Below are 142,918 nucleotides of genomic sequence, written 5' to 3'. Positions count from 1 at the left end.
GATATTTCAACACCATTTTCACCTTTTCGTTTTTTTTGTGATTGTTTTATTCGACATTCTCTCCTCCCAAAGAAAAAAAAACTGTACAGATAATTAAGAAAAAAAAAGATCAAACACGTTTAACAAACTGTGAAACATAGGACAAGTTATGCTTCAAAACTTCTAGACCTGCTAGCACTAACCGCATAGTCGAACGCCGTGAATTAGAAAATGCACACACTGTACAACTTGCGATGAACATTGTTTGTGCGGCAGGGGAAAAAAAACAATTCCCTCCCCACTCTCTCAAACACACACACACACACACACACACACACACCCATATCCGAGCAGCGTGGGAAATCAATTAGTGAGATGAGACAAATGCGATGCATATGCGGGCTGTGGAATTGTGTTTGTGTGTGTTTATTTTTGCTGCATTTTTGTTCACATGATGCCATCCTGCCACTCCTCAAACAGTAAAAAAAAACAGGCGATTCATTCATCATGGCTGTGGGTTTTGGGTTAATGGGTGCACCGCTAGCACACATGACGCATGGCCTACGTACCATTTTGCCACATCCTTCCGATGTCGTTGTCGGTTAGGTCGGTCGCCTGCCAGCCGCTCCGGAACGAATCGGAAGCTGGGTTGGTGCAAAGTGGGCTCCGCTTTTTTTTTTTGTTCTTTTTCCCACTCCATCGGCCATTCATTGTCAACCGGTGGTTTGGGCAGCGAAGCGCAAATGTCGAGACATTACGACTCGACTCGCTAATGAGTCGAAATGAGGAGGGGGAGCGCAGCAACAAAAAAAAAACCACCCCACAGAGTGGAGAGTGAAGCTCAATGCAACCAGCAGGAAACGGTGGAAACGCTTTGCCGTCATTAGCCGTAATGGAAATTATTTCCAGCGCGCCGACCGTTCATTGTAATAATTGTTTTTGTTTTTGTTTACTTCCACGCGTGGGTGCGGATGTGGGGGGTGCTGCAGCTGCAGCTGCATCTGTTACATGATTCATTTCTGCCACTGCGCGCTGCATGCTGCGGGCTTTTAGCGATTAAAAATCAAGCGTACGTCGAAGCGGGACGTCGGCCAACGCCACACACATACACACACATACACACACACACACACACTCACACACACTCACTAAGCTAATCCTTCAACCGGTGGGAAGAAAAGTGCCAAAAGAGTTTCCACAAAACACAAAGAAAAGCTAACCCACACCGGAATTACAGGAAGGCTAAACACAATCGTGCGCCAGCTTAGCATTGAACGAACAACAGAGAGCACACACACACACACACACACACACACACACACACACACACACACACACACACAAAAGTTCGGCGCGTGCTGTGCTTTCCAAATTCTGGCGTGCCGAGCGTGCTTAAACATGGGAGGCAAAATTGTTGTTAAATGGAAAGCTAAACACAGGAACAATTTGCCACCCTGCGGGAGCGTTTGCGGGCGAGAGAAAAACAAATATGCTATGGTTCATGGCATACATGCAGGCGCCGAAAAGCGTTCGTACGGCGCGAACGGTGCGGAACAGGGAGTAAAAACTAATTACGCGCCCATTCTGTCACGATAATAAGAGTAATGGTAACGCTAATGATTACGAATTGAAATTATTACACTATCAAACCCCCTTACCAATACCAATAATAAATGCATTGACAAAAGGAGAACGAGAGAGAGAGAGTAAAAAAATAACACTGCAAAATTGTTTGACACGCATAAACTAGTTTTGCAAGCTCATCCAGCCGAGTTTGGGCTAACGTTGAAAGTATGCTGTTAGCAAACAACAGATGCATTCTACATTTTAGTGTTACTTGTTTATTAATAAACAAATTTGGAGAATAAACGCGCACAAACATATATTTTTTTTATTTTGCTTCGTTTATTTTTTGTCGACTAACAAGGATTATTTCAACTATCATCACAATGATTAACCACACGCATTCGTTACATGTCATTTTCTCTCATAAAGAAGATTTTTCATCACAACTCGCTCACTGAGACACCAGCAATAGTGAAAGAAAAAAAAAAACAAATAAATCAAAACACGGTTTACGTTGAGGGATGCAAAAAAAAACAAGCAATGATAATTGAAGCTTTGCAACCATAAACACAAAACAAGCCGGTGAAAAACACGAAAAGGAAGAAAAAAAACAAGAGCTCAAACAGCACCGGGCAATCGATCAATCAATTCCGTTGATCTATACATATATAAATAAGCATTCATATTTACGCATACAATCAGCAGCAAGCGGGAGCGCACATAAGGGAAAGGGAGATTGGGTGGAAAGGGACAATGGAGATATCCTGCCGGGAAAGACATGAAAAAGGGGTTACTATACTATTCGTTGTTTAATGGTTCCATCTTGCGTAAGCTGTTAGCATTTTAGGAACTTAGAAACGTCTTGCTGCGTGTATGTGTGTGTGTGTGTGTGTGTGTGTATGTGTGAATGTACAAGCGTGAACATTACAGTATGCAAGTGTGTGTAAATGTGCACGTGTGCGGGAAAATGTAGGTGAGTAACAGTGGTAAGCGTAAGTGGATCGTATTTTCCACAGCCAGTTCAAAGAATGGCCAACGATGGAAAATGCTGCGAAATGATTGCAGTTGGACAAAAGATTTGTTACATATTTTACCGGATAGTTTTAATTGTTCCCTTTTCTGCACAATAATGGTCGAATGCCATAGCAAAAAAAAAAAAAAAGGAAAAAAGGGGGAGATGCAAAACAAAAACACGGGAAAATATAAAACACATTAGCAGTAGCTTAGCGGAGCTAGTAATATAAAATCACAGTAAACGGTTTACCCAGTAACAGTACACGCATTAAAGGATAATTTAACGCTATAGCCAATCTCGAAGCGAAAAGCAGCTGGTGTGTGGGTGTATATAAAGCGTAACTAAGTATCATTACCAAAAACAAAAACAAACAAACAAAATCTAAAGAAACAAGCAAACCCCGATACTGGCAATATTCCTTTTCAGCACTGTATAAATAAAACAATTGCAAAACATTACAACTAAAAACATGAAAAGCCGAAGGGCAATGGGCACATTTGCTAATCGGGGGAGAGAGAGAAAAAAAACAGCATACAGGCTTAATCAAGCAGTAAAACTAACACAATAAAATAAAACAAAAACAAAACCAATAGAATAAATGCAAACTAAATCATTGTTGTGGTAATGCGAGAAGCCCTAGAGTTCGGCATCGCAAAGGAGAAGGAGTGTTATGAAAAGAGGGTTAAAGGGGAAACGTATATAATGTGTGGGACAAAACAGCAGCTGAAGTACGGAAAAGTAGCGAAGGGATAAAAAATGCAGACGCACTTGGGGAACTCAAGAATAACAATCTTAACAGCGTTGTAACAGAAGCAAAACGGAGAAACAAAAACAAAACATTATAAATTTAACAAACCGATGCTGTTGACACTCGTTTCGTTTGCCGCCCCGTGTGAGATGAAACAAAACCCGAAGCGCATGAACTTCTACATTGCAAGCAGAGCAAATTATGATATAATCATAAAACAAACAGAGGGGAAAAGAGGGTAAAAAATAACAGTAAACTAAACACATCAAAACGTGAAACTAATGATGAGAAATACACAAATAATAAAACGAGCTAATTGTGTACTGGTTTTATTTCGATTTGCGTTTCTGCATTTATTTTTTGTTGAATATTATTATGAAAAAAAGCCAAACCCCACTCCCCAATCTAATCGGATGTTGACTTCGGACTGCGGGGGTAGAAATCAATATCAAACTGCCAGTTGAGTGTGCAATAAACCTAAAAGCAGCGCTTCGTTCATCATGTTATCTCATCGACTGCTAGGAGACGAACTGAAAGTTCCGAACGAAGCAAAAAAAAACAACAACATAAACTCCCACACTGATGAAAGAAATTGACGGCTGGATCGTCTTGGCAGAAAGCGGAGCAGCTCTTTTCAGTCTCGAACGCATCGAAATCGCTGTACGATTTTCTCTTAAGATCTTTTTCTGTCCTTTCCTTTTTTGCTAGCCTGTCATCGTTTTCCTGAAAACTGCAACACGCTGCACTTTCTGAGCTGCAACACGATACAACGTTGACACGGCAGTAGGCGAAAGTTCGCGCCCAGCACATCGAGAAGGAACCAATTACCCCTACCGTACGACACTTTTCGCCGGTTTCAAACGGGTTTTTTTTGTGATTTGTTTGGTGGACGTTTTAGTACCGTTTTAGTTCAGCGTGTACTAATAGACTGGCTTGTCAGCAGCCGGAGTAGTATCGTCCACCTCGGCACTTTCGCAGCGAGGCACAGCACCGTTCGACCAGGCACGTTGCACCGGGCAGCTGAAGCATGCCACCGCACACAGCAATTTCCTGTCAGCGTTTCCCGCAGTGGTGCGATGTGCGAACGATACGGCACGGTGACACCTTCCTGACGCGGCCTCCGATCGGGCACGGGTTTTTGGTCCGCCTTGCCATCCGAAAAGGAGCGGTGTGGGCAAGGGGAAGAAGCAATAGCTCGAGGTTTGGTCTTTATTATGCATGCAAGTAAGAGATATCACCCGAGAGTTCGGCGAAACTTTTGACTGCTTTTGACATCTGCCCGACCCACGGTTCGGGGCAGTTTATTTTGCGCCACTACGATCGGACCTTCTTTTTTGCTATCGCGCTACTTCCAGCCCCCGCTCCGTTAGCGTGGGATGGGCTCAAGGCTATTAGGAGAAGGAAGAAAAAAATCTGACAAGCCCGTGACCGACAGTGGAACGCAAAAGGTTTCGGAAATATTAAATTATTTATATATTCACTTTTCGGTCGTACCCGAAATGCAGAAGCCATCCCTGTAGGTCGTGTATACGAGATTTTGCCTCGGTTGTTTTGTGTGTTTGTTTCAACTGGAAGTACTTTTTTTATTATTTTAATATCATTCATGTATGAAAGACTGTTTCCGTACAGTCCGGATAGTTCTAGAGCAAAAATCAGAAAGGTGTTAATATAAATGCATCCTTACAACGCCGAGAGGTGTGCAAAATTTGTTATTGGTTAAATGGGAGCAAAATATTGTTTTGCTTCCAAATTTTCCACATTTTCTTCAATATATGTTTTTAAAGAATATTAGAAACATCCCATTTATTTGAAATACGTATATATACCGCATTGCTTCGAATTACGGACACTTAAGACATTTCTGAAAAGTAAAATGTTCTTGCATAATCAAATTTAATCGATCATACCCCTAAATAACTCACTTAACTGAAGCAAACCTTCTTAAGTATAGAACATAATTAAGATTTATAACAATTCTTCTCGGAACATTGAAAAAAACATGAAATTGCAATGGAATATAGGCATACCCTCAAAATTTCTTCAATAACCTTGAAGTCAACACTCATCCTAAACCCTTTTTTTTAGTTTTAAAGTAACTTAAGGACTAAACACCCAAATTCTGAGTGTCGGTGTCCTCCTGCACCGACAGTACGACGGACTTACTGACAACCAGGTTTGGCGGATTTTTTTCTCTCTTGTACTCGTTGATCCATTGAAGTACTGCTGCACGAACTAACAGTCTTTCCCGCACGGCTATCTAGGCATTCGTCGCATCTATTTTAAAATATCGTTACTATTAGTGTCTTGAATAACATGTTTATGCAATTAATCACTACTTCCTCCGACTGTCTGGAATTTAAAACAAGATTTAAATTCTTGCTTCAAATTCCAGACCACATTAAAAACGTGCTTTTGGGAATATCAGAAGACAATATGGTAAAAACTGTTGTTTTCACGTTGATGTAAACCTCCACCATCGATTCTGATGCATTTCAGTGCATCGGGATCAGAATAATAGCAATCATAGAAGAAACTGTAAGAACTGTAGAAACACTGTAGTTGGTTTGATGCATAATTGTTAAGAATACCTGTGACGATTAACAAACCGACTGTAAACATTTTGTTTATAGGAGTCAGATACATTTTAATTGATTGTAGTACATCATGGCAATCATGTAAAAGTAAAAAAGGGCATCACCAGGGACTAGATATGAAGAAATGCAATAAAAACATGATGAAGCTGTTCATAATTTGAATCCTGCCGGTACATGTTAGCAGAACACATCAAGCCGAATGCTGCTAGGCAGTTTGTTCACGATCTTTGCATGCCTCGCCTAGGAAATTCGCCCTGAAACTAACCAAATTCCAAACCCGAATTTATGCTTCAAAATTAATACTTTTGACATGTCAATTTCAGCTTGCTAGCGTGTACTATGTTACATTTTGTATTTGGGTATGTTGCTGGTACCTTTGTCAAATCTGTTTTACCAAATCACCTCTTAATTTTAACTGCTAATACTTTTACATTTTTAAATCCTTCTAAATCTACCTCTGCATTCTACCCCGTATCTATACAACATATCAAAATGATGAACATAAGCTCATTCCGAAATGCGAAGTAATTCAAAAACACATCATAATTGCCTCCAATAACCACAACGAAACGTAATATACGGCGAATAAAGGGCTTCCGGCAGCAGCTTAGGTTAGATCTTTAAAATAAACCTCATCAACTGTTGTGTCGCCTGCCAATGGATACCCAGTGGATATCGTTCATGATACGTTTCACGGTAATCTTCCCCGGGGGCGATCGGCACCATACATTCCATAGTAATCCCCAGCAGTCAGCAACCCACTTGCAACCCGAACACTCATTAACGCGCGAATCTTACGACCACATGCACATGCTAATCCGTTTAACGTTTGCTCACACACTCGTAAAACGAAACACTTGACCAGAACAATTCACGGGCGTAGCACGAGCTGTCGAGCGCCTTGTGATTCGCAATGGCGTGCGGGATGGCCGGAAGGAAAGTGGGAAAGAAACTGATACGCACAGCGCAACGCTAATGAAGAAGGTTAGCACTCAGCCATGTTGAAAAGCGGGTCGAGAGAGTTTAATCAACTGTTTCACGGGCCGGGCAGGCTGAAGCGCTTGAAGGTGGCGGTGGGAAAAAGGAAACACAACGTTCAAACACCCCGATACGCTTACAAAGTATTGGAGCACACACAGCATTCCATGCATCGAGCAACAAGACAGGCAATAAAGTTTCTCCCCCTTCCCTCCACTTCCCTCCTGCCAGAAGCTAAGGCGCTGGAATGAACCGAGCAAATCCCATCCATCGCGACCCAGCGCTGGAATGTGCGCCCGCGGAAAAAGCTATCGATGAAATTGATCGACTTCAACGCAACAGCGCTGGTTCCCTCTGGCCGGCTCAACGGGCGACATTCTCGGTGTTGTGAACGGTTGTGTTTGGCAGTTGAGTTAATATTCTTTTTACAGTTGAGCTTTGCGCTCTCAGATGCCCCCCCCCGCCTGCCCTTCCCCTTTCTACTGGAAAATGTGTCAGGACGGGCCGGGGATGGTCCTGCTAGGGGCCATGGATGCCACATTCCACGTCAATATTATTTCAATAAACAAAACGCGCACAAAAGCGTGAAAAGAAAATGATCCTCTTACGCGGGCCCCGCCGCCAATGGATGTGAGATTGTCAAAGGGAATGAGGGACTTCTTTTTTTTTTTTTTTTTTGGTTGGAACGCAGGGTAGAGAAGCCGAGAGCTAAACATTGCGAAACGACGTATCGTTCCGCATCGTTGCAGCATTCCGAGGGGTAAAGCGCTGAGAAGACAGTGCTGGATGACTCGATGCCCCAGCTCCAGCTCCTGCTTCAGCAAGGAGTGGCAGGAAGCGTAATTTCATTACATGTCGACCGATCGCATTACCGAACGTTGTCGTTTTTGGTATGGAAGCACAGCGCGGTTCACGTTCAGCGACCAGAAACGAGGAAACGAAAGCAAACAGCGTCAAAATAGTATACTTCCTAAATGAACTTAACAAGCGAGGCATCGTTGCACCGGAATGGAGTGTTTCAATGCTTCCAACAACAACGAAAAAAAAGAAGCAGCCCCGTTGACAGGGGTAATTTCGAAGCGTTTCAGCCAGCTGTTTAGAGTAAATTTAAATAAAGCAATTTTATCACATCGGCTTGCATAACTTTCGGGCGCGTTAGAGTGGTGATGCGCTGGGAAATATTGACAGCAAGAGGATAAAGATTGCATTATAAAGTGCCCCTTGGTGGCATGCTATTAACATCATATTTTTATACGTTTAAAGTACCGTGAGCAGTAATACGACCGATGCCGTTCCTTCTAAAAATAAAAAAAAAGTAGCGTAAGTGGCACCTTGGCGTATTCAGCAAAATCAATAAAACTAACATACTTACTTAAACAAACTTACCAATGAAAATAACGACTAAAATGGTTACGATTGAAGATAAAAGCACCTCTAATGTATGTAAGTAGCATTTTTGTTAATCTCGATAAGCGTTTCGTGCAGATTTTGCTATATTTTAATGCTTTTCTCATTTTTTTATTTAATCTATCCTTTCGCATTAGACATCGCACCTAGACGAATGCAAAGAGTATTGATTTTTATTATATTGCCATAATATTCCAGAATGTATCAATATTTAAAAGAGTTAAATAGTAATCATAATTGATTTGTAAAACTTTTATCAATGCAAACAATCTTAGGAGTAGGTCACCTCATTGCCTATCAGTTGAACTAGATAAACATTCACCAAAGGTTCTTTCATTACATGACTTTTAATGACGAAAATAGTAACATTAATTGTACAATCATTCTCCCAACCGTATGGGGGTTTACCCATACTCGCACTCGTTTCACACCAAAATAATTCACTCCTCCTTCAACGACTTCTTCAACCTCAGAGTCATTGTTTCAGCCTGCTCCCGAACACTCTTGCCGTAATTCTCAAGAAACTTCCAGCCCTGAGCCTGATCTTCCTACCCGTAACTGACAGGTGGCAGGCGCTTCGCTTCCCACGCAGACCCTAAGACGCTACGACCCATTGTGCCCATTCGCTTCGCACGAACCGTCAAGCAACCCCGTTAAGCGGATCATCGACGTCCGGCACCCTGCTAGCACGGGTAAACACATCCCAAATATGGCCGCACCTTCTCCACAGGGCTATGCTTCTGTCTCATCAACCCGAGTGGGGTCGAGTGTGAATTCTTCCGGTGGCTGGCAGGCTTTGGGGGGAAAGGGGGGGGGTGTGCAAAAATTTTCATTTAGTGTTTACAATTTAATTTCACCGTCTAGCGAAAGTGTAATTCACGCTTTCGGCGCGATGCCGCATTAAATGGGGAGACAATACACTAAGACGTACGTGAGTGAGTCTGTGTTGTTTCATCCTAGAAGAATGTCGGAACAGTAAAACCGCTTTGGAAGCGAAGTACAAACACAACACAGAAGCTTCCATGCTAGCATGGAACGCATGTTTATGAAATCTTCTCTGTCGCACGATGTAGTATGTAGTATAGGCAAGTCAATTGATTTTTATTCGCGGTATCATATTGAGTAGTACAACAGCCAGAGTTACGTATTTTGATTAAATGTGTTCGCTATGAGACAATATAATAACGCTAATTCTAACCCCGCCTCCAAAGCATCACTGTGGACCTTCCTAAACTGATGCATTGCACAGTAAAGCTCTTCACCAAGCTACACTCACGAACTAATTTTGCTTGATTTATGGCAAACGAACGCTACGCCGTACGTGCCGCTAGCGGACAACAGGGGACGATCCGTATTGCGTTCGATGCAGAAATCAAACGCTCACACACGTAACCTGATATAGATGGGTAGCAGCGGCCAATGGCTAATCGGAAACGAAGGAAGTCGAAAATCGAAAAAATACAGAATGACCATGACCGTTTTTCATGGTCTGTGTCTTTTTTCAGCTGATGACTGTCGGACGCAGACTGCAGATTTTAAGGATCACCACAAACACACATACCCGCATACCAACGGATGGGTAAATGAAATTATTGATTATATATGTGTTATCTATTCACCCGCCACACAACCAAGGCGCCTCCATCCCGCAGCATTTGGCCCGCTCATGCATGTGTGTGTGTGTGTGTGTGTGTGTGTGTTTGTGTTTGTGAGGCGAAACGAGATGAAGCACGTAAAGCAACCGATATATTATTGGACGTTTTCGATCGGACTGTCGGGGTTGGATCACTCTCGGATATCGCACGTTCCGCACGTTCCAAACCGTTCGAGCACAGGCACAAAACGCGATCTGCCCTCAATGTTTGCCGCCTCCACAAGATCCCTCGGCGGTCCTTCAATTGCGGTGGTTCGCCGCAGACGCTTGGAATGTTGTGTGCGATTTGAGAAAGACGGCGAGAAAAGCGATGTAAGCGTCCACCATCTCACCAGCTGCCTGGTGTCAGTTCCAAATGGAACGCTTCTACAGCACAGGGCAGCACGGCCGGCCCTTAGCAGACCCTTTTTTTTTATTGAAAACGACCATTATTAGACATATTCGATGTGGGGAAAGCAAAGAAAACGTCGTACCGCTAGCCTCAAAATCAACACAAAGTCACGAACGAGCGACTCCGCGAGCTGCCCTGTGCACTGTACACCACCGCGTCCGGGCATAAGTTCACCGGGCATCCGGTTCGAAGGACCAATTTCGGTAAGGCGTGTTATCGTCATTCACGCGCATACTTCCATGCGGCTTGAGCTTTTAGCAATTCCACCATTCTATTTGCTTGTTTGCTGTAGTTGTAGTATTATGCTTATACATTACAGATTCCTTCACTACGTTTGTAGAGTAGTATTACAATTTCGCTACATAAAAATCGCTGTCAGCTACTGCTGCGCGTTTTGTTTCGCATCTTACTTCCTTCCGTGCCACTCTGCTTAAGTACGGTGCATACATTTTCGAGCTTCACTTTCCGGATGCACACACACACACACATGCACACTTTTACAGCAGCACCGTGAATGTATCCGTTACTAGAAGGGCTAACTTTTAACCATTCCACGACCGGTCCTTTCATAAAATGGTGTACTGTTCCCGAACGAACGGTGGTGCTTTGATTTGTAGCTCAACGCCAGTCGGCGATGTGTTGTTGCGTTTTTTTTTTTCTTTCTCTCTCTCTATTTCCCTCTCCCTATTCCTCCCGTTCTTTCACAGCCGTTCGCTTTAATTTTGTACAACGGCAAAACATTATTTCGTGCGCCGGTTCCTCATTTCCGATCGTGTGTGAATTCAACCGAAAGATAAGCCCTCGCAGCCGTAATGCGCAGCACAGCAATCAGCTAATGTAGCAGCATGCCTTCTCACCCTGTGCGCCCATGGCATGCCGCAACCAGGTGCTAGGTGCTGATCACCGTTCGCGGCTGCATCTTCACTGCATTCTGCATACGGCGGGCAGGTGAGAGAAGGGGAAGCGGTTTTCCGAAACGGAAGGCGGGACGACCGAGCTTAGTTACATGTGTGCAAACAAGCTGCCCTGGCAGGACCGTTCCCGCAAACGCCTTTTGACACGCCCGATGCTCGACGCGTCAAGCCAAACTAGTCGAACGAAACAGCGGAGCGATGTTGCAAAATGTCATGAACGGCAGGCAGCACGTACATCACCGCCGGTAGATCTCATTGTCCTGTGCCTCCAACCGGAAATGGTTCATAAAAATTAAGAACGTTAGAACGGGGCACGGCGGCGCAATGCGAGAGGATGTGGTTAACGCAGCGGTACGCAGCGTGTACCGCTACCGGTCGCATCTGGCACCGGTTTCGACACCGGTCGGGACGGAGTTGTCCACAATGCCCGTGTGCATCCTGGTATCCTACGGTTTTTAGCAGGATGGCAGTCATTTTGCAAATTAAAAAATGGCACTCATGAATGATAATGCGTTTCAATGGGGCTTTCATCTCGGACTTTGTGCTGCTTCATAACGCAGTACGATTGAGTTAGCTAGGTACAGAAGCAACCACAATATGTAATTTTAGGTCTTTTTTCACTTTGTCCCAGTGCCAGTACTGAATTTCTTAATGTTCTTATGAGTAGTATTATAACTATTAATACCGAAACACAGATGTTCAATTGTGTTATTACCAGATAAATGTATCTACGTGGTATACAAGTACACCGATATTCCAGTAGAATATAACATTGGGGTATTTTACGATTCTAGCCAGCTTTTTTGTATGGAGTTTGAAAACTACACGGCACAGATTCTCAGCTTAGATTATTTAAACCTAAAAAATATGTAAACAATGTACATGCAAACATGAATAATGGATTGAAACATTGATATTTTTCTAAGAAAGATTAAAACATGCTTTAATAAATGTTGTGAAACGTTTTGAACGTATTATAACTCATTTCATGCACAAAAAAACCTAATACATATATAATCATTCTTTCTTAAACATTGGGGTCGCAATGTGCTTTCCTCAGTAGTCCAAATGTTTGTGTAGCATAGTTGAGTTGGAAATGTGTTGTTTGCTGATAATATATTTACTTATAAAGGAAAAGTTTAACGATTTTAAAATGCATCTTTGTTTGTTCACAAATGGTGGAATCCAATATGGTGAAACGTAATTGTCAAATGGACACAGCCGGGATGCTGAATATTGTTTAGACATATGACTCTAGACAGTCGAGGTCTAAAAGAGAGAGTAAGCCTCTGAGTGTGTGGTATCAAACAAACGTTTGATCGACATCGGAGGATACATCCCCTCTCGCAAAAAAGAAGAAGAAGAGTATTGTTCAACTGACAGGTTGAAATTTCAGTTTCCTGGGTCAAATAATAGAAGTAGGCGTTATCAGTAAGTTGGTAAGATTACTATCTTTTTTAGTTTTTTAGTTTAGTGTTTAGCTACTTGCTGCATAGTAATTTTCCTAACCGGCCTAAGAGAATGTAGTACTTTAAAGCCGCTATATACTATATTTCCCAAATAACTTAAACATCTCAAATTTACTCAAGATTGCTGGAAACCTAAAATTATTACTGATTCGGAGTGATCTGCGTTACAATAAAAACAATCCAATAAAAACAATCTGGAACACCTATACGCCCAAGGTCACACAAAACCACCCGGTCTGGTCGATAGAAATACATCATCTTGCATCTTCCTGCTCACGAGTCCTGCACCAAAAAACGATTCCTGCACCATAATTGTTCCTTTTGCCAGCCCACCGGTCCTGGCGAAACTTTGCGAGAAAGCGTCAGTAATGACAGCAATCAAACATTCATTATCCATTTCCTGCAGCCCCGGTTAGCGGTTGGTAGCGACAGCTGTCGGCCCCGATAACGCCGGCATCCACATCAATACCAGCGCCACCATCATCGGTGAAGCACAATGGAGAAAGTTTTCCCTGTTTTTTTTTTTTTTTTCATTCCCCAGCACCCTCCTGATGAAGATGTTAAAATCCAAATGCACACCGCGCCCAGAAGGTAAAGTATTGAGCTCGAATCGGTGCCAAACAGTTCTGTATCATTTACTATCGCTCTCACCGGAGCACTTTACACCGGATTTTGTTCCGGATGGGATATCTGTTTCACTTGCTCCTCTATTCTTTTTTTTTACTGTAAGTTTCTTATTTGCTTCCCATGGTGCTTGGCTTCTCGTTTTGTTCCAGCTAACGTCAGGTGTGTTGCGTTGTGTACGATTTTTTTTTTTGCGCTACGAAACAGACGATAGCAGTTCGATTATCGTGCAGCACACCCAGGTAGGGCCAGATCGAGAAGTTCGCCAAAGTGTAATAACACCTACTGAACAAAGCACATAAAATCAAATTGGTAAAATATTGGTTGCGAGGTGATTCGTTTCGATTGGCTCGATTGGAACGGTTGAGACGATGGGTCGGGCTGCACACGTGCGGACTGTCTGCGAGTTTTATTACCCTGCACACCAGTAGGAGTTGGTGAAGCTGAACGAGTGTCGTCAGCGAGCAAGCATGCACGTCCCGTCCTGCCGGACAGGTGAGTTGACAGTATTCGGATAGTAAAAATTCGTCGTAAAGTAAATACCAACCGAACCACATCAACGGACCTCGCAGATGTGCTTTCTCGCTAGCTCGTAAAACAATTGAGTGGTTCTTCCTGAGCCCTGGGTGCAGTGGTCGTCAGAGTTATTCAAATTATACTCTATTGACTGTCTTCAATAACTCCACATCTTGTGAACATATTTAATGTGTGAACATATTTAAAGATTTGTATACCACATTACAATTTAATGGAATTCAATATTTTATGTTCTTCTATAAAATTATCTTTTCTCTCAAGATTTATTCATACCTAATTGTATTTCCTTATGCATTTTTCTGTTTCTTACGCCTTCGTATAATGCCGGGCTTTGGATATTACAGGTAGGTATGTGTTTTAATGTTCTTTTTATCTTCTTTTATTGTCTTATTCACATGTGTTGTTTGTTGACCTCTTCTGGCCTTTTATATTTTTATTTGTATTTCTTAACCTTAATTAAACCTTTGCTATTTTTATTGCGTTTATGGTTCTCTAGCAATGTAAACCTTTTTTTTTCTTCTTCTTATCACCTAGCATCTTGTTATCCTGATTATCTTTACCATTTCTTTATCTTTTCGGTCTCTTTGATTCATATCTGTTTATGCAGTACATTATGTATTAATTAATTAAACTCTTCAAATAATGATTCTAGCTCCATACATCTGTAATCTTTTATTCTATTTGATTTTGTATGAAAACAAAACTGCCGTCCACTGTCATAGTATCTTAGCCGCACGCTCTGTGAAGAAGCAGGATAGCGCCAGAGCCGGTTGACAAATTCGTGATCGTTTCACTACTCTTCCACTTTGCTGGCTAGTACCGGGGCATACGTATCCGTACGTAAACAGTCGAGCACAATAAAAATCTCAATCGCTAGTGGAAAATTTGAAAAGGGTTTTCCGTTTCGTTCTGCGTGTCAAAGCAGCAACCTACTAATAAATTCTAAGAAAAACCAATCGTATACTGGGCGACCAAGCAAGCAACGCGCGGGTTGCCAAATGGGAAGTTTTGTGTACTGTCCCATTTGTTTCAGTTCGACCCAGCGTCGCTGGCCTGCTCGATCCAATTTCGTTGCTAAATTATTACCATCCACACGCCGGAATCGAAAGTCTGAAGCGTTGGAAATAATCGGTCTCCCCCACAAATCGTTCTCACATTGAGTCGCATATCGGGTTTCACTGTTATTTTTTGTTGGTTTGAACTGCTAAACAAGGGGTAGGCATTTGTTTGCGTTGTTTTCGATTGTTTTGAAGTAACTTTTGGCGAAGACTTCCTCGTTGCTGACGAAACACGGAGAAGTTAAGATTTTTGGAAGATTGTTTCAGCCTCTAACTCCTTTACGCTTTGAAAGGGTTCCGGTACATTGCTTGAGGGGTCGCGTTTTTCCATGCGGTGATTGATGTTTTTTTCTTCCCCAAACTTTAGAAAGAGCTCAATACAGAGTGTGTTTTTTTTTTCTTCTTTCGTTGCACAATATTTACAACACACAATTCCATCTTAAAGGTGTAGTATTTCAAGACAGTCTTGGTTGTATCGACAGCCTTTCCAAGTGTTCTGTTCGCAGACGAAGGTTCCCCAAAATGATACCCCACAAAACGATACGACACGGCATCAACGCGCGCCTATTTTTAGTCTCCAGGATTCACCCGCGAAGACAGCGCGAGGCACACTTGTCGGCAGCGCGGTAGTATCTGCCTCATCCTGGTTGACGTTTAATTTCCGGCCGTTTGGCACACGATTGTCAACGGTTTCAATCAAACAAACAAAAACGACCGGCAGCTCAGTCGCTCGCCTCGTAAGGGCGTTTGTCTCGATCGTCCGATGACCTTCGCGTGAACCAAAGCCCCAAGGCAAGCTCGAGATATTGAACGGAATCGGAAAAGCCTCTCCCATTCCATGAGCGAGGTTTGGCTTCATTACATGATGCGCTATCTTGCCATTGACTGACTGTTAAGGCCAGGAGCTTAAGAAAGAAAGAAAAAGAGAGAGAGAGAGAGAAAGAAAGAGAGAGAGAGAGAGAGAGAGAGAGAGAGAATGGTATGGAGAATGTCAACGACAGATCCTCAATGGACCAGGACGCTTAAAATTGACAAAAAAAAAGTTTGCACAAATAACCAAGATGGTTCGCCAGTCAGTGGAACAAGGTTGGCAAATTTAATTAAAATACCGATGGTAAAAATCGCTCACTGCTGGCGAGTTTTGGAGACTAATGGAACAGTGCAGTACTCATTTCCTTTTCATTCTGCATAAAATTTGGAGCAAAGACATCGGGCAGTCACGCTGGCTATCTAGATTTGCCGTACGGTAGAGTTTGATTTTATTGATCAGAGTTTGGTTTTCGCTGCACAGTTTTTACCACACCCACCCAGATTCATGGTGGTCTGCTTGGCGGTTGTGACCTATCAAGTATCAAGCATTCAATAGAACGACAACAGCTCAAAAAGCACTGTCTAATGTTGAATGCGTTTGCCAATTTCAAGCAACTTTAATGTTACAAAACGGACGAAAAGCACCAATCCGCTCGAGAATGCATCGATCCCCTATCGGCGTGTGTCGAGGAGCTGGCAAGCTGGGCAAAGTGCTGCTATCGCTAAGGTGGACCGAAGCGAGGTGGCGCCCGCTGACCTGTAGTCAAAGTTTCAATTGGTCGGGCGCAGATCCGCACCCGGCGCCTTACCGGAGCACCGTGCCGAGCGCTGCAAGAACGAAGCGTTGGCCATAGCAACACGCTCTACACAGCAGCCTGGTGTTGCTCCAGCTTCAGCCATTCCTTGGTCGTCCTCCCGGCTCGTCAACCGCCGGGCCGCCCGGGGATTCCGACACGGGGCAAGATGAAACAATGTTTAACCGACTGTTAGGAAGCATATTAAAATACGCTCGATGCCCTCGAAGCCCTTGCAACAACTTCCTTTGCCTGCACCAACCCCGTACCACACGTGAACAGTCTGCTACGTCCCCGCCGCTACGCCACGGATGGCAACAGCGCCCGAATCCCATTGACTCTGTCGCTCGCTCGGGTCAGACGATGACAGCCAAACTCCGGGAGCGTTCGGTGCTGTTTGTCGCCCGCCACCGGCCATCGGGGACATGCACACGGGATATTGTTTGGCCGAGGGATTAATGCCATTACCTGTACGTTCTCGTGCACGCTGCGACAGTACACGGAAGAGGAACGATGTGGGGAGGGGCATTTGCAGCAAATCCGTACGCAGAACAAAAACAGCATTTCGATTCGTACTAGTTGTTGTCCATGTTCACTTTCCTGCCCTGTATGCACCGCCGCCCAAGTCCCGCACTGCACTCGAATCGGGAAGTAGTAAACTTGCCAGTGTTTATTGGTTTTACGGCCGCAACTCCCCCACCTGCTCCTTGCTCGTCTCACTTGGTGAGAGACTTCAGAGTTAGAGAGCTTCTGTAAACTTTCGTGACGATTCCGATACGCTCGGTGATCGAAAATGCTAAAGAAATGTTTCGGGCCCTTCGATACCGCCGCCCTGTTGGAAGATAGTTAGTGTTAGGATACCCCGACAGCTTGCAACAACCTTTGCAATTTCCTATGTGACCTATCTGCTCAGTGACGTCAATTTCGTGAAATCTTTATTCTAGCTATATAGTTTGCGCTTTCCTGCCCAAGGCGTTGGGCGAATGATAGTTTATAGAGGAAAAAAAGAAAAAAATCGCCTACTTATACCTCATACATAGTACTTCCTATTGAACTATTCCGTTTTATTTTCTACAACAACAACAAAATACAATTACAATGGCAGACAACAGACGTGGCGTTTCAATACGAAAAAAAACCTTGTAAGCATACAGAAGAGAGTGTCCAGCACAAAGTTTAGTAGCAGTTCCATGGGCGAAGGAGCAAACACACGCAAAAGTATCTCTCCCGCTTTCAGCTTTGGTAGATAGGGGAACGTGGGGTGAAATGATAACCTGCATTATTGGCAATTTAACACGTTGAAAATGGCGCTTGAAACGATTGCAAAACATAAAATACAATTTTAAAGCAAACCATGCACGTTTCATAATCTAGTATTTCTAAATAAATGAACAGATTAGCAAATTACAAAAGAGAAAATAAACAAATTAGTAGGATTTCGGCAAATTATAAGAAAAAAAGGAATGTGTATCCAGGCACATTACAATTATCTATGATTTAACATGTGGGTTGATAATTGTTCGGCCAATGATAGTACAGGGTTTCTCACGAGTTTATGGCCGTTTCCTAGCATTTTTTATTCAATTGCATCGATATCCAATCGGATGATACCTATAAATTATGGGAAGGAACCAAAAATCTATGAGATAGGATTAGTATATTGTGAAATAAGTCAAATATTGTGTGATACACCAATTATACCGGTTTTCAACTTTGCGATAACATTTTTCTAGTGTGATTTGTTATTTGCCTCAAAATAATCCTCAGTTTCGGCAATCAACTTTTCATTTGACGAAAAATTCTTTACAGCGAGCATCCTTTTAATATCTAAGCAGACGAGATACTCCCTTGGGTCCAGGTCTGAATCATACGGCAGGTGAAGCAGCAATTCGTAGCGAAATGCGTGTATTTTAGTCATTGGTTTTACTGCTTTGTGACTCAACAACTCGTTGTTGTTTTTGGTCAAATGTGAGCTCGCGTGGTATTCTTTTTGCTGAGAGCTTTCTCATATTGAAATATTCATGAACGATATGAGCAAATCATTCCTTTGGTATGGTTTGATTGTTAGTATTCTGAATCAACTTCACTTTACGGTTGTTTTTCGTTATTTCGAGGATTTTTTTTTCGGGTAATCACCTCTTTTGAGCGTCCTATGTGCTCATTTCATCACGTTTTAACTCAACATATCAATACTTTTAGGTTGATTATGGTGAGTCAGTGTCCAAAAAATCTTCATGAAGCCAATTTCTTGCTTAGACCATATTTTTTTCCTGTTAAATGCAATATTTTACGAACCCGTGAAATCATGTTTTTACACACTTTTTTGTTAAGAATCAATTATCAATTTCTCTGACATGGTTCTGACTGGTTGGTAAAGCATTTTGATACTAATTGGACGTCTCTCTGCATAATTTTTGAGCCGTTAAAACTTTTGTATCATCCCCAGAATATCCCCGATAATTTTTGCAGTTTTTTGAGAATGTTTCAACAAGAAACGAGACTTCTCTTGAGTTGTTACTTTTGACTGATTACACGTTTACCCTCTGTTCCTCTGTACCGATACTTAAATGATAAAATAAAATAAAATAAATAAATAAAGTTTTTAAAATAGGTATTACCAATATTGAACCATGCTTGGATGATACAATTACAGAGAAAAAGCAATGTCACCAATGGCATAGCTTGATATCATTACCGAATTATTTTGAGTCTAAAATGAAATCAATCATTTAATAATTTGAGTGCAAAAATAATTTTAAAAATGCAATCGCCTGGCCCGCAGCTCTCGATCATTCACCAAACTTGGCCTTTTGTCTCAAAAGTTTGCCGACCGCTGGTGATTCTCCCAATGGGATACATAGCAAAATCCTTAACAGTGCCATTTGGCCTCACCTTCTCTTATTTTTAAATATCTAAAAAAAAAGCCACTAGAGATTCCTTCGTGGAAATTGATTCCCGCCAAACAAACAAAAAAGTAAACAAACAAATTGTACCGAACAGTAGCGCTGTTCGGTAGCTGACAGTAGCTGACAGTAGCGCAAAACATGGACAATAGGTGCCCTGGCTGCAACAAAGCATGCGGCTAGTTGGAAACTGGAAACAGCAACCAAAAACAACACGAAAACGTGGGTCCAATTTCAGGCCGGGACAGCAACAATAATAAACGTAATCTGATTGATGAGGGGCTTACCCAGGAGGGTGCGCTTTTGCACCGTTCCCTTCCTCCCTGGGGAAAAAGGAACACACGCCCACCCTCGTACCGTACGTCCGTGCGGTAACCAGTTGTTGCCATGCGGCGTGAGCGTGTAACAGTGAATATTTATGCAAGTCAATCGAAAACAATGGGCCCCCAATTTGCAGCCCCAATCCGTCGCTGCCGAGATTCACCTACGCAGCTTTATGCGGCGGACAATGCAAAATCAATGCTTCAACAAGCGGCCACGGGAAGTGATTAGGGCTAGCGCTTCTTTTTTTTTTTTTTTTGTGCACACTCGCTCAGGCAGTGCATAAGAGCGGTACGGCGAAATGTGTTGCATGGTGGTGGCCAAATTTGGCTGAAACAATTTGTTGCTCGCGGTTTGTACAGGGCAAACAGAAAGAGAAAGGTGGAAAATATTAAAACAATTTCCACCGTAAAAGCCGGTTTTCCATACAGTGGACCACTTTGCACTTCAAGTGCTAGGATCAAAACCTTTGTTTTTTGTTTGTTTGGTCTCGCCCCGTTCGCGTCGTAGTAGTGCAGCGCTTTCTAAGCCTTAATGCAGCTTCGCAACTCATCGATGTACAAAACCGCACTGTGGTGCGAGGCAAGCTTTGATCAATCGGTACAGCAACTCCACGGTTTTAAATCGTTGCCCATTCGGTCCCTCCATTCAGTCACAACTGCACACAGCAAGTGTTGTTCGAACGTAAAGGGAGATAAAGTACGAGCGAGCGCACTTGTAGTAAAGAGAGAGAGAGAGAGAGTGATAGAGAGCGAAAAGGTATACGGGGAGCAGTAGGCAGTATTCAATTAGCAAACATCGGATCGATTTCCGGATTTCGGATCATCTACCTATATACTCCTCCTCGCTTACCCATGGTCATGCTGCACGCTTATAACCCCTTTCCAAACCCCACGGAACGCACCAACGTAAATATTAGCCACAAAGCAAACCGGCACCTGTTTTTCCACTCTACTGCTCGATCGCCCCTCGCGCGCCAGTCTAACCCGACGTATGTTGCGGTACGGAAGCCCATTAATGGCGGTACAAACAAACATTCATTTCAGTTTGAACTATCCCTAATTCAAACATAAATAAATATATCGGCGCTATCATTCTTCCGCTCGAAGCCACCTCTGGCGGTGTAAGGTGATAGCCGCACGAGGACAAAAAGGGTACTATGTTTGTGTGTGTTTTTGTATGCGCGAGTGTGTGTGTGTGTGAGAGAGAGAGAGAGAGAGAGAGAGAGAGAGAGAGAGAAGACAAGCACCCCACTGCGGCCATAGCGAACGTGAAATCGGCTACTAATAGTTACCGTACCTTTTACTTACCGTTTTGCCGGCTTTGCCAAACGAATCGTGCTGGTATGGCCAAACCACCCTTGGACAAACCGTACCGTATCTTTCTACCAGGCGCCCGAATGGTAGGCAATCCAACATTACACACAAAGAGCAAGCGGCACACTGGTAGCTCTGAATCCACCCAAAAAGGCATCCTCGCGCCAGGCTGACTTAGCTGCACGGAACTACCAGCGGGGATGGGGAGAGCGGCAAATGGAAGGCTATAAAGCCATCCTGCCGGATTCCATTTGCCAAACCGGGTCCCGAAGAAGCAGGCCCCGGTTATTGATGAACTTCTTTTTCTGGTAGTTGCGAGTGTATTTATGAGGTCGGAAGATGATTTATGTCACCGTACGCTTACTACCTTTTTCGGTTTCAATCGTTTCTTTTGATGGAAGTGTGTGCGCGGAGATACTATGGGTGTGAGTGTGTGTGTGTGTGCTATTCTAGTCACCAAAAATTGGGCGATACATCTTTTAACCTGTTTTTGAAGGAGTCAATTTTGTACACAGATCACATTGATTTACTGCAAAATGCATGATGATGGTTTGTGTAATGGAGGTTTGTTTACCGACATTTCTCTATTTCTCCTTCAAATATTACACAATAAATGGAGTAATTCGTTATATATTCCCCATTCCATACAAACTTATGAGATCAACGATATTCCCTAAACTTTAAATGAAGTCAATGCTAAAATTTAGTATAACAAAAGAACAAAACAATGTATGGTGCCGTGACTAGGATGAACATGATTGTTTCATGATAACTAGTTAAATTTGCCTGGTTACAGGACTATGCAACAGATCTTCGGGACTTACGCTCTTCGGGACTTCGTCAGCTATAACAGACTGTGCTTCGTATGAAAGACAGGGACATATTTAATACCTAACGCGATCGTATAAACACTTTGAAAGATTGATTATTTGAGAATATCCCATGTTTACATCTATCCCAATTACACAGGGGCGGTCCCGTGCTACAGTCGTAAACTCGTACGACTTTAAAAATTGCCCGTCATGGCTTAAAGTCTCATTTGATCAGTTACCCCATAATAAGGACTGATTCTTCGACTTCGTGGCATTTATTAAGTATTATTAAGGCTTTTATTGCGAACCTCATTTTAAATCTCATAATAAGTTTTTAAGGGGCGGTCTTGTGGTACAGTCTTCAACTCGAACGACTCAATAACATGCCCGCCATGGGCTCAATCCTAGAATGGGCCGTCCCCCCGTACCAACGATTGACAATCAGTCTTTACTGTTTGGTAGTATTCGTGACAGGAACCATCTGATTTTAAAAGCGCCCGCTGGTCTACATATTTGAGTTTCCACCACATGATAATTTTTCTATAAATACTTTTAACTTTAAAGTGACTCGTTCAAAGATCCTGGCAGTTGATCATACTCCGATTCTTCAATCAATAATCGGATCATTTTTTCATTCGAGTTTAGCTCTGGTAACGTCAAATCAAAATATAGGATTCTGGCTTAAGTGATAGCTCCCTCCTTATCCATCCTCAGCAGACGTTCAATTAAAGACCATTTATGACCGAAATTCTTCTTCCTCTTATTTGGAACAACATTTATTTTTAATATAACAACGCCACCAACGCTGATGGTTTAGGCCTGTCTTATACGCTAACATCCTTAGCTATCTCTCAGTCCTGCGTTTGAGAGCCCCCATCAATACGGGGGCATAGTACCACAAATAATGATCATCATGTTAAGCTGTAACACGGGACTCGCCCAAAATCAACCTATCGACCGAAACCATTGAATTGAATTGATTGCTATATTTCAAAGCTATTTGCATTCAAATAATTGAATCTAATTAGTTTTAATTTAGGAAAACACATTCATTGTATTTACTTAGCAATGAAAATATATTTTTCCTCACATCAAATTGTCAAGAGTTTTGGGAAAAATCTGAAACCCAAGCAAAAATAGCGCTTTGCATATTTCACCACGGCAAAAGGAGAAAAGCAGAGGGACGTCAACTTTGGAGATGTGTAATCTATAGCAACCACTCTCTCATTGCCAAGCGTGTTTCTAAAGCGTAACGTTCCTTGTTAGAATGTTTATATACCAGATGGTGGCTGTTATTTTTACTTTTCAATACGTTTTGTATTTATTGATTACAAGATGTTGGCGTTTTTAAGCACATTAATTTAAAACCAACACTAAACCCAACAATTGAAAATAGTATACAAAATTCCCACAATATCTTTGTTCCTGTCTTCCTAAACCAACCACAAAGCAACATTGTGCAGGTAAAATGCCTCGTCCCACGCGTCTAACAACAAAACTTCCACCCTTGTCCCATTCCACGCACAACAGTGAAGCGATTAAACACCACTGCACATGTAAGTTCGGGTTGGTTTGTCGGCGAGCCACACTGGCATGTCGCAAACGGTGCCAGGTTCCAGTGTGAGGCGCAAAATAAAATATGAGTCAATGTGGTGCACTTCGGTATGAATAGACAACAGTTTGTTTGTTTTGTGTTGTTTTCGGTCCTGCTCACCCCGCCCCCCGAGCAGAAAAAAAACGAGAAAACAAACCCGACACAATTGCACAAGTCAGCAGGTATGCCCATCGCGATGGAGCTACATTGCAGCTGTGCAGCTACCCCGAGGGACATCCACCGCTTCGCTTGCCGAAAGGAGCGCTTCACTGCAACGCCGCTGTGGTTCGTCACACTGCCCCTGAAAAAGGCATTGAATTCCCTTTTTTTCCCCATTCAATGCCGGTTCCTACTGGCCACACTTTCGCACCAAAAATTGTGTGCGATTTTCCGTTCGCCACACTTTTGTTCCACCTCGCCCTGCATAAGCGTATCTTTTCGCGTTGCGGGTTGCAACAGCCATTACGGTGATTGTTTTTCTTTTTTTCATTCTTTCCCTTTATAGCATTTCTTTTGTTCTCTTGCTGCCTGTTGGTTTACTGTGGATTTCTCTTCTTTTTTTGGTGGTTGTTGATGGCCCCGTTACTGAACCGTGCAATCAACGCACTGAGTGCTGAGACGCTAGTGACAGGCCTCCACGGGGACATGCTGCCGATCGCTACCTGTCAATCACGCGCGCCGCTCGAAAGCAGTAGCACAACGACTTTCCCGACTTTTTGTTTTGTTTTTGGAGTAGTTGTATAGCAGGCAGATCCTGTGACCATTAGGCTGTGGGAAAACTGCGAACTGCGTAGTAGCGAACTAAGTTCCGGGAGGTGAAGGTTAAGGTCCTACCGATGTGTAGGATGTGTAGCTTCCTGCAGAGGATTTGGCGGATTTTGGCAGCTTTTCAAATTTTGAATGTGAACCTATGTGTGAGAGAGAGAAAGAGAGAGGAAGAGAGATAGAGAGAGAGAGAGAGAGAGAGAGAGAGAGAGAGAGAGAGAGAGTAATTACATGAACGAAGCACAACGGTTGGAGGTGTTACAGTTGAGCAATGTGAAAAGGGCCGTAAAAAACAGCATTACTCAATCGCTGTACAACGAGCGTTTCACGCGTAAACACACACACACACACACACACACACACACACACACACACTCTGAAAAACAATTCCCCCCCCCCCCCCTACATACTAAAAACTGTTCCTCCCAAAAACACACCAGCAGCAATCGTAATAGAGAATTTGACAAATCGTTTCACATATTTTACTTTTCACTGTAACGCACTCGACCTCCAGCAAGCCAACAAGTGTGGCAGATGTTTCAACTCGCCAGGGATTGTCGACGATGGGCCCGCAGGTGACAATGCGCTGAGCGTTCGAAACACTAGCTTCACCTCTTTTTCGCTGATACACACACACACACACACACTTTGCGTGGATGCTTCCAGGGAAAACGCGCTCCACGCGAATCGTACGATACAGCGGGGTAGCTGTCACGGATGTACAGCGGCTAGCCTACCATACAGGCGCACCTCTATTACCGCTACGGTGAAACGCGTCACCGCGGATTCGATATCCGCTTGCCAAAACCAATGCCCCGGGCCGTGTTCGGTTGTTGAGTTTTCGTGTAGCAGTACCCCCCCCCCCCTTTCGTCTCTCTCTCTATCGCTCCAAACTCCTCACGCCCACGTACGCGTCGAGACAGTGTCGACTGACTCGCTAAATGAACTTCTCATCCACGGTCTGCGCGCGGAAGGTTCTCCTGTGTCGGATGCACATCTTCAGGCGACGGCGAGCCGTATAGCAGGGGGTTTCATGTGCGGTGGGTCGCGCGCAAGCAGTTCGGTCCCACCGAACGGTCCTGGGCAGTCCCACCGGTGTACGACGGTTTGGCTGGGGTGCCCGCACTGGTGGGTAGTTTTGCCGACAGGAGAAGATAATAAAGTGCCGACAGTATATTACTACACCGCACTTCAACGTCAATGGCTCTCGAAGCACCCACTCACGCGTTCCGGAAGTACCGGGAGCATTTCGAAACACTTCCATACTATACGCGCGCGTGTGTGTATGTGTGTGTGTGTGTGTAGGACAAACGTGGTGCTGTACACACTTCAGCGCACATCTCCAAAATGCTCTCGCCCATAAGAACGCCCGGTAGCGAAACCCTCGGCGTTTGCGGGTATTGTAAATTTCTCGCCCAAAGGAGAGTGCGCTTAAATTTAATATGTGTATGTACACACTAAGCAGAAAATTAACACGAAATTCATTAGTTAAGCATACGCGCGAGGGCAAGGGTGCCCTGCTGAGGGGTTGAGATTCAGCTCACCCAAGACATTCTGACGGGCAAAAAGGACGTAGTGCAATTTTGGGGCGAACGTGAGGCAGCTCTTCACTCGCCATTCGCTCGCCGTTTTTCGATTCATTTCATCCAAATTTAGATTCAGCGGCAACAAGGGAGAAGTAGAAAGAAAGTTTGAATGAATAGTCTAGCAGTCGCGGTTTCGCTCCACCGGGTAGGGGTGAAATTAAAACAACGATCTAAACGGGAAGGTTAAAAAACGTACTCTCACACACACACACACACACACACACACACACACACACACACACACACACACACACACACACACACACACACACACACACACACACACACGTGATTCACCAAGTTAGCTGGAGCTTAGCATAGCACCGAAGCCTTTGGTTGGTTGGATTTGGGGCTGAAATCAATCATGCAGAGACGGGCAGCGAAGCGTCGGTCAGTAGTGGGTGGTAAGGGTGCTGTCAGGCACACAAATGGGACCAAGCGAAACCGAGGGGAAATGGGAAATTTGCTTACTAGAATTTTTGTGTCGACTCGGTGCTCATCCACGAGAATTATATGAAAATAATTAAAAGCAGCTTTAAAGTCAGACAAAGTTTTGCCATACGAGCTATTTTATACAATCTATAAAATTATTTTCGAACAGCTTGTCTGTAATTTTCCTACAATGGGGCCCTTTCCGTTGTAAGTTCATAGGCTGAAATTTCAGCCTGTCAGCTGTTTGCATTGTATATCTGTTTTCGAGCAGCTATCTAAGTGTGTATAATATACAGGTGGGCTTATCCCAAGGTGTATGAAGTTTATCTGATTTTTATCGCTTCTGTTTGTTAACTAATATTTTAAGAGTGTTTTGAGTATTCGTCAAGCCTCAAGAAAGATTCTTTGAACAAAAGTTTTTACCCATTCTGTTAAATAATTATATTTAAATTTGGTTTTAAAAAACATGCTATGAGACACCCTGGACTACATACACTTTGGTTCTAGATTCCACCACGTGATCTCTTTAATGCACCTTGGGGTAAATGTAAACAACATCGTGTTTTCGAGCAGTTACTCGAATCTAATTCTAGCTTTGAGGCTGGAATAATCTAGACTGAAAATTGCAGGCTAGTTTTTTTGTGTAGTTTTGTATGAAGTGTTTGATTTCACCGCACCAACTGTCAAACTCCATACAAAAAACTGACTAGGGGGCCCTTTCCGTTTGAAGCTCGTAGGCTGAAATTTCAGCCTGTCAGCTGTTTGCATTGTATAGCAGTTTTCGAGCAACTATCTAAGTGAGTAGAATATACAGGTGGGCTTATCCCAAGGTGTATGAATTTAGAAGACTGATTTTTATCGCTTCTGCTTCTTAATGAAGATTTTAAGAGTGTTTTGAGTATTCGTCAAGCCTCCAGAAAGCTCGTTCGAGCAAAAGTTTTCACTCATTCTGTCAAAAAGTGATATTCAAATTTGATTATAAAAAAATGCTATGAGACCACCTGGACTACATACACTTTGATTCCAGATTCCATCACCTGATTTCTTTAATCCACCTTGGGATAAATGTAAACAACACCGTGTTTTCGAGCAGGTACTCGAATCTAATTCTAGCTTTGTGGCTAAAATTTTCTAGACTGAAAATCGCAGGCTAGTTTTTTGTGTGGTTTTGTATGGAGTGTTTACATGATTTCAGCCTCCAACTGTCAAACTCCATACAAAAAACTGACTAGAATTGTGAAGGCCCCCTAGAATAGCGAAGGGAATACTAGGAAGACATAACATATTGCATACCTTCAGGCGCTTTATTACTTTTACCTTTTTTATCAAAAACATCTCGTGATGCGAAGCTTCTTGGGTATGCAATCTGCAACACAAAACTTTACTTTTTGTGCTTTGGTAGCTCTTAAACAGCTTTCATGCTGCTATTAGTTTAGTAAAATTGAAATTGGTTGAATCACACGCGCTGGTTAGTGTTTTGTTGTACTGGACGTACATTATAAAGTTAAACCAATGCCTACGATATAAATTCTTATTTATTTGTAAAGGCCTAGCTGTAATCACCGAAAGTGTACTCCCAACAGTAGCAGCTCTAGCGCATTAAGTATAACCAGTTAGCTCCCATTAACTGAACTTTCATTACATTTGCCTAGCTACCCCACCAATTCTGCCACCGCTACACTCTGTGAGGTGTACCAGCGATGTGTCGACAAAGACGGCCACCTTTCGTCAGGCGGGATCGATTCTAGCACTAATAAAAATGAACCAAAAAACCACATCACCGACATGGTAACATCGGCAGCGAACCCTTCAATATCCATTAACGGACCGCATTAAGCGACGGTACGCCGAAGCTGAAAAGGTTCGTATTAAAGGTAAACCGGTACGCTTGCCTTGCCTGGTGGATGCCGTTTCGGCCGGCCCGAGCCAAACTCCCTGCCAACGGGGTACCATGTGGGAGTGTGTGCGTTTGTTTAAGGGTGACTCTGGCCTGGAAGAGCGTGCGAATTGTTGAACCACTTATCGGGAAACGTATACCAACCATACGATTCAACCCACGGGGGCAGGCACACTGTGGTGGGAGGGAGGGATAAAGGTGCTCCCCTCGCAGGTATGTGGTTGCCTCATTTTCGAGAAAGGATTCGCAGATTAGAAACGACCTCTTTTGCATCCTTTTTAATTAGGAAGATTGATCTCACCTTCCACCTGCTCCCCCTTCCAAACACTTTGGGTTCGCTTCGTCCCGAGTGGAGACGTACACTAGCCGGCAGTTTTCCCCCGCCACATGTGTGTGTGTGTGTGTGTGTGTGTGTGTGTGTGTTTGCATGGCTCACGGCTACCGTCGCTGACGAGATGCTATCGATCAAAGCGAGGCAGCGTCCTGCCGGGAGCTGCACCCGCTGGTTGGACCAAAAACTACTTCACCAAAATTTCCATTCAAATGATCGCATCTGCCTGGCCAGCACAGCGTTCGGAGTTGAAGGTGCTTTCTGGCTCGTCCGGTTTTTTGTTGCCGTTTTTCTTGAAATCAATCACCTCACCCTCTTCCCTGCCCTGGAGGGTCAGCCTCAGCGCTTTCGAAGCGAAAAAGCTTAATTTGGGTTCCTAAGCTTCAACCTCGATTTAATTGGACGGCATGTGCGTGTGTGTGTGTGTGTGTACGTGAATGTACAACAGTCAAGAATACGAACCACACACGTGCGGGTTGAAAAATATATTTTCCCCTTTGCAAATTAAACCGCAACAAAGAAAGCAGCAGCTGGCCGCGCTGAAAAACTCACTGTCTATTAATAAGGCGAAAATCCGCCATCGCCACCCGTTCGCCACGAACGCCGGCTTTGCGGCTTTGCACTATTGCGACTCTAATCAAACGTTCTAGGACGAATTCTTTATCCCGTGGCGCTTTCGTACGCCAATCCCACTCGATGGCGGCTCGGTGGCAGAAATTAGCACACCAATATTCCCACCACGCGGCAGCGGCAGGACGCTGTGGTAGGACGCTGCGGAAGGACGGAACATCATCTCCTATCAATTACAACTCACCGCACTTGTTACTTTTATTTTCCTGCCATTTCCTCGCTACCGATTTCGATTCGCCACGATTACCGCGCGATATTGGAAAAGTTTCTGGCACGGCGCTGCGGGCGAAATCGTTCACGAAGCGGCACAGGGACGAAAGTTAATCTAAGATTGTGTCATTTTCATTTGTCTTACTCCGACTCCATCGCCGGATCCGGAGCATGGTTTGAAGCAAAGGCGCACAGGGCAGCAGGAAGCTGGGAAAGCGGAGCGCTTGACACAAGGGAGGGGGACCGAGGGGCATATGATTGGCTCTGGGCATTTGGGTTGCGCGGCAGTAACACGCGCGGCAGCTGACAGCGTGCACGCGGGACACCGCCGATCGAATGTCGCAGGTCGTTTCTTTCTCGCTCTTTTTTACTCGCTTTTTGTTCTACTCACACCCATAGGGGTGTTCTTGCGTTAAGCAAATAAATTAATATAAGCAAAAACTAATTTTCATCCAGCGCCCCGCATGGCCAGGGAGGGACAGGGGGACAGTGCTCACAAGTGTGCGGTGAAACGCGTTCACACATTAGCGTGACGCCGCCAACGGTTTTGCTTGGAATCGAAGCAATAAAAATTATCGCGTGGAAAATGACACCGATGGGCATTATGCAGTGGAGTGGCGTGCGAACGACACAAAGTGGCAGCAGCTAGAAAATTTCTCCCCGGCCACAAGAACACATTCCGGCGGAACGGTTGTGACGGCCCGTGGATTGCCAAGGCGATGCATCGTACGCGCTCGAGCGATGAGGGCGTTAGTTTTAATTGGATTTGAGTGCACTCAGCAACACGGGGATGGGGAGGAGAAATCCTTGGACGTAGCGAATGGAAGGTTGGAAGTTGCGATGGGGCAATTAGAGGGCAAAAATTAATCCAGCGTGTCAACCAATCTTTCGATTGAACTGATTGCACTGATCAAACTGGATGGAGAAAAAAAAACTCGATAGCGATCCGCTGGGACCGTTGGTAGATATAACTTTTCGTAGCTGAAAACTGCATTAAACTTTAGCGAAACCTTCGAAGACACCGTAAACATTGATTGGAAAATTGTGTTACCTTACTTTTCGCACGATACACTCTTTGATCGGAGCTTCGTCGGAGAGCTGTTAAAAATAATATCTTCTTTACCGCACACATCCCCAACAAATAACATCCAAATTATCCTGTAGCTCACAACATGTCAAAATGTTTCAACAGGCTCTTTCTTTCACCCGTAGTTAATTATTACTTAAATAAAAACAAACATGTTTTAAGCAGTCAATATGCTTTGCTTTGTTTAGTGACGCTATGAAACCAATCGCTTGTCTCCGGGTTTAGCGAAAGAGTAACAACGGGTCATAACCCTTGCCACAATCGGGTTATTTCGGGTAAATCAGGCGAATTGTTGCAAACGCATCCTTGCTGTGGCGCTCTCTGCCGATAAACACTGGATGCCAAGCTGCGTGATCGAATCGATCGTTAATATTTATTAACACAACAATCTTATCGTAAGATTACGCATAGTGCCCCAAATTCATTATCTTATTGCTGTTACTATCTATAACCTATAACATTATTAGTTTATTTGTCATTTAGTGTCTTGCATAGGTTTGCTGGGACACTTACTTATATATTATCTTTGCAATCACAACCATTTGAAACACATCAAATCTACGAAAAATTACATATTTTAGGGACTGCATTGTTGTACCTATAATTGTGGTATGGTGCCTATAGTCGTCGTATGTTTCTATAGTAGTGGTAAACAAAGATACCTCCACAACAGTGTATAATAACAATGGAACTTAGTTTCGAAGCTGTTTTCGTATGAATAGCAAGGATCACTAACAAGATGTTGATTTTTTTGCGTAATTTGATCGTAAAAAATATATAAATTTGATTGATGAAATAATTGACTACAGTACTGCAGTACCTGTCTTCAACCCACACCCGGATTGTGCTTGATGTGAAGACGATTTTTCACTCAGCCAGATAAGCGTTTTAGACGATTTTTTGGTAAATTACCTACATAAAACAAATACAAGTACAACAAGTCAAAAATTTCCTCGAAAAAATTCAAATCTTGCTGTTTTCATTGATTTTATAACTATAATCTTTATAGCGTCTGTTTTGTGTACCTATAATAGCACTATGGTTAAAAAACACATAAGAATGCATAAACATGGTCAAAAGGCAATTAATTTTACAAAAACATTTCATAACAGTTGTGTTAAAAGCAAATAATTGCGTTGTTATGTGGTAATTTAGAACGTTAACAAAAAAATATGAGTTTCGTTATGAAATCCTAAGGATTTTGGAAAAATATTGATACCTTTCACCAAATAATGGACTTTTCGGTTATTACGACTTTGTCACAAGCAAAGCTTACCGTACTTTTGGCCTTATTACTCGTTTGTCACATTTTATCCGCGATCCCTTGTGTCTCAAGTCTCTCTATCGTTGCTGGGTACGCCCCATTCTCGATTACGCTTGTGTAGTTTGGTCCCCCAATAATGTATTGCTAGATTGGAAGGTGTTCAACGCAAATTTACTCAACTCGTCACTCGCACTTGCAAGCTTGTTTCATTGCCAGCGTCATCTTGAATGAGCTTGATGTTCCTTATCTCTTATCTGCCATTTCCTTTTCCCCCTTCCCGCCATCTTCGCGATAGGCCACCTCTCTATATTCTCACTCGGCTAACTCGATATGGGCAAAATGACCCATTCCTTAAAGCTCAGATTGCATTTAATTCATACTATCGCCTGTTCGATTTTAACACACCATTATCCCTCTTCTGTTCTCGTCTTCATTCTTCCTCATCCTTATCCTTTCCTTAGTAATTAAGAAACATTGTTAAGCCCTCGAGGCGGACATTTCAAATGTCATTAGCTGTGACATTACAAACAAGTTTACTCACGGCTTCATATCACTATATTAGCCCTCAACAACACGGTTTCGTTCCAAAGCGGTCGACGATTACTAACCTTGTTGACTGTACATCACAATGTCTCCGTAACATGGATAGCAGGATGCAAACAGATGCAGTTTATATGGATTTAAAGGCTGCTTTTGATAGCATCGATCACAACATCCTTTTAGCCAAGATGAATAAGTTGGAACTTGGGCGAAATTTAATATGCTGGTTAGAATCGTACATTGTCGATCGATCGTATGCTGTATCTTTCCAACGGTGCCATTCAAGGTCTTTCATTGCATCATCTGGTGTGCCACAAGGTAGTAACCTGGGTCCACTACTGTTCGTACTATTCATCAACGACCTATCGTATGTAGTACCAGCAGCGAATCATTTAATGTATGCAGATGACATTAAAATCTACATGACGATAAAGAACGACTCAGACCACTCCGAGCTACAACAATACCTATTCGATTTTCACCAATGGTGCAATCGAAACCGACTGAGCCTCTGCATTGAAAAATGCCGAGTCATTTCATTCACACGACCAGCAAACGGAGGAGGTGATTACCCGAGGTAATCAATTGCTTGGCATGTTGCTTCGGATAACAAGAGATTTCAAAGACCCAGTCTGCATCAAAGCGTTATACTGCGGTATTATCCGCCCGGTACTCGAATACGCCTGTGTTGTCTGGAAGCCCTCAACCCAAAGACTTTCTGAAAGAATGGAATCGATACAGCGTCGCTTATCCCGATACGCAACACTCTTGTTACCTTGGCCACCTGGCAGTCAGTTACCACCTTATGAAACGCGACTTCAGCTTCTCGGACTGCAACCGCTCCACATCAGACGCCGTACCGTGCAACAACTGTTTGTGGCTGGTTTACTGCAAAGTAATATCGACTGTTCATCCCTGCTTCAGCAGTTAAACTTTTGCGCGCCTGCTGTTCAGCTTCGTTCTCGTCCGCTACTTGCCCTGAACCGTAGTCGAACTGGATATGGATCTAGAGACCCCCTCAACTCCATGATTAGGGTGTTTAACGAAGTTCGTCATTTGTTTGATTTTGGAACCTCAGTGCAATCCTTTAAACACTGCCTTTGAAACGAATTATTAAGATGATCTTTCTACTTATCATAAATTAATATTAGAGTTAAGAACATTCACACGGATCCATTTTTATCCATTGAACGAGCAATAAACAATTAAACAATGAAACAATTTGTAGAAATAAATAAATAAATTATGTAACGGAATTTTTAAATCCTTCGTGATAGACCAGATAACATTTCTCACTAGCATAAATGTCTTAATTATTTTTAAATTGCCGTTTGATACGCATTTTAGTGCAATATCACCACTATTGGTACTACTACTTCCATATGTACGTTTACCCTAATATATCCTTAATTTATCTACAAAATTCGCTTCAGCGCGATCAATTAGGAAACGAGAAACAATTGTTTTTGAACTGATTTGTAGAATGGATCGTATACATATTGGGTCTTTTAACTCAAGAGTTGGCTTGATTACACATCCTTACATCATATTGTCTTTGGTAATTATAGAGTGGTAGTGCTCGCTAAAGTATGGTGATGAATTAAGGATGACACTAACCTCTCTAACTGAACACGCGCGAGACAACTTGTGACTGTGTAATAAGTAATAAAAATGCAAAGGATTTCGTTTTCTGCTCAATGTTTCTACGCTGCTTTTATCCACACAGAGGCTTAGTTGGTTTGCCAAACACCAAGGGCTGAATAGTTAGGGATTGCTCTGAAGCGTGAAACAATCATCAATTGCCCTGATTACTGAAAAAAGCTATGGGGCTATGAAGCTATCTAAACTACATTTTACTATGATCCTTGAATCCATATGTGTTCTTGATTGAAGAATATTCTTAATTAAAAGCTTTATAATTTTAATTTGAAAATCAGAAGAAAATAAGTTCATCATCTTGGATTTTTCTGAGCAATAGATCTATTCACGAGATGTAAAAACCAACAAGTTGAAACCAACAAGTGAACGTATGAATTCAGCACTGTACTCCTTTTTTTATGATATAATCTTTTGAGATTGTATGCGCACCAATTAATGGTGTCAAATAATGACAGAGTAAGTTACCAGATCCCAAAGCCTATGTGAGTTGACTAATAAAAAATCGTTAATCTGCACAGATACTGAGCGTGAATAATCGCAAAAGAGTTTGATAAGGGTGTATGTTATATTTTTTATAACTTTTTAAAGAGTAAACTATACATTCAAATCCCAAAAATCACTCTTTACTTAAATTCAAATAACTGAAAAGAGTATGTATTCTCATCTCTACTTTGAACTATCAAAACACAATTGAAAACCGAGCAAGATAATCGGGCTGTAGAGGTATTTCCCTTAAACTGACGCCTTGAAGTTCGCTTAAGCTGCACCAGGCTAAGGAAGTTGTAAAATAAGCCCTTTAATATCCACTATAATGTTAACTTTTTGTTGCTTTCTTCTTCTTCTTCTTCTTCTTCTTGGTCAGGAAATATTGTTACCGATCCCTTCTGTTGATCGTGTAGCCATTATGACACTGATAAACACCTAATTTTCAGTAAATAACGCGGCACAACAAATGCCTCTTTTTTGTCAAGTACCAATAAGAAATGAATGTTAAATAAACGCAGTTGCCCATCGATAGAAGAAGGTCCAATTTACGCCCCAACGAAATCTGAGCTCGTTGAACACGATTAAAACTGTTACGATAAAAATGTATAACAAATGTATCTCGAGCAGTGCGTGCCCAGAAGGCATAGCACCTGCTATTCAGTGTTTCGTTTGACTTTAAACAAGTCAAGCAACCACATTCATTGAAGGTAGGTAATACTGTCAAACCAATCGAAAGCAGGCGATTTCCCGTTCCTCCATCAATCAACCGTAAAATGGCGCTGTACGGCAACGGGAATATTTTTTCCACTCAGCTAAGCACCCAGCAGGTATGAAACAAGTGGTATTTTATAGTCCATCGGGTCCACTGGTTTATGGTATTGGGAAATTTACGAATAATTTATAGCACCAACGCAGGCTACTGCTGGTGTGCGAGCGAGCCACTACGAAAAATGCAAAGCGCAACGAGATAATCATAATTTATTACAACAGTCCACCGAACACAGACCGCGCAGGGGTGGGAACGGCTGCCCCGGTAACACGCGAAACGCCAAAACGATAAAAGCCCAAAAAATATGCCTACGTATGCATCCGCCGGTCATTAGTTGTCATCAAACGAGCCGTACAGGCCAAGGTAGCATGCATTGAGGCACGAAATACCTTGCAGTATTATACATGTATTCGCTTTTCTTTTTTCCTTTTTTTTATTTTACTTTTCACTCGTCCAACCTCTCTTTGCTGATTACACTCATATTCATCAAAAAGCTTGAGCACACATTACCGAAGGGAGAAGGCTCGCGCCAATTGCCCGCCCATCACCCGGCCGTATCGGTCACTTTTTGGCCTCGGGCAAAATGTATATGTGTGTTAATTTTGAAGCGGCAATAAATTTTAATTTCAGCAAGAATGAATGTAATTAATTACAAGGCTGTTGTTGTTTCGGCACCTTTTTATTAGTTTTGTTTAAGTTGCATTCCTGTTCGCTTGTTTATGCACAGCGTCAAACCCGGTGACCATTTGGAAGAAAAGAATGAAATAGTCATGTATATGTGGTTTCAAATGCTCTTTCAAATTCAATTATAAATAAAAAAGCCCCAATAAATGTGACAGGAATCCAAAACAGCAATTTTGATTCAAATTCGTATGACATTACATACTTTAAGGCGCAAAACTTTTAATACATAAAAATAACGCCCGAATTTATGCAACAAAGACAAATTAAAGTTTATTATGCTTATTCAGGGACTGTGTAAAAAACGAGGTCAAATATTAGCCACAATCGGTTTGGCCATCTTGGAAGCCATTTGACAGCAGAAAGTCCTTGGAAACTCATCAAATTCCTATACATTTATTATTACTAGAGGTATACATACTTTTCCTGCAAAATTTGTGAACTAATTACAGTGGAGCGCCGTTTATCCGGGTACCTTTTATCCGGCTGTCCGTTTATCCGTGCTGTTGAGAAATGACAGTTCAATACAATGGTGACATTTCGTTATGAGGAGGATATTTGAAAAAGCGGTTAAAAGAGCATATTGTCATAACAAAAGACCCGATAATTCAAGGCAAATTTCAAATATTCTTGTGGAATAAGCATGAAGTTAATAAAAACTGGGTTATTTTTATCAAAAAATAAGATAATTTTCCAAAAATTAATCAGGAATTGGTGATAAAATATATCATTTGACTCATTATCCGTGTTATTCGCTTATCCGTGCGAGGTCAAGTCCCGAGAAGCCCGGATAAACGGCGCTCCACTGTAATAATTTTCTTTGCGATTACCAGACAACATTTAACAAACTTTTAGCTACTTGTCAAATCGTTCTTTATTACGGGACCTCGTTAATATATAGTCCTTGATGCTTATTATTTAAAAAAAATTGCATACTTTCAGGCGCATACCAAATGCAATCATATTTACCTTTGTCAGTTTTTTTGTATTTAAACGTGATTTGAACACTGTTCTATCATTCTGCGCTACAAAACAAACTAACGAACACTTAACTATATATTTCAATTATTAGCACAAAATACGTGCCATTCTTGCACCACGCACACGCTAGCAACGCTAGAATTATTGCTCGCAAATAAATATGTTTCTTGACCCACCTTCCACCTCGCCGCTAAACCTTCCACAACCTACAATCGACAGCTGAGTCTTTCTCGCCTTTCCTTCCCCATAGAATTTTTTATTTATTTATTCACCTCGAGCAGTTTAGCTTGCTAGATTCTAGCCTTTGCACAGTGGAATGATTTACATGGCTCGACGGACATTCCGTTCCTCATTAGCCATGGCGAATGGCGGGCTACAACGCACACGCGTACGGCTCGTTTTTCATCATATTTTCACTCCGCCCAACTCACCCTGGTGGCAAGTTAATTCACTCAGCACACATTTGGCACTTAATTACTGTCAGCGTAGGAAATCGTTCCTAATGCCTCGTCCCGCTTGCCTGACACGTTCGACCGTCTGGAAAGTGGACAACGGAATGTGACCGCCCCTGGAGCGGAGCAGGACGCTTGTTGAGCAACAGCATCCACCTGCACGTTCTCTCGATTCTATTTATCATTTGGTATTTGGTGTTTTCTGTTCTGCTTTCTTTGTTTTGGGTAAAATGAAAGAGCGAAAATTATCATGCACCGAGAGGAAGAGGGGGAAGCACAAATCGTACTACAGGGAAGTCACGGACACACAGTGCGAAAATCGCTGATCGGGCACGCGTAGAATAATTTAATTTTCGCAGCAACGGACATCACTACCCTGGAACCTGGCGTACTGACCGTTGCGCGAACCAAATTAGGCTTGGGACGTGTGAGATACGCTTGAAAGGTGTTCACAGTCGGGTTCAGGATAGCAAACATTCCTCCCATGAGCGCAGATAGTTAGCGATTGACATGTGTTTCGTCCGGTATTGGCTAGCTTTCCTTTACTGTTGGTATCGTTAAAGTTATCTAAATGTAATAATAAAAGGCACAAGTCACAAATATTACGGCTAAGAACACATAAATTGTTTAATTGATAAAGTGACATAAGGTAAATGTAAACATTAGTCCCGCCAACGTTTCAATACGCCTCGAAGTATGCAATGTACGAATTGATTGCTTTTTTCTGTATTTTAACTTATATTGTTAAAAAAAAGTAAATTTTGCAATATGTATGTTATAAAAAATGGGGCTGTCCCACGGTACATTCGTCAACTCGAACGACTCAATAACACGCCCGTAATGGGTTCAAGCCCGGAATGGACCTTCCTCCCGTAGTAAGAACTGACTATCCGGCTACGTGGTATTGAATAAAGTCGTGAAAGCTTGTAAAGGCCGGCATGTCCTCGTAGGACGTTTACGCCAAATAGACGTTTTAACAAATATTACATCAAGAATGCAAAAAAGAAAAAGCATTACATAAAAATGGATAGTCCAAAAGTTCCTAAACCAATAGAAGCAGAAAATCGGTAAGGGCAAGCTTTAACTTTTACTATGCATGGTTTCCAACAATACTTTGAGAAAAATGTCAATGTATTTTTTAGGAATTAAAACTATTAGATTTTAATAGATAATATATTGCATAAATCAATCCAGAAATACGTCGCGACTCCTCAAAAAAATTCTTTTCAGCCTTCAATGATAGCTTTTGCTGCAATTTTTGTAACAAAACGCCTTCAGGTATGCAATCGGCACTTCAAACCCTTCTTCAAAACGGTTTATTACCGACCTGGCTACATGAGTTGAGCGTAAGACCTACCTCACTACCTCACATAACAAAACAAAAAAAGTATTAAAGCTACATCCAGTATTCCCATTTTAAAGCAAAAATCTGTGTACTCATTCAACGCGCCGCTACATTTCGTTTTTCTTCCATTTTTTCCCCGTCTTCTAGTGCCGATCGGCGTGCCGCTCATTAAACCATGCCAAGAAGGTAGCATCAGCCACTACGCCGTCATACTGCTCACGTCTGCCAGTGCTTAACTTCTCCACTGCTGCACAGCTTATCTAATTCAACCCTCCCGCAATCCCGGACAGGTAGATTGAAAGGTCAAGTCGTTTTGTCACAAGGTTCATTGTAGCGGGGCGAAATTTATATCACTTTCGGCGTTTTATAGCCAGCAGCCGCTTCCGCCACCTGCTTTCTCGCAGCAGCAACAAACAAGGAAAAATCAAACGCCGGTTCGAGTAAATGGAAAGCAAACAGCAAACAAACACGTGCCAGCAGCAGATATAATGGCATTACCCAGGCTGAGCAGTCTCTCGCTCTCTCTCACACACACACTCACACACACAGATGGCGACCTGAAGATTGAAGACTTAACCCACTAGTCTCCGCGTATACTACGTGGTGAGTAGCTCTCCTCCCACAGCTTCTAGCAGCTGGGCTCGAATAAGCGGAATTGGCAAGCAAAAACAACAGAGGGAAGGAAAAAAGAGCCTAAATCGCTTCGTAAACGTACCCAGCACGCAATCACCCTCAACAATCAGGAGGGTGCCGATGTGCTCACCACGCGTGGCATTAAATTGTGTTTCACACCTCACACTCGGACGAAAGGCGATGGTGCAGGGTCGGAATGTGTGCGTGTTTGACGTCCTACTGCTGCTTTTTGCGCTAGTTTTCTCGCTTCTCGCTTACACTCGCACGCGCTGACATCCTGTCAAAAAATGTCATGGCATTGTTGTATTTTTTTTTCTCATGCACTCTCTCGCTCTTCTTCGTTCGTTGGTCTGCAGGTAACTGGAGCTAGTCGAACGAGGAGCAGCAAGCCAATTTCGGCCGGCTCTAGCGAACGCGTCAACACGCCGGAGACGCCACCTCGCTTATCGGTGGGCTCAGAACCTGCTCGGAAGATTATGTGCTCGAGATTAAATTAAGCTTATCGTGCCTTCCGGTTTGCTGGCAGTGTTCGAGCTGCCGAAAGTGGTCTCGAGGAGAGGTTGCCTTTTTTGTGGGGTGGACAGGCGACATCTTCTCGACACAGTGGCGTGCCGTCCTTAATAGCCGGGCTGGAACTGCGTGTACGTGCGTTGGAATTTTACGGCCACCTTGACGATTGGGCAAGCGCCAAACGTCGGAAGTGGAAAATTTCATTTCTACCGTTGTGTCACCCATTTTCTACCACCCTCTTTCGTTTAATGCCTTACACCGGAGACTAGACCGAAAGGGAAAGATGTTGTACGTTCCGAGAGGGTGCCGAGACGTGAGTGTATGTTTGTTTATTTGGGCGAGATTAGAAATTGATTATCAAACACAGACGAGCTTAAGCACTTCAACGATAGCTGCTAACCATAGTACCTGGCCTTTGAGCCTTGTTTATTTTAGCCCTGTCGTGCTCCTTTTTTGTTGTACCTTTAAAAGAACAGTCGGATAATCGTTTGATTGGAGACACTAAGTAGTGATAGGTAGTGATAGTAATCGATGCAGCAGCTGGTAAGATACATCCAACTGCGTATAAGGTCAATCGATGAGTCTAGGGACGTTATCGTCACAAATATCTTGTAATCTGACTACTCCAGAAATCTGTGAACAGGAATATCTTCACACTACGACGTCAAGCGTTAATGTCTCCAAAAATTTCACGTTAGGCGAAAACTTATAACATTATGCATTATCGGGTCTTCTCCCCAGAATACTAGTTTTTGATTGCCTTTATCCGAGCACTACATCTTGGTAACGTCCCTTTAATATACAATCTGAATCTCTAAACAACCTCCAGGAAAGTGCATCGTCGCATCAAGTGTTGTTTTGAAATTTTCCAAACATGCAGCCCCAAACCCCTACGCCCTTCGAGTGTAAATTTAAGTGGTCAAATTCTGAAGCCACTGCTTGCACTGCTCTCTAGCAAACACTAAACACCAACCACCCTATTGAAGGCGGAGTGTCAAAAATGGTTCGCCCACTTTGCTCTAAATCTTCCCCACCCGACCTTCCGGAACTTGCATTGCCTATCCTGCAGGTATTTATTTGAGACTGGATTTATGATGCCCCTCCAACCCAATCCCGGTCCCAAACGCAACTCCATTCCCAGCAGCACTTCGCTCTGCATAAATAAGCCACGGCGACTCGATTATGACTTTTCTTCCGGTTGCAAGCCTGAGAGGCTGCCCACGCTCATTTGGGCCCACAACACATCTTCACGCTGCTTCGGGTGCATAGCGGAGGGTGCAGCGGTTGAACCAAAAGCGATGCCTCTAATTCTCTCTCATCCATAATGCATGAGCGTGGATGATCTCGCAAACATAAACCCAACCGTACCGCACCGATCCGTTCGGCAACGGTACTACAGTAGCCGAATGTCTAGGCGCTTTTGGGCAGACTTCTTGCACCGGTCATTGTTGAACGGGACGAAACGATTGGAATGCAGTCGACGGAATATCGGGGAACCGGGGAGCCCCAAGTACAGGGCTTATTGCATCGCATGCAACACGGCTGCTGCTGATACACGGACATCGAGACTTCAAAATCTGGGTACGACTGATAATCTGCATCTTGAACTGAGTGGTAGGAGTTGAGGCGTGCGATGGCGAGGTGGTAACTGTAATTGAAAAGTGGACTCCTTCGGCAAAACGGTGAAGTGGTATTATTAGTGGTCAGTCAGAAGCAGACTAACAAAAACCCTCGGAGACCGACAACCCTACCTCTATCGTCGAAGCATCTTCTCCGGAGAAAGGTTATATTAGATGGTGGTTGAAAAGTTCTTGTGTGCCTGTACACGCTAGCTAGTCGGCTGCTGGTTGCTGGCTTATTCGTCACTACCGTTTCTGTGGGCGGGCTGCATGCGTTCCTGTGAGTGGATGTTTTCAAAATTTTGAAAACTGCAACCAAAGTGTACGGAGCGAATAGGCCACACTCTTCAATTTGTCCCAGATTAACGGACCGACACCGCAATTTGCTGACGCCCTCTTCAGTATCCACTTCGCCCAATGTGCCAATGTGCACCTAATGACGTACCCGCACGCTACTCGGAACTGGTCCACGGGCCGAGGTACGGCTAGTTTCACCAGCTCCCAACACTTTGAATGCTGGCAGGACGGGATGTTACGAAATGTTACGATGGCAAGCTGTCACCAGCACGAATGTCCCCGGCACGTTTATGTTGGCCGATTGTCGCCAAACCCCCCGATTTGTCCAGAACATGACACGTGAAACAGTTTGCAGTGTAGTTACGCATAAATATAACATCGATTGCAAGTCACTCGGCAAAGATCTTCGACACTGCTGGGATCTAGGTGCTATAGCAGAAGAGGGAGCACGGCCGCAGACGCCAACTGGCAGCAGCAGCAGAGGTTGCTCTGGACCGAGCCGAAGAGCTATTAGGAAAGGGAGCATTTTACGCAGAACAGCAGTCGGGCAGCTTGCCAGCTGGCAGAGCAAGAGCCTGCGAAAAGAGCCCAGTGTCAGTAAATCAAATCAGGTAATCAAATTTTCGACCACTTTCTAGGTCGCCAACGGTCGTGCCGTGTGCTGTGACTGGCTGCGGTGGAAATCATCGCCGTCACTGGCGTATTCGCCAATAGCCACCCTCACCAGGGGCACGCCGGACGTCTTGCACGGTCTTGGGCAAGGTAACGAAGTTGAAAAGTAAACCGAAGCGTTATGTCCGCATTAAGTGTGCGTGTCGCTGTGACAGGTTCTTTTATCTTCCCGGGTTCCGGGGTGTGCCGAGGTAATTGACGCAATCAGGACGGACAAGAACTTTGGATGTTGGCGGGGTTGCTGGGCAGGATCTTTTACTCCGCTTTCTTGGCGCGTGTACGAAGACGCCGAGGAAGACGCGTGCCCGTAATTGAATTGAGTTATGAAAGCAAACCGGCAACAAAGTGCTGAACCGCACGTCGAACACCATGCGGGACTTATTATCTCCGTTTGCCTGACCGGCGTACACAACCCAAGTCCCACATGTTGCAGGTGGTTGCGGGTGGTTGTTGTTGTTTGCCGGTACGATTGAAGATAAATCTGATCATCGGGCTGGCACGCAAGTACTATTAAGCGACTAGTTTATCCTCGGTTCACACTTGTCACCAGCTTGTCGTTCGTGTCCAGAACCGATGGTGGGGCCCTTAATTGGTTCACTCGATTAAATGGTGGTTTGTCAAATTGCTTGAGTGTGCAGTACCGGCCGCTCGGCCTGCCTTAAAGCTTCGCCGCGGAATCCTTCAGCAGGCATCTTAAAGACTACTCGGAAAGCTGTTACCGGCTGCGACGAGCATTGTAGCTGTTTAATCACTGCTCGCACGACACTACGCAAGCAAAAGGGGGTGAAAAACAACCATAGCGCATGAAAACAATTACTGCAACACACCTGCTGATGCTACAGAAAATGCGTTCGATACTCCGGAGTGCAGCACACACTCGCCAAATATTTGGAATGAAAATTAAGCGAATAAATATATTAAATTTTCACCAGCAATGTAGCACCTACGGGGGGACTGAATGGGACGAACACAAAAAAACACAGGGAATTCGTGATGTTGCGTCCCTGAGGGTGGCGTTTCACGGGTTCTTTCTGATTTCTGTTTTTCTTCTATCCGGAACCGGGGCCCAATTTTGCGTGTTCACGTCTGGTCTAGTTGTTCAACGGACACTGGCATCGTAGCCTGTTTGTAATGCAAAAAAGAACAAATCGTAAAAGACGCTGCAAAAAGCTGCCTGTCATGCTTGCAATGAAGAGAACACGCTGTGCTCGCGTGCATATGCAATGAGGGATAAAGGTCAACAACGGACTCATGATACAAATAAAGGAAAGCCCGTACCAACTACTGCTAGTTATATCTCAAAAAAATATTAAAAAAGGTAGCAACCTGATGGAGGTGAAACGAGTCACACGCACTTATTTTAATTATTTGAAAAAATAACACGAATACGCTACAATAAATCACGCCTCGAGTTCGTGTATTGGTTAATTCGTGTTTGATCGCACAGATAACAAATAAAATTTTAATAGAAACTGTTTTAAAAACATAAAGTTTGCGTAAGGGTCGAACATCATTGACCGAATCCAATTGATTTGTGGGCGACGGTTGGCCTTGTAGAGCAATCGACAACAAGTTTAGATGGCATTTTGAGCTGGCAGTTGTTTTTAAATACAGCACATTCAGTGTGCACTTTTTGCTCTTAATAATGAAAATAATTCGTAATAATTTCGGTTTTTTTTTTGCCTGTTTTTCAACAGTATTCCTACAACAATCAAAAATAAATCTATTTGTTTCACATCAAATTAACCACCAAAATGATTTTGATTTTGACGCTCATCCCAAACATTTTGAAGCTAATTTAGCCAATAGGGTCAAAATATTTGCACAAACATATTTAAAAACAAATTGTATACGACTTGACTACAAATGTATCCAAAAGATTTTTTATAGATACCCCAAATAGCCAGCTCGTACTTTATAGCTGAATTAGGACTGTTTAACGAAAAATCGTTCCGATGTCGTACTTTGTGGCTGATTAAGAGATAGACGGTACTTTGAGGAACTATGGAGCTTTTTAACAGGCACATGGTACTCTTTGGGACTTTGCGGCTGATTAGCACTATGTGTAGGGCTCATGATGGAGCTTGAAGGTTTATTAAGAAAGGGTACTGAACTTGGTGGAACTTTATAGCTTTTTAATGCATGACATCGGTACAAGGCGGCTCTTGTCAAAGTGTCAAAGACGGACGCCGGCAATAATCTCATTGCTGCTGCACAAGTTAGATTCGTTAATTGAAGAATGAATATTGAGTGAAGTGATTGTGAATTATTAGTAAATTGTGTAAAATTTTGTGTAATTCATCAATACAAAGGATTTAAAAATATACATATGTGTTTAAACGAAACAAATCTTGTTTTTTATTTCATCGATGACGCTTGCTTGAAAATAAAACACAAAGAAAAATAATCCCTGGCATCGTGGCATAAGGAAGCTGCTTAGGCGCTGTTTGAAAGACCCACATAGAACTTTGATGCTGTTTATCTACTGCAAAAAGCGAATTAGAGCAGCGATCTTTAGCGTGCCAAAATGAGTTGCTTAAGCAATTCTGGGTATTTGGGACTAATATCCCAGTCTTCAACGCATCCCTGTGACACACGTTTAAGCTTATTTTCGAAGTGGCAAAAATTACATCAATATGCTGCTAAATCTTATTTTGCTTTTTTCTTAGTTATTTGTTATGTAAGGGTTATGAAACTTACATGATGTTCATAGAATACTCTAATGAATACATTTTGAGCATTGGAAAGTATGTGTGTAGTCAAATAATGCTTAAATAGAGGGTGCCCATTTTGCCCCGTTTTCCCCTACTCTCGATCGCTTTAGCACAGCGGTCGGCAAAGTCCGGCCCGTGGGCCAAATGCGGCCCGCCGCAACATTCAATCCGGCCCGCGAAAGGATTTGACTGATTTTGAAAGATGGGAAGAAACGATTCGTACACAAATTACTGAAGATCTTTCAGGCCCGGGTCTATGTAAATGTTGCGGGAACATTTGTTGCCAAATCGTATGGAAGAACTGTCAAACTCATGTTGCGGGAACATTTTTGTTGCAAGTTAAACAAATCGATTTGTTTCATGTTTATTTGTTGCAGAAACATTTTCGTACTTGTTTGCTCACCAAAATGGATAAAAAATAATTTCAAATTTATTTTAAAATGTTTTTGTGAGCAACTATGCAAATTTGTGCATAGTTTTTGAAATTAATAGGAAAACCCATAAATGTTGCCATTGAACCAATGATGCCGCAATATGTTCATAGACCCAGGCCTTAGTATACCATATTATTCAATTGTACTTTTTCAACTTTTAATTAATGTACTATGGAATGACGGACCGTTCAGTATGTTAGAACTCGAGGTCAATATTCCCGTAACTATTGTTTGAAAAATATGCCATTTTCGGCTGACTGTAGAAAAGAACTAGGAAAGATAATTTCTTTATATTTACATTCGTTGAAAGGGAATTATTTAAGCTTACTTCCACAAATAAGTTCAACACTTTGCGAATTGCCTTTCGTCAATTATTAGGAATTTTCATCATTGTAGACGAAGACATGCATGATTAAAGTTCTACCTTCTATTTACATCAATTGCTCCTAAGTTTTCGCTACAAAATTGTTAGAGTAGAGTTTTTGCATCACGTTGGTGTAGAAAAAAATCGATGAGACACAGATGACGGATGTTGGACCAGTTTGCGGACTAGGGTGTTATATCGACATTCTGTCGAAATTCACCTGAAATGATTGCATTGAGTTTTCGCGTAACTGTTTGCCACTGCGAAGCCAGTGGATGCGATTTCTAATTCCTGATCAGTTTATTCATGTTTTCCAGGTATTATTTTACTGTTTGGTGGGTTGCATCGATATCTCGGTCCAGCTAACGCAGTAATGTAGTCATTTGTCCCTCTGTCTTCATTTCAGCTTCTTTTGGAACCTCAAAAATGAACCTGGGCTTTCTTTCGGTGCTTTGATTGTTGCCTAATAGTGCCAAGATATTGGCGACCAAAATGCCGAAACGGGTGTATACGACGTCCACACAACTTCAGCACGGAGTTCATTTTGGACGCTACGGGGTACCATTCTTTGATCGCGCACGCTTTTGATTCACTTTTTTGGACATCATGGTTAGAGTTCGACTGATAAAGGTGTCAAATTTTGTCTGCTAACTAATGGGATACTACTACTCAAAGTGCAATTAACATTTTGTTAGTGCGGGTTAAGATAAACCCATGAAGAATCGACAATTGTTGATCATTTTTTAATGCAACCGTTATGTAATATTAACATTACTTTAACACCACAATAAGATTATCGAAATGAAGGTCGCATACAAAATTTTATGATTTAAATTTTTGTATATTAAAAAAAAAATAAGTAGGTATTATCAATTTTGAACCATGCTTGGATGACATAATTAAATGAAAACAGCAATAATACCAATCGCATTGCTTGTGCCAATTATTTTGTTTCCAAAATTTTATAATATAATAAAACAATCAAATCACAATAATAGAAAAAAACCGCATTCTCCTGGCCCGCGGCTTTCTATCATTTGCTTAATTTGGCCATTTGACTCAAAAGTTTGCCGACCGCTGCTTTAGCAGACCGACATGACTGTAAGGTTATTACGCCTAACCAGAAGAAGAAGAAGAAGAAGACTGCCCAATAGGCCCGTAGTACTAAACTGCGGTTAGCACATTTAAGCGCATCGCTAATTTTTCTGTTTTTTCTATATCTTGAAAAAATATGATATCGAACAATATGGAGTGTTTGTTTGTGGTGGTTTAAAAATGAATTGAGCGCAATTTTCAATATTTTTACCATGCATAAAGCTCTTGCAATAACTAATTTACGTTATTTTTACCATCCAATTTCTATCACCGCAATGGAATAAATTACTATAGACGGTTGAAGGTAAGGCCGGTCTAGTGGTACGGTCGTCAACTCGTACGACTTAACAACATGCCTGTCATGGGTTCAAGCCCTAAATAGACCGTGCAGCCATACGTAGGACTGACTATCCTGCTATGGGAGGGTAATCCAAAAGTCGTTGAAAGCCTCCAACCCCACAAGTAGTGTACAAGCAGGCCTTGACCGACAACGGTTGTTGAGCCAAAAAGTAGTAGTAGTAGTTTTATTAATTTAATATTGTTCAGAGATTAGTTTTGGGCCTTGGTACATCATCTGCTATTGTGATTGACATAGTGCTTTGTTATTTCCAAACATGCGAAACACCCAAAAACCCTCGGGAAATACTAAATACAAACATGGGAACAATCATAAATTAAAAAATTTAATTTTGAATTTTAAAATTTAAATCTACAACGGTGGTTGACAGCTTTAACCTCGCCATGAAAAATTAACCCTGGTCTAGGATCTCCAAACGACGGCCCGCAGGCCGCATGCGGCCATCAAGAGCCTATAATGCGGCCTGCGAGGACTTTGTTAAGACTCTAATAGGAAGTTTATTATTTTGAGTTTTTAATCAAAATTACATAAAAAAGTAAACATTTTAAGTTTAAAATATAGTTTCAATAATAGAAAACTGTGCGTTTGAGATACATTCAGTTGGTATTTTCCCATTAAAAGGAGATTAAAACGTTCGTGCGTTAGCTAAAGGTGACGTCAAAATGGTCCTGAACAATGATAATTGAGAAGCAATGCGGCCCGGGAAGTGAAAAGTTTTGAGACCCCTGGTCTAGACCAATGTAGATTCTGTCAAGAAGGAAAATTCCAACGACGCAGACAAACAGACAGTATTTCCTCCTTCTCTAACCTATCAAAAGGAAAGAATAAATCATCATTACCATCATTATCACGTTTAATAAACGAGGAAAATATTTCCGTTCAAATAACGTTCATTTCTAATAACACCTTTCCCAAGACACAAACCCTCACATCGCAGATGAAGGTCATCGAATCTCAGAACAGAGCATTTCAACCACCCGACTAAACCCCGCCCAACAAATTACTGCAGTTTGTGAGCTCGCGAACGCTCCAAATTGGTGCGATTTCCCCTCGCTGTCGAGCGTTTTTGAAAGGCGTTCTGAGGGTTTTTGGGGGTTCAAGACAGCTACCAGCTAAAAATCTCGCGATGTAGTGCTCATTGATGGACAAAATTAAATGATTAAAACTAAATACACTCCACTCGCTTCACCTCCCCCTCATTGACCTCAGGAGCTCATTCATTTCATGTATGTGCCATATTTACATCTTCGCTCCGAAGTCTGAGCGTTACTACATACACCAAGACTGCAGGTGAGAGATGGCTGTGAGAGAATTGACAACTGGTATCTCCCGCCGGTGTATGTAGAAGCTCCAAGTGTCACCGAGATGAGATTTTTGGAACGATGTTGGAAAAAAAGAGTTTAATTGCTAACATGAAGTAAAATAAGTTTCTTTTGCTTCGCATTGCATCAGCAAATCCGATGGAGGCCTTTTTTGTTCAGTCTTTATTTTACCTTAACGCTGAAGGAATCGGGGAACCAGGTATTAAACTTCTAACGGTGCTTTTATTAATAAATCTATTCCATGCCGGTTCTGACGAGACTATTCGCGTGTCATACCGGTTGATGGTTACGAAGCTATATCAAACAAGCGTAGTTGTAGGTGGATCTTAAATAACCTAAGCGCCACAGATTAGGCATAAACGACCGGAAAATCAAATATCCATAGAACAAAAACGAAAGCTCCACAGCTTCACTGGTTTGCTCAATATATGGCGTTTTATAACTCATCATTATATTTCTGTCCTTTTCTTGCAATGTGTTTCGATAAGCTTCACCTAAACATGAGCTATATAGTCTTCTAACTTTCCGAGCAAAAATCTATATGCATGGACGTGTGGTCAGATACATGGGTATCAACACCATCGACCATTATTCAAATCTCACTTGCTTCTGTATAAATTGTTCACATTGAAGTTTAGTATTTGAACAATCGTATCGCCGTTCTAGTTCTAGCGATGCATAACTTCAATGGGAAACCATACAACAGTACCCTACCCAACTGCCAAAAATCCACTAAACGACCACTAAACGGCTTCTAAACGACTCAAGCTCTCTACCTAAACGGAATATAGAAAGACTTCGTTTAGCAGACGGCAAACGACTCATGCATTCTAAAAATAGCAAAAAGCTGGTGGCGCTATCTGTTGGTGCGATACCCAACCAGTGGAGCGCTTTCCTCGCTTGGAGAGCTCTCTCCTTCACTCTGTACCCAAGCGCCACAGATTAAGCTTAAACGACTGGAAAATCAAATATCTGTAGAGTTGCATACAAGCAGTGTTTTATACAAAAGAGAGAACAAACATAGAATGAGGGGAAGTGTGAGAACGTTGAGAGCTTGAGTCGTGTAGAACCCGTTTAGTTGTCGTTTAGTAGATTTGTGGCACTTGGACACTTCATGTCAAATTATACAAAATTTAGCTATAATTTGACTGAAAATCTCGAAATTCGACTTTCGCTAAAATTCGAGAAACGCTATTGCCTCCCGTCCGTATGAATAACATATATCGGCGAATACCTGTCTTTATTCCGTGCCGATTCTGACGAGGCCATGACTGTAGGCAAGTAAAGGACGGGTAGAGAAAATGAGCGAGATGCAGCGATTGCTTAACGTCAAAAACCTTCGCCATGTTGTACGGGGTGCCGCTACTTGACAGCCAGTCCAGCAAACACACAGGGAACACTTTTGGAATAGAAATAAAAATAACATGACTTAACTGGCCAAGAATTTAAGGTAACTGTCGAGCGAGTGTACCGCGCAACAAGAAAAAAAAAAAGATAAATCCCGGCAAATCTGCCTCCATAATGACCAACTCCAAAGTGACATAATTCTCTGTTCAAGTGATCCGTTCTGCCGAGCACCACCACACCCGATTCCCACTAACAGTGTGTTTTTGTTTCGATGTGTGTCTGTTCTTGCTGTTGCATTCTTCGCAGCTTTTAGGCGCGGCCATCAACGTTCAAGTTCGGGGCTGTGTCCGCTAATCTGCCCAAGGCTGGCCCGGTATCCACACAATCAACACAGATAGCCGCGACACTGCATCATCCCCGATCAGAAATAGAAATAGCCAGCCGCCGCACACACACACACAGTCAATCGACCGATCAGCAGCAAGCGAGAAACATTTCCTGTCCGGGTGTGCGTGCGTGTGTGTGCTTTTTTACTCGTTTTTTTATTTTCGTAACCGTGCAAAAGATGCGCTAGAAGAAAAAGCAGCAGTGGAACTAGGGGAACGACGGAGGACATCTGAACGAGCCAGTTAAAATATCGAACGAAAAAGGGCATCCTCCCTTTCCCGCCCCGAGCGGAGCGGGGCCGGTATTGAAGGGCGAAAAACGCATCTCCCGGAAACGCCCCAGCCTGTGATTGCCAGCCGCACCGCGCCCGAGCAACGATGAAGATCAACGAGAAAAACCTGTGCACGTTCGCGACGACGCCACCGGTCGACCTGGAGGGCTGGCTGAACAAGCGGGGCGAGATGAACAAAAGCTGGCAGCGGCGGTGGTTCGTGCTGAAGGGCAACCTGCTGTTCTACTTCGAGAAGCGCACCGATAAGGAACCGCTCGGCATGATCATCCTTGAAGGCTGCACGGTGGGTAAGTGTAGTCGCTGCTGCTTGACGGCCTTGTGCTGACTCCGCCGCTGATAGAAGTCGTGCAAAGTCGTCGATTCTTTGTTTTTTTTTTTTTGCTCAAACGCTCTCGCCTTTCCCGTTTTAGAACTCGCCGAGGAAAGCGAACAGTACTGCTTTCAGATCATATTCCACGGGCCGAACAATCGCACGTACTACCTCAGCACGGAATCGCAATCCAACATGGAGCAGTGGATGAAGGCGCTGACCTGTGCCGGGTACGACTACATGAAGCTTATGGTGGCCGAGCTGCAGCGCCAGCTGGACGAGATCGAGGGCCAGTGCCGGGAGAAGGCGCCCGAGATGGCACCGATCCTGGCGCCCCCGAGGGCACCGCCCCGGCGCCAGAATCCGTTCAATAAACCGCTCACCACGGAGTACGCCTCGAACGCAGGTAATTGTCTGGCGGAAACGCAGGGAACAATTGGGAAGGAGGAAAATTGGTGGTCACTAAACCCCCCCCCCCCCACTACACAATGATTGCATACACGCCCGCCGCATTGTTTGCGAGGAGAGCTTGTGTGTTTTTTTGTTTGTTTGTTTAATTTTAATGTTTTGTGTTAACATCCTCCCGCGCTGTTTCCAAACTCATCTCCAGCATGATGTTGCATTGTGATTCATGTCATTAATCGGTTCCAGCGAATGTTTTAACCATGTTGATACAGCTGCTAACCAGCCAGTCTAATGTTAGTACAGTAGAGAAGGCTCCCCACAGGCACCCTCCGTTTTGTTTGGAATAGTCGTCTGCAGCAAACTTTTTCAATATAAAAATGAAGATTTCGTTGGACTATCTCCGAAGTTTTCTGAAATCGATTCCGGATAATAGGTCCGGATTCAGTTTCCGGAATCGACATCGAAATCAGAATCGGTTCCGGAATCGGAATAAGCTTCGAAACGGAGTCAGTTTCGGCAATTTCATAAGAATAGGCGTTTGGTAATAGCCGCAAAGAATCAAAATTTACTTGCAAACGATCTATTTTCATTGAGATTTTTCTTCTAAAACTTCTTATTTAAATGCAAGAATTCTCGTTCCGGAGTTAATTCCATTTCTGGAATCAATCCTTATTTCGTTATCGGGGCAAATTGCGATTCCCAGGTCAATTCTGATTCCGAAGCGGATTCCGATGCCGTTGCCAATGTCGATCCCGGAATCGATTCTGGAGCCGATTCCGATACCAGAACAGATGCCGATTCCGATTCTGGAGCCGATGCCGGAGCCGATTTCGAAATCGATTCCAACATCGGAATTGGTTCCGAACACGGAATCGGAATCAGTTAGGTCCGATTCCGAGTTTCCATCACTACAGTAAACCATCATCAAATTTGAGTGTATCGTTGCTTTTTCATGAAATATTATTCATACTATTTTTCTTGATTTATCGGTTGCTTGAATCAATACTTCGCGCCATTAGTCATCGTTCAAGTAACAGTGACGTCTTGACGTCATCGTCCATATAAACAAGATGTTATGTTTGTATTATTTCTTTATGCAAAGTAAAATGCCGTAAATGTTTGGTAAGAGTAAATGTTTGGTTGGTAAAATGCTAACAACAAAAGAAATACAATCAAGGAAAAATTTCTTTAAAAATTTATCATTCATCAAAACTGAAATATTGTTCATTAAACGTAAATTGCTTATTATTAGCATTCTTAAAAAGTACATTAAATTAAAACGACGAGGAAGAGATTCAGTGAACAAAATGGCGGACCGCTTTAGTACTATCCCATATCAATCTATGCAACTCTGTGTACGTGATTCATGTTACCCATTTGATTACCTGGCACGTGAGCACGTTGCCTCACGGTGCCAAAGGCGAGCTGCATTCGATCTGTGCATGATTAGAAACTACAATTTACTACTAACCATGGGTGAGAAAAAAAAACATCTTGTCTGTCCAGTCTGCCTAGTTTCTATTCTGGTTTTAAGAAACCGGTGAATCACTCTAAAACGCGTCATTGAGCTCGGGTTAACACTTGCTTGCCACATGTGCTACGTCCTTTATCGAGAGAGAGAAAAAAACCCTACCGAATGAAGCAATCGCTGTGGTGCTAAAATGGAAAGGGAATGTCATCAGTCGCAATCGGATCGCATAATCATTTTGCATCGTACATCGTACAACGCGTTAATTTGTTTTATTTTTGTCCTGTAGTTTATGTTTTGCTCTGGGGGAAAACAATACGTTTTTTTTTCTTTTCGTTTACATTTTTACGCAACCATTCCCCATTTTCTCTACTACTTCTTGTCCAACCGCTACCACTACTACTACTACTACTACCTCACTACGTCTGCATACCACTGCCACACACACACACCCCTCTGCCTACCGTGAAACCGGCCAAAACCACGACGGCAGACATCGGCACCGGTGGTGGGGCAAGCGAGAAGGAACAACGCGGTACGAGCCCACCGACACCGCTAGCCCGTACCGGCAGGAAGGCACCAGCACCGCCCGCACCCAACACTGCAGCGCCCACTGTCCGCTCGCCGACGGTGCCGGACATCGGCAAGCTGTCACCGTCCGCCGATCCAACGGCTGACGGTCCGGTCCGTCGCAAGGCCACCGTAACGGCAACGAAATCAAGCGACGCGATCGCGTCGATGGCGAACGGCGACCAGCAGCAGCGGCCCCTCGAGCGGGGCTCCGTTGCGTCATTTTCGTTCGAAGCCATGCACTCGGCGCTCGGCGTCCCGGTGCTGGCCGATCTGTGCAAGTGGAACGCAAGCCGGCAGGAGCTGGAGCAGCAGCAGCAGCAGCAGCAGGAGGAGAAGGAGGACAACAAAAGGAAGCAGGAGGAGGACAACAGAAAGCAGGAGGAGTCAGCGACGGTGCCGAACGTGGACGACAATCGGCAATCGGCGGAAGCACCGGAAGTGAAATAGATAGTCTGCGCCCGGGAGCAGGGGGAGAGTGATACGGGGCAAAACTCTGCCAAAACCCTCCCGCTCCCCCGCCCGGAGCTTAGGTTAACGAAACGTTAGGAAGCGTACACGCACGCCACGTGGTGTAAATTAGTGCGTTTAGGGCGAGCGTGTTTTACGCACGCACGCAACAATATTCCGTTGGTTTAGTTTGATTTCTAAGCATAGGGTGCTATACGTTCATTTGCCTTCGGTTCGTTATGTAGCCGACAGGCGCTAGGCAAAGACAGACACATTAGAGAAGATGCTTTCCCTTTTACCTGTACTGACACTACTGCACCTACACTTATGCTATTAATGGTAGTTAATTTTAGTTTGGCTTGGTCGATGGTTTCACTGTTCTTTCTTTAATTTAACTATCATCTTTTAACATCCGTTTTCTGTTTTGTTTTTTTTTTTTGTTGATGCATTTTTTACCGCCTAATCGCTTAACGCTTCTTTCCCCATTCCTATTGCCGTAACTCGTTATGTTGTATTTCACCCATGTAGAAGAGTGTACGCTCGCTAAATGAATTAATTATTTAATATTTACTCACCATCCCTCACTAATGCTGCACCCAAAACTTACTATAATTTTCTTCTATTTATACACACACACACACTTACACACAATCTCCCCCTCCACACAAACACATCCATGACCACGCCATCATCCATTTTTCACACTTTCCTCTCTTTTCTTTCCACCCTACGACATCAATCATTACATTGCAATGCGACACGGGAAAACCAAACCAGTGAAGCGTGCTCGAAAGCGTAAACCACTCGAATCACACTTATAGTAACAACACAAACCCACAAACATTATTATAGTAATCATTCTGCGTCGCAAGAAGCAAAACATAATAGACATATACACAAAACAAGCCAAATACTGTATACGCCTGTGTACGCTACCCTCAACTCCAAACCCCAACCACTGTGCGTGGGATGCAACCGTCGTGTGCACCGTGAGGAAGGATTCACGAAACCGAAACCTTAGCAGGCGCCGGAACATGCCACACCACACCACAACCGAACCAATTCATACGGACTTCCGGAACGGACGGGCCAGGGCGAATGAACCGCGGTCGCTCCATCTAGCAACGTGTCAATTAAGGTCGTACATAATCCCTCCGCGCGCGCACCACATGACGGGGTGATATGGGGCACGGGGGAGTAGCGCAGTAACCAACAAACAAACCAATCGGAACAAACGGCAAAACGAAAAACGAAAAGTCCTTCCCATCACTCCAGCCCCTGTGCCAAATTAAGCAGTATATGAGAATGATATATATATATATATATTTAATACGCGTGTGTTTTTTTAAATTCTTAATCAATTCGGCAAATTTAGTCGCGCGAATTTTTTTTTATTTTTTAGTCATGCTGTGCGGAAAACAAAACACGTTTACAAATTTGCGAAGCAAGTGTGCGGAGAAGGCAAGAGAGAAGTTGTTTATGGTTAGTTGTTTCATTTGTTAAGGCAAGCGCGACCTGCGCACAAACTAATGGCAGGGATGGAGCGTTTGCCTTGCATTCTTATTTATGGTAAATAAATCGAACTTGTTACTAATGAGCAAATGCATAACTAACGATGTTGATTCTCCGCTTTTTTGTTTTGAATGGAATTGATGGATAAGTTTTTTTTTAAACAATTACAATTAGTACGAAAGAAAGTGATTGTTTCGGTTCAAATGTATCCCTTAACACAACCTCTAGAATTCGTTTTCGTTTACGCAGAACTGCGTCGATTCCATTCAGCTACTCCCTATGTGATACTGTTATACGTCGAGTATCGCCGGTAAAGGATCTGGGTGTGTGGCTGGACGAGAAGCTGTCCTTTAATACGCATGTTGATCATGTCATCACCAAGGCCAATAGGGCTCTGAGACTCATTATTAGACTCGCGTCGGAAATCCGCGCTCCCCTATATGCTTGAAGTCTCTGTACTGCTGCTGGGTCCGACCTATCCTGGAATACGCCGCTGTTGTTTGGTCTCTTCCAGGCTCGACAGCTATGGCCAGGCTGGAGAGTTACCAGTGTAAGTTCACTCGAGTAGCTGTTCGACGATTTCACCCTGATTCTCATCAATCCCTTTCTTCGTATCCTATCCGTTACCTCCTTCTTGGGCTACTCCTGATTGAAAAAAGACATTTCCACATCCGTGCAAGGTTCATCTCTGCTCTCCTGTTAAATGAACTTTATGTCCCATCCCTTCTATCCGCCATTCCTCTCTGTGCCTCCTCTCGTCGTCTTCGTAACAGACCTTCCCTTCTCTCTTTCTATCTCTCTATCTCCCTCTGTCTCCCTCTCTTTCTCTCTCTCTCTCTCTCTCTCTCTCTATTTCTCTCTATATCTCTCATGCCATGTATTCTGCCAGCCTTCGATGCTCGGTTCGCCGTACAGCTGAGCAAGCTCGTTCATGCTTCTCCTCCAAACTCCATGCTCGCACACACCGCCAAAGTTGGTCCGGAGGATGCGTCGCTCAAACACAGTCCCACAGCGTTTGCATCCTTCGCTCGAATGGTCCAAGACTCGTGTCCATAGAAAACCACCGGGCGAATCAATGTGCGATATATCTCACATTGCACGTGGTCTCGAGGTCTTCTGGATCTCAGAAGTCGGTGAATTCTATAGTATGCACGATTTCCCTGCACAATTCATCTCCTGATTTCGCTGCTGATTTCGTTGTCCGAAGTAACGACCGTCTCAAGGTAGCAGAACTCCTTTATTACCTCTAGATTGTCGCCGTCAACTAATACACTGCTTCCCAGATGATCTAAGTCTCCGACAAACAGGTACTTCGTCTTCGTCGGCATTGATTCTGCTTCGCGTTTGAGTCGGGTGTACACCTCACACACCTTCGCTGTTGTCCTGCCGATGATGTCGATGTCAACCGCGAAGTCAAGAAATTGGAGAGACCGGTAGAGGATCGTGCCACGGATGTCGTTGTCTAGTCCCGCGCTTCGCATAACACCTTCCAGGGCGATGTTGAAGAGCAGACAGGAGAGTCCGTCACCTTACCTCAGACCCCTGTGAGATTCGAACGATTCCGACGTCAAGTTCGATACTCTCATCTTGCACTGCACCCCGGTCATGGTGGCCTCTAACAGCCGGATCAACTTCCCAGGGAAGCGGTACCGCTGCATGATGTTCCATAGCTCCGTCCGGTCTATGGTGTCGTAAACTGCCTTAAAGTCGATGAACAGGTGGTGTCGTAGGGGTCTGTCGCTGTCGGCACTTCTGGAGAATCTGCCGTAGAGTGGTCGATTGCTGGATTTGCCTCCAACAAACCCAGCTTGGTGGCTGCCGTTGAAATTTGTAGCAAGGGGCGTAAGTCTGAAGAACAGGATTTGGGACAGGATCTTGTAGGCGGCATTAAGGACTGTGATAGCTCGAAAGTCCGAGTAATACAGTCTGTACCCCTGTTTGTAAACTGGGTGAATGACACCCAGCTTCCACTCCTCCGGTAGTTCCTCCTGCTCCCAGATTTTCACGAACAGCTGATGCATTTCGACGGTAAGTTTGAAAAGCTCGACCGCCAGTCCATCACTGCCAGCAAACTTATTCAATCAGATGCAATCTCATCCAGGGTCCATGTTCCTCTCTCCAGTACATGTAAGCTGTACCCATCAACCTTAATTTCTCTCGACAAGTAGCATTAAGTATGAACTTTGTTAGGCCACTTTGGTGGACAATTAAAATAAGTATTAATAATAATAATAATCAACCACTTTCCCAAGCTAGATCGAATAGAATGAATCAAAATGATAGTTTCCTTTGATGTTTTTTGAACATTATGTCATGTTATACGCATTACTGACCAAGATACTTATGAAATAAATTAAAGCAACCGTTGTATCTAGGCAACTGCAACTATCGTTCCTCTACGATCGAGATTGGGAAAGTGGCTGAATAATAAGTAATTAAAATGTGAAAGCACCCCTCACGCCACATCAGTGCTTAAAAAAAGAGAAAATTAAATCATATTTCAAAACGATTTTTCTCACTATCTCACATTCATGCACCGCAAAAGAACCAGAACATCAATACAGCTGCTGTTTGAGAAAACGAGAAACTGATTGCTTGTTTTTATTTTGTGTTTTATTGTTTCGCGTAAGAGTTTTTTTTTGTTTCGTTCTTTTCCCTTGAAGGGGCATTTTTGGGCCCATTTTCTTCTACTTTCAAGGGTTCACCTGTTTGTTTTTGCTCCATAAACTAGGATAGGTATATATATATATTGCCTTTTATCCTTTTAAACTTTCCTCCACTGCGCGAAACTGTTTCAACTTTGCGCTGTTGTATTTTTTGTTTTTTAGTTCCGTCTCTTGAACGCAATTGCTTGCACACCTTCGCACACAATCTCGCACACAAGCGTATCGTGTGTATGTGTGTTCCATGTTTTCCCCTCTCTTTAACCTGTTGTAAAGTGCACACTATTTTAATTTCCATTGCTTACTTTCGTCCACGCCAATTCCACCTTCGCCAAAAGCACCTTCCTACCGTATCTAGGCGCATGTGTGTGTGTGTATGCATGAGAGATTGTAAAAATTTGGCCATCTCGAGAATTTGCAGGGAAAGGGGAGGGTGGAGATTGGAGAAGAGGAGGAAGGGGGCAGAGGATGGTTTAGAAAATAAAATCCTTTGGTCCTTTTTATTTGGAAGTCTTTGCAGTCCCAACTGCAGGCAGGCAGTGGCACATTGTAGCAAAACAGAAAGCAGGACAGCATGTTTGTGGTGAAAAAGTGTGTGGGGGGGGGGGGGGGCGGAGGAATGGTGAGTCCGGTGGTGGGCAGTGATCGTGAACCAGAACGAATGTGCACTATTACCGTTTGCAACGTTTTGCATAAAGCTTAAAAAAGGGTATAATATGTATATATATATATATATAGAGTGTATAATAGTGTCATCCTTAATCGGCAAATGTTTGTTTTTAACTTTTACGATTTAGCTTTTCCTTCCCGTCCTACTTCCTGCTTGTATTATACACTTACTGGTATCAAAGTTTCTTCGCGACTCTTTCCCTTTTCTCTCTTTCTGTTTCTCTTTCTTTCTCTTTGCTCAACCCGCTTCCCTGCAGTTCGTTTGCACCAACGTGGCACAGAACCTTCACACGCTCGCCTCTTAACGAGCCACAATGCACTTATTTATAATGCACTTTATGCCTGTTTTGTTCTTGCTTCTCCCGCCACTATCGTGGTCCAAATGTTTAGCATGATGACACTCTAGCATTTTCCCGTCTTTAAACCATTCATTGCCTTTTGTATCGGAGGAAGATTTTCAAAAAAAAACGACAAATTCGAATAAAGAACCCTGACCATGTATCGGTACCGGGGGGAGGAGGGCGGAAGGCCCGAAAATGCGGCACCAAGCTGTCCTGTAACCGGGCCTCCGTTTGTTCCATTTTTTTTTTTTTTGCTTTGCTCATACAAATACTATCAATAAATGGGGGAGTGTGTAAACCTGTTTTTGTTTTGTTTCTTTCTTTCGATTTCGATAAGCTGAGGTGAATATTAAGACATACTATTTAGATGTAATAACTGTTCCCTGTTTAATACCGCAACAGCGCGCCATTTTTCTTTCGCCTTTCCCTGGAAAGCACGCCGCACTTTCGTTGCCCCCTGTTCCGCTGTGGTAGTTTCTAGCTTTCCCTTTTTCCCCCTTCACATCGTGCGCCTTTTAAACTCTTTTTCTGCCTGCCACCGCTGACTGACTTGTGCGCGCAACCGAACTTTGCGCGCCCGTGTACCACTATTCCTAGGCGGATTTTTTTTTTCTTCTTCCTCTAAATACTTTTCTGCCAGGTGAGTGTATTTGTTTTCGATTTTGCAGTATCAATGGCTTTTAGGTATAATGTCTACGCAATATAACTATTTAAATGTATATTTGTATAGTTGCCCAAGTAATAAGTATAATAATATGTATATATATATTTATTTATATATGTATAATGTTAGTTTTTTGTTGTTGTCTGTATAAAGATTGCGGTTTTGCTTCGGCTGTACGGGTTTTTTACGTTTTTATTTGCTTTCTTCGGATCACAAACTCTCTATTTTAACTGTTCGCTCGTCAATCTAGCCCCTCGTGTCCTGTGGCTGTTTCGCTCGTGGGGCAGATTTGGAATGGAGTAGCAGCCCAAGTTGGGGGAAATGATATAATATTGCTGCTCAGAATGATTAAAAATCGTGCTTTTCCAAAGCAAAAAAAAAAGTTAAATTGAGCTATTATTCGCAGTTCAAACACTCATTTAAAACATCTTTTCGGCTGCATTGCACTCATTCATTCTGAATGTTCTCCATCACCCTCGGGCGATGTTTGCCTAGTGTCTCATAAGTTAAAGGAAGTTAAATAATTTAAAATGATAAAAATGACAGCAGGATAGAGCAGACAGAGATAGAATAAAACTAACTCGTGTGCCCGAACACCGGTTCCGGTTACGCAAACAAACCATATCAACTTAAAGCAAGCAAACATCATACAGCAGAGACGTGTCGGTAAGGAAGCGGAATTGCTTTTGAAGCAACACATTAACAAAAGCACTAACCTAAAACGCGCCCGAAATGTCCTGCCTAAGGGATAAAATTAGTTCCTAGCCGCTGCGTGCCATTTAAAATATAACCTAAACCTATGAAAAACCTAACAAAAATCGTTACTTTCCCCGTGGTCTGTTTGTTAATGTTTTCGTTTTCGATCAGCGAGAAGCGAAAGGAGCTGCCTTGGGTCGTTTTTTTTGTGTGCGTCTCTGTGTGGATCCTTTGGGAGTGTTTTTAACATAAAACTAATACCTTTAAATACCTTGACGTTCCCTTTTTTTTTGTTTCTCATTTTGGTTTCATAGCGAAAACGAACGATATTATATAAGTTCTCGAAGCAGTCAAACAATGTTGGGTTTAGCGCGACCGATTACTGCTATCTCCCTTTACCACACACACACACACACACCGTGCTGTAGCGAGTACATTATGCGTTTGGTCGCACAAACGAGCATGCCTTATTGGATTATTGGGCTTGCTTTACCGGATAAAAAACGACAAAACAACCAATGCGGTTGGTAGTCTTTGATGCGGAATAACAACAACCCTCTGTCGTAGCTTCTTTACGATGCAGAAATCTTTCATACCGGACCGGCCCAGCCCACGAGCGTCTGTACAGCAGGGGGGATGGGTGGGTGGGAATACACCCATTTGCATTTTCCTTTCCAAAACCAAAATTCAAAATTCATGCACGAGCGAAAACAAGCCATCACACACACGCCAGCGGACCTTGGTCAAAAAGGAGAGAAAAACTCAAGGTGCCGTCGGGTAGAGGTATGCGAACAGGAACGGTTCAGCCCCGATTTCGTACCCCCAAGCTGGCACTGGAAGGCGGGATGAGGACGAGAGGACGATGTAAACGTAAAACAAATTAAACAAGAAATAATTAAATCGTTCAGTTCTGGCTGCGCCATTTTGAAGTGCTTCCGTCGGAGGTTTTGCCCCCGCCCCATTTGCTTGCTAGAGACGTTGGACGCCGTTCGTGGTCTGGGGTGTTGGGGGGGAGGGGCGGTTGGAACACTTCCAGCCGGCATTACTTTAGGCGGGCCTGCAGAAAGCTGTACAAGATGCCCGCCTGCGTCATCACGTCGGCCGTGCTCGATTCGAGCAGGTCCTTTTGCTTGGTCGCACTCGGGCCGGGTCGCAGCAGCGTCGGCCCGAACACCATCGCCAGATTGTGGAGCGACATCTTGTTTTCGATCTCCTGCTGGTGTACCCTGTTAACGAAAAAGAAAATCACGATAAGCCATTTGAGTGAAAAAAAAATACAGTCAGTCCATAAAGTATTCGTCTAGCTGAATATTTTACAGAAAAAGGCGAATTATGGCCGCAATAGGCATGGAGCGGTAAAAGTAATGATGGCGTTTAATAAAGGGATCATCAATACACACGATTTGCTAAAAAAGCAGCATTACAATATTGCAATAGCACCTACAATACACAACAAACTTTAAAAAATCGTTTGATGGGTGCACAGAAAGTATTCGTCTATTTAGCTTTCTACTCATTTACGCTGGCCAAACACTACGTAGACATGAATTAAATTTATTATTATCAATCTGCTAATGACTGCTTGCTAAATTAATGAATTTCTATTGTTTCAATTGCACTTCGAGCGGTCAGAGAGTCACTAAAGATGGGGGAGTTCAAGGAACGGAGCATGATGGCGAAAATCGTATCTAAATACTATTTATAACCTATAATATTCATTGTATAAGTTTGTAAGACACTTCATTCCTTCGGTTGACCAGCATCAGACCATTTTTCTGACTCCAATTATGTGTCAAACTGTCAGGTAAGCAGCCATCCTTGACCATTTATCTAACGGCGGAAAAAGAAGCGGTTTAATGTCAAAAAAATCAAATATAACCCAGGAATTAGTGCATTTTTTATGGCCAATAAGATTAGGAGAAGAGATTAGGCACATTAGAGTTAGGTGCATCTGTTTCAGATTCATGATTCTGAACGAATCTTTGGAATGATTCAATGAATCAGAATCTCGATTGAAACGATTCATGAATCTCAACAGATTCTTATATCTCAAAATATTAATGAATCTCAAGAGATTCATAAATCTCTAAACTGTTATAGATCTTGAGCTTTTTATTATTCTTCTTCTTGGCGTAACAACCTACGTGGTCATGGCACCGTATACAGGCTTTCGAGACTTCTTGGAAAGTACCACATAGCCGGATAGTTTGTTTTGCTACGGGGTGAAGGTCCATGCGAGGCTTGAAACCATGATGGGCATGTTTTAGGTGGGATTTAGGAAAGTCAATATTTTGAATATCATACATTAATAAATATTCATAAATCCCTGGAGATATTTGAATTTTAATGGATTTATCAATCTCATAGATTCAAGAATCATTGAAGATTCATGAATCTTTCGAAATTCATGAATCCTTGGAGATTCATGAATATTTAAAGATTCATAACTCTCTGAAAAATTATGAATCTTTGAAGATTTGTGAATCTTTAGAGACTCGAGATTCGAATCACTCATCATTGAAAAGTAATCAGCCGCACCGGTGAACTCGTTCGTTCCTGAGAACGTTCGCCGCGACGCTCATTTTCACTCATTTCATAGCCCTCTAGATAAAAAATTAGAAAACCGTATATATTTTGTACTGGCCAACCTAGTGGTACAACCCTGTCCACTCATGAGCGACGAATGTTTCTCGTCGAACGAGTTTGCCGGTACGGCTGAATATGAATTAATCCCAACGAAAGATTCATGAAACTCAACACTAGGACACATTTGGTTGATGGGTCATGCTGCATTTCATTGTAGCTGGTTTGAATAAGTGTTATGTTATGGCTTGAATAAGTGAGTTGTTACGAAAATGTTTTGTTGGAATAATACCACTCGTAGAAAGTGGCCAAATCTGGTAAGGAGCATGAAATGATTCCAAAATTCATTTCAAACTAGGCTCTACTAAAATATTAAAACAAGTTTAACTCGTCAAGGTCATACGGCCGCTGTCTAGTATAGCGAAAACAGTCTACTAAGATGCAGCAGCAAAATCACGTATAACGATAGCTCCATGGTGTCATGATACTAGGGCTCAGTGAGGAAAGGTGAGCTAGAAAAATGATTCAAATTGATAGGAAACGAGATCGTAAAATATATTCTTACATGTTTTAAGTACTTTGAGTCCCAGTTCTGAGAAATTGTACTTAAAAAGTACCACATGTTTCAAGGTTAGTCGAGCGAGAGAACATGCAGAGCATTGTCATTTACCCAAAACACTAAACCAGTTGAAACCAAACTGATGAAAACGATTTAGTAGACTCTCAATATAATAATAATTGCCAATTTTTCAATGGAAATTGGCCACGTGGCCCGGAAATGCAACATTTCTACCAGATAAGTCATCCTACAAGTGTGTAAAAATACGCCCTTTTTAAGGTTCAAATGAGTTATGGCGTTGGTTAAATAGTCACTAATAGTCATAATTCAATAAGAAACAAGATCAAGACATTTTTTTGATTCCATAATATTTGTTTTCTTACACACATTACGCCAAAAGCCTGATAAACGTATACTTTTTGCGTGCCAATCAAACGACTTGTTTTTTAGTTTTTTAAATAATTTAGTAGTTATTGCACTGTTTCAATGCTTATTTGAAGCAGTACGTGTGTATTGATGGTCCCTTTATCAAACGAATACTTTTTGGATTGACTGTACATATTTTAGCGCACACACACAATGAAAGAAAATACACGCTCCCTTACCTCATCAGATGGTCCAGCAGCAGGTTGATGGTGGCTTTGTTCGGTTGCGGCAGCTCGGCAAAGATGCGCTGCAGCTCGTGGATGCGCGTCCCCTCGCTCAGGTTCGAGTGGCGGTTGAACGCGTCGAACAACTTCGGATAATACTGATCGGTGAAGAGCGCTTCCGGCAGGTCGCGCAGGTACGACTTGAGGATCCCGGTCACCGAGTGGATGTCGACCTCCTTCAGCAGCTGTTCCGCCTCGTACGCGTTCGTCTCGAACGACTTCTTCAGCTTGGCGACGTCGGACGCGGACCCGGACACGCGATAGATGCCGACCTCGGTCATGCCGCGCCGTTCCACCTCCCGGACGCACGCGCTCACAATGAATGGAATGTCTCGCTTTTCGCGTCTGCCCAGGTCATGCGTGAAAGAAAGAGAAAATGTTAAGGTGTGTGGTTCGGAAAGCGATGGATTGTCGTGGAGCGGAAAACGGAGGAATGAAATGAGCCCGCTTACTTGATCACTTGCTGCAGCTTAGCGCCGAACAGTGCGCCCGGCTTGGAGGTGGGCACACGGCGCAACGTCACCTCGCCCGGCACAAACCGTATGATCGTGCTGATGCTGAGCGTCTCGGACAGCTGCAGCACCTTTCTGGTCGGCGTTTCCTGCATCCAGCTACGGCTCAGCTACACGGTTTGGTGAAATAATAAAGCCGTTAGAGCAAGGCGGAAATAAATCCCTCCCTTCACACACGTTTTTCGCACTCACTTTGAGAATATGCTTCGCGCGCAGTATCGGGCGCTGCACATCGTCCTGGTACAGCAGGATGCGCAGGTTCTGGCTGCCCTCCAGCTCGAGCACGAACGACTCATTCCACTGGGGCGTCGCGCTGCGGCAGACCAGCTTCGTCTTCGCCTTGCGGAAGTAGTGCCCGTACGAGTCGATTTCGACGCACACGAACAGATCGCACGGCTGATCGAACCCGCTCAGGCCCTGGATGGTGAGGTGCAGGTCGCCGACCAGCAGGCTCTCGTCGCGCGCGTTCCGCATCAGGTAGGACCCCATCTCGGTCTTGATCAGCGACTGGCAGGCCGTTATCCACGCGTGCAGATCGTAGATCTGTACCGGGATGTGCCCGGGCAGGTTGCAGGATTGCTGCGGCAGAGAGGAGACACATCATGTATCAGTTTTTTTTTGCATTTGTTTTTTTGCTTTTCAAATCCCCCTTCCCCTTACCTGCAGGGAAAGTATCGACTCGATCCATTGCGTACGCTCAAAGTCGGAGCTGAGGAAGAACGTCATCGTTTTGCCGGTCGCCTTGTTGCCGATCTTGAACACCAGGTTCGGCGACGCCAGCACCAGCTGCGCCTCGAGATCGGCCAGCTTCTTCCGGTGCTTGTCGCCGGCCCGGCTAGAACCGCCCGGCCGGTCCTTCTCGTCCAGCATGATCTGGTCGCGCACGGTGCACGCCTGCGACTTCAGGTGCACGATGTTGATCGGGCTCGCCTCTTTCGGATCGTTTGCCGACTCTTCGCAGATCAGTATGTCCCGCAGCGGGATGTACCACTTCAGCTCGAACTCGAACCCATTCCGGTCGCCGGCCCGGCCGACCGCCTTGTACTTGGCGCACGCGATCACATCGTTGAACAGCAGTAGATGGCGCAACTTCCGATGCCCGTCGGCCAGCTCCACGATGAACGAGTTCTTCACCAGCCGCCGGAGGGCTTTATCGTCGCTCTAAAAAAATGTGCAAAAAAAAAAAGAATTAATACACTATTATTTACCTCCACCCTTCGAATTAGTGGTGGGAGCTCGGATTCGGACCCGATTCCGATTCCGTGTTCTGAATCAATTCCGGAGCCGATTCCGATTCCGGAGTTGACTCGGGATCCAATTCCGGAGTTGTTTCCGGAGCCGATTCCAGAGTTAACTCCAGAGCCAATTTCAGAATCGGCTCCGAAATCAGAATCAGTTGCCGAATCGGAATCGACCTGGGAAACCGCAAATTGCTGAATCATAATTGACTCAATAATTCGAATTAGCACTGAAACAGTGCTGCAAAATGTCACTGTCAATGTCATAAAAATCTGACTGAAACAAAATCCATATCAGCGTCACGCACTCAATTGTGATAATCAGAGGTGATACTCAAAACGATTGGTGTGACCAATACATAGTTCATGAGATGTTTGCGACCATCGCTTGTTCAGTCACTATGTCACGACTTTTTTTTTGCTGCGATCAGTTCTGCAAAATGTCACTTACTTAGTCATGATGACTTCCGGCTGAAACAACTTCATGTAAGCGTCACGAACTCCACTGTGACCATCACATGCTTGGCGATTTTGGAACCAACTCTTGGTCAATCACTTGGTCGTGACATTTTCTGTCGGTGATCATCGCGATGGTCATGAGAGATATGCAGTGCTTGCGAGTGGTTCCAAGAAACATAATGACCATGTTTTCTCGCTCTGTTTGACCCGACAAAAAAAAAACGTACAGAGCGAGACAGCATGCTCATTTTGTTGCTTGAGCACACATGCCAAGTATATTCCAATAATGTCGTGATTATCGCCGATTGCCGTGATTAAATGCCGTGACCAAGTGAGTGACCAACAGTTGAGTGCTAATCAAAATATCACCAAGCATTTGATTGATCCTCCAGCTGTTTGAGTCTTATCACTGGTCATCTCAGTTGTGTACGTGATCTGATTTGAACTTCGTTTCAGTCATGAGCGTTGATGACTGAAACAGTGGCATTTGGCAACACTGTTCGCAGCCAGAAAAAATCATGATTATGCATGCGCCGGCATTAAGCTCAGCTTGTCAGTCAGAGTATCGGGTTTGACTCAAACACTCGCACGTCGCGGTCGGCTTGTCATGACGCACTTTCATTGGGCATCAACAATGAGCATCAAGCTACCACGGATATGTTCATTGTTTTCGTTGTTGAAAATCTCGCGATACTCATGACATTTTGCAGCACTGCTCTGGAATGAGAATCAGTTCTTGAATTGAAATAAGAAGTTTCAGAAGCGAAACAAGTAAATTTTGATTCTTTGCGGCTATCAATACGTAGCAGCATTGGATCCAACCGGTTATTCTTATTACGATGCCGAAACCGTCTCCAATTTCGTAGCCGATTCTGATTCCGAAACCGATTCCAATTCCGGAACTAGTTCCAAATCCAGAACCGATTCCGGAACCAATTCCTGAGCCGATTCCGCAATCGATACCAGAAAACTGCGGAGCTAGCCGGAATCGATTCCGACAAAAACTTCATTTTTCCCATCACTACTTTGAATGCTGCACTGTTGTTGTGCCCTCCCGCCCGCGTTGGTACGACCCTTACCGGGAACATTGACCGCGTCTGCACGACGTTAAACTCGGACAGGAAGTTGCGTATCGTTTTGGACGCCTGGCGCAGCGGATGGTAGTCCGGGTGCTGTTCCGGCGTCTGGTTGAGCAGATCCTCCAGCACGAGCGCGTTCTTCTGGACGCGGGCGACCGGCTTGTGCAGTAGCTCCTCCAGCGACAGCTTCTGCTCGTTCTGGTTCTTGAACACGATGTTCGACACGATCTCCTTGAACTGCTGGCTGTGCGTGCTGCACATCTTCACCGTGTCGATCGCCCGGCCGTAGTTGTGCAGGAACGCACCGTACAGGTGAATTTGGGTGGCCAGCCGGCGGAACGGTTCGCCCACGCACAGACCCCCACCGTCCGGCGAGCCCGGCTCGTCCGGTGCGGCCAGCCGGGCCTGCAGCTCGGTCAGGAACTCGCTGTGCACCTCGTGCAGGTCCTCGATCTTGAAGAAGATCGTCTGGAACTCCTCCTCCGATATCACAGGTTGCGAAGTGGTCAGCGTCGCCCGGATCGCCTTCATGTACTGCTTCATCTTGTTCAGACACTCCACGTACAGCGTTTCGCTCGTGATGATGCTGGTCACGATGCGCCGTATGATCGTGTCCCGGTTGGCGTTCTGAAAACGGAAGAATGTGCAATAGGTTTTCTTTCGATCCTCGGCGATGTGTGAGAATGGAATGTGGTCTTGTCCACGCACTTACCGACACCTTGCGAAATAGGCCACTTCCGCTGGATGTACCGACGCCGGGAGAAGCTCCTACAGCGCCCACCACACCACTGCCGGCGTCCGTGTCGGTCGAGATCGCACGCATCAGTACCGGTGCGCCACCGTCGCCCTCACCGTCGCTATCGATGGAACTGCTGCGATTTTCATTGTTTTGACTGGCGCTAAGCGAATGAAATGGATACAAGTAAAGTTTGAAACATAAATAACACCACTTTTGATCCCACTTATACAGGAAAAGGAAAATGTTGTAACTCCATTTAAGTAGAGTCGAGAAATGTAGCTAGATTACTTTGTAATTAACTTTTTTTTGCCTTAAGAGGATAATCAAACCAAACGGGCGGTTAAAAAAGAGGTAAGCGTGAACTCTACACACCAACTCTCGCCGAAGAGTTTAAAATATGATTTAAAAATTGTGACATAAGACAAACAAACATTCTACAAGATTATAAAAATGATTTACTATTCAAATGTAATCTTATCTATTTTTTAAGTCGAGTCGGTTGAGTCGGTGTTTTGTTAAAGGTAATTCTTTTACTTTGGTTCATCAAATCCAAAAAGTATCAAAATACAGTGAAAGCCTTCACAACGAGTACTCCTTTAGTAAGAGTTTTTCGTATCACGAGCAGATCTAAATGCTAAAATGACAAATACCTCTCTTAAGTTGCAAAATCTCGCATAACGAGTAATATCACGACTAATAAGACTTCCTGGTGCGATTTTTTTGTTCCGATGTGAAATCAAGATCACGATCGGTTAAAATTCAGCATTTCTATAATTTTGCTAATCGCTTAGACAAATAAGAGCTTCGCTTAATATAAGGAGAAATATCGTTGCCACAGTTTAACATCTGAGTAAACAACACCCTAGACACAAACTAAGAACGGATCGATCATCAACATTTCTTTTATTTTGCAGCAATGCAAGCTGTGACTTGAAACTGTTAACTCAATCATTGATATAGAAAATGATTGAATAATAATGACAGATCAATAGTGAACTACAAATATCGCACAATATATTAGTTATATGAAGGCATTTTTCTTCTTTTTTTCTGATGCATACGAGCATTTATACTAGCACATTCGTATATAATTATATATTGTATAAATTAAAAAAAAAATATTGTATAGTCTCACACACAACGAGTTTTTCGTATTATATTTCATACTATATCTCAATGGGGAAAATAACAAAAAAAATCATCACAAAATGTCATTCTAGGTCCATTTCTCACTAAAGTTTTAATGTCCAAAACGGCTAGCTTGAATTAATTCACGAATCGACTAAACACGAAGTAAAACTCTACTTCGCCATATTTCAATAGAAACCATACAACTCCTTTTAAAAAAAAGAACTTTAATTACAAGCTTATGACAATAAAATAAGCCTCATAATGGCAAATCTTCGTGGCTTCGTGGAATTGAATTTTAATTTAAATAAAAAAAAATGGTCTTATGTTTTTGTACCGCCCAGTCATTGTGTCGTCGAGCTCGCTCGAGCAAGATTAACTTAAAAAGTCCCAAATATAGGTTCTACTTACTGAATGAAGTACTCTATATTGACGTAATTGCTGCTACGCCCGGGAGATTCTGGTTCCAGCTGGACGCTGGTTTGGCTACTGTTGTGGCTGCGCGGATGGGACGGCATCAGCAGCGTGCTGGCATTCTCCACCGTCGAGATGTCGTCCCGGCTCGAGGTCGAGCCGGTGCCAACGCCGCCCGGCTGAATGTACACGTAGTCCCCATCGCTGTTGTCGAGCGGCACCGTATCGTAGTAGTGCTCCTGGTCCTTCGGGTTCTGCTGGCGCATACTGTCCGAGCTGAGCGATGAGATGGATTCGTAGCTCTTAATCTGTAAAGCAACCAAGCAAACCCTGTTAAAGCTCAATGCGCTCGTGGGAGTAACGTAGCACGGCAACACTCCAACTTACCCGCTCCGATATGGGACCGATCGCGCCGGTACTGCCGATCGTGCCCGTGCCACCACCGCCCGACGCAAGCGACTCCTTCGAATCGACGTGCGGCAAACCACCATCCGTACCGTGCCGCTGCTGGTACGAGTGCTGGCTGGTGTAAGGAGGCGTTTGGTGGTGGTGGTGCTGCTGCTGGTTCATCTTGCCGAGGCTGCCGGTAGGACTGTCGCTGCTGCTTCCGGTCATGCTGGTCGGCAGCTTGCCCAGGCTACCGGTCGGGGAGGCACCGATGCCGGGCGTACCGCTCGCCACCTTGCCTAGCGACCCGGTCGGACTGTCCGTGCTCGACGACTTCGACTTAAGGCTGTCCGACTTGGGCAGCCGGGCTTTGCCGGGCTGGTCGGGACCGTACCCGACCGACGACAGCTTCACGTCGAGCGAGTCGGACGACTTTTGGCGATACATTTCCGACGGTTTGATGTTCCGCTCCAGCGAGGAGCTGGTCACATTCGGGCTGTCCGGTGTCGTGCCAGTGGCCGGCTCGGACGTGGAATGGGCCGGTCCAGCATCTTTGTTCCGGAGGTTTTGCATTGCCAGCGACGGAACGGTCGGTGGCTCAACGGGCGCAGCACGGCGCACATACTTTGGCGGTGGGCTGCAAATTAAAGCAAGCAAAAGGGGAAACATGAAAGGATGTTTGCACTAATTGGAGCCTTCGGTAACGCTCCAGGAATATTCGTACGATAGAATACATAGTTGCATACGTGTTAAAACCAAATTAATGTTGTTGATTACTTTCAGGTTGAGCTCTCATACAAACTCCAATAAGTGATGTGCTCTCTGGAGCGCATCATTCGATTCAATTCCGACAATTGTTAGTTCGATTCCGACTACGGAAAAATGGGGCCACTAGTTCCACCCGGAGTCGGAGTCGCACGGAGATGTCCGGAGTCGGCCGGATATGTTCGAAGTCACCCGGAGTTGAAGTCGTCCGGAGTTGAAGTCGTCCGGAGTCGGCCGGAGATGTCCGGAGACGCCCGAAGTCGGAGTCGTCCGGAGATGTCCGGAGTAGTCTGGAGATGTCCGGAGTGGTCCGGAGATATCCGGAGTCGCCCGCAGTCGACCGGCACTGTCCGGAATCAGCCACAAATGTCCAGAGTCACCCGGAGTCTGAGTCGTCCGAATTCGTACGGCGTCGTTTCGGAGTCGGAATCGTCCAAAGTTGTCCGGAGTCGCCCAGAGAGTGCGGACGACTTCAACTTCAGACGACTCCTATTCCGAATGACTCCTGACGATTCCGGACGGCTCAAGACGATTCCGAATGAGTCCGGATAATGCTGGGTGGATCTACCTTCCTAAGACGGAGTCCGAAATTATCGGAGTCGAATCGGAGTCGACTCCGAATTTTTGCCAACTATGCCCATCACTAATTCTAATATTCGATTATCATCTGCCGTCTTTTGAAAATCATCTGACAATTAGATGAAATATGTGACAGCTTCTAAAAAACATTTGTACCATCGTTGTTATCTGCTACCTTTCAAAGAAAACGATCTCTGTCCAAACGTATTCCCTATATCTTAAGCCGTTTTCAAACCCCTCCGACTGCTAGCCCTGCACATTCGAAGGGTGGGAGGGAGCATCTTCCAAGGCGAAAGTTTTGGAATGTTTAAATCACTCCAGTTTCTGCCGTACCCGTGTGCGTTTACAATGCAGTTTGTTTCCCTTTTCTTCCACCACAGCATCCGACATCACCAACACCAACCAACGTGTTGGCTGGAAAATTATGGCGCTTGATTTCGGTACCGTTTTGCGTACCACCAAGTGCACACACCGACGCTGGTCTCTGGGGCCCTCTGTTTCCCACCCTTGAAACACATCAGCTGCTGCCCTTCCTCTTTCCGTGTGCATACTCTTCATAGAAAGAAAGAGAGAGAGAGAGAGAGAGGGAGATAGAGCGATAGAGAGAAGCAGGAGAAAAACACGACCCCACTTCTCACGCTTTCACCCTTTTTATAACACGCGAAATCAATTCCGGAGGGCAACGGTGGTGCTGTGTGCCGCCGATATGAGTGCAGTAGGATGGGAACGACCTGGGTACAAAGCTACTCCCGCATCGGCGGAAAATGTTGCTAATGTTTGCTGGTAAGGTGAAGGTTTCGTTTTTGTTGTAAGCAAATTGTAACCGACGGCGGAGCAACCCTGGCAGACGGAAACCTTGATAAGACACTGAGAGGCTGAGGCGCTGGAAGGTTAATAGATTTAGCTAAGTATAAGCATGGATTCAAACCTGGTCATGGGCTGCTCTAGTGGATTGAAAAGAGGCGCTGCAAATTGCCAGAAATGTTGAATCCCTGAAGATTCAAGCATTTCCCTTCCCTTATTGATCAGACGGCGTATCTTGGGAAGGAATGTTATTATTTCCAAAAAAAAAGAAAAACACCATTCACTACTTTTAAATCAATCAAGCTATCCATCGCAAATTTTGTTGCGCCTTCACTCCTCACCCTTCACCCGAGACGACATATCGATTTTAGCAAAGTAACTCTAATTCGCTACTGAAGGAAAATGAAAATAGTTGGATATAAATTGCTGGAATTTCATAATGTTTTTACTTTGGACACAAGTTACGAAACAACGAACAACGAGAGGCATATCAGACACACTGGGAAGAGAGTTGGAGAGGGGAGAGAACGTTAAGAAGACCCGGTTCAGAATGGAGAAAACAGAAAAAAACCCTTCTTTAGAAAGGGGATGGCCCAACGCGTGACTGCGGCCGATTATCAGCACAAATAATCGGCCCGGTTGTGCTCCAATTGCCAACGAACACACCGAGCTAAGCCGGGGGAAGGGTGGGGAACAGGGCGATTGGGTGATCTGCAAGAAAAGGGCAATAAAGACGAATTTTCCAGCTCCATCCATCCATCCATCACACAGCTGTGTGTTATTCCTCCTTTGTTCACTAGCTCAAAGATTGATTGCTGCCAATTGCAAAAAAAAAAAAAAGATGTTCTCGAAAATTATAAATAAGCCATCGGAAAGCGCAATCGAATCATGTTTTTTAAGCTGAGAAATATGTTTCTTATGAGAAATATTGCCTGGCAAAACCAGTACAACGCCAGCAAAACCCGAGTTCGAAAACTTGCGTTTTTACAACTTGCGCCGAGCGGGAAAACTTAAAAACTCTCGCCGCGCGACTACCACGGGCGAGAATTTCGTAAAAAAAGCATTCCTGCCCAGTTGCTGTTTTGCTCGGGGGCAGCCGCACGAGATGCCGCCCACACCATCGACCGCGAAGTATGCCGCGCGGAAGCTCGCCGCGGCCCAAAACCCGTTCGGTGGCCACGGAAGCGAAACGAAATCCCATAGCCCGACGAGCTTAAAGCGTGGAAACAGTTCGCTCTTCCCCAAACTCTCGATCGGTAGACCGGTCTGCACCGGTGGTCCTGCTCGGCGCGGAGGAACTTCTTTCTCCCCGCCGTAGCTGGTGGTGGTACGTGCACAGCAGCGCGCGCATAATTTGCCCGCATCTATGAAGAAACACAAGCCAGCTACATTATAAAGCGCCACGCCGGTAGCCCCAATTAGCCGTGGCAATCGTACGACCCTCCGCCGAATGGGAAGAAAATGGGACCACTGGGCCATAGTGCTGGGGGCTGGTGCACTGCCGGTACCTCCACTCATCCGTAGCCACTGCGCTGTGCGCTGCGGCTTGGTCTGGTGGCTACTACGCCGGAGCAGCAGACGTGGCATCACCGGGATATGGTTTCGGTGCATTAGCGTTCGTTTTGCTTTATTGAAGACAAGCACTACAGTACACGAAGAGTCTTGTGATCTCTAAACAGTCTGGGATGACGGGAAAGGCTAGCGACGACCTTGGAGCACCCAAGTCATCAAGCAATCAAGGTAAAGATGATTGATATCCTCAAGATATCCACCCGATGTCCAGACAACCAAGAACGAAAGCACACCTGGACCTCGCCCAATGTCCGTCCTATCCCCAGAAGTTTGGTGCAGAGCATCGCCATAAAGCCAAGATCCAGGATCCAAAAGCCTAACAACTTCCAAATCCGATGGAGCTGCGATTCCCTTTTACCAAGCGCCTTTTATCGTCTTATTTGCGTACGCACGGCGTGTCGCTGTACTCAAAAAAAAAAAACTGGAATTCAACAGACCGGGAGAAAACAACAGACACTGTTCCGTTGGCCTACTTTGCCACCCGCGGGACAAGACCCCGGCAAGGTGACCTGGAAATAGAATGCAGGCGACGCGCGAGATCCAGCGCCCTCGCGCACATACACACACACACACACACATACACTTGCAGATAGTGAGAACGAGATCGTGGATCCCTTTTACTGATCAGTGGGACTTGAATGGGGCTTTTGATCGAAGAATTCAACCCATGCACAGCACCTGTCATCTTCCCGTTCGTCCCACGTTGAGGCTCTTGGTGCAGAGCAGCTTGCTTGCCGTCTTGCCATTGATTCCAGAAGTTGTCGCGCGCACACATACACACACGGACAGGGAGTTGCGTTTTACAAGACACCCATCTCCCCACACCCAGCCAGCGCAGCATAAGGTACCGGTTTTTCTCTACCAACCATGTTTTTTGTTTTTGTTTCTTTCTCTCTTTGTTGGATTTCGGTTTTTCGCGGCGAGTAGGGGGGAGCGACACCAAGGACAAACCCGAGGGTGCACTCTCGCACGCGCGTTGCCCAATTCCAGACGACCCGGCGAACGAGCGCCATTAAAAACCGGCTGGAAGCGCAGCCAAGCAACGGCAGTGCCCGGAACGCAAGAATGACTGTTTGCGGGCCGACTCGTGCCAGTTTCTCGCAGCTGCGGGAAAAACCAGTTCCGGACTTTCCAACTATACTATACGCACGCTACGCGGTGAATGGAACTGTGGCAAAACTAACTTCTTCGCGAATTCTTGGAAGTATGTGGGATACGAAATTGTGATGATATTGGGCAAATAAAACTTCCCCCGAAAAAAAAAAGACATCCGGAGAGAGAAGACAACTGGGCTGGGAAAGTGTTCACAATGACAAGATGATTCACGATCGTCCGGCAGGGGGTAGTAGTTGTCCATAAAAAAAAAAACACATTTTGTCTTGAAGTGTTTTGATAACCAAACAAGCCACGAGCGGAATTTTGAGGCGATAGAGAGACGACTTGTTGAGAAGGTTCTAAACGGGTTTATTTTATTTTTTGTGGTTGTTGTTTCGCATTCAAAAACCCCCGCACCGGTCGCACGAGGCATTTTGATTACAAGCTGAATTGTCCGCGTAACTACAAAACGTACCAAACCCGACGTCTAACTAACCGCACTGACTCACTGATGCCAGAACAGCATCCAGTAGGCGCTCGTCGTACGGCAGGCGGCAAGTCTGCACACTGTCTGCACGTCTGCCAGTGTCTGTTACCTGCGCAGAGACACCTTCGCCAGCCGCTGGCGCAAAGAGCAAACGTTATGCAATGACGCTACCACGAAATGTCAAACCCGCGAGCACCACCGCCCGCCGCAAAGATCCGATTGCGGATGGAACCACCGCGGTGGATCGTTACTTCATTCCATCTTCATTCCAGCTCGCCCGATTGGCACCGTTGACGCGCCGTGGCGCTTTGGCGCATTGTGTGTTTTGCGCCACACGCGCCGATTTTCACAATTTGAGAGCGCGGCGAGCTTTTCCTGTCACCAGTGTGTATCGATGTCTGTGTGGTCGTACGTAACTGTGATTCTTGTGTCACACTTGTTTTAGACATGGGGTAGTCGGTGGGGGCGAGCTCCACAAAAAGGAAGCATGCTTGAAATGCTCCATCGATCAACGGGCAAGATTGTCAGCGATAAGCATCGCGCACGGTAAGCCGTCATTCCATTGGGTCTATTCCAAGGTTTTGGGAGTTTTTTTTTTTTATTTTGTTTTTGCTTGTTTCGAACGGGGAGCGAGCGAGTACCCGTGACATCTAATCTCTTCTGCCTTTGTTTCGTCAACTCCCAAAACGTACCATTCATGCTCGATGCGCCACAACGCACACGGCCGGTTCGTGTGTCTGTCGCAATACGTGCATAAATTCGATACCGACGACCCCACATGCGCCATAAAGCACGGCACGCACACACGTGCGTACGAAGGGATGGGGCTGGGTGTATCGTGCGAGGTGTTGACAGTTTGGTGACGCAAAACTAAAAAAAAACAAAACAACACAAACAACACAAACACTGTCCCCGTTTGTTTGTTGCAGAGGTTCTGGGCAGGCGCTCGGACGCCCGAACGTGATGGGGCATTGGAGCATCCGGAGAGTAGGCCTCGTTGTCTCACCGCGTGGTGTGTGTTAGGTGTGTATGATCTTTGGGAAGAACGTAATGTTGCAGCTCAGCTACAGATTACACAGTGGTAATTAGGAGCTGCCCGTGCGGAGTACAGGTTCAATTTACACCTTCCTTTGCTCGCCTTTGCTCTCGCTCTTCAGGAATTCTTGCCCAAATTCTCCACAGCAAGTCCCGGGCGCTGCTGCTCCCGGATGCATCGGGAGTCGTGTCGCTGCTGACCTTGGTAGAGCACGGCACGAGATGGCACGCAGACGAGTGGGCTTTCACATCGTGCCTCTAATTGGTACATCAGCTCGCTAATGATCGCTTCTAATATCGCCTCCGCCAACAATCACGAACACCCGGAACCCCACGGCAGATCGTTTTTTCGCTTTTTTCCTGGTACTAACCGCCGAAAGTAGCATCACGCAGATGTTGCAGGAGCCGAGACGGCATAGGCGCGCCTGCAAAGGGAAAGCTAGGGGGGGGGGGAAGCAACTTCTTCACGCTTATGCCTCTTTCTCGGGCTCGATCGGTGTGACTTACTTCCGCAACATACCGGCCCCCACCCGTTTCACGCAACAGCGAGCGCGCCGCTAAAGCATTACCCTCCACAGGCATTAGTCAGTCGACGGGGCTGCCTTGGGGGAAGTTTATATAAACTTCTGTACAGCTCATTGGGAAATTTTGTACACTGAAAACTGCATCTCCCTCCCCGCCCCGTACTGTTGTTATCCTAATAACGGAACTGATTGATATAAATCAAACATGCGCAGGGGGGATGGGGGGGGGGATTGAAGGGAGCCTACACTTGTTACCGCGCTGCAGGCTCCAATACCACGCCTGCCAATACCAAAACGCTTCCGCCGCATACACATTCCGCCCGATAAACAACCATAAACAGGTGTTGATTGCCGTTTCCAATCGGTAGGCGAAAGGGGGTGAACTCCTCCTCTCCTCCCGTTTTCAACCCCCTCACCCCACCTGGAGAGGGACGGCACAACCGGTGTGCAACGAATTTGTGCCGTAAAAATCGCACCACTGCAGTTAACATTGCCCTGGGAAGGTGTACCATAAACCTTAAGCTTGCTCCCTTCCCACCCCGTACTGCCCGTGCCGGTTTTGCTTGCACGATTAAATAGTTATGCTTTGGGGCACACATGCTTGTTTTGTGGCCAGAGCGGGTCCCCCCCCGGGTTGGAGCAACATTTGTTACCGGGCAACGAATGAGGTTTGTCACACTGCACACGACGAGGATCGTAAACTTGTGGGGCCGTGAGGAGGCGTGAGGAGCGCTGCAAATGTGTGTGTGTGTGTGTGTGTGTGCACAAGATTATCGCATCGAAAGCGTATGGAAATCGTAATGGTTTCAGAGTTTACATAAAGAAAAAAAACACACACACACAAACAAAGCCACAAAACATTCAACAGTTCCCTATAAGCTATAAGCATAAGCTCCAAACGGATCCAAAGCAACTTCACGCTGTAGTACATCAACGTTGGCTTTTTCCAACAACAACAACAAACACACACACACACACACACACACACACACACACACACACACACACACATTTCTTTTCAAGCATTTCTACGACTGACTGATTTGCTAGACTTCCGATGCTGATCTCATTCGGTTTGATCATCTATGCCGTGCACCGCGTTTGCTTGATAATGGTGACACCGGTGACGCTAAACATGTCCGTTGAAGTCATCCGGAGTTGATGGATGCTCCGGGAGACTACGAGGGATTTCCGACCAATCCAATCTGATAGCCAAAAGTAACAAAAAGTAACTAGTAACTTTCTTTCTAACCGGCAGCGAACTGATCGTTAAGAGAGTAGAACCAAAATTGTACAAGCGGCCTAGTAGCTAATTAAAGGTAACTGATCTGTTATTTGTGACGTAGCTACAAGTAACTGGGATGAAGAAAACAGGTTACTAATAACTGGTAAATAGTGGTAAATATGGTACCTAGTAACTAAATGCAAACAAGAAGCTACACCTTTTCGACCCAGTTTCGGCGCCGAAATGTGATCCCTATGAAGGATTGTGAAGCTAAAAGAAGTAAAAAAAAAAACGGACAAACTTTCGCATTGAACCATGGCCGTACATGACCTTAAGTGATGGTTTTACGATGCGCTTTTGTAAAAGTCCAGTGCAATAGACAAATGAAGAATGATGGAACGGAATGATGATACAAAAAAGGGTGGAAACCGTCTAAACTGAGAAAATGTTCATGGTGAGCAAATCGTCTATCGTACGTTCAAGTATCACTGTGGGTACAGGATCAATTCCAGAACCGGTACGGATTTTAAAATCAGCTTCACTTCTGATCTACCAGGCCTACTAGGCCAAAACAAGTACTAGCCATTTAAATGAATCAGACAATGAAAAGATAGACCAGAGATGTCAAACTGGTGACTCGCGACCGCTTGAGTCAACATTTATTGGTAGAAGCATGGCATAGTGTCTTTTTTTTTTTTGGCATATTGGCATATTGTTTTAGAAAAGGCCGAACCCCTCTGTAGGTATGGTTGCAGCTTAGAATATTATACATCTGCAAAACGTTTAGAAATCAGCTGAAATCAGTTATCAGCACAAACACGTGTTACTTTTGATTGCATATTACAAACGGTCTCAAGCATTCCTTGAGACAACCTAACAAGACCAATATGATTAGGACTTATGGATCTGATTTTGGTCGCCATAACAAATGAGGATTTCTATGGAGATTGGCAGGAAAGGAGTAATGGTTTCTAAAGACTTGTATGACACTTTGCACTCCCCGACTGTCAAATGAAGATTTGTCTGAGCCTAGACTGGACTGAGGGTCTCGTGTTACAGTCGTACAACAACTTTCATACAACAATTCATACAACTTAACAACATGCACGTCATGGGTTCAAGCCCCGAATGGACCGTGCTACCATAATTAGGACTGACTAGCTTGCTATGGAGGGGTATCAATAAGTCACTGAAAGCCAAGGTCACAAGTGGTACTGGAAGGCCTGCCAGACCGACAACGGTTGTTGAGCCAGAAGAAGAAGAAGAAGAAGAAGAAGAAGAAGAAGAAGAAGAAGAAGAAGAAGAAGAAGAAGAAGAAGAAGAAGAAGAAGAAGAAGAAGAAGAAGAAGAAGAAGAAGAAGAAGAAGAAGAAGAAGAAGAAGAAGAAGAAGAAGAAGAAGAAGAAGAAGAAGAAGAAGAAGAAGAAGAAGAAGAAGAAGAAGAAGAAGAAGAAGAAGAAGAAGAAGAAGAAGAAGAAGGAGAAGAAGACTGAACGAACCGATCTGTACTAATTTATAGACCTTGGACAGTATCAACAATAATTCACTGTTTCTAATGTACGTAAATGCTGTTCACAATCACAATACATAATCAAAACCTGACACCACTAATACACCTAAGAGGCATGTTTGGAAAGCTGAGCAGAACACCGAATTTTACACACTTGTAAAGAAGAATTGGCAATTCATTTGTTTTCAAAGTTTGTGTGATTTCCTGATTGACAGATACAAAAAATGCCCAAAAATCCAAGTGTCCGACATAATGATTATTATGTACTTGTGTATTAGTAGACTTGTCACCCTTGCTATCGAGACCATCGACGAAGTTCTTAAAAAAAAAAAAATTAACGCCCCAGGAGTAAAATAGTAAAGCCCCTTTTAGGCCGAAGCCCACCAGCGTGAGCGGCCGCCAATAGCAAAATTCGCCTCTACTTCCGATAACGGTTCAGAATCAATCGCGCTTAACAAGCCCCGTGTATTGGAGGGAATCAGAATTCAGTACTTTGTCTGTATAGCATCAGTAGCACGAACTCACTAAATTTCAAAACTTTCGATCCAATTTACTATTCAGTCTCAACCGAGTCACAAATCCAGCGTTTCATCCAACTTCGCAGAGTACATTTGAGCCCAACGATCCTGAAGATGGAAGGAAAAGAGCCGACGATCTTTCGCTTTGAACCGCAGTTCCGGACCTTAGGATTAGAGTGCGCTTTTGTGAAGCCCAGTGCAATGGACAAAAGTAGAATGATGGAACGACTTGATGATCTAAAAACGTTGGAAACCATCTGTACTGAGAAGTATATCCATAGTGAGAAGAGTCGAAAATAGTCTCAAGGGGCACTGGTGTATCTTTACCCGCAACGCTGGAGTTGTTGAATTAAACCCTCAAAATTATTTTGCGAGCCGCTGTAATCGATCCAAATTCACCAGAAAAGACAAAAATAACTGGCAAACGTAACTAAGTATGTTAGTAATATTCAACGATTAGCTATTCTTACAAGCATGCCTCTAGCATCGATTACTTACCGCGGTGGAACTTTCTTCTTGTGGTCGGCGGCCGCCGATGCTCCCAGCAGCTGCGAGGTACGTTCGGAGATGGAACTGCCACCTCCGGTAAAGCTGCCACCAACACCAACACCACCACCACCACCACCACCGTCACTGCTTCGGTCCGGCGGTTTCGGATGCTTCGAATCGAGGAACGTACTGGCGTTCACGCCGCCCGTGTGCGGCTGCTGCTGCTGCTGCTGGTAGGGCAGATCGGCCAGATTCTCCACGCTGCCGCCGAACCGGGCACCGGTATTGATCAGCACGTTCTCGTAGTTGGCCGTCTTGGGCGCCGGCGGCATCTCACTGTCCTGTGGCGATTTGTCACTAGCACCACCAACACTGCCACCACTGCCACCGTTGCCCTTTGACTCTTTCACCTCGATCACGGTCACGAAATGGCTCGGCGAGGCGAGCAGGGGCTGCTGCGCCTCACTTTGGCTGGCGCTGCGCACCCGGCCGGCCGCTTCCTTCCCGGCCACATCGTGCCCCGGGGTGCCTCCGTTGGCGGTTGGTTGCGGACCGTTGCTGGTTGATTGCTGGGCCGGACCGCCGGCTGCTGTTGACTGATGGGCCGGTTCGCCGGCGTTGATTGGGTTGGTCGTGGCGGAGGTGGCTGTGCTGTTGCTGGCCGCCACCAGCTCGCTCACGCACCGGCGGCTGTGCAGGTTGGTCGTCAGCTCGTTGATGCACTGATTCAGTGGGCTGTTGTTGTTGCGATTCGGTGGCAGCTCGCGCGACCGAAGCTGGACGCTCGGGTCGGACGGCTGCTCGCCGGCCGCGACGTCCGCATCGTCGGTGGTTGGCGGGGCAGCACCGGCAGCTGATTGATTACTGGCCGCCGCCTTGATAATTTGATTCTGCGCAAATATAAAATAGAAGGTAAAAAAAAGATTCTATTAGTTAGATGAAACAAACAGTTGCGCGCTGGAGCGTTTTGTGAGATATGATAAGAAATTTGGAGCAGCTCGTACGATACGCTGTACGTGTACGAGACTGAGATAAAGATTCTCCCTACACTTCAACGCACAGAGCACTCAACAAAGTATTCAGTTGCAGCAAATAGGCAATTCTTGCAATTGTATATCCGTACCATAGGATTCATTCTTCACCCTTGCTTCATCACAAGATCTCGCAAGAGAACCTTTGAAGTTACTTCCTGACTCTGATTCCTGAAGTACTGAATTTGCCAAAAAAAATGGATTTCATGACATCCACGATGCGCTATTCGCAAGACCTTGGAGATCAATATATTCCGTGCTACAGCAAACTCTTGGACTTAAGATCCTTCACCCAAAAAGATTATATTCGCCACCAAAGCTTTCTCACAAAACGTCCCAACATTTGGAATGAAAATCGAGAACTCCAATTTTTGGCATACATCGCTTGAAGGCTTGCAACACAGTTCTTAAATTTACAAGCAAAAAAAACATTGAATTCTCAAAAAACAAATGATTTCATAAATAAAAACCACGTTAAGATGCTCACAACAACTGGGAGATCAACATTATCTCTGCACTTCAATTTAAAAGCACTCAACAGAGCATTCAGTCACTAAAAATAACCAACTCTTGCAGTTGAACGTCAGTATTTTGTAACAACACTGTTCTTCAAATTGTCCAGAGATCCTCAATGCATTTGGTGACATCGTCAGCTCACGAATATAGCTCCCCAACATGCAAGCAAAAGTAGGAACCTACCATATCCGCGAATGTCTGACAGCCTGTCCAACGCTGTATACTAACATTGCCGTCCGACTATCGAACGTACACTGGGGGACACATTCGCTAAACCGAATCCACCCCGGCCCTGTACCGGGCCCACGGTGGTGCGGTGCTGCTTTATCTTATCGATTATCAAACACCCAGAAGACGGCGGCGATGGCGTTCGATGGCCGCTCTCCACACACTTGGCGTGACTTGGTACGCCTACCCACGGCAAACAACTGCGTCATCTGCGTATCGCACCGCTATTGCCCACCCATTATCTTCGACAGGCACCTGAACAACACCCGAGGGACCACACACCGCAAATAGCAGCACAAAATTCCCCTGCCCGGAATGCTTGCTTAAATATTGAAACGCTGGTTCGTACGCTGGGAGCTGAGGCACCCATTCCACATCCACCAGGGTTTTATTGTCACCGTGTGCAGCAGAACACGGTCGCTTTCTTTGCGTTTCACGTACTGGTGCTGGCTAGCTGGCTGGGCCCCACGCAGTGCTTATGCTGCCGCATTTTCAGGGACAGACCTTTTCGTCTTGTTGTTGTTTCACTTTCGGGTCCCGTTGCGCATGGAGCCGGACGTGATGCGTGATATGTGCGGCAAAACTGTGCAAAGTGTGCGAGTGGTTTTGGACTGCCGGTGCGAATTGCATCTCCAGTGCAACACATGCGAAGTGTACAGAGACGCAAAAGTTATTAATGGAACTTTAACGCACTGCAAACAGCTCTTCTCCAATATCTGGGCACGGCAAGTATGGCAAGATGTAGATATTGGTGATGGAAATTCGTTTAGCACATTTGTTAAGAGGTGCACATCCCGACACCATTGCCGGATGTCTATGTCTAGGCAATGTTTTCCAATTCAAACATTTGCTCACTATCGCGCTCTTTGCTGCCCCTCTCTCTCTCTGCTCCATCAAGAGCGCTATGATGAATGAATGATTTGTTCCCGGTGTGCTAACTTGTGCCAACAACTTCCAAGAAACTCGTGCTCAGCAAAAGATTCTACCCGCTCAAATTCAACAAGTGACTGGCGCGGTGTTACACGTCACCGCCCTGTAGCGACAACCGGCAGGCACCGTTCCAGTTTTGCGCGATGTCCGCGATCTGGGCGGCACTGGTGGTGGCCCCCTTGCCGAGAACGATCCTGTTGACGATGCATTTGTGCCAACTGCGACGACGATGCACCGCAAGATAAACAATGGATAGATGACTCTTTACACTCTGTCCGCCCACCTTCACCAGTAGCAGCAGCTCAGCCGCCCTCACCCCCCCCCCCCCCCCATTGAACTCTTAATTGACTTTACGAATCAAAGCAGGCCGGGAGAAGACACTTGGGACCTATGTTCCAGCGATACCGAACCAACCACCCTCCACGGTCTGGCGGGGCAGAGAAGTAAATGTTTATTAGTCATGCCTTTTAGAGACGTTGACAGTTCGCCCTCGCCCTTTCTCCAAGCGAAACCGTCGCTGCGTCTGTGAGTGTGTGTGTGTGTGTCTCCGGGGGGAAATCATTCTATTCCCTTCTGCAACGAAACGCGCAAACCGCAGCAGAACACACGATGACTCACGCAAGTGGCTGTTGCCTTTCCGTTCCTCTCTGGGTTGCGCAAATATCGCAAGTGGGGTGTTGTTCTGTGCTCCGTAGACTTATGCTCACAGAAGTGTCCGTGTGTGTATGTGTGTGTGTGTTTTTGAGACGAGATGGAGATGTTAAGTAAAAACCGCACCTAGGCGCATACATTCGCGAATTGAAGAAGAGAAAGACAGAAGCGCACATCGCGACTGCTTTACGGAAAACAACTGTGCGCGATGTTAGCACATGTATTGGCACACGTATGGAGCACCCCACAGAAAGAGATTTGCAAATATGTTCTTTTTTACTTAGAGCTTTTAAGCTCCCTTTTACAATGAAGCCATAAACCCGTGCCAATAAGCAAGAGTGTGTGGTGCGAAATTACGCCCAACAGTTAAAGGCAAGGCGGCGCGCGCACACACGCGTGTTCGATTACTGAGTTCGTTGGATATGTTTTGTGTGTCCAAGGTCCAGGTACAGTGGTACATACAACACTTGACTCTACAAGTGTACAACACACCAGCACAAAGAGTCATCATTGTCGCGCGCGCGCACACAACACATTCGGGCACTAATGGTAGTGCCCCTATACACCTCAAACAAACTAAACGATTGGGAGGCAACACACAAACCCCTACACAGATAAATAAAGAGAAGCAGCAGTTCGCTTCGCACCACCCACCAACCAACCCTTCTTCCTCTAGTGTTCTATTACTCTCACATTACTCGTGTTTATTCGTTTTGCGTTCGTGTCTTCTCGATCCGGTTCTCGCTAAGCACACGCTTGAAAAGCACGAAGGAGGATCGAACCTCGGCAGCTGTTTCATACCGTTGCCGTCTCTAGCATGTTACCGGCAAGACTAATTGACGGTCAGCGCTCCTACCAGTTGCAGGTGTACTGGAATGTTACTGTGATTTCTGGAACCAAAAGCCTGCTTATCAATCTTCCGGTATTGGTAGCGCAAAGGGGCGTACACATTCTAGACCGGAATTGTGCTCCGCACAGTCACTCATCCCACAGTGTGACACTGAGCTACCCAAACCAGCTCGGTGCATGTTATCATCCCTTCATCCTCTAAACACCCGTGCCCGTGTGCAACACTACTTACCCTTGAGCTCCAGATCTTTATCTTATCCGATACGGACACTTTTTGGTTCGATTTCATCGCTTTGCCGTTCACCACTACATCGGAAACCGACCACACCAGTATCCAGGCGCTGAGTACTAACACTAGCCTACTCTGTCTGCTATTTCACCACCCTGGGGTAGCAGGGCCCTGGCTCACACTTTAACCGTCTCTGTTTTTTTTTATCAATATCCTCTAATCACGATCACGCAAATCCCGCTCTTGTGAAGAAAACGCTCGGCTTATTCACACCCGGCTCAGAAGAAAATTTCGGCCTTTCAACACCTTTTCCGACTTGCTTCGCTTGTTACTGTGTTGTATCTGTTCTGGTTAGAAAAAGGTTAAGGATTTGGAATGCCTTGCAGTAGATGTTGGAAAGGATCCCGTCCAAAATAATGTAAAAAAAAAAATTAAACTCTTGCACACAACAATCAACAACAACAAAAAACCAACACGATACTACACTCACCGCCCTGGAAGCTGAGCAGAATCGGCCACCAGTGGCACGGTAATAGAAAAAACGATGCGCCCTTTGCACAGGCAATTTGTGCAACGCTGTCACCACACACTTGGTCCGGAAGGGTGAATTGTTTTGCTATCGACACCAAACGTCAAACTGGCGTGAGGACACACTGCTGCTGTCACGCTGATCGCACTGTCGTTCGTAGGAGATAAAGTTTGCGTGCCTATGTGTGCGTGTTGTGTGTGTGTGTTACTTTTTTGTGCCTTTGCTTCGCTGAACGATAACAAACCGAGCAAAGCGGGGGCTGGTTAGGACTGGGCCCAGAGCTAGGCGAAGGGAATGCGACTCAGAGCGAGTGGGGACCCTCGATAAGCGGGACGGGGATGATCTGATGTGCGGGAGCGTTAACTATGCAGCTTCTGCATCTCTCTCTCTCTCTCCTGCTCTGCGGGTGCAATGTTTCACACGTACACGAGCACACATCACTTGTTGCCCCTTCTGGTTCTTTCCAAGCGGCGTCGCTTTACCGGGTCAGGTCAACAAGGGAGAGGTGTACGGCCCCGGGAAATTGAAAATGATTATATAAAATCAACCCAAACGATCAACGCGGAGCCCTCGCGCTCGCGCGCATACTACGTGTGGGAGTCGGCAGCCAAGTTGGCGAATGTGCTTGATTGAACGGCGGTGTGGAGAGTCGCACAAGAGCACGGAACGGACACGAGGACTCGGCAGAGAGACTGGCCAAAGATTTCACTTCCCACATCGGGAAGTGTCTCCAATGGACGAACCACTGGTGGCAGGACCAGTATCGCTGGTGATGCAACCCAATATCCCGATCGAACTGCGCGCACTGTACACTCCTTACTTTTACTGAGCTTTACTGCTGCACTATCAGCTTCTCCGCGTCACATAACCGAACCGTCCCAACGTGGACACTGCACTGCACTGCACCCAGTTGGATACCAAGAACAAACGCACAAAACCAAAAGGGTTGCTCTGGACGGTCGCTCTCGCACTCTCTCTCGCTATCCACCCTAGCTAGACACACATCCGGAACTTGCAATCAGTATGATCCAACGGCGGCAGAGGTCCCGGACGAAGCATGCACACCAAGCGAGACACAGCGACGCGGGGAGAGGAAAGTTTTATTTAAAGTTCAGGGTGGAGGAACAAAACAAAAAAAAAAAAGGACGCTGATTACAGCTGATCAGGAAGTGGTCGTTCACAAGTGGACGACAGAAAAAGGGGGAACGTTTAATGACACTGGGCGACGGGGCCCGGTGGTCACCAATGTGTGTTTGCGTATGTGGCGAGAGGGCGGAGGCAGGGGATTCGTTCTGAGCGGGGGTGAGAGGGGGGTCGCTTCTTCTCACAATGTGGCACAGATTTCTAACTGCATTCCACCAATATCCTAGCGTACTTCCGGCGACTGGAACGTTGCAAAAACGCTCGCTGCGATAGAGGGTTGTGGTGCTGGAGTTTAATTTTAGAATTCTTTTACACGAGGGAAATGGGGAATCGTTGGAGCGACAATGTGGTTCGCGATGAGTGGTCGATGTGCAAATGAGACAATCACGATAAGCACAGTGCTGAAGTGACAATTGATTTGATCCGGGAGATAGAGTAGTTATCTCCGTATGCTTGTTTGCTTCGTATCAATCGATGAGCAAGTCTTACGATGACAATGCTGCATCTGATTTACACTAGCAGCAAGCTGCACAATTAAACTATTGCAGGTATTGGAGTGGTATTTCTTGCAGACATTACACATCGGTTCCTGGAGACTCCTCTTCAGGAAAGGGAATTCAACTACGCCCAGTCGTTTAGGAGCGGGTAGTTTTGATTGTTTGGAAACTGGCCTAAACATCTTGATTTTACAAGTGTACCTCACATTGAACGTTATCTGCAGTCGTTTCAATATCCGTTACACTGCATGCAAAATCCAGGAAATCAGGTTATCCAGCGGTAGATTTGCAAGCGATAGCCACTCTTCTAAGCTATATCGGCGGTCTGTCATCAATGATGCATCCCTCGTCGTAGCAAGTAAGCCACCAGCCCGCATACTTTACAGGGTGGCATCGTAGAAGTGATACACTTTGTTTTTGTCATAAAATTGACACCAGATTTGATTTCTCTTAGGAATCGATTTAAATAGCTTCTATTGGTATTAAACCTGCATTTCACTTAATTTATTTCAAATCTTTCACCTTTACACCGGCATTTCATCCCATATCTTTAACAACCGTTTCTTGAATCCAAAGTCCAAATGGAAATGTTTGACGTCGCCCAACATTCCAACCATGTATCCCCATATGCTGAAGTCCAACGGGTTCAAATCTGGAGACGACGCAGACCATTCCGATGTACTGATAAAACATGGCAAATGCTCCTTGCACCACTTCTGAACGATTGAAGCCTTATGGGCAGGAGCTGAAGCTTGTTGGAAGCAAAAGTTGTCGTTGCCAAACAGCCTCTTAACGTATGGTTTCAAGTGGCCTCGAAAAACGTGTTCTAAATAGTACTCCTTGTTGATCTTCACGCCTTTTTGTCGATAAAAAATAACGGAAACTTCCCTTTTGGCCGAGATAGCTCCCCAAACCATCACGGCTGACGTATTGTGATACCGTTCGACTGTTCTTTTATCGGCTGTTATATCCCGAATACATGCCTCATAAATACGATCATTCTGCTTATTCAAGGTTTCCTCCAGAGTGAACAGTTTTACGTCCGAAAAGATGATGTTTTGGCCTGCGTGCATATTCAGCAACAAGCGAGATTTGGTCACCCTTTCGGAAATATTTTTATTTGTTCTCGACTTGAATCCATTATAATATATGAGAAAACTGAAGTGAGCACTAAGTGTACGTTTTTCACGATAAATAGTAAACAAATTAAGCTGCCAAAATATGCCCACGAGTTTGACACACAGTGACCGAAAACACAAAAAGGGGTACTCGAATAAGTGTATCACTTCTACGATGCCACCCTGTATATAATGGGCTTTGTTCATTCAAGATTTGAACGCATGACTGGAACTCTACTGTTGTGCAATGGTCTTAACAACTGTACTGTAATGGAAATCACTAAATCTAGAATTTATAAGTTCTACAACTTCAACAACGATTCCAATGCACACACACACAACACACAGCGTGGCATGCATAACACCGGAGCAGATTAAAACATTAGAAAACCCGGATTTGTTGTGGTGGATCATGTCTTATTTATGCAATTGTGTTCAATCAATATGATCGAGCAGAAGGCGAGCCCGACCGACCACCTCGTTCGTTGCACTTGTCTGTATGTTTTTGCCTACATGTTATACACTCTTCCCGACACGATAAATAGAGAGAAGGAGAGAGATAAGGAGAGAGTGAGAGAGAGAGAGAGAGAGAGAGAAGCAAAGAGTAACACAGCAAAACACAACAAAAACGGTACATAACAAACACATCACACAACCGCGGAGTGCGTTGCTAGCGAGGCCCAGGGGCTCGCGCTGGAAACGATTGGCGCGACGGAGGTGAAAACGGCTCCGAAAGCGTGAATAACGCACCGAAAACTGCTCCACGGCAGCAGCGCTGCTACACTGCAGCCGCGAGCGGTGTGAATTATTAACAACAATTCCTCTGTTGCCTGGTGAATGGAAAACACACACACACACACACACACAATCACACATCACGGACACAAGGAAATGAGGAGAAAACAAAACGCCGTAAACAGGCGGCGCACACCAAAAACCAGCGAAGAAAACCCGCGCGCACCATGCCCACACACACACGAGCGTACTTGCGACCAGGCGGTGTGTAACGCCCGACCACCGGACCGTAACGCAGTTCAGCTACAACTGGGGCGCGCGCGCGCGCATCCGACCTGCCCGTATTACGCCACACACGCTTGGAGAGGTTTCGGCCGCGGCTAGATGAGGGGGATGGCGCGCTCGCCGCCTAGAGTTTTATCTGTGTATCGATTCGTGTGCGCTCTTGCCGCCTCTCGGGCAAAACCCTTACTTTAAGCTTGATTGTATGTATGTGTGTGTGTGTGTGTGTGTGTGGGTGGTAGGGAGAAGAAAAGATGCAACTCACTCTAATTAGTAACCTCCAGCAAATGGTGGCACTGGATGCTGCACCATGTAGGTGGATTTGGTATCGCTCTTTAGAAAGGGTTAGGTTAGGTCGGTGTCGTCTTCGTCTAACGTCGGTTCCCGTGACGCGGTCCAAAAGGTCTCCTCCATCATTCCTTCAACTTCAGTGACATGTGCTGGCTCTTATGCCTCTTTGTACACAGTGCGGTCGAAAAACAAAAACAGACGCACGAGAGGTTCGAAATAGATGCTCCGGCTACAACCCGGACCCACTCGGAGCACTCCAATCGTGCTTAACCCGCAGCTCCTGCGGCTACGTGCGTAGACTAGCTAAACTTCACCAGAGCGGGCGCCGTTCCATTGCGAGAGAGCTGTTGCTGATGCAGAAAATTACATACCGCGTGTACATTTCCGGCTGAACGTGGATAATACACACACTCACACACACACACACACACACACACACACACCATCGCCTATCCATTTCGAGCAAAGAAGCCGAAACTTTCCGAAATCGAATTCTAACCACGCACGATTGGCTGTGGAAGCAGTGGCGCATCTGGAATGAAGAGCATCGCGCATCGTGGCGGCGAAGGGGGGAGCACGGTGGCCACCTTGGATAACGTTTGTTTTGTGTGATCTGTGTGGAATGATCTTAAAAAAAAAAAAGGGGTTTTGCAAAACTGCTGGCGAGTGTGTGGGAAACAAAAAAAAAAGTTCGAGAAATCTTCAAGCTAGCAGCACACACAGCTGGAACAGCAATGCTAAACACGGGGCAGAGATGATAAAGCAGACATCGCGTCATCAGGTTGAGAGGTATGGTGGTGTGCGTGTGATTCACCGACGTCTTTATCATCGATACGACTCACTAGAGCGCGCTTTAAGCAGTCGAGATAAGATACGAACACTCCGCCCACCTGCACACTAACAGTGCACGCACACACACACACACAGTTGTTAGATAGTGGTGATATGGTGCTGACAGAGCCGCGTGTTAAGCCGCGTATACACGAGCTGATGAGCACCGATAGTGGTGTCACATTACGGCACCGAACAAGGGGGCAATATGGGTACTTCAACGGTATTTGGATTCGTTTACCATGCCATTTTTTTTTCCAAACCCATGCTGAGCTAAATAAAAGCCCCTTTTAAGCAACCGAATCCAACTATCTTTTGGAAATTGTTCACAATTTTGTAATAGGTTTCTAATAGGTTTCTAATAGGTTTTGTTAGTTTTTGTTTTGTGTAGAGGAAGTTCAAAAATGCTTATTTATTTATTTGTTGATTTTGATGCAAGATTTAACAACGTTATTCGAAATGCCATTCTTTCATGAAAAGATGTGTCGTAAAGCCACACTAAAAAGATGGCAATCGAATACATAGCTTTCGCGATAAGACATGTTGCCACAGTCATCCGATGAACATAGCTTCATGACTACTATTACTTCAGAGCTCCCAACATTCCAGTTGAGTGTGTCAGATTCCAGAGGAATGCCGCAATCGATAAAATAAACAGAACTTCTCATGCTTCTATCTCCCACGTGCCAATCCTTGTCAATGGAGATTCTCAGTTTTTTTTTTTTTTTTGTTATGTCTCATAGGGGTTTTTTAGTTGTTTCAGTAAATTAAAAACCACATAACAGGTCTCACATTACCTTACCAGCCCGGCGGCAAATGAATCAGACCGCGCCTTTGCGAGCGCGTTGTGCCCGGGCGGGCGACGAGTTGCCACCAAATCAGACCCCACCACTTCTCCGCCCCTAACAATGATATCATGATATGGGAGGGATCCTGCTGTCATCCTATTTAATTGCCATCGATTGGCCACAATTGGCGCTGGTGCCGTTGCTGGTAGGTGTTAGTTTACCCGCTTCCTGCCCGTGGGTCGGTGCCGCACTGCGCATGTAAGCGTGTTCTCGCGAATCCATATGCCCCTCCAGTTGCGTTCGTTCTTGCCAGCAGCTAGACATGGAACACACACCTTAACGAATCGGCGGTGCACAATTGTGCATGGACTGTACCACAGCACGGTATCTCACGGTGTGGTGTGTGTGAAGGAGTGGAAGAATGCAACAAACAGAACTAACGTTAGTACGTGATAAAACCCCCATTTAATCGCCCCAACGTAACCAACCGACCGGTACGCGAGACGACTCGCGTTGCTGTGTGACGTTGGCAGGGGCAGAGCAGCTCGATGGGCAGATGCTGGCCGCCAGTGGCTGCATATGCGTGGTACGTGCATATGTTACTTATTGGGTAATTTACAAGCAGCAGAAACTGCCCACACCAGAAACCGAGCGGGAAGCATGCAATGGTAATGAGGTCACAGAATTGCCAACCGTATAAAATTCTGAAGACGCACACACCCCGTCTGGACATAAAATATATTCGATTTTTGTTATGGTTGAACATGGAGCTCACTTCTTGCCAGCAGTGTACCAAAATACTTTTGAAGTTCTTCTGAACGAGTCAGTATTCGCTGGACGACTATTCGCGTTAGTCTAGCCCAAACATCTTAGCTTAAATTGCCCTCCATTACACAGTTTTGCTAAAGGCGACCCAAAAAAAAACAGGCCATGAATGAAAAAGAGCGCACCGAACAAGCACAAATTTGCATACAAAAATCCGCCGATGAACCGTTTCGCTCGATTAATGGGACCAATGCTTGGGCAAGTTCCCCTTTTCGCCCCTACCTGTTGTCCAGCAAACGAACGCCCTGTACACAACCATGTGAGGAGTGTACACGCACGACATACTCTGATAGCGAAAAGGTGCGATAAGATAATTTTAGCCTTCGACGATGCCGTCGTTCACATACACATGGATACATTTGGTGAGGATGTGGGATGCCGAGAAGACGAACACCAAACGCACACTCCCTGGAGGCGGCTGCCCAAAAGAGAGAGACAGAGATGGAGAGAGAGAGAGAGAGGCGAATAGAGTGCGAGAAAGCGTTGGAAACGTGGGGAGAAAAATTAGTTACGGTGTATTGCGATAAGCCGCGCAGACACCCGGTGCCGGCCATGGTCGCTGGGTATGGTAGCGTGCTTTTGGTGCAAGGAAGTACCGGATGAGCCAAGCGGTGTACAAAGACACGCGTTGCGAAAGGGCCACTCTTGAAGTGGAGTGGTTGATGTACGCGTGAGGAATTCACAACTTCGCTCCACGTTTCTACCATACCATATCGTGGTTCCTTTCGCCCATGCACAAAACCTGGAATCGTACGAAAATGGGCTTAAGCAGGGAGGCACAGCCAGTGACTTGGCACTGCAGGGTGTGTCTTCACACACGTGTTTGCAGTTGGCAGCGAGAACAAGCCACAATGTGTTGGGCGTGTTAGAACCACGACGAAAAACAAGATCTCAGAGTTCTAACACCTCGCAGATCGCAAGAACCGGATCATGACGACGGAAATGTTATAACGACCTGCTGTACCAGCAAAAAATAATGTTTCACTTCATTTATCTTCACGCTTGAGGTAATCAGCGACTGGCCCGCATAGACATAACATAATATAGCAAGCAAAACAAGCATGAAACAAACATCGCTAGACGTCGCCCGTCCGAACGTCTCACGTCTCGTATGCCGCGAAAAAGGACGCCCAGCCCCCTTCCAACCGGAACCATGCGTCCACCGATTCGTGTTATCGACGTGCACCGTGGATACGCGGGCCGGATAAAACTGCAACGCCATTATCAAGCGTCGCTAATCTGTAGTCGATGAAGAGTCGGCAACAACGGCAGCAAAAAGAAACGCTAGACGACCAGCACCACCTAATGGGCACACGGGAGTCGGCATAATGCAATAAATCCCGGCTTCACTTAATAGGCTTTTCGGGACGACGGCCTCCGTATGCCGGGGCATGGGGCGCATTAAATCGATTAGTTATTTCCAGCCGACCAGAGCGGGGAGAACTGCTGGTCGCTGCAATCGCGAGTTACTGGCGGTGTTGTATTGATTGGAAAGTCTGTTCTCGCGCTGAATGGATCTATTGTTGCTGTCGGTTATTACATATAATCTTGTGTACTGCAATTTTAAATTTTAAACAATATTAAAAGTAAAGACTATTCTAGATATCTGGATACAGTTTGGAGTTTGACGAATCTATAGATAGTAATCAGATCTTTTTCGGAAACGCACCATTTCCGTCCACCATTTCCGTGCAAAATACTCGACAAAGCTCTCCGAACTGTATTCTAGCTAAGATGAAATTCTGAGTCATCAGCCCTTAGACATACCATCTCCCGTCTGAGCTAATGTTGGTACTGCCATCCAATGTATAGTAACGCTTGATGATACAACTTTCCGCTGTTATGAATACAATATATCTGACTACGGATTGGAGTTGGTAGAATATATTGAACAAAGATGGTAATGAAATCTTTTCGGAAGCTCACAAATACTCTCCGCCATTTCCGAACAGAAGACTCGATAAAACTGTATTCTAGCTCCTCATCCGCTCGGATGAAATTCTGAGTCATCAAACATTCCCTAGACATACCATACTCGCGGTGCTGGCGATCTTGGCACATCCACCCAATATCTATTAACTCTTGATTGATGCAAATTTCCGTTGTTTTGAACTCAAAACGTCTGGCGACAGGACAGATGAGTTGGGAGAATCGATTGGATCTAGATGGTAATCAGATCTTTTCGGAAGCGCGCAAGTACTCTCCATGATTTTAGTGCATAACATTCGACGAAGTTTCCGGCGCTGTATTCTCGCTCCTCGTCCTCCTCAGACGAAGTTCTGAGTCATCAAACATTCTCTAGACATACAGTCTTGCTTTGTTACCGTGATCTTGGCACCAACTACCCAATATCACGTAACTCTTGAAGATACTACTTTCCCATTTTTCTGAAATTCTCATCACATCACAGCTAGAATTGTTACGTACCACCCGCACCCAACAAAGATGCTTCCTTGCATCCCGGAAAGGGAAACGGCGCATCTCCTACTTACCACTTCTTCCTCGTCCGGCTCGTGCGCCCCGTCGCCGTGGCCGGGCAGCGAGTCGCGCAGCTGACCGCCTCCCGCCAGCAGATTTGCCGCCGACGCGGGCGAGTTCGCCTCGAACAGGGTGGACGGGTCGCCGCCCGCCTCCCGGTACTTCTCTACGTCGCCGAGCAGCCGCTCCAGGTACTCGACGTACAGCGTTTCCTGCTCGAGCTCCTTCGACAGGACCGCGATCTTCTGCTTGTGCCGCTCGAGGCTCGCCCGCACATCCTGCTCCCAGGCGTCCGACAGCGAGCTCTGCGGAAACCGCTGCACCCACATCCGCTGGAAGTCACCGAACACACTCATAATGGCTTGGCGGGGGTTAGGATCGGTAAGGCTCTTATTACGAATTTTCTTTTCTTGCTGCTTTTCCTTTTGCTTAGTCCTTTAGTTGAGATCGATTGCACTGCGCACGCACGCCGCCCGGATATTCGCTGGTTTTGTTTTGACAGAGGCTCGTTGGTCGTCTTATTTGACCATTTTTCCTTGGTGTGCCGGTAGCAGTTTGTTGATTGTCTTCATCGTTTTTTCCACCCCCTTCCTTTTCTTCTCTCTTTTATTCGCTCTACTTCACCAAACTGCTGAGTTATTCGGCACGAAAAACACATTCACACACAAATACATTAACAGCAATGACAACAACAACCAAACTCCGCACGCACGCACCAAACTTTCCTCTGCACCGTTTGCTTACAGCACTTTCCCTGCCGCCTTAAGGCCGCGCGGTACGCGCGTATAGCGTGACTTATAGGGTTGGGCGTTGGGCCGTTTTTTTTTTTTCGCTGAATCGGGCACAAATTTTCAGAGCTTTCGTGCGCGCAGCACAACCACTTTCGGGGCCGTTCGGTGGTGCCCCGGCCGCATCCCCGGGGAGTACAGCCCGCCCGTTAGGGGTAGGGGAGCACCTTAAACACTAACACGAGCGTGCCCCGCTCGGATGGCCGCGATCGCTACCGGTGGCGACGTTGACGACGACGACGACGACGTGACCGGCTCAAAATGGCGCCGTTCAGGCCCGGCGGCTACTGTTGCTGCTGCTGCTCGGAGACAGTAGTCCATTGTCTGGAAGGAGAAACAAAACAGCGTAGAATGTAAGACACAAATGCGATTGTTGGAGCGAACCCGGAGCACCCCGGGGCGAATGTGAGAAGCGGATCCAACTCCGAATGAATCAAATTAAAAACAAACCAAACAACAGCAACAACAAAACCACAACCCTAACGAGCTCCAGATGATGCGTCCGGGATATTCGTAGGCTCGAACCCACCCGGAAGATTGCAATGAGAGGCGTAGGCTGCGGGGGAAGGCACACGGTGTTAGCGATTTACAGCTGACCGTCCCGATAGTGCAGCCGGGGAAAAAGGGGCGCTGGGATTGTGGCGGATCGATTGTTAGCGTTCCCCCCTGCCCCAGCGCATTCGATTGCATCTCGGGCGCGAGACGGATTTTACGATCCAGAGAAACCATAAAAGAGAGCTGAGCGCCCCCCGCGGGGTCCCCACGAAGGTCACCGAAGAATTGATGCGTTCACTCCCGGGCGGACTATTTGGCCGCAAATTCAGCATCTAATTTATGCGCAACTCAAGCCCCACCGCCTCCCCCCCCCCCACGCTCGTTGCATTCGAGACGGCACGAATTCGAGAAGAATGCACTCCATTCTTGAAATGGCGTAATGGCGGCCAAACGCGTGAAGAGAAGAGACATGGGCAACAAAGAGTGTATACACATACACACGTATGAATGTACTTCAGCTAATATAGTACAGATTGAGAGAAAGGGAGAGAGAGAGAGAGAGAGAGAGAGAGAGAGAGAGAGAGAGAGAGAGAGAGAGAGAGAGAGAGAGAGAGGGCGTTAGAGATAAGAACTCTCACCGTAGTATTTTGTTTTTTTTGCCTTTGAATCCTTTCCTTGGAATGACAACACTTTTTATCTCTGTGTAGAGAAATTGGAAGTACCAGTTACCATTGGTCGTTTGTGTGTGTGTGTGTGTGTGTGTGTGTGTGTGTGTGTGTGTGTGAGTATGATCTCATCGTTGGGGGTGGGAGGGGGGGGGTGGTGATGACAGTATTATAAAACCGGGTTCATTATTGTTCATTTCCAGGAGGTCAGAAAACTCGCATAACCTTTCCAATTAGCTGCGAGAAAAAGTTCCCCATGCTATGGAGATGGAGATTTGAACTGCACAGCAAACAGAAACGCATGACTCAACTCTCCACCGTTGCCGGCTGCTCTATTCTTCCTGCACGGGTCACAGCCCGCAGTAACACCATCCCATTCATCTCAATACGCTCGGGCACACCGTCGCAGCAAACACAGCTCGAGCAGCAAATCAAAAATTGATAGACACAGGATGCATTAATGCTCACTGTGTTTAAACCCCCCCCCCCCGCAACCCGTTACCGTTTCCAATATTGGACCCCTTTGTTCTGCTGCTTCTGCGGTGCTTCTGCAGATGGGAGGTACTACAGTTTGGGGTAACGGCAGCACATTTCTCGCCCCCAAACGTGCACGCCACTGCATAAAAGGGCTTTACTACTCCGGGGTGAAAATTTCACTGCAAAAACAAGCACACACACACGCACACCCACACTCCAACTCACAGAATAGAAAACATCCGGGAGCTTGAAGGCCGGCACGGCGAAGGGTGCGCGGTTTCGTAAACAAAAACACTCGCCCAACCACCCAACGGGCAACCGAAACGCGGATGCCGATATCTTCGCCGGAAGAGCAAAGTTGGTGGCAGATTTGAACAAAAACACAGACACAAGCACACACACACACACCGTCTAGAAACCGAACACGGGTAGGATGTGCATCTTGAGAGTTGGTGTGTGTGCGTAGGTCTGTCGAAAGTGTTTGGCGAGGATGGCATCGCACATGCGCGCGTTCGAGGGCGATGCCTGCAACATAAAGCCAACCGCCTCCGCGCTGTCTCCCGCGCGTGCTCCCCCACTTCCGGGATGTTTGTCATCGACCCTCCCCACCATCCACCGTCTGCTCCCCAGCCCAAATCCGGAGTCTGGCAGCATCACTGTCCGGCACTGTCTGGCCGTCGTCTGTCTCGCGCACGACGATGCACCTGAAATCGATTATTTCAAACCCCCGTTGTACAACGGCCACCCGCTCCCACCGGGCCGACGAGTTGCACCGACTCGCTTGGGACAGAGCGGGCTGCAAAATGCTGCAGATTTTCCGACTTTTCCGGAACGTCAGTTTGAGAGTGAGCGGAGACCACGTGTCTGTGTGTGTGTGTGTGTGTGCGGGATTTTGTCTTGTCTTCTTCCACAGAGCGCATGAAAATGCCATGCAGCTGCATCTGTTTTACAGCTACAGCTTAGAGGAGAAGAGTTTGCCGCTGCATTCAAGCGGCTGAGAAAGGGCGTAAATCCCCTCCCGAGGCAACCACTGTTTTTATTGATCTTTATTGTGGTGTGGCGGTGCTGTTCGATCGTTTGCTCAACGAGATATGGGGGGAGGAACTGGGATGTTGGGGTTTCTTGCAGCATTGCACCCAGCGGAACACGCGCCCGCATGGTTTGCCTACTAAGCCGCGAGTGATTGAACTGTTTATCGCTTTGAAATCGGGTCTTCCAGCGAGTCGGTTTGCATCTAGAATGCGATGGCTTCGGTTTGTTGAACAGTTAGTACCACACCCCACAGTGCACATAGCAAACGCATTAGAAAGCAAGGAAATGATTTAAACGCGAGCGAAGAAGAAAACAAACCATGATAAATTCGAAAGGCAAACCCTCCGCCACTTTCCAAACCGTGAGCCGGGCCGAGAAAAACCAGAAATCTTGCACACCGTCGCTCCCGGTGGCGTGGGTTCGCGCGCGCGTCTGCTCGAAACCGGGCCAGTGCGAGCCAGTTTTTCCCACCCGCAGGGAACCGAGGCCCCCGGCCGAGCGTTTCGTTTCGATCGGGTGAGAGTGCCGATCCCGAGAAAATAGAACATGCATGTTTGCCGCCAACCGGCGACATCCGCGAGAATCGATCGCGACGACCTCAGGAACGCTATCAAGCGGAGGAGAGCGAAAGAAATAGGGAAAACAAAGACATAGACCAGGAAAGTTCGTCTGTTGGATTCCTTTTTCGTTCAACCGCTTTTCCCAAAACCACCAATCTAAGGAGGGGAGAGGGGGGGAGGGGGGTTTGCTCTCCCGCATCGAGTGTGCCACCGAGGGGTGCAGCGCATCGTAGGCACCCGCGCACACTAACCTTTACCCTTTTGGCGTGCGATTATAAAAGGGTGGGTTTGGTTTGTGTTCAGCGCTCTTGCGGAGTCTGCTTCGAGCTGACATTAGGGAGTGTCCCTTTGCATCTTCTGTCTTGCAATATTAGCGGCTTTGGCACACAGTTCCCTCCGTCAGGTGGCGCGAAAATTGGGCCTAACTTTCCTGCTGTTTATACTGCTGGAATTGCATCATCATCCACAGACTGGTGGACTCGTTGCTGCCGCCTTTCGCTCACTTGCAGCTTCCCAAGGAATCGTGCGGATGTGATTAAATTAGGAAAATTTCACGAACCTGTTATGGCACGATATAAAAATGACGTGCTTTAAGGACATATTCCGAATGCTTCCGAAAAAACAAAATGATGACGGTCACATGATATTAGTTGATGTAGAATGACACTTCCAGCCCAAAAACAAACGCCCTCAATGCTCTAATACACTTCTCCAAGCCGAAAAAAAAAATCGAACCTGCATGCGACAGCTCCATCCAAAGATGCGTCTCGGAGGTCGAGATATAAAAATGCATAGCGTTGGAAGACAACATTTTATTTTATTTTTAACATTAGTCGGCTGAAAAGTGAATGAATCATGCATTATAGGTGTTAATGCATCATCCAGTAATTCCCGAACGTCATTAGACATAGAGATTTATGTGATTTATTTCATCCCACGGCGTCGATCCGGTGGCATGGGAAGACTCTACAAGGACACAGATTGATCCCTACGATCCTAGGATCCCGGGATTACACCCTAACTCTAAATACATCTATTAAACAATAACAAAATAAGACAAAACTGATTTAAAAAGGAATCTCGTAAGGCGGGAAACTATAATGCTGCCGGCGAGGTAATTTTTCAGGATGTAGGTCTATCGTTTGCCTTTAAAAAAAAATAACAAAAATTGTAGATTTTCTATGGGTTTATAATCCGCACTGACGAATCGTTAATTGTACTTTCAATAATAGTATCCCATGAATCAGTCGACGTAAATTTGACACCCCTTTTAGTCAAACTCTAACCGTGATGGCCAAAAACGTAAAGCAACTTCGTTCAGATGGCGTATTGCGTGCGGCACCCAGTAGCATCTAAAACGGACTCCGTGCAGCAGTTTTTGGCCGTCGGTATAGGCCTGTTCCGGTATCTACAACATCTTGGTACTATTGAACAACAATCAGAGCATCGAAAGAACGCCCGCTCCTAAATGGCCCGCGACGAATGAGCGACTTGAGGTTCCAATGGAAGCAGAAAATGAGCAGTCCGAGGGATATGTGTCTCCATTCCTGAGCTAGAATGGCCGGGAGCTCTATGCGACCGGTCAAACAGTGCAATAGCACCAGGGAAACATGAATAAAAAATATCAGGAAATCGCGTCCACTGGCTTCGTTGCGGCAAGCGATGAAGCCAAAACTCGTTGCGATCATTTTTGGCGAACTTCGGAGGAATTTCGATATCGGACACCCTAGTCCACGAAATGGTCCAACATCCTCCCACTGTGTCTCATCAAAATTATCTGGAAAGAAAAATATGATGCAAAAGCAGTACTCCAACAATTTTGTTGTAAAAACGTGGGAGGAATTTACAAAATTTAAAATTCACAAAGTACCGTATTGCTTCGAATTCACGAACACTTAAGGCATTTTCTGCAAGTGGGGCCCTTTCCGTTTGAAGCTCGTAGGCTGAAATTTCAACCTGTCAGCTGTTTGCATTGTATAGCAGTTTTCGAGCAGCTATCTGAGGGAGTATAATATACAGGTGGGCTTATCCCAAGGTGTATGAATTTAGAAGACTGATTTTTATCGCTTCTGCTTCTGAATAAAGATTGTAAGAGTGTTTTGAGTATTCGTCAAGCCTCCAGAAAGCTCTTTGGAGCAAAAGTTTTCACTCGTTCTGTCAAAAAATGATATTCAAATTTGATTATAAAAAATGCTATGAGACCACCTGGACTACATACACTTTGATTCCAGATTCGATCACCTGATTTCTTTAATGCACCTTGGGATAAATGTAACCAATGTGTGTACCGTTTAGATTCAAATTACGTACAGCTTCAAATTCCGGACATGTTATCATGTTTTTATTCAATCTCTTCTTATCCAGTGCCTGGCCGGGCCGATGTTTAATTTTACATGATTGTCGTGATGTACTAGATTTAATTAAAAATGTGTCTGGTCTCTAGTAGGCACTCATGTCACTATAATTAAATATTTGCTGTTGGCCAGTTGACCGCCGGAGACATTCTTAGCAGTGATGCTTCAAACCGACATCGTTGTTCGTTGTAGTTTATTCGATAACTTCTACTAATCTTGCCCAGACGCATTGAAACACATCGGAATCTATTGTAGAAGGAATTATCAATGTGAAAACAACACTGTTTTAGCATACTGTGCTCTGATGTTTATTAAAACACACATTTAATACGTTTCGGAATTCGAAGCAAGACTTTAGCTGCTTTTTCGCAATATCGAAATATCGTTGCAGATTAATTAGTTTTTGCAATGTTTGGAATAAAATTATGGCAAATGTTTTTTTTCTCCAAATTTAGAAGATTTGCTTCAGTTAAGTGAATTATGCAGAGGTATGGGAAATTAAATTTGAATTACACAGAAACTAAAACTGGGGGCCTTCACGATTCTAGTTAGTTTTTTGTATGGAGTTTGACAGTTGGAGGCTGAAATCATGTAAACAATCCATACAAAACCACACAAAAAACTAGCCTGCGATTTTCAGTCTAGAAAATTTTAGCCTAAAAGCTAGAATTAGATTCGAGTACCTGCTCGAAAACACGGGTTTGGTTACATTTATCCCAAGGTGCATTAAAGAAATCAGGTGATCGAATCTATGTGTATGTGACTCATTGATTGAACCACATTTAAAAAAAAAGCATCCGCTATTATTAGTTTGAAAAAAATAATCGATATTTAATTTCTATGCTAATTAATGTGCAACATTTCAGGCTTTTGCGAATCTTTCGTTCATTTCAGTTGATGTACCATGAGAATTATTCGGTAGACCAGAACTTTATTTTTGTGAATGTCCTGTTCGTACAGGGTTTCTCGCGATTTTTTGGTCAGTTCCCATAATTTTTTGGGCTCGTCTCACGATTTATTCATCGTATCCCATAGATTTTTGGTTTGTTCCTCATAATTTATTGGTATTTTCCAATTAGAATCAATACAATTTGACCAACAAATTCTGGGAAACGGCAAAAAAATCGTGGGAACGCACCAAAAACATATGGGAACCAACCAAATATTGGTGGGATCCAACCAATAAATCGTGGGGAAACCCTGTATGGTTCACGTTCATATTTATATTGGATTGATCATATTTGTATTGATGCTTAAGCGATTCATTACATCCTCACTTAACAAGATCCCAAAACACCTAATCAAAGGATTCCACCATTTACTGGGGATTTTTGCACACATATTCGGCACACTAATTTTTAGCACAAAACTAATTAATGAATTCGCTAGGATAGTAGCGTTTACTATCAACCGAACATGGACGATATTTAAAATGTTGCTTCGTAGAAATCACAACTCACGTAGAAATGAATGTTTGACGTTTTATTTCCGGCCATGAACATATTTGGTGCGGCCCTGTACTTAAAAAAAAAGAATGAATAAATGGAATGAAAGCACGAACAAATGGATCGATGATTCAAGTCCTTTTTGCGTCTGTGGCATGCAGGGTGCTCCACACCAAGAACAGACTTTCTTCCTGTGAATCGTTATCGTATCAGTGAGGAGCTCCTGTATCTTCCCACAGTTTACCCCTGAGATCCACCGGAGCCTCTCATCACACCAGTTGAGGCAGCTGGGGCGTTGGTCGCTTTTACTCGCTGGAAGTAATGAAACTGATCCCCACTTTTAAAAGCGACACCAGCAGTTTCAATGCTGAAAACAATTTCAATGCTGAAAACAAGGAGAAAACTCCTTGAAGCTGACATTTTCTTTTTGCCCAAAATACCGCCTGCACGTTGACCGGTAAAATGCTGCAAAGGCACTCGCCCAGGCACGAGACGCATGAATCACAGCGGCACGAGGCAGCGGATTGATAGCGAATTGGTGTTAAGAAACACCCCCTTACCTGCTCCTTTTTACCCACACCCCACCCACCTCCCACTTTCGCAGCACCTGCCGGAAAAAGGTTGAACCGCACCGCGCCCAGGAGTGGAATATCGGCTCCTCGTCGGCTTCGTTCCTTACCACTTCCGGTGCGTGCCTGTTTCGCTCGGACTTTCGGTTGGATCAGTGCGTTGGGTACATTGTTTTTGTGTGTGTGTGTGTTTGTGTGTGTGTGTGTGTGGGTGTGTGTGTGTGTGTGTGTGTGTGTGTGTGTGTGTGTGTGTGTGTGTGTGTGTGTGTGTGTGTGTGTGTGTGTGTGTGTGTGTGTGTGTGTGTGTGTGTGTGTGTGTGTGTGTGTGTTTGTGTGTGTGTGTGTGTGTTTTGATCGGTCGGCGTGGTAACCGCAGCTGTTTCACAGCAAGCTGTAGGCCTCCGTGCCGGGGCTACCCGTCCATGCGCATTTATTGCTTGGCAGTCTTTTGCATCGCCCCCCCCCCCCTCGTTTTTTCCTACTGGCTGTATAACTCGCTCCCTTTTAAAGGGGATTGGGTGTTTTTTATTGTGTTTAAGGAATCATGAAAGGGTATATTTTGGGTTTTTTTTTTTTTGGCATGATGGACAACAGACGAAAAACAACCTTTGTTGTCGTATTTTACATTCTCCTTATCACAGGTGATTCTACCGCTTCCGGGTAGAAACGAAAAGGAAAGAAACGTGAGCGAAAAGTGCGTGTCTGCGTGCGTGGTGGCGACGCGCGGGCGACCGACACCACCAGCCGAGGCAAACCGATACACGGCACAATCGATCAAAAGCCTGTCAATCGATGCCGATTGCCGATTGAGCGTGTGCGGCCGCGGAAGTACGCTCGGCAGGGCGGTTAGACAGGGCACAATTAGAACGGTACGGTTGCTGGTCGCGAGTCACGCACGTCCGCCCGCGCGAACACACACACACACATGCAAAAACACTGTATCCGTATGATTTTGTTTTGCTGTTGTCTTCGACCGTTCGCCGGAATGAAGTGTTTGCAACAACAACAACAAAAAAAAGGATTGATGCTTTTTAACGTATCCCGCAACTAAAACTAAGTAAGAAGGCCCAAAACTTACCCGACCCGACGTTACGGTGGCATTCGAGGGATGCACACACCAGCAGCGAACACCGGGTCACCTCTCGAATGCAACACCGCGCCACCTCCTCTCCCACCTGCAGCGCCTGCACCACGAACGAAAACGGGAAGATCGGGCGATCGGGGTGCGCTGGTGAAAGGAGCGACCGTGCGTGCGTCCCTCCGGCTTGGGGCGAGTGTTGGGCTGAGTGTTGCGTTTGGTTGAGATTCTTTTTTGTTTTTTTTTTTTTTGTTTGTTGACTCGTTCGGATATTGGGTTTCGCAGCACTCTAGGGGCTATCCAGCGGGTTAGAAACCGCGCGTAAGGCAGTGGCACGGCACACAAAACAGTAGTCACACACTATACATACACACACACACACCCACCCATACGCAGGTGATACACACTAGACTCTACACCGCACAGGCCGTGCAGCGGCGATTCACAGGACGCTTTCGTTACACAAACCATGCATATGTTTGTTTTAGGCAGGCGCGCACACACACACACACACACACCCAGGGCACAGCACACTAATTTCTTCACCCCCTCACTGTGTACGCCCTCCCTTGTGCGGGCCTTTGTTGTTGCGTGCGTGTTACAGCAAGCGCGAGAACGACGGCACCAGTTGAGACGGCAAAGAAAATTAAAAAAGAAACACACAGAAAGGCTCTTATGTGGCAGGCACGCACACTTCGCCGCAGTTCACGTCCACTCGGTTCGGCGTTTTTCGAACAACAACCCTGGCGCTTTGGTGCGAAGCGAGCTGCTGCGCTGTCATCTGCACGGGGCGGGGTGGGAAAGGTTTTGGCCCTTTTTGGCTACGGGTTGGATCGTTGCATTGACAGCTGGCAGCAGGGCGTACGCACGGACGCCATATTGGCACGCTGTTGACAGCAGTAGAAGCCAAGGTGGAATATAGAGGAGGTGTCTTCTTAGCGTTTGGCATGTTGCCATTTTGAGATTCAGTTTGACAACAGCCGTCGATATTTGTTTACAGGCAGCAGCTGCATTATAACGTGTAAAATGCCGATTTATGGAGTGTGGATGCAAAATACAAATTTTTAGTGCTAAACAAATGTTTATTAAACGAAAACAATTCATTTACCATATCCAAATACCAGCAACTTTCGTCGCATTTGACAACTGCCGTCGATCCTGGTTTTGTGCTTTTTTCTAAAGCCTCGATGCCCAATTGTTCTACATGACGACATCTCCTTTCTACCAACTTTGCACTTGACCTCCCAAGCGCCACAGATTAAGCTTAAACGGCTGGAAAATTGAATATCCATAGGAAAAAATGAAAGCTCCACAGCTTCATTGGTTTGCTCAATAGATGGCGTATTACAAATCATCATTTATATTGCTATCCTGTTCTTGCAATGTGTTTCGACAAGTTTCATCTTATCATGACCTATATAGCCTTCTGACATTCTGAGCAAAAATCTATATGAATGATCGTGTGGTCAGATACGTGGGTATCAACACCAACGACCATTACTCAAATCTCACTTGCTTCAGTGCTGGTGGTTTCCGTTGGAGTTTAGTATTTAACCAATCGTATCGCCGTTCTAGTTCTAGCGATGCATAACTTCAATGCAAAACCATACAACAGTACAGAGGAAATGAGAAAGCTCTCCTCCAAGCGATGAAGCTCAACTGGTTGGGGTATCCCACCAACAGAGAGCGCCACTAGCTTTTTCGCTATTTTTAGAATGCATGAGTCGTTTGCCGTCTGCTAAACGAAGTCTTTCTATATTCCGTTTAGGTAGAGAACTTGAGTCGTTTAGAAGCCGTTTAGTGGTCGTTTAGTGGATTTGGGCAAGGATAATGTTTTTAGAAGGTTGATTTTTATCGCTTTTGCTGGGCGACATTGTGGGGGACATCTGTCACTCTCTGCATACAAATTTCATTACCCCACACTAGCCCTCCCCGATTTTTATACCGGAGCCCACGGAAGAGAGTTGTCAAGTCGAGAAATGTCATTTTGCTCTGAACAACTTCACCTTGTCATTTATAACACCTTGGATTTGTGGCACTTGGGAAATCGCCCCCTACTTGCAAAATTACACGAAAATTAGTGATATTTTAGATGGAGATCGCTAGATTCGACTTACGCGGAAATTCGAGATACGCGGTATTTTGCGGCCGTTTTCGGTCCCCATTAACCCTGTCACTGGCAACCAAAAATACATCATATTCCAGGCAACCGGGCTACCCGGGTAGCCAGCGACTTTGAAGGCTTATAACTTTTGAATGCGTAATCTTATATGGGTGCAATATTCTGATGAAAATTAAACAAACTAATGCAGTTTCTATAACTGTTCAAAGATTGGTTCAACTCACTACCGTTTTTTAGTTATAGTTTTTCAAAATTGACCGGATTTTTTTGAAAATAATTACAAAATGTGAAAAATATTTTTTTCAGTACTTTACAAAATTTTCACAGCAAAATGGCTCCAAAAGCTTTGAAAACGGTATGTTACACGTATTGGGTAAATTTTTCAGAATTTTTCTATGAGCGATAATAAAGATAAAAGAGTTTTGATTTGAATAAAAACCGTTACATTATGACCCTTGCAGTAAGAGTTCTAATCTCAGAGCGTTTCTACATACACCGAGAATGCAGCTGAGAAAATAACTGACAGTATGCTTTGACAGCGACTGACAGCATTTTCGGTGAGAGAATTCTCTTCGGCATGCAAAGAACGATGGAGCTGAGAAAAAATTAAATTGGCAGTTTATAGCGATCGATCACTAATAGTTTGCATTTTTGCCGTCTAATAATCGTAGATATATTATTAAAAAGTAAAAGAAACTTTTTTGACTTCATTTTAGCGATTAAAACCCAAATAACCAAATCGTCCTTAACCCACTGTAAAACCACTTCAAACCCACGTGGGTTTGTGGTGGTCGATTCAGTCGTTAACCCACCAAATTTTAGAACAATCGGAGCTGCCAGTTCCGATCCGGTGTATTTATCCTGCCCACCCTTAACCCACCTTTTCCAAAAATGCTTTTAGGAAAAATTTGGTCAAGGGTTGGCTAAGGTCAATATTTTAACTCCTCGATTGATTAAATTCATTAACTTACATCACTGCACTTCAACTTCAGCAATATTATTAGTCTAAAAACTATGCACTGTCCAGCGAAATGGAAGATATCATTCGCAAGTAAACAAACACACATATTCACATATTACACATGAATGTTTTACAACAAACCAACTTAAACACACACGTTTAATTGCTTCCTTTGCACAATTAAATAAAATTTTAACACAGGTGAAACATGTTGAGCAAATAAATTGCCCGTGCAAAAAAACTGACTTCAACATTGAAGTGGCTGCTTCTGTGGCCGTGTGGCTTAACCCACCAAACTGATAGTTTTTTAGCTTTGTTTGATGGAACTGGATTTTTAGTACAAGAAATTGGTGGCGTTTTCGGTATCTTGGTTATATGGGAATGGATTTTTTCAACATCATTTTAAAAGTCTCATCTCGGCGCTTTTCAGAGCTTCTACACACACCAGCGTGAGAAACCGGTTGTCAATTCTCTCACAGACATCTCTCAGCTGCATTCTCGGTGTATGTAGAAACGCTCTCACGTAAATTGTCCATGTGGCTCGTAGGTAATGAGGAATTATTGTGAAAATTGAAAAAAAATTCTTTCCTAATTTTTATCATCAAAAATGTCGAAAAAACAATGAATTATAGAATAAATTCACGGAATAACACAAAATAACACACTTTAATCCATGTTTTAATATTAAATAAGAACTGGCGAAGTCCAAACTATATTTTTAAAGAATATTTAATCGAAAAAATGGGGTAGATAAATTATATGAACAAATTTAATAAATGTAAACAAAGTTTGAATCCTGGGGACCTTACGTCAAGTGACGAATTGTCAAAATGCACTAGAGTCCACCACCTGATATTTTTAAATCCACCTTGATTTCCCGCTGAAAATTGAAATGTCAAATAGTCAATTTGCTCCAAGGTGTGTTTATTAAGGAGGTGAATTGTTAGCGCGTTTTCCGGGCGCCATCATTGAGTATTGTTATGTCAAATCGCATACAATTTTCTATACCCCCCTCCAGCCCTCCCCGATTTTAATACCGGAGCCCCCAGTATTGTTATGTCAAGTCGTGAAATGTCAATTTGCTCTGAAGCACTTCACCTCCTAATATCCATACACCTTGATTTGCTCAAGGAACTCAAATGTCAAATTTTGACAACTGCGTATCTAGAATCCGCGTATCTCAGGGACTATCTGTATGTATACACCTTGATCGGGCATTACATCAAATGCAAACGAGAGCCGTAAGCGTTATGAATGTGTTGGCAACACTGGAGCATTTTGCAATTTGCTACAAGAACGTTTCCGTGAAAAAAGTGAGCCAAAGTTGTTTCTGTTAATACAAGTTTGTTTAACTAAATTTTCTCCAAAGTTCAGCTGAATTAATTCACCTGGATGGATGCTAAAGAGCTGAAAGAACAGTTGGAGGCGGTGGAGAAAGCTAAACCCATAAATTTCCTCACGTCGCACATAACATCTATAATAGAGCCACTTAACGTGCCTACATTAACCATACCGAATGATTTGGTTTTGCCGGATAACATACCAATTTACCATTACGAAATCGACAACAGTATTATGTATAATCCATCCTCCGCATTGGTCGATCTTGATGGAACAATAAAGAATGGTGCCCATTTCTCAGTTCCAGTTATTCAGTCTTCCGTAGAACTATGTGTGGACTCCGACCCGGTAAGCGTTCCCAGTACCCAATTCCTACTACAAAAAAAAACTTACGATATCGCGCGCTATTCTTGTTATTCTATTATCCTGGATTATAGCTGGAAAAAATTGCTGGGATCGAGATGGGCACAGATCACGTGCGTGTCCAAAACAATGTACCACTAACCAAGCCCAACGATAATCCATCAATCTCAAAAGTTCCCGATCGTTTGGAAACCTACACCAACTCGGATAAGATGTTTGGCTTACGGAAGCTGCCTTCTATCAACAACAGCAACCCAACAAATCAAGCTCACCAAAAAACCATCATTGTTAAAGGCTCGAAACCGTTTAAAATTCTGAAGTCTCCCAATACCAAAGGAACAAATTAAGGTTGTTTGAAAACCTACACCAAATGCGATGAGGTATTGGGCTTACAGAAGCTGCTTTCTGTCAACAACATCAAACCAACAAATCGAGCCCACCGAAATCCACCATTGTTAAAAGCTCCAAATCGTTTGGAAGTCTGAAGTCCGCCAATGTCAAAGGAGCACATTATGGGCATTAATTAACAAAATAAAGCTATACATATAGCAACAGAAATTAGATATGATCTGGTAACATCATTTAAAAAAATCGGAAAAAAGATTCCTTCATTATTTCTATTCTCCTAACCGATTCGAGTATCACATTGCTTCTCAAAGCCTATCATGATGAACAATGCAGAACATGCCGTTCCACCCTCGGATGTATAGCCAATATGCTCGATTGGAGAACTTGAAGATGGTCCATCGTTTCAGGTACAGAAATAAACCGATAATTTTTCATTAATCTTTAATCTTCCATTAATGAACTTCACAAATAAAACAAACACCTAAGTTCCTAAGGCACTGCTTTCTCATATAGCTGGTTGTTGTTGTATGACTACTAATCAGAAGATAAAGAGCAAATCTTCAACGGTTACTTTCTAATTTATTTTGTGACGGTCCCGTATTACAGTCGTCAAGTTTCTAGCCTCATATGGACCCGTCCCCCTGTAGCAAGGATTGACTATCCAGCTGCGTGGTGCTGACTGAAGTCGCGAAAGCCTTTAGAGGTCGGCATGTCTGAGTAGAACGTTACGCCAAGTAGAAGAAATTCCAATTTAAAAGTATTGTTTTTTTATTCAGGAGGTTATTTATAATTGTTAGCATTGGCACATTTTGTCCAATTATCCTCAAAAACGCTATAGAGCATTCGGTATCTAAAATTTAACAACACACGGAATTATTGATCCCCTCTTCCATTGCTGATCAAGTCGTCATCGGACATGCCTGTGCCGTGAGGGTTTACGAGAGGGTAAATACTGCCTGCTTCCCCTGAACATGTTGACGTATTCCGGAACGTGAGATTCAGTACACTCACCCGACAAGGTGTCGTATGAAGAATATATGAAAGACAGAGACACAATGCTTTTCATAGTCTGTGAGTTACCTAGGGACTATGCAGCGCTCGTAGTGCCAAGATCTTTCAGGCGGCACACGAAACAGTCCGAAACATCTCTGAAATGTTGAGTTAGAAGATCGAATCGAGTAACTGTTGAGCATTCAAATAGATATTTTGATCTCAGGCACCATTCTATTACATACACACCTCAAGAACGCACTTCAACGCACGGACGACATTATATTCATGTGTTACATGAGAGCAACGGAAATCTTTTACTACGATTCGATTGCCTTATTGTAGGAAGTGGATAATTTCATGTCGATGCAGCAAGTACAGTTCTTTCAAGCATAATTCACATATAGAAGATTCGTTCGGGCCGATCAAATGTAAAATTGAAGAAACCGAAACATATGTGTTGATTTAATTCATTTATTGATTCATTTATTTTTCATTGGTAATTATTCATATTTACCATAAAACTAGATTAGTCAATTGTGATATTGAATAGAACAAAGCTGCACAACTTTCGTTAGTATTTTGGTATAAAAACGAGATTTCAACATTCGCTCATAAGTAGGTAACAGCAAATGGCCCTCAACATAGCTATTTGCGAAGCAATTCGGCCAGCGACAGGAAAAGTTTGGAGACCCCTGTCCTAAACTAACGTATTGGTTTTCCCTTTCTTCTATCCAAAATCAATTTATATGCTCCAACCAGAAGACTTTGTACCCACGATCTAATCGCCATCAAAGACTGTCGCACACGTTTAGCCTGTTTAGAACCGTTCTACCTTATTCTACCGTCCTTTGCTATGGTAAGACATTATTAGTGAAAAGCGGTGACATGATTCGATGATGATGTCTTTAGAATTGTCAGGTGTATCGCTGACAACCGGTCCACAATGCTGTAACAACTGTGACTGTGACGATCCGTAGAATGGTCTTCCCGGTGCCAATGACCCACAGAAGATCTAAGTAGGGATATCATAAAAAAAAGAAAATACATAATATTACTGTACGAAAAGACACACACCATATTTAAAGTGAACATTTTAAACGGTTTGTTGCAGTTAAAGAATCAAGCTTTCTCTTGGATTTTTTTTTTATGAAATCGCCAGTTCGTCAAACATAAAATACAATTAATTAGTGTTTTGCTTTGCATTGTTGTTGTGATTTGTTGCTATCAGAGGTTACAAATTCCCCATAGGTTAAAAAAACCATCGGTTGAAGAAATTCAAGCAATTGTACAATAAGTAACTCATCATATAGCAAAAAAGGTTTTTGTTAGTGCCATATTGTTGAATGCGTGACTCACCTTCGATGAAAACATATTGATGCATTTTTATGAAGCTCATAAGACGACATCAGAAATCAGATTGCCAGTTCTGTAAAATCAAAAACATAAAATACAATCAATTCTTGTTTTCCTTTGTATACTTAATTGTAGGTCAAATGTTTTGGGCATTGTTGCTATCAGAGAACAAAAATTCCGCACAGGTAAACAAACCATCGGTTGAAGAAATTCAAGCAGTTGTACAATAAGTAACTCATCATATAGCAACAACGAATCATTTTAGTGCAATATCATTGAATACGTGACTTACCTTCGATGAACATGCGTTTATGTATTTCTTGAAGCTCGTAAGACATCAGAAATCAGATTGCCAGTTCTGTAAAATCAAAAACATAAAATACAATCAGTTATTGTTTTCCATTGCATACTAAATAGTAAGTCAAATGATTTGTGCTTTGTTGCTTTCAGAGAACTAAAATTCCCCACAGGTTAACAAACCATCGGTTGAAGAAATTCAAGCAATTGTACAATAAGTAACTCATCATATAGCAACAACGAATCATTTTAGTGCAATATCATTGAATTCGTGACTCACCTTTAATGAAAACATATTCATGCATTTCATGAAGCTCGTAAGACGACATCAGGAATCAATTTGTCAATCCTGTAAAATCAAAAACATGAAATACAATCAATTATTGTTTTCCTTTGCATACTTAATTGTAACTCAAATGTTTTGGGCATTGTTGCTATCAGAGAACAAAAATTCCCCACAGGTTAACAAACCATCGGTTGAAGAAATTCAAGCAGTTGTACAATAAGTAACTCATCATATAGCAACAACGAATCATTTTAGTGCAATATCATTGAATACGTGACTTACCTTCGATGAAAATGCGTTTATGTATTTCTTGAAGCTCGTAAGACATCAGAAATCAGATTGCCAGTTCTGTAAAATCAAAAACATAAAATACAATCAGTTATTGTTTTCCTTCGTATACGTAATTGTAACTCAAATGATTTGTGCTTTGTTGCTATCAGATAACAAAAATTCCCCACAGGTTAATAAACCATCGGTTGAAGAAATTCAAGCAGTTGTACAATAAGTAACTCATCATATAGCAACAACGAATCATTTTAGTGCAATATCATTGAATACGTGACTTACCTTCGATGAAAATGCGTTTATGTATTTCTTGAAGCTCGTAAGACATCAGAAATCAGATTGCCAGTTCTGTAAAATCAAAAACATAAAAAAAATCAGTTATTGTTTTCCATTGCATACTAAATAGTAAGTCAAATGATTTGTGCTTTGTTGCTTTCAGAGAACTAAAATTCCCCACAGGTTAACAAACCATCGGTTGAAGAAATTCAAGCAATTGTACAATAAGTAACTCATCATATAGCAACAACGAATCATTTTAGTGCAATATCATTGAATTCGTGACTCACCTTTAATGAAAACATATTCATGCATTTCATGAAGCTCGTAAGACGACATCAGGAATCAATTTGTCAATCCTGTAAAATCAAAAACATGAAATACAATCAATTATTGTTTTCCTTTGCATACTTAATTGTAACTCAAATGATTTGTGCTTTGTTGCTATCAGATAACAAAAATTCCCCACAGGTTAATAAACCATCGGTTGAAGAAATTCAAGCAGTTGTACAATAAGTAACTCATCATATAGCAACAACGAATCATTTTAGTGCAATATCATTGAATACGTGACTTACCTTCGATGAAAATGCGTTTATGTATTTCTTGAAGCTCGTAAGACATCAGAAATCAGATTGCCAGTTCTGTAAAATCAAAAACATAAAATACAATCAGTTATTGTTTTCCTTCGTATACGTAATTGTAACTCAAATGATTTGTGCTTTGTTGCTATCAGAGATCAAAAATTCCCCACAGGTTAATACACCATCGGTTGAAGAAATTCAAGCAATTGTACAATAAGTAACTCATCATATAGCAACAACGAATCATTTTAGTGCAATATCATTGAATTCGTGACTCACCTTTAATGAAAACATATTCATGCATTTCATGAAGCTCGTAAGACGACATCAGGAATCAATTTGTCAATCCTGTAAAATCAAAAACATAAAATACAATCAATTATTGTTTTCCTTTGCATACTTAATTGTAAGTCAAATGTTTTGTGCTTTGTTGCTTTCAGAGAACTAAAATTCCCCACAGGTTAACAAACCATCGGTTGAAGAAATTCAAGCAATTGTACAATAAGTAACTCATCATATAGCAACAACGAATCTTTTTTAGTGCAATAGCATTGAATTCGTGACTCACCTTTAATGAAAACATATTCATGCATTTCATGAAGCTCGTAAGACGACATCAGGAATCAATTTGTCAATCCTGGAAAATCAAAAACATGAAATACAATCAATTATTGTTTTCCTTTGCATACTTAATTGTAACTCAAATGATTTGTGCTTTGTTGCTATCAGAGATCAAAAATTCCCCACAGGTTAACAAACCATCGGTTGAAGAAATTCAAGCAATTGTACAATAAGTAACTCATCATATAGCAACAACGAATCTTTTTTAGAGCAATAGCATTGAATTCGCGACATACCTTCGATGAAAATGCGTTTATGCATTTCTTGAAGCTCGTAAGACATCAGAAATCAGATTGCCAGTTCTGTAAAATCAAAAACATAAAATAGAATCAATTATTGTTTTCCTTCGTATGCTGAATTGTAAGTCAAATGATTTGTGCTTTGTTGCTATCAGAGATCAAAAATTCCCCACAGGTTAACAAACCATCGGTTGAAGAAATTCAAGCAATTGTAGATTAAGTAACTCATCATATAGCAACAACGAATTTTGTTAGGGCAATATCATTGAATTATGAATTCATGACTCACCTTCATTCATTATGTTATGAGACATCATTATCATCCTGAATCAAATAGAGCTCGATCCGGTTTACCAGGAAAATATTGCGTGGCCTCTTGTACTGGAAATACGGAAATATCTTAATGCAGGATATCAAAACTGTTTTGCCAAAACGCATCGTGAATTTACCTAAGATCGCTTTATCAGTGGATTCAACCATTTCGTCGCGGCACAGCATGCAATCTTTTACTTGCTTGTTATTTGCCATCTGCACTGTGCTTTATGTTGCGCTGTGGAATCGCAGAGTAGAAAAAAATAATTCTATATTAGGTTGGAAATAACATCAAACACGCCGCGTTTTATCCACAGAAAGGCATTTTGCAGCCGAAGTCTCATTGGTGCAACTTCACTAGCTTTGCGTCTTACAATGGAACTCACCATTAGCTCATCGATCATACGCTAATTACGATGAAGCAATTATCTCTTACCCACTGCGGCATCGGTTTATGGTCTTTTGTTTCGCAAAAAGCCACTTTGTTCCAAAATTTCGATCTTATCGTGATGCTGGCCGAGCATTGCCATTACTTTATTTAGAAATCAAAAACATGTGGGTACGAAACCGGGCTAATGACAGAGCGCGACTGTTGCCTGCAGTTTGACAGCTCGCCCGTGTTCTGCACGTTTGCGGGCGCTGCAGATGCCTTCGTGTAAATCAAGCACCGAATGCTCCTTTCGGGAAATGGCCCGCTCGCACGTGCACGAGGCATTTGACGTTTTCCAACATGTTGTTGCATGTGTCGTGCTCGTGCTGTCGCATGCGACAGTTCATAGAACAGCTGTTGACGGCATGGTTGCCTGCTACGCTACTGAAAATGGTGCACGTTCAAAAAGATCGTTTGTAATTTTGAATAACTAGAATCAAGGTGGATTAAAAATATCAGGTGGTGGATAAGGGCCTTTGGGGGGTCGCCATAGTTGAGGGACTTTACGTCATTTTAGAACCGTTAACCATTGGTTTCCGCACACAAAGCATAGCAAATAGAACAGATTTCTTTGTTATTATGTGCATTTTTGTGTGTCTATTGGTTTTATCGAAAAAATGGGACATATTAACAAAAGATTTGATGATTTGTTTATGCACAAAATTTAAAATCATGTGAGTAAGAGTTCTAATCTCACGTAAATTGTCCATGCGGCTCGTAGATAATGAGGAATTAATGTGAAAATTGAAAAAAATTATGCTTTCTTAATTTTTATCATCAAAAATGTCGAAAACACAATGAATTATAGAATAAATTCACGGAATAACGCAAAATAACACACTTTAATCCATGTTTAAATGTTAAATAAGAACTGGCGAAGTCCAAAATATATTTTTAAATAATGTTTAATCAAAAAATGGGGTAGATAAATTATATGATCAAATTTAATAAATGTAAACAAAGTTTGAATCCTGGGAACCTTACGTCAAGTAACGAATTGTCAAAATGCACTAGAGTCCACCACCTGATAATTTTAAATCCATCTTGAACTATGATAATTGTACCTACAGTAGAACGTCGATTATCCGGGGACGGATTAACCGGCGGGCGGCTTAACCGTGCGCATAAATCTGACAGCTGTTCATACGTACGGCGAAAGTTTGCAGCGATAATCAATTGGGTAACCAGTTTCTTGTGCAGCTCGGTAGTGTCTAGGAGTATTTTCGAAATTCATTTTTGTTCATGAACAGTTGTTAAACCTACAGTTATTGATTAAAATAATATTCTACTAACGATTAATCGATTGATTCTTGGTGAATTAATAATAAAACTAGTGAATTTCATATGTTTTATATGCGTTTGACATTTCTTGGACCATTATCCGTTCAAATCGATTAACCGGCAACCGTCCGTTCCCGAGCTGCCCGGATAATCGACGCTCTACTGTATATTTAGCGGAATAGCTAAAAACGTTAAATTATGTAAGAATTTGATAAAATCATGTCATACAGGCGGTCCCCGAGATACACGGTTAATGGGGACCGAAAACGGCCGCAAAATACCGCGTATCTCGAATTTCCGCGTAAGTCGAATCTCGTGATTTCCTGCTAAAATATCACAAATTTTCGTGTAATTTTGCAAGTAGGGGGCGGTTTTAGTCACTTTATGAATTATTTGATATGATTCTGACTGAATATAACTGTTTTAAACCTTTTGAAATAGTTTTTAACATTCGATCAGAACGGAAATTATTTGGCAATTTGAAATTGATGTGTCAAATCAGTACAATTTGCTCAAAGAATTGTCAAATTTAGAAAACCGCGTATCTCCGAATCCGCGTATAAGAGGTACCGTGTATCTCGGGGACCGCCTGTACAACACAATTTTGAAATAAAAAAATGCTCATTTGCTACTCACATACATAAGATTCACACCATTTCTTTGTGTATTTTCCAAATACACTGCACTCAAAGCAAGCGTCCCCTGAATTACGACCCTCTCGAGTTACGTCGATTGGCGGAGACTTTGATTTTGACAGTTAAAAGTTGTCATTGAAATGAAATTGAAGTATTTTTTGAATTTCAATGGTGATAACCGTTAGGCTGGAAATAGACGAATCGAGCGAAAATCGCGTCCCAAGTGCCACAAATCCACTAAACGACCGCTAAACGGGCTCTGAACGAAGCAAGCTCTCAACCTAAATGGAATTTAAAAAGATTTCGTTTAGCAGACGGCAAACGACTCATACATTCAAAAAATAGCAAAAAGCTGGTGGTGCCATTTGTTGGTGGGATACCCAACCACCAGCGGAGCTTCCTCGCGTGGAGAGCTTTCTCATTCCTTCTGTACTGTTTAATGGTTTCGTATTGAAATTATGCATCGATAGAACTAGAACGGCGATACGAATGGTTAAATAGTAAATTCTAATATAACCATCAGCACTGAGGCAAGTGAGATTTGAGTAATGGTCGTTGGTGTTGATACCCACGTATCTGACGACACGACCATTCATATAGATTTTTGCTCAGAAAGTCAGAAGGCTATATAGGTCATGATAAGATGAAAGTTGTCGAAACACATTGCAAGAAAAGGATAGCAATATAATGATGAGTTGTAATACGCCATCTATTGATCAAACCAATGAAGCTGTGGAGCTTTCATTTTTTTTCTATGGATATTCAATTTTCCAGTCGTTTAATCTTAATCTTTGGCGCTTGGGAACTTGAAGGCTTATTAAGAAAGCGTACCGAACTTGGTGGAACTTTATAGCTTTTTAATGCATGACATCGGATGGAGGTGGCCCTTGTCTAAGGTCGTTTCTGCTGTCTAAGTTAGTTAAGTTAATTGAAGGAGGAATATTGAGTGAAGTGATTGTGATTGTACAGTAAATTGTGAGAAATTTTGTATAATTCATAAATATTAAGGATTTAAAAATATACACATGTACACAAAAAAAACAAATCCTGTTGTTTATTTCAATGATGACGCTTTGCTTGAAAATAAAACGCAAAGAAAAATAATCCCCGATACACTGGCATCAGGAAACTGCTTAAGCGCTATTTGAAAGACCCACCTGGAACTTTGATGCTGTTTATCTACTGCAAAAAGCGAATTCAAGCAGCGATCTTTAGCTTGCCAAAATTGGCTGCTTAAGCAATTGTGGCTATTTGGGTAATCATGCTTTCAAATATCACATTCATCTCTGGCAATCACTATAGCAGTGCAATGTTAAAGACCCAGTTTAGTGGTCGTTTGGTGAATTTTTGGTATCCGGGGACGCTTTTAAGGTATTCTGTTGATGGCAGTTCCAAATTGAATTTTTCAATTGAAAACGAAATTTTGAATTGAAATATTTCAAAAGCATTTAATTACTGCTAAATGCACTGCTAATCGGCTGCAATTCGCAAGGCATACAACGGAAATTTACGGGTAGAGGATGAGCCCGGATAAACGGCAGTTCACTGTACAGTGGAGCGCCGTTTATCCGGGCTTCTCGGGACTTGCCCTCGCCCGGATAGGCGAAAAGCACGGATAATGAGTCAAATGATATATTTTATCACCAATTCCTTATTAATTTTTGGAAAATTATCTAATTTTTTGATAAAATAACCCCGTTTTTAATAACTACATGTTTTTACAATGAGAATATTTGAAATTTACCTTGAATTATCGTGTCTTTTGTTATGAGAATGTGTTCTTATAATCGCTTTTTCAAATATCCTCCTCATAACGCAATGTCACCTTTGTATTGAACTGTCATTTCTCAATAGCACGGATAAACGGAAAGCCGGATAAAAGGTACCCGGATAAACGGCGCTCCACTGTAATTGAATTTACAGTTGATGTTTGATGAAAACAAAGAGATTGATAAAACATTTCTGGATTGCGTTATGATGAAGCTCAGGAAATCAAAAAATGGGTGGAAAATGTGAAAACTAACAACAACAAAAATTGTTCTGGTCTTATTACACCTGCCGCAGGATTTTTTGTGTCAAAGCCAAAGCTTGGCAGAAACATACCAAACGAGGATGTCAGTACTTACCATAGTCAAACGAGCCTTATTACTTCCACAAAATTACACCATCCTTTCCACGGCACCTGCCGGCCTTGAAGGGTTTACGCGAGTGTCCGGGCGGCCTCCCGATGAATACCTGCGCCAGAGCGTGAGCACCGAACCTGCGCAGGGTTCCTCCGCTTCGGGTCCGATCTCGGGCAGCAGCGTACACGACTGCCGCCAGAGCGAAAGAGATGGGGCGAATTTTCACGCGGCGAGTGCCAACCGCGCACCGACAGCCCTGGTTGATAATGTGCACTGCGCGTGATGTTGGTAGCCTCAGACCAGTAGTAGCACCACCCCGTGATAGGTAGGGCCGCCCGTGTGTGTGTAGCGTACGTGTTCGCCGCCTGCCTCCAGAACGTACGGTTTCGATGGTGCTCCTGGTGGGTGCACGTAGACCACAGCGGACAGACACCTACCTCTCGCCCCGAGCATCCCCTTTCCCCGTTGCGGCGGCCGGGCTCATCAGTGTGTAACGGGGTGCGGTTCCGGTGTAGCTACACCCCAACACCCCGAGCGCGGAGGGAAGCTGTAATTTGGACCGAGCAGCAGCAGCGGCGGGCTTTGCAACACTCCGACCAACCTTTCGGGGGCACGGTGGACGGTGCTAAACGAAGAAGAGAACCGTTTCCTATCGATTCTGGATGGTCCCAGTCCTCAGCAATCAAACGGGAGCCGTGTGTTTATGAAGCAAAACCAAACAAGCGTAAGTACTCGATGGGACACCCGGAAAAGTTGTCTGAGCTTCAGGTGTCCAAATATGGCTCGATGAGTGTGGGTGTGTATGTGTGTGTGTTTGTGTATTTATTCGATTTTTTATCGGCGACTCCGCTCTTCATTTCGATTTTCACCCATGAGGCTTGAGGACCTCCCGACAAGGGTTCTGTGTCTGTGTGTGTGTATTTTTTATTTAGAAAATGTTCCATTAGTGCGCGCCCTGAGGAAAACTCATACGCCCTTCGCTTGCTCGGTGCGCTCCGGGTACATATTGTTGACGCGTTGCCTACGGGGGCTCTGTGAACGCTTTGAATGTGGTTCTTGGACTTTAAAATTCGGCACTGTTTGTATGTATGTGTATGTGCGTACGTGTAAGCCATGTTAGTCAATATATTTAAGTGAAAAGCTCGGCAAACACACCGAACATAATATACCATCAATGTTCCTGTGATGGTTTGTTTTTGCATTGTTCAATAATTTCACTGTGTGTATGCGTCGTACATTTGTCTGCTCGCCCTATCCATTGCGTGCGTACATGTATGTGTGTGTGTGTTTGATGTGGATTTTCCCTTTGCCGTGCTAGGGGCCCGCGTACCGAAAAGCTGACAAACCGTCACAGTTTTCACAGTCCTCTTTTGCGCTTGTCGCACTGCCGCAACGCCTGCTTCGCCTTCCGTCGCGCGTTTGACATCTGTCGTTCGCCTCCTGCCTTGACATACAGGCGCGCCTGTGTGTGTGTGTGTGTGTGTGTAGCATTTGATATTGCTTGCCGTGGTCCAGTAGCCTGTGTGTGCGTGTGTGGCCCGCACAGTGTTGTGTTGTAAACCGTTTCGACAGGCTGCTGCTGCCGCCGCTTTCCGCACGCTGTGTCAGTGTCAGTGAACCGGTAAAACACCACCGCTGGGGAAGGGCGTCGTGTTTTCCTTTCCCTCCTCGCCCCCCACCCAAAAACGCTTTTGTTTTTAGTGCCGCAGGTTCGCCGAAAACGGTGGGGCGAAGCAGGCAAAGGTCGAGCGCAAGAGTGAGAACCGGAGAGAGAGAGAGAGAGAGAGAGAGAGAGAGAGAGAGAGAGAGAGAGAGAGAGAGAGAGAGAGAGAGAGAGAGAGAGAGAGAGAGAGAGAGAGAGAGAGAGAGAGAAAGAGAAAAAGGTAAATCATACAAAGGTTTGGGGCGAGAATTGGTGCCGAATTTCTCGACCGCAAAGGTATGGAAAGAGCGCTAGAAAAAGAAGCAGAAGAAGAAGAATAAATCCATAACCAAAAAGCCAAGCCCGCGCCCGGCCGTGCGAGCGTGGCTGCGTGTATATGTGTGCGGTTTGGTGCTTCACCAGTGTGTGCGTTGTGTGTGTGTCTGTGTGTGTGTGTGTGTGGGAAGGTTTCAATTGTTGGTGAAAATTGTTGTATTAGGTCTTCCCCGTGCCATACGGTTCGCTTGTCCTTTTCGCGAAACAGGAGGCAGAACAGTGAAACAGTGCGGAGCAGGGTAGGAAGCGGGGGAGGAGGGCTTTTTGCAAAATTATATAAGATGCAATCATTTTTTTTTTATATCTATGATGATCCTCACTGCCTCTGCGCCTACTTCTGATTGCGTGTGTGTTTGTGTGTGTGTGTGTGATTTGAGATTTCTTTTTACAGGCGCGAAATCACTTCTCTTTCTCTTTCCATCACATCATCGTCATACTGCTAGAAGAGCAGACACAAAATTAAAAAAAAACACCCCAAACCGATAGCGACAGACAATCAAACTTCCTCTACCTGCAAGCAACCTTTACGGCGGTGTGCCGTTCTACAAGCAACACACACACACACAGAAACAAACACTCCCGCAGAGAACGGAAGAGAAACAGAAACCTCGTGACGTCATTTGACGTTTCGGAACGCCGCAATCCGAGCGCAATTTTCCGAGCGGAAAACAGAGAGAGAGATGTGGGGGGGGGAGAGGAAAAAAACGATAAAATACACACACACACACACACTCGAGTCGAAAAGGAAAGCCGCGCTTTGCTGCCTGCTTTAATTGAGATAAGTGAGGTGAAAACTGTGAAAAGCTAGGTTAGTGGAGCTACTTGAATCGTGTGATTTTTCACGTGGCGCGTATGGTGGTATGTTTGTTGATGTTGAAGGGGGGATGCGGGGGGGGGGAGAGTGTATTTCGATGCAGTTTTTCCTGAGCGTTTTTCGTTCGTGCACAAGTTTCAATCACACTCCGGTGTGACGGGACGGTTAATCAGTGGTTGTCAATCTCTGTTACTTGCTGTTGTGCAGCATTCTTGCTACGATGTTATAAAAACATATCAAAAACAACAAAAAAACGTTTCTTTCGTCACAAGATGTACTGCAGAGACTCTGACGATCTTCCTGTTGAAGTCTTTGCGAAGTTACATTTCTATTTTTTGGTGAAAGTTTTAACACTTATTTCATTATATTTAGCCGTATTGCTAAAGCTAGTTACACGACGCCGTTTCTTCCACTAATTTCATTCCCAAGAAATTTCCTCCAACAGACTTATCCCAGGTTTAGCGGTCGTTGTATGACCGGATTTTCTGTTCTCGCCTTTGTCGCCTTCAGTCTGTCTGGATCCTCTTCCGTCCCAAGACTTTCGTGCTTGAGAAGTCTCCGGTTTGGCGCTTTAAAGCAAACAAACATTTAGGACAAACATGAGAACAACATTTGCAATCAAGACATCAATATTTAAAAAGATTAACTCCCGTTTTTTTGTGAATTTGTAAACAATTGTCCTTAGTGTTGGGTAAATCTGCTAGAGATTCATGAATCTTTGGAATGATTCAATGAATCTGAATCTCGGTTGGAAAGATTCATGGATTTCGTTCAAACATTGATGAATGTGTAAAGATTCACCAATCTCCCAAAAAATCATGAATTTCGAAAGAATTAGATTATTATATCTCGAAAGATTAACGTATCTCAAGGGATTCATAAATCTCTAAACAATCATAAAGATGGAGCTTTTTACTATTCATCTTCTTGGCGTAACAACCTACGTGGTCATGGTAGCCTATACAGGCTTTCGAGACTCACGTAGCTTGATAGTTTGTTTTGCTACGGGGAGATGGTTAATGTGAATGCTTGAACCCGCAACGGGCCTGTTTTAGGTAGGATTCGGAAAATTCAATATTTTGGAAATCATACAACTCTAAAGATTAATGAATCCCTGGAGATATATGAATTATAATGGAATTATGAAGCTTATAGATTGGAGATTCATGAATATTTAGAAAAGCATGAATTTTTGATGGTTCATGGATCTACGAAGATTCGTGAATCTTTGAAGATTCGACTCGAGATTCGAATCACTCGTCACTGAAGATTCATACGAATGAATCTCAACGAAAGATTCATGAAACCTAACACTAATTGTCATGCATTCGAGGTTGTTGCTCGCTCAGAATGTACCTTATGGAGATATTTGTCTGTTTTTATTGGTTGTCTTTATTTAATCCCTTAAAAGAGCAGGCCTCATCTTGAAACCAGAGCACAAGCATTGACAGATAAAATTCCAAGATGTATCACATAAGATGTATCACACTTACAATGCTGCACAAAATGCACCTTCAACTAGCATGCTGTTTCCTTCAGTTATCGATTCCGCTGTTCTGAGGGTTTTGTTGAGGGTTCTAAGGTTTCTGAGGGTGATTTCTTGCTGAATAAACCATGCCTGAAGGCGCTGCCAAACGATCGTTTAGCGATTTAGACTGAACCAGGTTGCCGATCACTGGTATAGGTCAAGCGGATAGCCAATCGATTGTGAATTTTTGAGCGGATTTTCAACTGAGAGAGAGAGAGAGAGAGAGAGAGAGAGAGAGAGAGAGAGAGAGAGAGAGAGAGAGAGAGAGAGAGAGAGAGAGAGAGAGAGAGAGAGAGAGAGAGAGAGAGAGAGATCTTAAGCTTTGTTTTCTATTGTCGCAAATCCACCGTTCGAAAAGATAACACCACTGGCCCGTTTTGTTGACCGTTTGCGAATAGATTGCGGCTCGAAAAGCGACTGCAGAAAAAGGGAAACGGGCCTTCTTTAGTTGTTTTATTTGTACTCGATTGTGTGTGTGTATGTGTTTTTTTCCTGTTACGGAAAAGCGGCATATGGGGAACGCCATGTTTCGACGTGTACGCTTCGCCATCGTGCTGCGCATGTGCGCACCGGCGGCACAGTGACGGACGGGGTACAGTTTTCCCGGCGGTGAAAACGAGACGAGATGTAGCAAGAGAAAGTGCCACGAAAATGTGCCCAATTGTGCTGTGGGGTGCATTCCGGCATTGCTTATGCGTTGATATTGTTAATTAGGTGTGTTGTGGGATTGGATTGACACGGTCTTTGTTTTTTTTTTAACAGCAAATCAGTTTTCCGTTAAATTCAAATTAACTTCCAACAGCAATTGTGTTTGAATTTAAAAAAAAAAAACACAATTTCTTTTGTTTCAATGTATGCCGTGTCGGGGGAGCTAAAGCACAGCAACAAAGCCACTCGACGATTCTCTACAGCCCTTTAAAATACTCGGCTCGATGAATCACTGCACAGTTATGGGAAATTACACGGGGTAAACGGTTTAATTTCACCCAAAATCAACACGAACGCCCCCAATGGCGGCAAACGACAATGGCATCATTGGCCCGAAGGTGTATAAAAAAAAAAACAAACTTACAAAGTACAGCAGGAAACGGATGCCGATATATGGTCTCGATCATCACGCGGGGCCCTTACCCTTCGCGGGCCGACCTCGCGCGACCTCCACCAATTTTGGTGCAATATTGTTTGTTCCCATTTTGCATTGCTTCGTTGACGCAATTCCCCGCTGTGCGGAGTACCAGTAGTTTCCACGAGTGTTTTTTTTTTTGTACGTAATAATGTTTTGTTTATAATTCCAGTGGTATATTACATTTGTCTTTAATCGCTGAACAGTTTTCGAGCCTAATGGCCAAACCACTCATTTGGACGTGGTTTATTTGGGTTTGGTCACGCGTCGGTTTCGTTTCCCGTTCGTCTCGATACGCCCAAGCCAAAGTTTTCTCTTCTGCAAGTCAACAGCAAGCCTGAAAAAAAGTGTGCTTATTTGAGCTATCGGATCCAAATATTTACCCTTTCGGCGGTCGTAAATCCTGTGGAGTGTGCTTGACACAATTCGCCCTCCCATTCGCCACGAGTATAGGGCATCGATATCAGTGCAGCCCACTGTTTGATGTTTATTAATAATGCAACATCGCTCCGCCACCCCCCACCTCAATTACAGTTCGCTTTTTAAGAAGCTGCTCTACGAGTACGGTCGAGGTAACTCCATACCCTGCCGGCTGGTCGGTTCAGCTTTCATGCGTTCATGTACTTTCCTCGCGTTTGGAAAAAGGGAGCAGGGAAGCGGGAGAAGAAATTAAACAAACAATCAGCTGCTAGTGGAGCGCAGAACTCCGGGAGCAAGAGCAGCTAGTTGTGTTCCGTAAGCGCACCGTAAGTGGTGTGTGTGTGTTTGTGTGTGTGTGTGTCATTCCTTCTACTTTGCCCCTACCGGGCACACACGCGGCTGCAACGTGACGCTGATTAGGCGGGCGCACGCCCGCTCCACTCCGAATGTCACTGGGTGCTTCACCGGGCCAGGAACCACCCATTCACAATGGTGTGTAGTGTGTGTACTTTACGGTGGCGGGTACAGCGCGGTTGGAATTCGAGATTCGAGAAACCGGCCCCGTGTGTTGTTCGGATCGATGAGCATGGCATAAAACAACGTTGCATTGCCACGCTCACGTTCGCGTTCTGGCTACGAGTTGCTCGATTGCGCGAGGTGTAGGAATACTTAATGGGGCTTGTTCTATTCTTTTTTCTTTTCTATATTCGAGACATTAGACTCGTTTGCTCGATTGCAATATGTTTGCTGTTTTAGCAGTCTGCGGAAGGGAACATCAATAGACACAGAGGAGGGCAGAGAAGACTTTAAAATACGCTTACCAAGTTAGCACGTTAGCCAAATCTTTAATCAATTTTAATACATATCTGTACTCAATTACTCATAGCAGAAAACTGAAATAGCTCACTTGAAATCTGTCAAAACATCGATTTCTCTTTCCCCTAGGGTTTTCATCTTGAGAACGACAGGCTTCAATCGAAATTCTGGAATCGAAAGAGCACGTAGGCACTTTCATGGATAAAGCTCTCTTACTTGACACATTTCTATGGAAACCTTGAAACCACTATCAAATCAAATTCGATTTCGGTATCTCCTTAAGAATAGGCGTTAACGTCCTATGCGGCGAGGACGAATGTATCAGTAGCCGTCAAGAACTCAAATTTACTTCCTGTTTACTTCTCTTGTACTTGTAAACGATCCATTCTCGTGGAGATTCCGGGATTGATTTCGCTTTTAAAACTTCTGATTTCAATGCTAGATTCTGATTCTAGAGCGCAATTGCGATTTCCGGGCCAATTCCGATCCCGGAGCCAATTCTGACTCCGGAGCTGGTGCCGGAATCGGAGTCGGCTCGGAATCTACTCTAGAATCGGCTCAGGAATCGGCTGCGTGGTACCAAGAAGTCTTGAATGCCTGTATAGCATGGCATGACCATGTTGGTTGTTTCACCAAGAGGAAGAATAAGAAGAAGCTCAAGCTTTGTTGATATTTTGAGATTCTTGCATATTTCCAACCGAGATTTAGACTCATTGAATCATTGATTCATTCAAATTCATGAATCTGCATCAGATTTACCCAACACTAATTGCAAGAATAGCATAAGCCTGAATGTATACGAGAATTTAGTGGTACACACTTCATGAATCATAAGAATCACTGTGGAAATTACATGGGAAATCTTCAAAAGACTTCAACATTGAAATTGGCTAAATTCACGATTGAACGAGACCCCTTTACATCTAGAATTAGACGGAGCTTAGACTTACTACGATCCTGTGGTATGCGGTAGGGAGCATGTTATTCAAACGTCAGAAGACAACAACAAAAACCCAACAAACCCGAGGCACTCAACCACTTGGTACAGTAGCTGCAGCAAGCGTAGAAAAAAACGGTTGAGGTTACTTGATTGATATTCCGTTCCAGCCGTCTAGCAGCGTTATGCTAAGCCCGCACGTACCAGCCCGCAAGGTTAAACTCAAACCTGCCCTGCGTGGGTGGTGATGTCTGGGTGGAGAGGCGCTACTAATTAACGCATTTAATTAGCGAATGCCGTGCAAGCGCGGATCTACTAACACTAGAGAGAGAGAGAGAGAGAGAGAGAGAGAGAGAGAGAGAGAGAGAGAGAGAGAGAGAGAGAGAGAGAGAGAGAGAGAGAGAGAGAGAGAGAGAGAGAGAGAGAGAGAGAGAGAGAGAGAGAGAGAGAGAGAGAGAGAGAGAGAGAGAGAGAAAGAGATAGTGGGGCTGGCAGTAAGCAAATTAGCTAGATTGTTTGCTACAGATACAAGAGCGTATGTTTGCTAAAGTGCTAGAATTTATCTGGCGATGGTTCTGCCCACAATTTCTGTGCCGCCACTGTCTGATCTAATTTTGCTTCTTTTTTTTTTTCATTTTGCTCTCTACTTTGGGAATGGGTGGAATGTGTCGCACTGCTAGAGACACACTATCAGCAGTGTCGTCAGATGTTACCAAGGGCTAAATATTCATTAGTGCACGTTCAAATTACAAAAAACAAAACGTCCCGCTGTCTCTCTCTCTCTCTCTCTCGCTCCCTCGGTTCAAGTAAAACCACTCAAGTCATCCGGGGCCTTCGTTTCACGCTTTTTTCGCCCTGGCAAGCTGGCCATTGGAGGACGTGTGATGTGTCAGGGCATCGAGATTCGAGGCCCGCCACGAACGATTATGGTCGTAATATGGTGGCAATAAAAAAAAAAAAAACCACGCAGTGTTTCACCGATAAGGCCAGATGACGAACCTCCGGTCCCAAAAGCCTGGAATTGTTCAAGACGAGCACCGGTGGAACGCGCATGTACTTTGACAGCCCTACCTCCCGATAAGCGGATGATGGAGGGAGGAGAGATGTGCGGGTCCATCTTTGGCATCCAGGCAGGCGTCCCACACTCCGTCGGTCGGTTCCCACACGTTCGAATGAAAGGGGTCGATTGTTGTGTGTCTAGCGGCAAGTGTTTTCCGACTGCAGTGCGCACACACACACACACACACACACACACACAAACCATAGGCCACACCACACACACACGCACAGGGTTTAATCATTTTTGCCTTACGAAATCGATTTATTATTGCCCACCCTTGCTGCGGTATCACGCGGTGTAAAGGTACTGGCTAGGGAGGTCAGACCGGTACTTTCTTCGGAATTCATCAGCCCGCAGTTCCACCAATAAAACGATGACGCCCCTCGCGATTAATCACCCAACGCTGTCCTCTGTGGCGAACGCCGGGTGGGTCACGAGTTGCGACGGCTCGTGGTGACGGCCCTGCGTTTCCTGCAGACGGCATTCAAAACGCGTACCGATGACTCAAAGCTTCTGCCTTTCTTGTTTGTATGTGTGGCAGAAGAAATTGTAACGCTGTTTGGGTACGAATGACCGTTTGTTCGATGATTAGATTTCGTACAATTCTTCCCGTCACGTTGCTGCTACCCGAGTGTGTGTGTGTGTGTGTCGACGGCTGATAACGCGAGCCGTCCGGAAGCGCGCTCGATTCGTGCATCACTTTGATGCTGTATCAACAGGCCCTGCCCATGGCATGACTGTACAGGAGCGCGGTGGGATGACTAATTAACTTTTGTGTTTATTTATTGTTTGCTGTATACCGGCCGCAACCTAGGCCGGGGGGGGGGGGATTTGATTAGTACCTATCTGTCGATGAGTTGTCGCTTCGGTAGTCGGCCATTGGATTGCAGGCGGCCGGCTTGTAGACATCAAATCTCGGTACGATCTCTGAAGACGGAGGCATACTTTTTGTCTGTGGTAGCGCTATGTTTGCTGCAAACCGTCAACAACACGATGTACGGGTGTTGTTTTTTTTCCAGACGATCAAATGACGATACACGGACAAGCGCTTTTTTTGCATTCTTTTATCGTCCATACATTTGAGCACACTTGCAGGCAAAAATGAGCGAATAAAAGCTGTGCTTCTTGTAGAAAAAAAAAAACCGCCTCGACAAGCACTTACATAAAGGCACGAGATTACGACCCAAGGTTAAGGGGTGCTGGCGGAGCACTGCTACCAATGCCACCCAACAGCTCTGTCTCTCGGCAGCAGGCCCCCTTCGCTAGTCTTCCCATTTTACGACCGCCCATTATCGTCACAACTGTACTCTCCGCATTAGTTGAATTGCCGCTGGAACAGCACCGATCGGCATTGTTTTCCGATCCCTGGGTATCAAGGGGGGGGGGGGGGGTTGGTGATGAGGTGTATCACTTCCAAATTTATCAATCGAACCATTGCTTTTGCCCGCTAGTGTGCTGTGAGCCGAGCAACAAGTGCTCGATGCAATCGCTCAAACTTCCCAGCTAGAACGAGAAAAAAATAGGAAAAAAAGAAGAAAGGAGGAAGGCAGCAACATACCAAGCAACTCTACCCCCCCCCCCGAACGATCATCCGGTACTTATCGGACATAGCTGCAGCCACAGAGTCGGGCACAGTGCAGTGTGTTGCCGAACGCCGGGTGTTGTTGTACGTGTGCCCTTGCTGTGCGGAACGCGGAGGCATCTGCAGAGGTTACCATTTGTTTGTTTATTTGTCATTTAGTGTCTTGTCTAGGTCCAGGGTGGGACACTTACTTACATAATATACCCTAATAAACAGAGGAAACGAAAGACAGTTGGGTTTGAACTGGTTTATGTCAATGTTGAAGTATAAAAATATTTGATAGTTGTTTGAAGCGGTTTTATCATTTGGTGTATAGGCGTCTTAACAGCTCACGTGACCTGAGAGGTCGTTCAGGAGCATAGAAGTTCAGTTTTTTTTTTCTAGCAGATAGGGAGCGTCTATATGTCCCCGCTGAGTAACTTCACGACAAAAGAGAGCCTGTAATGCCGGTGCAGACATGTGCAGACATACAGCGCGCGAAGCTCTTTGGCAGTTATTAGAATGAAGCAGAAATAGGTTGTTGATTACAAGACAAGAAAAACAGGTGTACTAATGTTTATCCACTAAGGGAGAAGGTGTCCAACATTCAGTCTTAGTTAGTTCGATTAACAATGTGTGAAGTAAGCTACAGATTAGTGATGGGAAAAATGAAGTTTTTGTCGGAATCGATTCCGGCTAGCTCCGCAGTTTTCTGGAATCGATTCCGGATAGTAGGTCCGGAATCAGTTTCCGGAATCGATTCCGGAATCGGCTCCGGAATCGGAATCGACTCCGGAATCGGCTCCAGAGATGATTCCGGAATCGGCTCCGGAATAGGAATCGGTTCCGGAATCAACTCCGGAATCGACTCCGGAATCGGCTCCGGAATCGGAATCGACTCCGGAATCGGCTCCAGAGATGATTCCGGAATCGGCTCCGGAATAGGAATCGGTTCCGGAATCGGCTCCGGAATCGGAGACGGTTCTGGAATCGACTCCGGAATCGACTCCGGAATCGGTTTCGAAATCGAAGTCGGCTCTCGAATCGGAAATGGCTCATAAATTAGAATCGGCTACCAAACGGAGTCAGTTTCGGCATCGCCATAAAAAAAGGCGTTTGGGTCCAATCATACTACTTATTGATAACCGCAAAAAATCCAAATTTACTTGTAAAAGATCCATTCTCATGGAGATTCCCGGACTGATTTCGCTCCGGAGTCAACACCGGAATCGGCTCCGGAGCCAACTCCGGAATCGGCTCCGGAGCCAACTCCGGAATCGGCTCCAGAGCCAACTCCGGAATCGGCTCCGGAGCCAACTCCGGAATCGGCTCCGGAGCCAACTTCGGTATCGGCTCCGGAATCGGCTCCGAAATCGGCTCCAGAATCTTCTCTGGAATTGGCTCCGGAATCGGCTCCGGAATCGGCTCCGGAATCGGCTCCGGAATCGGCTCCGGAATCGACTCCGGATTCGACTCCGGAATCGGCTCCGGAATCGGAATCGATTCCAGCATCGGAATCGGCTCCGGAATTGATTCCGAACACGGAATCGGAATCAGGTAGGTCCGATTCCGAGCTCCCACCACTACTACAGATGCATTCGATTCCGTCGGAAGCACTCAAATTGGTATCGTTTTCGCCATTTGAATCGAAGAAAGGATTCGTCGACATTTTTGGTCTTGCACCTGTGTGTTTGACAGTGGGTCGCCGCAACTGGCAGACGGAGTAAATATAAACAAATGGATTGAACACTTCTTTACATTTTTGTTTTGTTGGAAACGGAGTGAATATGAGGGACGAGAATGTTGATAGTGCTATCCAACGTTTGCCGGTGTAGTGCTAAAATGTTGTGAGTTATCGTAGGTTAGGTTTAGGTACGTAGGTTACGAAACAATGTAGATAAGATTGTAGGTCCAAGAATAAGTCCTTAATGATTTGCGTCGTTCGAAAGCAAGAACATTTTCAACTGTAATCCGGCCCGCGACCCAAAACGAGTTTGACATTACTGCCCTAAGGTTTGCATATCTAGCATACACCACTGACATGTAATATAATTGCTATGAGGACGGCTATTGTAGTCGGTACATTGCTATTCTGCAGAATCTGTTCCGTATGCTCTCTATCCTACCCGTTCTGAACGCGTCACAGTATGGGAAGGAAAAGAACTGAGCTAGACGGTAGGAAGGATAGTACCATTGTGGAATATTTGTGTTATGTACCATACTGCTAGTAGTTTTCCCCCTTTGGGTAAAGGACACAGCACAATGCCTGCACAGGAGGACTAGCCGAAACCGAAAGTTAGGTTAGGTGTTGCGTTCGGTGCAAGCTTCAGGCTCTAGTCCTATGTTTGGTCATTTTTTTTTTTAACTATGTCCGTTAGGGGTTTGCAATCGATTGCGTCGTCCGTAAGCTGTCAAAATGTGCGCGTGTGTGTGTGTGTGGAGTTGGTTTGTTTCTTCGCCTTTAGGATGGTGATGCACACGTGAACTCCAAGACCGTAGGTTTCCGGCGGTGGCTACAGGCAACCTGGCGTGTCTCATTCCGCCAAGGGCGTGACGGTTCGCCTGAGGTTTTAATTAACAGCAGCTTTTCGTGCGCTCTGCCAGTGCCGCTCTAAGCGGCAGCCGAGCGAGGGAGCACACAGCATTTGATGAGGGTTAATAGTGTGACCCAATGCAATTGATATAGGGGGTCATATGCGTTCAGAACACGCGGAGGGAGGTATTTAATTGAAGAAGTCGTTTTTTTTTGGTTTTAGAGATACTAACGCACCTACTGGAATTTTCATTGCGCACTGTATCAATGTTTTGCGCGAGACGATCACTCAAACCAAGCTCAGGGCACAACACGCGAGTGTTTATTAAACGAGGCCTTCTGGTGGTGAGTGAGGCACGCTTCGCTAAATGTAGATGTCGATGGTAAAACCTGATCACACCTTTAAAATCGCGACGGCCAGGTGTTTGTGATGGTTGTGCCAAGCGTTACACCGGCATTGAGGGAAAGACCCGCTCTCCGGCTCTCTTGCTTTTGCTTTTGCGCGTGGAACTAACAGCTACATCCATTTTCCTCCGAACGCTCCCAACCATCTCTGCGCCCTGTCATCTCGCCTGATGATGTCACGGTTGCATAACCGAACTCGTCCGCGTGTTATTGATGTAAAACAACACGGCAAAACAAAAAAAGAAGAGCAAAACAACAACAACAACAACAATCGAGATGCAATCGCGCTACTCGTCGACTACTCGACTAGTCGTCACATGCCGTTGTGGATGAACTGGCGAGAACCTTACCGCGATGAGCGTCGCGGTCGCTACACTGGACACCTTCAGGCGTGATACCTTGCCTGTTCGTTCTTGCCCACCGCTCCGGTTCCCTTTTTCCCACGGGCCAGATCGGATCGACCGGCTTCCTCCGTGCGTACCTGATCCGGGGTGCGGTATCGATTACACAACGTTATGTTTACTGTGGAGGGGCAATACCCACCGCTACACCGTTCTATCGCTTTGAAGCATATGATTTGCAGCTAGCGGGGTATTACATCTTATCTAATGCAGCATTTTGCCGCTGTCGCTCTGCCTGCCCTCGCGCGTACCGGTACGGGCGTGTGCTTATTCTTTCTTTTCCAATTTTTTGTTTTTTTTTGCGATACAAGATAAGGTCGATTTTTGAACCGCGATAGAGGATCGAGTGCACCGTGCTGTGTGCGCGAGAACGCTTTACGCTGGAATTCCAAATCCCGAACCTAAGGCAAGGTAGGAACTAGTAATAACTAGCCCAGAAGTGTGTTGCCTGCAGGGCCGTATCGTAATCTTATCTTTATGTACACAACCCTTTTGTCGTGCGTATTTGCAAGATGGCAAAAGAAAAAGAAAGACGTGTTTAAGGGACATTTTTTTGGGTTCAATACACACTAACGGGTTTCTCCTTTTGCTTTTTCTTTTTTTTACTTTTAGGAACCCAATAACACACCGATTTGACTCTCATCACACACCTGCAGCAGGCAAGGGTGCAGCAGTACCCTTTCGAGACGCACACCAGGATCCAGCACGTCCTTAGTGCGCTCATTGCTCGCTGTACAACGATGCGACCAAAGCGAACTTAAAGCCTGTTTCGTCCTGCGCTTGATGGTTTGCCGAGCAGCAGCAGCAGCAGCAGAAGCAGCAGCTCTGCTCACAATATTCTTAACCGACGCCGTCCAAGCCAGGGCATAAGCTACACGTGTGTGTGTGGGTGAGAGATTGAGAGATAGACACGTCCCTGTTTCTTGCGCGCCCCTCCGCCTCAAAAAAGGAAAACAAAAACAAAACCGAACACCACGCCAGCAAACCCAAAGCCGACCGAGCGATGCTCAACTCCACCAGCAAGCACATCATGCACTGTGCGCTACTGTTCGGGCTGCTGATCGTGTTCGAGATCTTCTGCGGCGGCATCAAGGTGACGGAGAGCGCGTTCGTCGCGATCGACCCGTGGGAGGAGTATGGCACGCTGCTAACGATCGTCCTGTACCTGCTCCGGCTGCTCACCTTCCTGACGCTGCCGCAGGTGCTGTTCAACTTCTTCGGGCTCGTCATCTACAATGCGTTCCCGGAGAAGGTGGTGCTCAAGGGGTCGCCCCTGCTCGCCCCGTTCATCTGCATCCGGATCGTGACGCGCGGCGACTACGCGGAGCTGGTGAAGACGAACGTGCTGCGCAACATGAACACCTGCCTGGACACCGGGCTGGAGAACTTCCTGATCGAGGTGGTGACGGACAAACCGATCGGGCTGCCGAAGCACCGGCGGACGCGCGAGATCGTCGTGCCGAAGGAGTACAAGACGAAGACGGGCGCGATGTTTAAGGCGCGGGCGCTGCAGTACTGCCTGGAGGATACGGTGAACGTGCTGAACAACAACGACTGGGTGGTGCACCTGGACGAGGAGACACTGCTGACGGAGAACAGTGTGCGCGGCATCATCAACTTCGTGCTGGACGGGAAGCACCCGTTCGGGCAGGGGCTGATCACGTACGCGAACGAGAATGTGGTCAACTGGCTGACGACGCTCGCCGACAGCTTCCGGGTGTCGGACGATATGGGCAAGCTGCGGCTGCAGTTCAAGATGTTCCACAAACCGTACTTCAGCTGGAAGGGTAGCTACGTGGTGACGCAGGTAAGGAACCACCCGATTCCGATTCCGTGTTCTGAATCAATTCCGGAGCGGATTCCGGATATCGGAGCCGATTTTGGAGCCAATTCCGGAGTTAACTCCGAAGCCGAATTCGGAGTCTGCTCCGGGGCCTATTCCGGAATCGAGGCTCCGGAATCAGAATCGAAATTGGCATGGGAATTATTATTTGCTTTGAAAACGGAATCAAAATTGTCTCCAAAATTGGAATTCGCCCCGGAATGAGAATCATTGCTTGAATTGAAACAAGAAGTTTCAGCAGCGAAATCGGACTGATTCCGGGACTGGGAATCACCTTGAGACTGGATAATTTACAAGTAAATTTGAATTCTTTGCGGCTTTCAATACGTAACATCATTGGACCCAAACGTCTATTTTTATGGCGATACTGAAACCGACTCCAATTTCGAAGCCGATTCTGATTTTGGAGACAACTCCGATTCTGGACCCGATTCAGATGCCGGGCCCGATTCAGATTCCGGACCTGATTCAGATTCCGGGCCCGATTCAGATTTCGGACCCGATTCTGATTCGAAAGCCGATTCCGGACACGATTCTGATTCCGATGCCGGAGCCAATTCCGGAGCTGATTCCGATTCTGGAGCCGATTCTGATTTCGGAACCAATTCCGATTCCGGATATGATTTCGATTCCGGAACCGATTCCGATTCCGGAGTCGATTTTGATTCTGAAGCCAATTTCGGAGCCAATTTCGAAGCTGATTTCGATTCCGGAGCCGATTCCGATTCCGGAACCGATTTCGATTCCGGAGTCGATTTTGATTTCGAAACCAATTTCGGAGCTGATTTCGATTCCGGAGCCGATTCCGATTTCGAAACCGATTTTCATTCCGAAGCCAACTTCGGAGCCAATTTTGGAGCTGATTCCGATTCCTGAGCCGATTCGAAACTCATTCCGATTCCGGAAACAGATTCTGAACCTATTATCCGGAATCGACTCCAGAAAACCTCGGAGTTAATCGGAATCGACTCCGACGAAAACTTCATTTTTCCCATCACTACGGCACACACACACACACTGACCTTGTTTTTTTTCTCTGTTTCCTAAAGGTTCACGCGGAAAAGGCAGTTTCGTTCGACAACGGCATCGACGGCTCGGTGGCGGAGGATTGCTTCTTCGCGATGCGCGCCTTCGCCCAGGGCTACACGTTCAACTTCATCGAGGGCGAGATGTACGAAAAGTCCCCGTTCACGCTGACCGACTTCCTGCAGCAGCGCAAGCGCTGGCTCCAGGGCATCCTGCTCGTCGTCCGCTCCACCGAGATACCGCTGCGGAACAAGGTGCTGCTCGGCATCAGCCTCTGCTCCTGGATCACGATGCCGCTCTCCACCTCGAACATGATCTTTGCCGCGATCTACCCGATCCCGTGCCCGAACCTGATCGACTTCGTGTGCGCGTTCATCGCCGGCTTCAACATCTACATGTACGTGTTCGGCGTGATCAAGTCGTTCTCGCTGTACCGGTTCGGGCTGGTGAAGTTTCTCGCGTGCGTGCTCGGCGCCCTGTGCACCATCCCGATCAACGTGGTGATCGAGAACGTGGCCGTCATCTGGGGGTTGGTCGGGAAGAAGAACAAGTTCTACGTGGTGCAGAAGGACGTCCGGGCGCTCGTCACCGTCTAAGGCGCCGGGGATGGCGGCCGGGGGCGGAGCGCATGGTACATGGTGTGTGGATGGAGGGAAGTTTGCCGCGGTTCGCGGTCACCACACCTTTGCGCGCGCGCGCTCGCACGCCTCCCGCGTCGTGTTCACTGTTGGTGTGTCGAGATCTCGAAAGCGTAATGATGATGCGGAGTTAGTTTTTACGTGCGACACGCTCTTAGCGGTTAAGATTTTTCTCCTTTTCGTTACCTCATTCTAACTCCCCCCTCCCTCCCAGGCAAATGTACGCTACTTTACGGTGCGACTTCCGGCGCGCTACGTTCAGTGCAGCTACAAACGCGTTTTGGGCACTCTCATACTACTGGGTGGCGCATTGTGCTCTCCTTTTCCCCTTCTATCTTCTCGTGTGTGTGGGCGCCCGCGCTTGCGAACCGGACAGAATAGTAGTAAACTCGTTCATCGGCACATCGCCGCTTCAACTCTTCAAGCAACCCCAGCACACCCCAAAAGGGCAGCACACCTTTTGGCGACGCTTGTGAGCAGAAAGTAGGAACGGTGCCGGAAAGGGGGAAAAAGGGCGTAGATTAGCTCTTAGCATCCGTCAGACACAGACCAATAGTCCGGTTCTGCAATGGTGGCGCAAAGCTGCACGAGCCCAAGCACTCCCATTCACAAACACCACTAAAGCGGGCAAAGGATACGGTCGAAAAGCAATTTTTAACGCGTAGCATTACTAAGAGAGAGCACCATTCTTTATATCAAAGCAAACGGGAAAACGGAAACGGAAGGAGGGGGCTGATGAAAGGATTATAGCTAAATATCGGTAGTTTGAATATACATTAAAAAAAAACCAAGGCGACTGACAACAGTCCCGCTACAGGAAAAATCCAGTCTCTAAAGATATTAATGCAAGCAAAACACAAACAAACGTACCCGTGCGGGGACGGGGTGACATATCCTCCCGGTGTATGTTCGCCGTCCGGCACAACGTGTAAGCGCTACACGGCGAGCGGGCAGCAAAACGAGTTCATGCAGCAAACAAACAAACAAATCTGATAGCGAAGCAAAGTGGGCAAACTAGTAAGGAAAGTAGAGGTCGCAGCCCCCCCCCCCCCCCCACACACGGCCACCACACGCCCGCACTGGACGATTCTAACCATCAATGATCACTACCTCTCCTTTTTTCTTATGTTTTCCTCACGCCGCGGAGAGGACGAACCCGGGACAAAAGCGAACAGGGAAGCAACAAGTATTTGCTTGTAGTTGTAATGATATTAAAACGAAAATGGGTTTTGGTTTTATCCCCCCCCCCTTGCTGGAGTAGTGCGCTTGGCGGGCAGACAGATTGGTTTTGCGCGGGATAGATTTAGCGCCCCACGTGATTGGTGTGCTGCATCACCCTATATCTAGTCCTTTGGTTCTGAGACGAGGATACACAACAATTCATACACACACACACACACACACGACGCCAGCGCACAAGCGTTGACCCACAATGCAGACCATCCTTCGGGTCCGGCCGATATATTATCGGTGTTTCCTGTCGTTCTGCTCGCGCAGCAGACGACGCTTGCGATTGCCGCGATCATGTTGATGGGAACAGCAAACAAAGAAAAAGCGCGATTCACGAGCGTTTTGCTTTGTTCATTATTATTATTATTATTATTATTATTTTCTTAGTTTATTCGGGATTTTTTTTTAGGTTAACCGTCGCAATGTGTGACACACATTAGCAGCTGATGCGAGGAATACACCACGCTCGGGCTGATAATGGTTCAGATTTTTAAATATTCTTAACGAAACCAAAAAAACTTACTTCATTTTTACTTCACTGCAACCTCGAGGCTGTCGTTGCAAATTGCATTTGTGACACAATTGGCCGCAGCGCACACTCGTGCTTGGGGCTTTCCTGCGAACTGAATTAGCTGTTTGCACTTTTTCATTATTTTTTCCCCCCGCGCCTCATGTACTCTCCTGCCGTAGAATAGACCACTCATCATAGAATTGCAAACGAAAAACAAAAAAAAAAAAGAAACTATGATTTAGTACGTAAGCAATCAACTCCATTACAGAATTGCAGCGTTGACGGCAAACGGACAAAACAAAACAAAAGAAAGTATGATCTAGCATGTAAGCAATTAGGCTGTCAGTGTTAAGCAAATCACGACCCCGCACCACCGTCATCCCTCCCCCCCCCCCCCTCTAAAAGCAAAGGCTCAAAAGGAAAGCTAAGCAGGAGTAGATTATTATTATTTTTTTTTTGTTACGAAATGCGCGCTATTTAAGTTGTTTATTGTTGTTGAAACTGCTATTTTCAGCCGACAATAGGTCGGCATTCGGTGACTTTTGCAAAATTCGCCCGTTACTCTGCCGATCGAGCCAACCGTTGGAACGGTATTTTAGGCCGAGCCCTGTGAATGAACTGCCGAGGGGCTCTCTAGTTTACGTTTAAATAGATTTGTTTCGACTAATCGGAAAACGGAATCTCGATTCGCCTCGCTTGGAGCGGCATTTTTTTTTTTTTGTTGCGAAGCATTTTGATCACCGATCAGGAAGCTACAATCAATTATTAATTTTTAAACAGGAAAACAACGCATAGCAAACCCACAGTAAAGGCAAAATTATGATTTGGCTCCCTTCTGTTCACCCGAACTAGTTGGCAAGCGTTGGCGGGTGTGTAGGAGTTGAACTGAAGGCAACATGTATATTTAATTTAAACAACAAAACTAAACAACTAATTTGTGCGCACTGCTTTGGCCCACAACCCCACGTGTGGGTCGTTGAAAGCAAAAAACAAAAAACAGGAGGTGTGTTGGAGAGAAGGCGGCACCGGAAGCATGTATAGTGAAATGATTTATATAATTATGCGTACGCGTAAAGTAGGAAGTAATAGGGCAAAATAATACGGTTTAAGGAAACGGTTTACTTGTTACTTTTTTCCCTGGGTTGCGTGTGAGCGCCCGCGCCCCGCACGATGCGCAATCGCGAACGTTCCCTGGGCCGTTGTGTTTAGTTTGAGATTCTTTAAGAATTACAAAATGCGCGCGGGGTCAAAAGCAACACCCCGAGATAGAGCAAACACGGGTGAAATGGAGAAAACAATATGAACAAACAAAAAATTACAACTTGGGAACTTGGGCATGGGCATGCAAAATCGTGTATTATTGGAGCTCGCTTTGTAGGATTATAGTTTTTGCTGTTGTATTTACCTTTATTCCTAATTTCTGTTACCTTATATACGTGTTTCTGGGGTAAGGAACGGTATGAGCTAGAGACGGAATGGATCACAAACACCCCCCCAGGCGGGAAACAAGTCTTATTTACTATTTACACTCTAGCTGCAATTACGCACTGCTGCTGCACATCTGAAATTATGTTTTGTTCTGCAAAGGCAAGCAAGGCTTAGCGCGTATAATAATTTAAGAACTTTAAAGGCGATTCGCGTCGCAGCAGCAACACCCATGCAAGGCAAGCATGCCACTAGCGCATTGCCTTTTGCATGGATTGTTGGTTGGAACACTCATTAAATCACACCAAGCCAAACAAAACAAACAAACAAAAAAAACATCACTCTCATATTACTCGTACCGCCAGCGTGGCGGTTAATTTTCCTTTGCTTTCTTCCTGTTTGTTTGTTTAAACAGCGAGCAAACACACGAATCCATCAGATGGCACTCCCATTCAGCAGAGATCGCGTAGCGTCCACGCTACAGACTTGCAGCCGCGATATTATATGCAAAACACAGCGCTGCCGGGAGAGTGTATAGTGTTGTTGCTATCTTTTCCATTATGTTATGCTTCTACTCTCTAGCGTCCCTCAGAACCTTACTTGTAACAATTAATGGTGAGAAGAAGAAAAAACAAAACCCAGAAAATTGCGAGATTATTAGAGCACGAAGGCAAAACACACACACACAAATATATTCGCAAGCGACCAGAACATGGCAAACTACGTTTTGCACAGGGGCTGAACGCGTAGTGCCGATAGAATGGATACGAAAACGAAACAAATTAAAATAAACAAATTACCTTACCTTGTAATGCGAACAAACAAGCAACCAAAACAAAACAAAACAAAAACCTACAAAACAAATGTGTTCAATACCGCGGGCCTCCCCCCCCCCCCCCGCACCGTCAACTTTCTCCCCTCCTCCCCCTGGTGGGCTGGCAGGTTAACGTAGGTGCGGTGCAATCGCTGGCGCTACAAACGTTTTGGGGGACGCGTGTGGTGGTCGTTCACCGAATGGTAGGATTATGAAAATTCTAAAACAAAGAACCACTTTAAGATGAAAGATACCTTATAGATAAAGAGAGAGAGAGCGCGAGAGAAAGAGAAAGAGAGATACACGAGAACGACAAAAGAGACGGAAGAGGAGACATGAACAGAGGGCGGCAAAAAAAAAACGAAGAATAAGAAATCAAATGCTTGATCAAAACGAAAGAAATCACGAATTAATCAATAAAGAAAAAGTAAAACACTCTTACAACAGTTGCGTTATCATTTAGTTTTCAAGTATTTGCCGCATCCGAACTGTATTATTTAGCATAACTGGTACTGGATTCTCCCTGCCGAAACGTGCGTTGTCGGAAAATGGCCGTTTACTTTTGTAATGGAATTCAAACTTCTCCTCAGGCGCCCTAATATATGCAATTGGTGTTTACGCGTTGTGATATCCAGCTAGTCTACATTTAGGCACCATTGCACTGCATAGTGTCGGCAGGGTTCCTCTTGGAAGTTTTCACTGTATTATGTAAAAACCTGGTTAGTAGACGGTTTCATCAAACTTGAAATATCATAAACTTACAGTTTATCCAGAGTGACACGGTCCTCGTAGCATACTGCAACAAATTTCACTCGGGTATTGGCAAATGCAAAACAACCTTTTCGATAAATAAATCCCCATTTTCAATTCTGGATGTAATGCTTGATGGCCAATTAACTAATATACATATGTTATTGCTTATTGATGTTTAATATTGCTTAACCTATGCGGTTTTTTTTAATTTCGCGGATTTTCGAGTATTGCTAATACATTTTGGAACACGTAACACGGAGACAGACTTGTACGGCTAAATCGGAATAAGAGAAAAAAAAATGTGATGTCAAAGGTATTATAGTATAAAATATGTGTATAATATTAATTATATCAGTACTGCATGACTCGGCTAAGTCCGCTCATGTGTAGAACCATTGCAGTTTGCGATAAAATTTTGCAATGTATCAATCTGTGGATGCAAAACAGTAGAACAAGGATGCAAAACTTTCATTACAGATGACGTGCATGTTGGATGAACAACGTGATATTCGACTGACGGTGATAATCGAGTTACACGAGTGCCTCGGGAACACATCAATCTAGGAGTATCTTGAGAAAAGACTGTATGTGCAAATATTTGTAACAAATTCCTTTCTCCGAGAACTGAAATTCGTTATTGTAAATTATAATTTGTAAATTATAGAACAGCTGAACGTTCATTAGCGTGAAGAATGGAAGCAAACATACTAAAATTCATATTTTTCTTATTTTCCGCATTCCAATTCATCAAAGTGTGGCTAAAACAGTACGCTGTTTTAATTTGCTTTTATTACTTTGCATGAACCAAATTGCGTTTAATTTGATTGATACGTACCAAGCACGTTAAACTAATACAGGTATAGCCTCTTATGCGCTACACACGATTTAGGCGATTTTCTAATTTTTTTCTTTGAGAAAATTGTACTGATTTGACACATCAATCGTTAAATGCCAATAAATTCTCTTCTGGTCGAATTATAAAACCCATTTGAAACAAAAGGTACACAATTATAATATTCGGTTGAAATCAGATCAATTAAACAATTTAATGGCTCAAACCTATAAGAATATTAGCTAAAATTTGACTGAAAACCTCGAAATTCGACGTACGATAGTATTTGAAATACACTATTGCTTCCGGTCGGCATTGATATCGTATATCGGGGAATCCCTGTATAACGTTGAGCTGTTTCAAATGTTAAAATTAATTCAATATTAAAGCAAAACATATTTCATCAAAAATGGAACTACAGGCGTACCCCGAGTTACGACCCCCCTCGAGTTACGACGATTCGCAGATACGACGATTTTGATTTAGACAGTTAAAAGTTGTCATTGGCAAGAAATTGATGTATTTTTTTGAATGGTTATCAGCCCAGAGATAACCGTTATAAATACATTTCCATAGATTCTTCAACTACCCTATCTTGAATATTTATATTGTGTACGGTTTTTAAAATATAATTGTTGCATTATCGATCATTATTTTAAATAAAATACACGATATCATAAATTCCAACTCTTCAACATCGGTTATAAACTTTATATTCATAGATATTCGACATACGACTTTTTCGACTTACGCCTTGTTTTGGGACATTTTTACGGTCCCAAATACAGTCGTATCTCTGGGGACTCCTGTATATGGAAAATCTAAAGCGATGCGTCTGATTTTACTTGAAGCTTTAGATTTACGCCTAACAAGAAACTCTTCTTACTTGGGCGCTTGATTTTGTCTTTATTTCACCAATATTTCCCTAATGCTAATTCATACATACCAGCAGTGGAAACCATCATCCGAATTTATTTCTTGTAATATTTTTATTCCCTTGAATGAGCGACTTTACGAAATACTTCCCTTGTGAACAGTTCGAACTGCAATTGAACCTAGCAATAGCCGTCTGTTATAGTCCTCATATAAACACTTCTGTTTAGAATGTTTTAAGCTTTGTAAATATTAAAAAAAAAAAAACATGAAAAATAGACCATCAATCGCGTTCAAGCCGGCTTCGTCCTTACCGTTGGAATAATTGTTTGGGCTGGAAAATTTTGGCATCACCCTTTTACCTTCTGAAAACATTCATTTTTCATAGTCTG

At 44.5% G+C, this 142,918-nt stretch overlaps 4 protein-coding genes and 1 long non-coding RNA gene across 26 annotated transcripts; 3 read left to right on the top strand and 2 right to left on the bottom strand.

Moving 5' to 3' along the window:
- The first annotated feature begins 49,975 nt into the window (after positions 1 to 49,975).
- On the top strand, positions 49,976 to 55,459 carry LOC120906274 (sesquipedalian-1). The gene is made up of 4 exons (XM_040317819.1): positions 49,976 to 50,067; positions 50,271 to 50,930; positions 51,054 to 51,359; positions 53,320 to 55,459. The coding sequence occupies exons 2-4, from the start codon at positions 50,729 to 50,731 to the stop codon at positions 53,844 to 53,846; spliced, it is 1,035 nt and encodes a 344-aa protein (XP_040173753.1). The 5' UTR covers positions 49,976 to 50,067; positions 50,271 to 50,728; the 3' UTR covers positions 53,847 to 55,459.
- Positions 55,460 to 57,949: 2,490 nt separating this feature from the next.
- Positions 57,950 to 104,912, bottom strand: LOC120905542 (active breakpoint cluster region-related protein). 9 transcript variants are annotated; one of them, XM_040316421.1, is made up of 12 exons: positions 104,156 to 104,912; positions 94,707 to 95,804; positions 80,751 to 81,631; positions 70,140 to 70,776; positions 69,750 to 70,060; positions 68,184 to 68,370; positions 67,472 to 68,098; positions 65,356 to 65,856; positions 64,888 to 65,274; positions 64,636 to 64,805; positions 64,139 to 64,528; positions 57,950 to 61,617 (listed from the first exon to the last, which is right to left on the bottom strand). In XM_040316421.1, the coding sequence occupies exons 2-12, from the start codon at positions 95,046 to 95,048 to the stop codon at positions 61,434 to 61,436; spliced, it is 4,617 nt and encodes a 1,538-aa protein (XP_040172355.1). In that variant the 5' UTR covers positions 95,049 to 95,804; positions 104,156 to 104,912; the 3' UTR covers positions 57,950 to 61,433. The 9 variants fall into 9 exon arrangements, with proteins under 9 accessions (XP_040172355.1, XP_040172359.1, XP_040172362.1 ...); XM_040316425.1 differs by lacking the exons at positions 94,707 to 95,804; positions 104,156 to 104,912 and adding exons at positions 85,179 to 85,517; positions 89,424 to 89,508; XM_040316428.1 differs by lacking the exons at positions 94,707 to 95,804; positions 104,156 to 104,912 and adding exons at positions 85,179 to 85,517; positions 89,449 to 89,467.
- A 3,630-nt stretch (positions 104,913 to 108,542) lies between these two features.
- Positions 108,543 to 109,754, top strand: LOC120906269. Its single transcript, XM_040317814.1, has 2 exons — positions 108,543 to 108,927; positions 109,017 to 109,754. Exons 1-2 carry the CDS (start codon positions 108,631 to 108,633, stop codon positions 109,287 to 109,289), a joined length of 570 nt encoding a protein of 189 aa, XP_040173748.1. The 5' UTR covers positions 108,543 to 108,630; the 3' UTR covers positions 109,290 to 109,754.
- A 982-nt stretch (positions 109,755 to 110,736) lies between these two features.
- Positions 110,737 to 115,321, bottom strand: LOC120906699. 8 transcript variants are annotated; one of them, XR_005740140.1, is made up of 14 exons: positions 114,973 to 115,320; positions 114,674 to 114,774; positions 114,514 to 114,605; positions 114,222 to 114,287; positions 113,933 to 114,001; positions 113,644 to 113,712; positions 113,359 to 113,424; positions 113,071 to 113,139; positions 112,787 to 112,852; positions 112,502 to 112,567; positions 112,214 to 112,282; positions 111,929 to 111,994; positions 111,640 to 111,709; positions 110,737 to 111,295 (listed from the first exon to the last, which is right to left on the bottom strand). It is a non-coding gene; the product is annotated as an uncharacterized LOC120906699 (long non-coding RNA). The 8 variants fall into 8 exon arrangements; XR_005740136.1 differs by having other exon boundaries at positions 114,923 to 115,316; XR_005740142.1 differs by lacking the exon at positions 113,644 to 113,712 and having other exon boundaries at positions 114,923 to 115,321.
- Positions 115,322 to 119,284: 3,963 nt separating this feature from the next.
- LOC120905566 (beta-1,4-mannosyltransferase egh) lies at positions 119,285 to 138,943 on the top strand. 7 transcript variants are annotated; one of them, XM_040316482.1, is made up of 3 exons: positions 119,285 to 119,729; positions 133,194 to 134,388; positions 135,474 to 138,943. In XM_040316482.1, the coding sequence occupies exons 2-3, from the start codon at positions 133,585 to 133,587 to the stop codon at positions 136,044 to 136,046; spliced, it is 1,377 nt and encodes a 458-aa protein (XP_040172416.1). In that variant the 5' UTR covers positions 119,285 to 119,729; positions 133,194 to 133,584; the 3' UTR covers positions 136,047 to 138,943. The 7 variants fall into 7 exon arrangements, with proteins under 7 accessions (XP_040172416.1, XP_040172419.1, XP_040172423.1 ...); XM_040316485.1 differs by lacking the exon at positions 119,285 to 119,729 and adding an exon at positions 120,519 to 120,626; XM_040316489.1 differs by lacking the exon at positions 119,285 to 119,729 and adding an exon at positions 120,594 to 120,614.
- Positions 138,944 to 142,918: the final 3,975 nt, after the last annotated feature.

This window comes from Anopheles arabiensis, chromosome X (genome assembly GCF_016920715.1).
Source record: "Anopheles arabiensis isolate DONGOLA chromosome X, AaraD3, whole genome shotgun sequence".
Lineage (NCBI taxonomy): Eukaryota > Metazoa > Arthropoda > Insecta > Diptera > Culicidae > Anopheles > Anopheles arabiensis.
The sequence above is the reverse complement of the archived record's forward strand: the minus strand, read 5'-3'. Positions and strand labels throughout refer to the sequence as shown.

What these genes read in the sequence shown, in the direction of transcription:
- LOC120905542 (XM_040316421.1), bottom strand. Translation starts at nt 95,048, where the DNA reads ATGAGTGTGTTCGGTGACTTCCAGCGGATGTGGGTGCAGCGGTTTCCG. An exon ending in AGTCGATACTTTCCCTGCAG is followed by an intron (nt 65,275 to 65,355) that starts GTAAGGGGAAGG and finishes TCTCTGCCGCAG; the next exon opens with CAATCCTGCAACCTGCCCGG. An exon ending in CTGCTGGACCATCTGATGAG is followed by an intron (nt 61,618 to 64,138) that starts GTAAGGGAGCGT and finishes TTTCGTTAACAG; the next exon opens with GGTACACCAGCAGGAGATCG.
- LOC120906269 (XM_040317814.1), top strand. Translation starts at nt 108,631, where the DNA reads ATGGATGCTAAAGAGCTGAAAGAACAGTTGGAGGCGGTGGAGAAAGCT. An exon ending in TATGTGTGGACTCCGACCCG is followed by an intron (nt 108,928 to 109,016) that starts GTAAGCGTTCCC and finishes CCTGGATTATAG; the next exon opens with CTGGAAAAAATTGCTGGGAT.
- LOC120906274 (XM_040317819.1), top strand. Translation starts at nt 50,729, where the DNA reads ATGAAGATCAACGAGAAAAACCTGTGCACGTTCGCGACGACGCCACCG. An exon ending in CCTTGAAGGCTGCACGGTGG is followed by an intron (nt 50,931 to 51,053) that starts GTAAGTGTAGTC and finishes TTCCCGTTTTAG; the next exon opens with AACTCGCCGAGGAAAGCGAA. An exon ending in GGAGTACGCCTCGAACGCAG is followed by an intron (nt 51,360 to 53,319) that starts GTAATTGTCTGG and finishes CCACGACGGCAG; the next exon opens with ACATCGGCACCGGTGGTGGG.
- LOC120905566 (XM_040316482.1), top strand. Translation starts at nt 133,585, where the DNA reads ATGCTCAACTCCACCAGCAAGCACATCATGCACTGTGCGCTACTGTTC. An exon ending in GTAGCTACGTGGTGACGCAG is followed by an intron (nt 134,389 to 135,473) that starts GTAAGGAACCAC and finishes TGTTTCCTAAAG; the next exon opens with GTTCACGCGGAAAAGGCAGT.